At 44.2% G+C, this 144179-nt stretch overlaps 5 protein-coding genes across 11 annotated transcripts in view; 2 read left to right on the forward strand and 3 right to left on the reverse strand.

The window, feature by feature from the left end:
* Positions 1 to 1686: 1686 nt before the first annotated feature.
* On the forward strand, positions 1687 to 25334 carry LOC115165502 (activin receptor type-1B-like). The gene is made up of 10 exons (XM_029718674.1): positions 1687 to 2145; positions 17918 to 18157; positions 18447 to 18576; positions 18979 to 19091; positions 19357 to 19587; positions 21986 to 22153; positions 22818 to 22974; positions 23089 to 23213; positions 23508 to 23638; positions 23844 to 25334. The coding sequence occupies exons 1-10, from the start codon at positions 2082 to 2084 to the stop codon at positions 23967 to 23969; spliced, it is 1485 nt and encodes a 494-aa protein (XP_029574534.1). The 5' UTR covers positions 1687 to 2081; the 3' UTR covers positions 23970 to 25334.
* Positions 25335 to 26190: 856 nt separating this feature from the next.
* LOC115165500 (histone-lysine N-methyltransferase 2D) lies at positions 26191 to 82243 on the reverse strand. 6 transcript variants are annotated; one of them, XM_029718673.1, is made up of 50 exons: positions 81577 to 82243; positions 79151 to 79227; positions 78855 to 78966; positions 78196 to 78407; positions 75965 to 76080; positions 75560 to 75722; positions 75237 to 75408; positions 74776 to 74890; positions 74290 to 74468; positions 73985 to 74093; positions 73666 to 73921; positions 72455 to 73431; positions 72131 to 72262; positions 71223 to 71342; positions 70969 to 71073; positions 70515 to 70696; positions 69908 to 70072; positions 66494 to 66603; positions 66360 to 66407; positions 66062 to 66238; positions 64116 to 64298; positions 63690 to 63827; positions 57895 to 58025; positions 57353 to 57653; positions 57017 to 57190; positions 56435 to 56743; positions 56102 to 56226; positions 54212 to 55924; positions 53909 to 54076; positions 53538 to 53662; positions 51603 to 53335; positions 51288 to 51499; positions 51071 to 51137; positions 50657 to 50889; positions 47408 to 50545; positions 45789 to 45932; positions 45351 to 45515; positions 44189 to 44324; positions 43840 to 43921; positions 43251 to 43426; positions 42914 to 43038; positions 42521 to 42653; positions 42078 to 42214; positions 36476 to 37946; positions 36122 to 36258; positions 35729 to 35859; positions 33536 to 33842; positions 29625 to 29698; positions 29441 to 29549; positions 26191 to 29186 (listed from the first exon to the last, which is right to left on the reverse strand). In XM_029718673.1, the coding sequence occupies exons 2-50, from the start codon at positions 79197 to 79199 to the stop codon at positions 29094 to 29096; spliced, it is 15669 nt and encodes a 5222-aa protein (XP_029574533.1). In that variant the 5' UTR covers positions 79200 to 79227; positions 81577 to 82243; the 3' UTR covers positions 26191 to 29093. The 6 variants fall into 6 exon arrangements, with proteins under 6 accessions (XP_029574533.1, XP_029574532.1, XP_029574528.1 ...); XM_029718672.1 differs by having other exon boundaries at positions 33536 to 33821; positions 73666 to 74093; positions 81577 to 82242; XM_029718668.1 differs by having other exon boundaries at positions 73666 to 74093; positions 81577 to 82242.
* Positions 82244 to 84874: 2631 nt separating this feature from the next.
* Positions 84875 to 93391, reverse strand: LOC115165504 (indian hedgehog protein-like). Its single transcript, XM_029718675.1, has 3 exons — positions 92319 to 93391; positions 88754 to 89015; positions 84875 to 88544 (listed from the first exon to the last, which is right to left on the reverse strand). Exons 1-3 carry the CDS (start codon positions 92739 to 92741, stop codon positions 87700 to 87702), a joined length of 1530 nt encoding a protein of 509 aa, XP_029574535.1. The 5' UTR covers positions 92742 to 93391; the 3' UTR covers positions 84875 to 87699.
* A 7384-nt stretch (positions 93392 to 100775) lies between these two features.
* LOC115165505 (limb region 1 homolog-like protein) lies at positions 100776 to 124597 on the reverse strand. Of its 2 annotated transcripts, none has more exons than XM_029718676.1 (13): positions 124299 to 124597; positions 113848 to 113935; positions 110605 to 110638; positions 108861 to 109000; positions 107852 to 108076; positions 107635 to 107703; positions 107312 to 107376; positions 107144 to 107216; positions 106941 to 107027; positions 106519 to 106673; positions 104869 to 105100; positions 103986 to 104147; positions 100776 to 103160 (listed from the first exon to the last, which is right to left on the reverse strand). In XM_029718676.1, exons 1-13 carry the CDS (start codon positions 124359 to 124361, stop codon positions 103075 to 103077), a joined length of 1479 nt encoding a protein of 492 aa, XP_029574536.1. In that variant the 5' UTR covers positions 124362 to 124597; the 3' UTR covers positions 100776 to 103074. The 2 variants fall into 2 exon arrangements, with proteins under 2 accessions (XP_029574536.1, XP_029574537.1); XM_029718677.1 differs by lacking the exon at positions 124299 to 124597 and adding an exon at positions 116866 to 117420.
* A 13777-nt stretch (positions 124598 to 138374) lies between these two features.
* The window catches only part of LOC115165506 (zinc finger protein Eos-like), a 10439-nt gene continuing 4634 nt past the window's right edge, over positions 138375 to 144179 (forward strand). Inside the window, exons 1-5 of the mRNA XM_029718678.1 lie at positions 138375 to 138594; positions 138754 to 138808; positions 139283 to 139384; positions 139676 to 139969; positions 140236 to 140403. Of these exons, the coding sequence (XP_029574538.1) occupies positions 138592 to 138594; positions 138754 to 138808; positions 139283 to 139384; positions 139676 to 139969; positions 140236 to 140403 (622 nt within the window). The 5' untranslated portion in view covers positions 138375 to 138591. The remainder of the gene's footprint in view (positions 138595 to 138753; positions 138809 to 139282; positions 139385 to 139675; positions 139970 to 140235; positions 140404 to 144179) is intronic.

Genomic DNA, 144179 nt, shown 5'->3' on the forward strand with positions numbered 1-144179 from the left:
GGACAGCTTGATAACAGCTAGATATACAACTGCTGTCTGTAGAGACCAAGCAGACACTATTAGACTTCAGGGCAGAACAGAGAGCACTAGCAAAGGGCCAGGTGGTAACAGCAGCGAGAGAGAGAGATTTACCATTCTGCCAAATGCATTCCTGATGAGCCTGACCATGTTAATTTTATTATTTAACTGGGCAAGTCAGTTAAGAACAAATTCTTATTTACAATGACGTACTACCCCGGCCAAACCCTAACATCTCTGGGCCAATTGTGCACCGCCCTATGGGACTCCCAATCATGGCCGGTTGTGATACAGCCTGGAATCGAACCAGGGTCTGTAGTGACAGCCTCTAGCACTGAGATGCAGTGCCTTAGACCGTTAATTTGACTAAATTATCTTTCACAAAATCTTCTAATAGGTACTTGCCCAAAATGTAAACATTTTTCACAGTGGCTTTTTCATCATGAGGGCAAATAACCTAAAATACTACTAAAAGATACAGTAAGTGCCCTGATACATTATGTGACAAATAGTCCAGTCAGGTAATATATCTGAATCCTATACCACGAATTGTTAAATCGTGTAGAAATGATCACAAATCATTCAGTGCAGTTAGAATATTAATTTGCATCACAGACATCCCTATCAGTCCAGCTTCGGGTCTACCATAACAAAGGGGCTGGAACCAGTAAGACCATCACAGACATCCCTATCAGTCCAGCTTCGGGTCTACCATAACAAAGGGGCTGGAACCAGTAAGACCATCACAGACATCCCTATCAGTCCAGCTTCGGGTCTACCATAACAAAGGGGCTGGAACCAGTAAGACCATCACAGACAACCCTATCAGTCCAGCTTCGGGTCTACCATAACAAAGGGGCTGGAACCAGTAAGACCATCACAGACAACCCTATCAGTCCAGCTTCGGGTCTACCATAACAAAGGGGCTGGAACCAGTAAGACCATCACAGACATCCCTATCAGTCCAGCTTCGGGTCTACCATAACAAAGGGGCTGGAACCAGTAAGACCATCACAGACATCCCTATCAGTCCAGCTTCGGGTCTACCATAACAAAGGGGCTGGAACCAGTAAGACCATCACAGACATCCCTATCAGTCCAGCTTCGGGTCTACCATAACAAAGGGGCTGGAACCAGTAAGACCATCACAGACAACCCTATCAGTCCAGCTTCGGGTCTACCATAACAAAGGGGCTGGAACCAGTAAGACCATCACAGACATCCCTATCAGTCCAGCTTCGGGTCTACCATAACAAAGGGGCTGGAACCAGTAAGACCATCACAGACATCCCTATCAGTCCAGCTTCGGGTCTACCATAACAAAGGGGCTGGAACCAGTAAGACGATCACAGACATCCCTATCAGTCCAGCTTCGGGTCTACCATAACAAAGGGGCTGGAACCAGTAAGACCATCACAGACATCCCTATCAGTCCAGCTTCGGGTCTACCATAACAAAGGGGCTGGAACCAGTAAGACCATCACAGACAACCCTATCAGTCCAGCTTCGGGTCTACCATAACAAAGGGGCTGGAACCAGTAAGACCATCACAGACATCCCTATCAGTCCAGCTTCGGGTCTACCATAACAAAGGGGCTGGAACCAGTAAGACCATCACAGACATCCCTATCAGTCCAGCTTCGGGTCTACCATAACAAAGGGGCTGGAACCAGTAAGACCATCACAGACATCCCTATCAGTCCAGCTTCGGGTCTACCATAACAAAGGGGCTGGAACCAGTAAGACCATCACAGACATCCCTATCAGTCCAGCTTCGGGTCTACCATAACAAAGGGGCTGGAACCAGTAAGAGCGCACACCCATTTCATTAACTACGCTGTCTGCATCACTTCGCCTGGCTTTTTGGCTTTTATTTTCATCCCACACGTTTGGAGGCGACAATACACCTTTTTGCTTGTAGTTCTCAATAAAACCCAAAGAAGAAGAAGAAGTTCCCTTGGCTGGTTGTCTGTCTGGCGGTGGTTGTATGGTTAGTGGTGTGTTTAGGTCTGACTGTGGTGTTTACAATACCACACTCCGAATGCGATGGGAATGCTGAAGAAATGGCTTTAAAACACATCATTCTCACGTTACTGACCCTGTTTGGGTTAGTAGCCATCGGTGATGGTAAGTGAAATGGTTACGTGTGGCCCCTTTGGCTTTTGTCTTCGTGTATGTTTTGTTTGTTTGATGAGAGGGAGAATGGCTTGGCTGGCATCGCCTGTCGATCATCATGGCGCTGCCTGTCTAGGATTTGTAAACCGCAAACACATTATAGCTACTACTACTTGTTAAATAACTCAGCCGGTGAAACACGGCACGTGTATTTCTGTAATCCATGCTTCTGGTTTGCTTAGCTGGTTATATACATAGAAAATGTGATTAGCGTGTGATTAGCGTGTGAGTGAGTCGATGTAGCTCGCTAACGAAACATGTTTGCGTCTGTTTCGAGCTGCTGTAGCTGCTTGGCTAGTTTGCTAATCAGGTGTGCACAAAGGGACCAGGCTAACAATGTAGTCTGTGCATTTCAACATTGCTTCATGTTTATGTCTTGAAAAGAAGCCACACGTTTCTGTTGACGTTAACGCTACAGTTATCTGTGAGCGGCGGTGTTTACTAAACAACCGACTGGCGGCTCGTGATTAGAATAGATGGAGGCTCTTCCGCATATAACAAGAAACGGAAAGACCCATAGTCACGCGTTTAGAGGTTTTTGTGATTGTATGTGTCTCTAATAGCGATCTCAACTGAAATAATGTATATCCTTCAACCAAGAGAACTTGATACAGGAATCCAGACTATCTATTCCTCAGAGGGGGTGCTATTTTTGTAATATATAATAAGTTGTTAATCTCCGGAGTAAAAATATGTTTTGTGACCACCACTACGCTAGCCAAGTGAAAACTGGCAGTGGTGCGACACCAGCCGTCCATTCAGCCGACCCAGACAGAAGTCAAAGTTGAAGTCTGGGTTCTTTGTGATGGAAATGTTGCGAATGGGGGTCTTTTCAGGCTCCTGCTATGCCCCCCACCCCTCCCAGCGCCCTTCTGCTCAGAGAAGCTGATGACCAGATCCAAGGCATTATAAATGACTTAATATTGGTTGGAATTTGGCATATGGTGTCTTTAGTCTATATAGCAACTAGCTAGACTTGTTTGTGTTGTTGGTTACACCGCCTGGTTGTTACACTTACTGAAAAAGCCAGATTTGTCCGTTTTTTTTAAATTGTTGAGAGAGGGTGAAGTTTATTTCAGATTCAAAATCATTTGAACATTATTGTTCCACTTGAGGCATAGTGGAGAAGGGCTGGGAGTGTGTAGTTATTTTCCTCTGTGTGATATTTTCTTCTCTATATGAAAAGATATTGCAAGTTAGAATTTTGTGGCCTCCCGCGTGGTGCAGCAATCTAAGGCACTGCATCACAGGGCTTGAGGCGTCACTACAGACCCAGGTTCGTTCCAAGGCTGTGTCACAACCGGCCTGCTACCTGGAGTCCAATAGGGCGGTGCACAATTGGCCCAGCGTCGTCCGGGTTAGGGGAAGGTTTGGCCGGGGGGGGCTTTACTTGGCTCATCATGCTCTAGCGACTCCTTGTGGCGGGGTGGGAGCCTGCAGGCTGACTATGATTGTCAGTTGAACAGTGTTTCCTCTGACACATTGGTGCGGCTGGCTTCCGGGTTAAGTGGGCGGGTGTTAAGAAGCGCTGTTTGGCGTGTCTTATTTTGGATGACACATCACTCGACCTTCGCCTCTCCCAAGCCCGTTGGGAGTTGCAGAGATGAGACAAGATCGTAATTGGATATCACGAAAAAGGGGTAGAATAAAAAACTTTAGAATTTTGTAACGTGAGTGTGGGAGAGGTGGAGAAATGATTATTGATCAATTATGACAAACCTGGCATTGACAACTTAGATGGAAAGCTGACTCTATAGCCACTCCTATCTGTCATGTCTTTAATTTGAGCCTAGAGGAAAATCTTTGTCCTCAGGCCTGGAGGGAAGCCAAATTGTGTGATCTGTAATGTTAGATATCAGTGCAGCCTTTGACATTATTGACCATAACCTGTTGTTGAGAACTTGTGTTATAGCTTTTCAACCTCTGCCATATCTTGAATACAGAGCTATCTATCTAATAGAACTCAGAAGGTTTTCTTCAATGGAAGCTTCTCTAATGTCAAACATGTAAAGTGTGGTGTACTGCAAGGCAGCTCTCTAGACCCTCTAGTCTTTTCTATTTTTACCAATGACCTGCCACTGGCATTAAACAAAGCATGTGTGTCCATGTGTGCTGATGACTCAACCATATACGCATCACCAACCACAGCTAATGAAGTCACTGAAACCCTTACCAAGGTGTTGCAGTCAGTTTTGGAATGGGTGGCCAGTAATAAACTGGTCCTGAACATCTCTAAAACTAAGAGCATTGTATTTGGTACAAATAATTTATTCAGTTCTAGACCTCGTCTGAATTTGGTAATGAATGGTGTGGCTGTTGAACAAGTTGAGGAGACTAAATTACTTAAATTGTAAACTGTCATGGTCAAAACATATAAATTCAATGGTTGTAAAGATGGGGAGAGGTCTGTCCGTAGTAAAGAGATGCTCTGCTTTTTTTGACTCCACAAAGCAAATACTGCAGGTTCTAGTTTTATCTTGATTATTGTCTAGTCGTGTGGTCTAGTGCTGCAAAGAAATACCTAGTTAAGCTGCAGCTGGCCCAGAACAAAGCGACACGTCTTGCTCTTCATTGTAATCGGCGGGATAATATTAACACTAGGCGTGCCACTCTCTTGGCTAAGAGTTGAGGCGAGACTGACTGTTTCACTTCTTATTTTTATAAGGAACATTGTTGGAAATTCCAAATTGTTCGCATAGTCAACTTACACACACACACATGCCACCAGGGGTCTTTTCACAGTCCCCAGGTCCAGAACAAATTCAAGGAAACGTACAGTATTATACAGAGCCATGAGTGCGTGGAACCTTCCATCTTATATAGCGCAAGTGAACAGCAAACCTGGTTTCACAAATCAAATAAAGCAACACCTCACAGCACAACGCCTCTCCCCTGAGCGGCATGTAGCCTAGTGTTTAGAGCGTTGGGCCAGTAACCGAAAGGTTGCTGGATCGAATCCCTGACCTGACAAGGTAATCTGTTCTTCCCCTGAGCAACACAGTTAACCCACTGTTTCCTGGGCGCCGAAGACATGGATGTCAATTATGGCAGCCCCCCGCATCTCTGATTCAGTTGGGTTAAATCCCAAAGATGCATTTCAGTTGTTTGCATTCAATTGTAAAAGTTACTAGGTATCCTCCTTTCCCATGTGACCTAGTTGTTGTGTGTATGTGGAACTGACTTGCTGTCGCCATTGGCGTCAGCTAAGGGGATCCTGATAAATACAAATCTCCCCGTTGCAACTTGCCACTCACAAAAACATTTTAAAATGGAGAGACTGAGAAAGAGACTGAGAAAGTTGCCAATGTCAATATCCTCCAGTCTGCTGCCACCTGTTAAGTTAGTTATGTTAAGTGACTCATTCAACTTCCTAGAATCAGAGAGCAACATTGCATTCCTTCCTCGTCCGGGTGGTTTTTAGATAAGGACATGGTGCACTTTGATTGCTCACATTTAGTATTTTCAAATAGACGGTGTTGAAGTGAGATGGGGAGAGGTGAAGGTAGCCTAGACTACAGGGTTGAGACTCTATGCGAAACGGACGGGCTGGGATGTACCTGAGTTGACCATTCGACTGGCTTAGCCAAATGTCACACTCCAGTGTAATGTAGTCCTGTAGTACCAGTGAGAGCGGAGAAGGTTGGTTTCTCAGGCCAAGCAGACAGACTGGGCGTGAAGGGTTTGTCCAGCTGGGCTGGGGCTGCTTTATGAAGAGGGGGCCCACTCGGCTCTGTCTGGAGCCACAGTTTCACACATAATGGATTATGCCATGGCAAAGCTGAAACCAGATGGACCCAGAAGTAGCCTAGCTAGTGCGGTAAACACAACGTTGTTGGTCTACTGTATCCCTGGGGGTCTGGTCTGTGACTGTATTCATTCACTCACAGGATCGTCATGGCTCACAGGACGGCAGTTTGGTCTCCTGTTGATGGCATCAATTGAACTTACCAGTCATTAGCTAGGTCAGCATGAGGCCTACATGCCTTTGTGACATAACTTATTTTTGCGTATCTATCGATTGATGTTTTGCTCTAAATAAGCTTTGGTGCACAATTAATGGTCAATACACTGCTTTTCAAACAGTCAGGAATAATCTAATGAGTTCGGGGCTTATAAAAGCATACCTAGGCTAAATATAAGCCTTCAACAACCATAAGACCCACCAATAATTACATTATTCTATCAAAATAGTTTAACCTGCTTTTTTTCAATCACCGATCTGGCGTTCAAGTCTGAAAATGGCCATTTTGTTACGAATTTAACCAGAACCGTTCACATCCACTGAGTAACGTCTGGTAGCAGTCATTATAGAACATTAACACAGGTTTCATAAACAAGCACAAGCCCACCGCTAGCGAGTAGCCAGCTAATCTGTATATTTAAAGTCTAGCCAACTTGGATCTATTTGTTTGTTAACAAGGTAGAACAGTTGAACTGTTATGAACACACCCTCCTGTCTGTCTCCAACTGTTTAAACAGCAGCCTGTTTACTTTGTTTACATGTTGAGATCAAGTGGGCTACCTGGATAAGGTGATGCTTATTACTCAGAATGAGCACTAGTTGCCAAGTAGGGTCTGCTCTGTTCTAAATGTTGCCAATTGAGTCATGAAAGGTATCGTTAGGGGAATCAACCGATTCTGTTGGACCAAACTTCAAATGTAAATAGCGGTGAATAAGGTGAATTTATTGCCTTAAAGGCCTAGCCAATATATAAAGATCTATTGGTTAACCAGAAGAGCATCTTGGTCTAGAGCTGGGGTCTGTTGTCAGACCATTCAGCCTTCGGTCTGATTGTCGTCTTTCTGTCCCATTCTTTAAAAAAAAAACATTTTTTATAGGACCTGGGTCTGATTGTCTGTCCGGGTCCAACTTTTTGCACCTGAGAAGACCTCTACTAGAGACACTGCTGTGAGGCAGGGCACCTCTCTCCTGCTTTCTCTACCACCTCTCTCCTGCTTTCTCTACCACCTCTCTCCTGCTTTCTCTACCTCCTCTCTCCTGCTTTCTCTACCTCCTCTCTCCTGCTTTCTCTACCTCCTCTCTCCTGCTTTCTCTACCTCCTCTCTCCTGCTTTCTCTACCTCCTCTCTCCTGCTTTCTCTACCTCCTCTCTCCTGCTTTCTCTACCTCTCTCTGTCCCCTTTTACTCTCTCTCTTTCTGTGGCTTTCTCCATCTCCTGTGTCACATTCACAAAGCCAATAGTGGACCTGGCTGTCCCATCAGACTTCTACCGCAGACTTTTATCTGTCGTCCCACTTATGCTTCCTTTCTCTGCCCACTCTGCCAGTAACCTATAGGCATATATCTAGTCTGGGTTCTGTTTCCTTGTCGGTAAAGGAAGATCTGTGTGATTTAATAGCTCTAACTAGCCTGCTGCATTGCTGCTGTATTATGCAGCCAAGGCTACTGCTCTTGTAGCCACTGCCTGTCGTTGCCTCGTGTGTTCAGAATCAGATCTCATGTAATCAGAGATGACTTAATAAAAGAAAATACCCTTTTTCCTTGGCTGAACTGTAAACGGAATATGATTCAGCGTGCTGCTGAACTATCCCTACAGCTGCTAGTGTGGTGCTGTTTCATGTCCTAATGATGTTGTGGAAATGAAAAGGAGCGCATCAAGTCAGATTCCAACATGTGCATGCCTGTCTACCAGATTAGAGTCAGGGGAATGTACAGGGACAGAGCTGCCTGGGAGTCACAAGTGATGGGAAGTTGGCCTCTTTTTACTGGCTGATCTTTTCAACTCCTTCAGTGAAAAGAACAGATCTTTCTACTAATTTCGTTCGTTTGATTCAGTAATGCCTAGAGCACGCAGGACCGGCGAACTAACTTAAACTCGAAAGAATCATGATTCCACAAGCTTCTCATTCACCATAGGGGGCTTATTGGTGCTGCCATTGAAGACTGTTATGCATACAAATATGGTTATTTATTAACCAGGTTCCATCCAACCTCATTATGTGGGTAAAGTACATGTGGGATATAAAAACAGAACATTTTCCAGTAAACTTTCCAAATGTTGACAAAACAACATACGCTGGACAAGGTCAGATGTTTTTGTGTAGGTAAAATTAATTATGCGAGAAATGTCGGTGGAAACGTGATTATGCGCAAATATTGATATAGCATGTTGAAGTAAACGTTGAGTCACGTAATGACATGTTGTGTGGTCCTCCCTCTATGACTCAGGAAAGCATGCCGTTTATTATGCTACAGATGAAATAAGTTGTGATGAACTTCACAGGGTGGTGAAAGTGCACAGTGATGAGCTTGATGCTCCTATCCAATAAAATATTGAGGGTCTTGTTCTGGTGACATGATTATCGACACTTTGAGAAATAAAAAATCTAACTTTTGTCCATAATAATCTCATGTCGGCAATATGTGCGCTCTGTACTTATCTGCGCGCTGTTGGCTAGAGCTCCCAATACCAGAGTAGTCACAACTATGTAACACATTTGTTTGAGAGAACCATCAGTAGAGTTGAAAATGCGATGGAAACCCATTTTGTGCACAATTTCATCACGTATAGCCTTTTAATTTGTTTTTATCCAAATTTTAAAAATATATTTGCATGTGAATCTGCCAGTTGGATGTAAATCTAGTTGTTGATACCTTTTTGATACCAGGTCTAGTTGTGGCAGCAACCGGACTAGATTGTGAACGGCTCTTGTCGGAATGCTTGAGCCTTCCATGTTTGTTGATCAGAGGCAGGCTGTGTTTTGGTTCTACAAGGCTGTCCATCATTAAAACTCAATCAATTTGTTGCATTCATTCTTACACCACGTGATCAATTATCAGTTATTTTCCTTCTCTATGTGCTGCCTGCAGCATGACCTATTTTCCTGCGTGCACATATACAGTTGGTTGTTGGAGCTCGTCTCCGGAGCCGCCAGCAGGTCGGGCTTTATTGCCAAAATCCAGAACTATCCCTTTAACGACCTGGCTAATAACTTCTTCTTCTCTCTGTGTGGTGAATGTTGTAGCCTGAGTCCGCTGGGGGTGAGTGTAGCTTTCCCCTTTAATTACCCGGCCCTCTAATGACCTCCTCCGTCAACCGAGAAAGCTCTGGATGGCTAATTACAGCTGCAGACGTTCTGGCCTCTCATTGACCCGTGGACATGATCGCTATGGTACTGTTGCTGTTGGATGAAAACCTCTTATCTCCAAAACAGAAACCTTTCAGTAAATTGGGGGGCTGGGGATTTTCCATGAATAAACATACAATTATACAACTTCAGAAGCTATTTAGGGAAAAAATGATTGGCATCCAGGGGTTCTCAAAGTGGGGTCTAGTCCGTGGAGGTACTGCATTTCATCTTTTTTACATGATTATTACTAACAACATATTCAATGACTTTTGGCCAAAGGATTTGTGGAATACGTTTTACAGTGTGTAATACAATGTCCTATTATTCATCTACCACATACAGTTGAAGTTGGAAGTTTACATACACTTAGGTTGGAGTCATTAAAACTCGTTTTTCAACCACTCCACAAATTTCTTGTTAACAAACTATAGTTTTGGCAAGTCGGTTAGGACATCTACTTTGTGCATGACACAAGTAATTTTTCCAAAAATTGTTTAGAGATATTATTTCACTTATAATTCACTGTATCACAATTCCAGTGGGTCAGAAGTTTACATACACTAAATTGACTGTGCCTTTAAACGGCTTGGAAAATTCCAGAAAATGATGTCATGGCTTTAGAAGCTTCTGATAGGCTAATTGACACTATTTCAGTCAATTGCAGGTATACATGTGGCTGTATTTCAAGGCCTACCTTCAAACTCAGTGCCTCTTTGCTTGACATCATGGGAAAATCAAAAGAAATCAGCCAAGACCCTCAGGAATTATTTTTTAGATCTCCAAGTCTGGTTCGACCTTGGGAGCAATTTCCAAACGCCTGAAGGTACCACGTTCATCTGTACAAACAATAGTATGCAAGTACAAACACCATGGGACCACTCAGCCGTCATACCGCTCAGGAAGGAGACACGTTCTGTCTTCTAGAGATGAACGTACTTTGGTGTGAAAAGTGCAAATCAATCCCAGAACAACAGCAAAGGACTGTGTGAAGATGCTGGAGGAAACAGGTACAAAAGTATGTGTATCCACAGTAAAACGAGTCCTATATCGACATAACCTGAAAGGCCGCTCGGCAAGGAAGAAGCAACTGCTCCAAAACCGCCATAAAAAGCCAGACTACGGTTTGCAACTGCACATGGGGACAAAGATCGTACTTTTTGGAGAAATAATTTCTGGTCTGATGAAACAAAAATAGAACTGTTTGGCCATAATGACCATCATTATGTTTGGAGGAAAAAAGGGGGATGCTTGCAAGCCGAAGAACACCATCCCAATCGTGAAGCACGGGGGTGGCAGCATCATGTTGTGGGGGTGCTTTGCTGCAGGAGGGACTGGTGTACTTCACAAAATAGATGGCATCATGAGATGAACATTATGTGGATATATTGAAGCAACATCTCAAGACATCAGTCAGGAAGTTAAAGCTTGGTCGCAAATGGGTCTTTCAAATGGACAATGACCCCAAGCATACTTCCAAAGTTGTGGCAAAATGGCTTAAGGGCAGCAAGGATGCCAACAAACCTGACTCGGTTACACCAGCTCTGTCAGGAGGAATGGGCCAAAATTCACCCAACTTATTGTGGTAAGCTTGTGGAAGGCTACCCAAAACATTTGACCCAAGTTAAGCAATTTTAAGGCAGTGCTACCAAATACTAATTGAGTGTATGTAAATGTCTGACCCACTGGGAATGTGATGAAATAAATTAATCTCTCTACTATTATTCTGACATTTCACATTCTTAAAATAAAGTGGTGATCCTAACTGACCTAAAGACAGGGAATTTGTACTTGGATTTAATTTCAGGAATTGTGAAACTGAGGTTACGTACACCTTAGCCAAATACATTTAAACTTCTGACTTTAACTGTATATTCTTGACCCTGGGCAACATGGACCTGGGAGGCTCACAGGGATATTGGTATCCACAGTACTCTACCAATTACACATCTTTTTTGTTCAGATGAAATCAAGTGGCCTTCCTTACTTCTCAGGATGAGAACGAGTTGCCAACTCCTTAAACAACTATGCTTATGGCCCATTTCTAAAAACAGACTAGACAGCTAGTATAACAGTCTGACTAAACTGCTGCTAGTGGTACATGGTACCACAATGTGCGCGACAGACTGTGCAATCATTTTTCAGAATCAATGTTCATCGATACTCCTCTTTTAGTAGTTCCTGCTCTGCACACAATATGAGGAGTTGAGACAAACCGGTTATTGTTATAAAGGTTAACCTCTATTACAGTAAAACAAATGTTGCCATGTATTTCGGTGTCCATATGACCGATTCTGTTGGACCAAACCTCAAATGCAAATAGGAAGTTGAAACGGCTTGTCAGAGAGGAAGAAGTGATCTCATCTTTGATGTGAGTGGCAGGGGGAGGGGCTTGGTGTGGCGTAAAGGGGCAGGTACCGTGTCACCGCAGAAGGAGACCAAGAAGACGCCGCGAGAACAGGCGGGTGTTAGAAAGACGCTCATAAAAAGAAAAAATAGACTTGCTTCTTGCGATACAGGCATATGGAATATTGCACTAAAACATTCAAATTAAGACCGATATTCCAAATCTGACAGACTCAACTCTTACAAAGACATGTAGCTAGATAAGTAGGCTATTTGGTTGCTGCTGCCCAGGAAGTAATCTGATTCCGATATGAATTAAAAATACTTTCTTTATATTTGTTACGCTATATCAGCTGGACAGGTATTCACAGAGGGGGGGACAACACACTGATCCCCAGTCAATGCTAGGGGAGGAACAGACTGGGATGCCAGTGAAGAGTGGCAGCTTAATAACTGATCCAAGGACAATGGCAGTAGCCTTGTTAAACCAGACTAAACGCTGTGCTCAATGGTGAATACAGGGTTCATACCGTTTTTTTTAACCTGGCTACAATAGCTGCCCAATCACTGTGGCTTTAGAATATATTCAAACCCTGAGGGGGGACTGGGTGGATTCAGGCCTGGTGTCTACTAAAGACAGACCCCTAAAGGGCTTAGCTCTGTCAGACCTCAACATCCTCCGCATGGAGAAAAAAGGGGGATTTACTCTGAAGCTTTCTGCTAATCCTGTCCCTGTTCTGGAGGCTTTTCAAACAGCCCTTGAGCTCTCTCCTGTTAGCACTAGTCTCTGTCTCTCCAACTCACTGGTGAGCCATGTCAGTACACGCTTACCTCTAGCTTTACTACTGTTTGGACTTTCAACAGCAACAGAATTTATAGAAAACCTGCATAAAAAGGTTAACCACCACACATCTCTCCTTGGTATCAATGAATCTTTGAGTTTTACACTATTCCCTCTCCCCTCGGTCTTACTCATCCCACTTCCCAGGTTTACTCATTCCCACACACACACATACACATTGCACCATCATGATGAGTGACGGTGACATGCAAGTGGCCAAACCACCCCACCCAAGTCCTGGGAGCGATTCCCACAGTTCAACAGCTGTGTGGGTGTGTTTTTAAATGTGCATGTGTGCTCACATTTGCATGCGTGTTGTTGGAACAATGTTTTTTGGGGGGGAAAAAGTGGAATGAGTCTATGATGTCTTGCTACATCTCATCAGCAGTATGTCGGTGTGACCGGGAAAATGCCAGTAAGTAACTCCTAGTGGAGCGTGTTCATGTTCAATAAAGTTCACACACATTTCCTGCAGATTACACAGCAGTGAAGCAGCAGGCTCTGACAAAGGGAGAAAAACAAGCCAGTGCCACATCCTTCTAATCTGAAGCTGTATAGAGAACACCATGGTTTAGCTAAATATGACAGGGAGAAGGACCCAGGCAGATATGTTACTGCAGACCTTCTAAAGCCTGGTGATTGCACCCAGACAACACACACGCACACAGTTTACAGACGTTTTCAAAGCCTCAGAGGTGTCAATACAAGGGGATCAGCCTTGAACAGTCTGCTATGCTACAGACTTCCTCTAGCCTTATGATGACTGGAGAACAGAAGTCTTCTTGAATATGTCAGAGTAAGTCAATGTGGCCATTCCTTAGAGGTCAGAGCAATCTTCAACATATTTTCAGAGAGAAACCCATCATTGAATGTATTCAAACACAACTCTATCCTGTCTAGGGCTGGGCAATAGAGGCGATAGCGCTTTCTGGGTACATGGACAGAAAACCAGTACCCCAGCAACTGAGGAAGGAAAACCAACATGGCTGAACACAGCACAGCAGCCGTTCCTAGAAGTACTTAGTGACTGGTCACTCTGTGGCCTACCAGAGCCTTGGGTTGTGGCCAGTTAGTCCTTATGGCTTTAAAACTAGCCAAGCTGGATCTGATTTGGACCTTGAGCTGCACAATAGCTGTACAAGTGTGAAAAGATCACAATTTCTCCAAGCTCAATTTTAAAAAACCTAGATGGTAACATACTACACTTGAACATAGATTTGAAGAAAGAAACAATGACTGATGTACCAATGTTCTCAAACTGAGGGGGGGGACTACCACGACCCATCAGTGCCCAAAATAAACACAGCCATCAGAGAACAACATTTTTGCACATAATTTAATTTCCTTGATGTTTTGAAACAGAACTGAGTAGGCCTAATATCTAAATATGAATGGCCTGTGGGAAGGACAGTCAGGCACAATGTGGTGTTTGAGTTGTTTGGGTGAACTCCACATAATTGGTGTCCTTACACTGGTCCTTTGTGCTGAGATTAGAGGGAAATGAGGAGCGACTGGCCCTGTGCCCAACAAAGACCAGGGAAGCATGGCTGGGGGAGGGGTAGCCGGAGAGGCGGGTGGGTCACACTCACCAGACCCTGTGCTCTGGGGATAGAGAATACAGATCAAATACCATGATGACGGCATTTCATGAAACGTGTTGCTTTTGAACAATAAAACTATTTTTGACGCAAACTTCTAATGTCCTATAAAGAGTGTCTGAAAATGTCCTCTTCTGTGGATAGACAGACGGGACAGGCAGAGAACTGATATGATGGGAGGGGACAATAAGGGTGGGGGTGGGGGGTGGGGGCGTATGCATCCCCCCAGCTGTGAGGTCTACAGCTAGCTAGAGCAAGCAGCTGTGACATTCAGTCATTAAAACCCAGTCTAGACTTTGACTTAAAAAAAAATAAGAATTGAACGCAGGATAGATGGAGCTGTTTGGGCTGCAAGAAAGTGTGAAGTTCCTATCATTCCTGCTGTGTTCCTGCCAGACAGACATCTACTGTCCCAAATGGCACCCTAGTCCCTATTTAGTGCACTCCTTTTGATCAGAGCCCCAGTAGCACACTAAATACGTGCTACTGGGTGCCATTTGGGACGTAACACAGTGAAGGAAGGAATTAATACAACGTTGCCACAACCAGTGCTTAATTTTGCCAGAGCTCAGGACAGGCCTAGTATTTGAAATCCATATATAATATGAATGACCACCTAATCATATTCCAGGTCTGCATTCTGAACTCCAATTAAGAGTAGGCCCAACTAACATGCTTGAGGAAATAAACTGCCAAGGATCCAGACAGGTGGAACTAGTTGTAGTGAGGGATGAGGAATACTCTACACTACTCCTGTGAGAGCAGTGATCATGTCCGTGAGAGGCCAGACCGTCTGACTGCAATTAGTGGTCACACTTAAAATTTAAGTTCTGACGTCTGTACCCTAATTGACAAGGTAACTAACGTGGCTGAAGAATCCCCTACTCCGGTCTGTAATATACTGTCGATGTCGGACCATGTAACTCAATTTTTTTTTTTTTTTTTTTTTCTTGTATTAAAAGCAGTAGCCTAACTGCCCTCCAATTTACTCTGAATTTCATGACTCAAGGGCAGCAGCTCTCAAAGTCTTTGGGACCAGGGACCCCTTTTTGTAATAGCAAATTCATCAGGGACCCCCTCATCAGAACACAACTCAAGTGAGATATAAAAAAATATACAACAAGGAGTTTTACTGTGACTTCGGCTGTGCATGGCCGGATGAACCAGGTCCCTCAGGCACTGGGAAGGAACATTTAAAGGCCCAGAAATGTAAGTTCTGTCATGTTCATTGAAAACAATTCTAAGAAACGTTAGCTCTGTTCTGTGTGCGCTATATTTCTATGCTTCCCGGTCTTAAGTTTCGTTTTTTTGCTTCTTTTGGTTTTGTACACCAGCTTCAAACAATATTTTTGGTTAAGGAAAATATATTTCACAGCGGTTTAGATGATTCAATGATTCTCTACACTGTTTGTTTTGTAACAAACTGAAATTAGGCCAACTATTAGAATTTTTGCAACCAGGAAATGGTGGGGCGATTTCTGCATAGTGCATTTTTTAAATTACTGTATTTATGTAAGTTTAAAAAAATACAACTTTAGGAATAAAAGGTTTTGTTCAGATGTTGTATAAGGAATTGGCAACTTGTTCTCATCCTGAGAAGTAAGGAAGGCCACTTGATTTCAACATCTGAACAAAAAAGATGTGTAATACATCGCAACATTTGTTTTACTGTAATAGAGGTTAACCTTTATAACAATAACCAGTTTGTCTCAACTCCTCATATTGTGTGCAGAGCAGGAACTACTAAAAAAGGAGTATCGATGAACATTGATTCTGAAAAATGATTGCTCAGTCTGTCGCGCACATTGTGGTACCATGTACCACTAGCAGCAGTTTAGTCAGACTGTTATACTAGCTGTCTAGTCTGTTTTTAGAAATGGGCCATAAGCATAAAGCGTAGTTGTATAAGGAATTGGCAACTCGTTCTCATTCTGAGAAGTAAGGTAGGCCACTTGATTTCAACATCTGAACAAAGTGCACAGGCTAGGAATGCATGCTGTTAAAACCGTTGGAGATGGACAGAAGGGTGTGTTCATAACAATTCAACAGTTTTACCTAGCAAATAGATTCAAGTTGGCTAAACTTGAAATATAAAGATTAGCGAGCTACTCAATAGCATGTGGTGAGTAAGGTAAAGTGTTGGTTTCATGAGCTGAAATAAAACATACCAGAAATGTTCCATACGCACAAACACTTATTATTTTGAGGGAGTGCGTAATTGGCATGCTAACTGCAGGAATATCCACCAGAGCCGTTGCCAGATAATTGAATGTTCATTTCTCTACTATAAGCCCCCTCCAACATCGTTTTAGAGAATTTGGCAGTACGTCCAACTGGCCTCACAACTGCAGACCACGTGTAACCACGCCAGCCCAGGACCTCCACATCCGTCTTCCCCTGCGGGATGGTCCGAGACCAGACAGCAGATGAAACTGTGGGTTTGCACAACCCAATAACTTTGCACAAACTGTCTTAAAGATGCTCATCTGCATGCTCGTCCTGACCAGAGTCTTGACCTGACTGCAGTTTGGCGTCGTAACTGACTTCTGTCGGCAAATGGTCACCTTCGATGGCCACTAGCATGCTGGAGAAGTGTGTTCTTCATGGATGAATTGTGATTTCAACTGTACCAAGCAGACGGCGTTGTGTGGGCGAGGGGTTTGATGTCAACGTTGTGAACAGAGTGCCCTGTGGTGGTGGAGTTATGCTATGGGAAGGCATAAGCTACGGACTACGAACACAATTGCATTTTATCGATGGCAATTTGAATGCACAGATACCGTGGCGAGGCCCATTGTTGTGCCCTTCATCCACCACCATCACCTCATGTTTCAGCATGATAATGCACGGCCCCATGTTGCAAGGATCTGTACACAATTCCTGGAAGCTGAAAATGTCCCAGTTCATCCATGGCCTGTATACTCACCAGACATGTCACCCATTGAGCATGTTTAGGGTGCTCTGGATCGACGTGTACGACACCGTGTTCCAGTTCCTACCAATGTCCAGCAATTTCGCACAGCCATTGAAGAGTGGGACAACAGGCCACAATCAACAGCCTGATCAGCTCTATACGAAGGAGATGTCGTGCTGCATGAGGCAAAAGGTTTTGGAATGAGATGTTGGACGAGCAGGCGTCCACATACTTATGGTCATGTATTGTATCTCACCAATAAGTAAAAAAAATATATATAAAAAAAAAAAGTATATTTTTGGGCCATATCGCCAATCCCTACCCACCAGTGTTGTGATATTCACCTTTTTTGATTTCTCCTACCGGGCTGGCATCTATTTTTTGCTGTCTGATCTAGTGGAAATTGGGTCATGCGGCCAATGTAGAAATCGCGCTGTCATTTCCTGGTTGCTAAAATTCTACATTGTAAGCTCCCAGGACAGTGTCCTCTCCCTTCCTCTCCTCCGTGTGTTTTGGGTTCATCTGCAGTGGTGGATCTGGTTTCAGCCTGGGCTGTCTGCATGAACCCCACTCCACTGGGTGTGTTGAGTCTATTTTGATTGGGACTATCCTGGGTAGTCCATTTAGATGGAATGTATGTTGTCTTTCTTAATTGTTGGTTTAGGATGCTCTCTGCTGGAAAAAATGTGGTCACTGCAGTAAGTCAATTGTTTTCCGCTTACGGACTGGACTGTAGGTTTATTGCTCAAGGCCATCAGCGACAGTTCATCTCATTCTGTTCTGGAAGTTTCTGAAGCTCCCATGATCCTCCTCAGACCACAACGGAAATAAGTCTGACTTTGCAATACCGATCACAATTGTTTTTACTGACCAAATAAAAATCTTCATCAATTGGCAGTCTTTCTTTCTAACCTCCTTCCTCTCTCTTTTCCCCAGCCCTGCGGTGTAACTGCACCAACTGTGCAAAGTCTGGTTATGAGTGTGAGACGGACGGGGCCTGTATGGCCTCCACGTCCTTCATCCAGGGGCATGAGCAGCATGTAAGGATCTGTATTACCAGAGACAGCCTTGTGCCCCCTGGCCAACCTTTCTACTGTCTGAGTGCCGAGGGACTGCTCAACACACACTGCTGCTACACTGACTACTGCAACAGCGTCGACCTCAAGGTCCCCTCCCGTGAGTAAAGCTGACGTTACACCAGCCCTCTATGTGCATTCCACCAGAATAACTTCCTGTCATCGTCTCCTTTATCTGCAGTCATTTGGGAGAACAGGACTGGTGAAGGCCCTTGTAGACATTCAACATATTGCTTTTATCCCTCCAATGCTTTCATATCAGTGCAGATATGGGAGAGGAGATGAAGGAGGAAGCCACTTTGGACTATTGAGATGCACCCTTTGTGTTTAGGTTAAACCGGAAAGATGGTAATACCACTACCCTGTTCTCAATGTCTCCCTCTCTCCAGTCCCAGTGAGCTCTGGTGGCCCCTGGGGGCCGGTGGAGCTTGTGGCTGTGATCGCAGGGCCAGTCTTCCTTCTGTGCATGCTGCTGCTGGTGGGACTGTTCCTGTTCCAACACCACCAGAGGGCCTACAGGTGGGTTGGCACTGTGTGATGGGAGGGGCCTACAGGTGGGTTGGCACTGTGTGAGGGGAGGGGCCTACAGGTGGGTTGGCACTGTGTGAGGGGAGGGGCCTACAGGTGGGTTGGCACTGTGTGAGGGGAGGGGCCTACAGGTGGGTTGGCACTGTGTGATGGGAGGGGCCTACAGGTGGGTTGGCACTGTGTGATGGGAGGGGCCTACAGGTGGGTTGGCACTGTGTGATGGGAGGGGCCTACAGGTGGGCCAGCAGCTGGAAGGTTGCTAATTCAAGCCCTGAGTGGGAACTGACCTGGCAACTGGAGGGCTGCTGGTATCAGATCTGGGTGGGTTGAGATGACCAGAAGGTAAATTTCAGGTTCTCACCATAGAGACAATAAATCTCTCTTCTGGTACAGCCACAGGCAGAGGCTGGAGGTGGAGGACCCCTCCTGTGAACACCTCTACCTGGCCAAGGACAAGACCCTGCAGGACCTCATCTACGACATGTCCACCTCCGGGTCTGGTTCTGGTGAGTAGACTGAGCTTACACTGCTTGAATAAAAGGTTCTAGATATGGAACTGCAAAGCATGCTTATTATTTTAGCAGTATCCTCTACCCTCTCCTGCAAGCAGAGGGTATATTACACTAGGTGTTACTGTTCAATGTTAAGAATATCCTTTAGCCATCGCCGTAAGGAATATAGTAGATGCATACAAGTTTGTATTTAGGTAAAAGCCAAATAGCCAGTAGTACCACTGATGCCATCTGCTCTTCTCTCTGCTTCCCCCTGCAGGCCTGCCCCTGTTTGTGCAGCGTACCGTGGCCAGGACCATTGTTTTGCAGGAGATCATAGGGAAAGGCCGCTTTGGAGAGGTGTGGCGGGGGAAGTGGCGTGGAGGAGACGTGGCGGTGAAGATCTTCTCTTCCCGGGAGGAGCGGTCGTGGTTCAGAGAGGCTGAGATCTACCAGACCGTCATGCTGCGACACGAGAACATTCTGGGATTCATTGCCGCCGACAATAAAGGTGAGCGTTCTCTCACCACACACAACAGGGCAGGGTTTCCGTTGTAGCGCTGGGCATTTGACCGGCAGCATTTATTTACCAGACATTTTAGAAATGTACTGGAACCATATGCATTGCATGCGTAACCTGATTTTATTTATTATTTTACCTTTATATAACTAGGCATGTCAGTTAAGAACATATTCTTATTTTCAATGATTCTTACCAAATTCTGATGCTGACTTTGAAGATGTAAGGATAATTGTTTACATTTACTTTTCCTCAGCCAGCAAGACGAGTAATGAACAGCAAAATGTATAGCCTATGTCAATCTATTATCCCCATAGTAGAACAGTGTACCTATTCTATTGGTCAGCTTGTTCTGTGCATGAAAGAAATAGCCTATTCCAAATACTCTGAAACTGTTATGGGATGATAGATCCCAAACTCATACAACCAGTAGGCCAAGAAGCAATGAGGCTGATACAACTAATCAGAACGTTTGGCTTAAGATGTTGATAAACTATTATTTCTTCACATTATAAGCGCAGCAATGTGCACAAAGCAGTAGGCTATAAGCACGAATGTTCGTTCCATAATGCAATTAGCGGGAAACTGTCAAAAGGGCACCGCACATGCGAGCGGCTTCATGTGACGGAGATTAAAATAACCGTTATAAATTTAGAAAGATGGGAGATCTAAAGATGCAACAACTAGCATGGGTTACTAATATGACTACGTTTGTGCCTTTGGTGAATGGACAATGAAAAAGTTGATTTGAAAACCAAGAGAACGTGAAAGAAATAGGCTACTGGTTTCAATGGTATATGGAAATCATTCTAAAATAATTGCCTCTACAGTTCTATGGTTGGATTTAAATTTGAAGCAAGGTAAGACTTGCCTCATCTGAAGTAGGACGTTCAGGTTTCAAACAAATTAGTATATGTTTTCAGAAAAATAAAAAACAGATACCTTATTTACATAAATATTCAGACCGTTTGCTATGAGACTTGATATTGGGCTCCGGTGCCTCCTGTTTCCATTGATTATCCTTGATGTTTCTACTGCTTGATTGGAGTCCACCTGTGGTAAATTGAATTGATTGGACATGATTTGGAAAGGCACACACCTGTCCTATATAAGGTCCCACAGTTCACAGGGCATGTCAGAGCAAAAACCAAAGAATTGTCCGTAGAGCTCTGAGACAGGACTGTGTCGAGGCACAGATCTGTGGAAGGGTACCAAAACATTTCTGCAGCATTGAAGGTCCCCAAGAACACAGTGGCCTCTATCATTCTTAAATGGAAGAAGTTTGAAACCACCAAGACTCTTCCTAGAGCTGGCTGCCTGGCCAAACTGAGCAGTCAGGGCAGAAGGGCCTTGGTCAGGGAGGTGACCAAGAACCTGATGGTCACTCTGACAGAGCTCCAGAGTTCCTCTATGGAGATGGGAGAACCTTCCAGAAGGACAACCATCTCTGCAACAACAATCAGGCCTTTATGGTAGAGTCGCCAGACAGGAGCCACTCCTCAGTAAATGTGCATCTTAAAACAATACAAAAAATAAATACCGTAATTTACGGACTATTAAGCGCACCTGAATATAAGCCGCACCCACTGAATTTAAAAAAAAATATTATTTTGAACATAAATAAGCCGCACATGTCTATAAGCCGCAGGTGCCTACCGGTACATTGAAACAAATTAACTTTACACAGGCTTTAACGAAACACGGCTTGTAAAAAAAAAAATAATTGCAGTAAGCTTTAGTTGTCTTTTTGCACTGAGTCAATTCCTCACGCTGCTGTTTCCAACGTCTTATCATCGACTCATTAAGACCAAGCTCCCGTGCAGCAGCTCTATTTCCTTTTCCAACAGCCAGATCAATCGCCTTCAACTTGAAAGCTGCATCATATGCATTTCTCCGTGTCTTTGCCATTATGAGGGTGACAAAATGACTACCGTAATCAGAATGATGGGAAGTTTGAGAGCGCTCGATTTAATCTAAACAGTAAACCAAAAAGTTGTTTGACCTTAACCCGTTCGGCAATTCATTGGTCTAATGAAAGCTTCATGCCGCCAAAAAACTGAGCACGTCACAGAATTATTATTTTTTTTTACATTTTTTTTTAAAATTGAAAGTGGGAAAAATCCATATATTAGCCGCGTCATTGTTTAAGCCGCGAGGTTCAAAGCCTGGTAAAAAAGTTGTGGCTTATAGTCCGGAATTTACGGTATATATATAATGTTTTTCTTATGTTTGTATTGTGGAACAAAATCGAGGCATGTGAATACTTTCTGACGGCACTGCATCTCTGGTGCATTTCATAATAGGGCACCTACTGGCTGTATTTTTGATTTTTTTTATTGACCGTAAAATTCTCCTCTCCCTCCCTTCTGTCTCTGTGTCTTCTCTCCAGATAACGGCACATGGACTCAGCTGTGGCTGGTGTCAGACTACCACGAGCACGGCTCTCTGTTTGACTACCTGAACCACTACTCTGTTACCATCGAAGGCATGATCAAACTGGCCCTGTCTGCTGCCAGCGGCTTGGCTCACCTGCACATGGAGATACTTGGAACGCAGGGTTAGCACAGCGGGCAGATGAATTATACGGACCATACATGTTCACTCAGCCCATACGTGTTTACATTCATAGACTAGGCCGCGTTCAGCAGTTTTGGAACATTCAGATAGAAATATGTTATGTTCAACAAACCGTCCTCTGACATGTAGAACAAGGAATCATGTTGGCTCTATTCATGCCATTTCTATCTGCAATGTTTGGCAACTGAACGTGGCCCAGGTAACCAGATCAATTGGTGGTTTAGCCAGCTCCTCTCTTGTTAAAATATTCCAGATATTTTTAACTGATTTAGTAAGGAAGTTAGCCTTGTCCGAGCAAGAACTGCTATATGTAAATATAAGGTATTCCAGATATTTGTTTTGCTGATTTTAATTACGTTTTTCATCACTTTACATGTTACACCCCTCACCATGGCCATAGCTTGCACCGATTGCCCTTGAATTTTATAAGGATTCTCATTAGCTGACGCGTTGACGACAGCTAATCTTCCTGGCGTCCAACACACAACTAAAAATACATTACATACAAAATACTTCACTGTTTACATAGTAGTAAACATTACAAACCTTTAACAAATAGACAGTACAGACATGAATTGACCTGGTTTAAATATTGTGTGCTCCCTCCATTCCAGTCTTCCAACTCGGTGTGTGTTCCTCTCTAGGCAAACCTGGCATCGCCCACCGTGATCTGAAGTCTAAGAACATTCTGGTGAAGAAGAATGGCATGTGTGCCATTGCTGACCTGGGGCTGGCAGTACGCCACGAGTCCATCTCTGATACTATAGACATCGCCCCTAACCAGCGTGTTGGCACCAAGCGGTACTGAGACCACTGGTTGCCCCATCTCACACACACACACACACACACACACACTTCTTTTCAATCTTTGAATTTGTTTTAAAAGTAACTTTAATTCAATCCTGTCTGTTCCAGGTATATGGCTCCAGAGGTCCTGGAAGAGACCATCAACATGAAACACTTTGACTCATTTAAGTGTGCTGACATCTACGCCCTGGGGCTGGTTTACTGGGAGATCGCACGCCGCTGCAACACTGGAGGTAAGACACTGACTGGGATTCAAGCCTTTCTTGGAGTCGTGTTGCACAGATGATCAAATCTCACAACGCCTGGAGAAGGTTTGTACGCGCTTGAGTGATTAAATGACAGACTGCATAGAATCACTGATCTACAAATCACCTTGTGCCCCAAATAACTAGTGATTGAGTTCAACATTAGGGATTCTGCACCACACCTGCTCAAACCGATCCCTTCAAACACGCTGTAACTTCTTTCAGGAACCAGATTGATATGAACAAATGTTCTGATATGGCTGCTCCTCTGCCCCCCTATAGGTATCCATGAAGAGTACCAGCTCCCCTACTTTGACCTGGTGCCCTCTGACCCTTCCATAGATGAGATGAGGAAGGTGGTGTGTGACCAGAGGCTGAGGCCTAACGTACCCAACTGGTGGCAGAGCTACGAGGTAATGAGGGCACAAATACAAAACACCTCTGGACAGAAACATCGCATTTTGTTGACTTGCTGGACAGAAACATTGTTTGTTGACTTAAGTTATTGCATTTGACTGAGCGTTTAAATGTAGATATGGTGGAATCGTTTGACATTTCCTTTGTGTGTGTATGTAGTTGGTTGATTGCGTGTTGACCGACTCGAACCCTCTTCTCCAGTCTCTGCGTGTGATGGGTAAGATCATGAGGGAGTGCTGGTACTCTAACGGAGCGGCCCGCCTCACGGCTCTACGCATCAAGAAGACCCTGGCTCAGCTCAGTGTCGAAGAGGACATCAAGATGTAAGCTCAGTGAGGGACGGACGGCAGAGCCATGTAGCTCGCTGGAGACTCACAACTACAGAAGACATGAATTGTGTCCCAAAGGGCACCCTATTCCCAGTGTAGTGCTCTACTTTTAACCAGGGCCTATAGAGCTCTGGGCAAAAGTAGTGTACTATATATGCACTAGAGTGCCATTTGGGACCAGGCACAGAGGACTGACACTACACAGGGAAAGAAAGGACTGAGGCCAAATCCTGCCAGTTTAGAAGCCACTCTCCAAGTTGTGACAAGGCCTACCTCAACTTTTTATCCAAAACTACTGAGAAATTCCCTTCTGCCCTTTCTCTCTTCCTCCCTTTGTTCTCCTTCACCATGTTATCCCACCCTCCTCTCCTTCCCTTTTCACCTCACTACAACACTACCGCTGTTAATACTACCATTATTATCAGTACAAACCGCCCTGTTCAGTTTGTTTTGTGTTCTGAGGCAGGAATTATTGCTATTGTACAGTGACAGGAATTTTGTTTTTAAATTTAAAAAAATACATGTTAAGAAAAACAAGATTTCCCTTCAACGGACTGGCTACATCCTGAAACTCATTGATGTGACTTCATGCCCACATTTTTAAGTTAGAATATTGTGTTATAACTTTTGTTTTCATGGCAATGTATTGCTTTTGCATGTGGGAGAGTAGCACAAGCACTGTTTTTGTTCCCAGCCCCAGCGTCTGTACAGGATGAAACCAACCGACCATATAAGGCAGGAAAGTCACTTCTATAGGCATGTCCCAATATACATTAGCAGAGTAGACTGCAGCCATTCCTATACTGCTTTCAGAAGCCTGGAATAGCCTGTAGTTTATTGGACAACATTTCTCATTGGTCATTTAACATTGCGTTTTTATTTAAACCGATGTAGTTCTGCTACTTGAATACTCCACAAAAAACATGTTGCACTCAGTCTGACTCACTCCTCCTTGTACGTGACTCCTACATGGATCTAATTTTACTTTAGCTCCAGTTTTCTTTATTTAAATGTTTTAAATCTGGCAGGGATGTTTTTTAAGGGTTTTATTTATTTGTTAATAGTTGTATTATTTCATATTTTGATGAATACACTGTGATATGAGATGAGGAAGCCAGTGTCTCAGCCATCACAAAGATGTTATAAATCATCTTTGACTAAGTTAGCTGGGGTAGCTCCAACCTCTAACTACCGGCTTTCACATGTTCATTTTAACAAAATGGCCTCATTTCACCTGTGGGTAGTGCTAGTGGCCAATACACTGGGCAAATAAGAGGCAAAACGGTGGTAATGAAAATACTGTTTTATTATAGACACTACTGATGGATCTGTTTTGATTTGTATATAAACATCTGTTTTCTCATTGGTGTGGTCATTTTTCAGCAATACATCTTCAGTGGTACTTTCAGTTTCTCTGAGATGCAGAACTCAAAGGAAAGCTTGTCGCGGAGCAAGACACTGTCCTTTCTTGGGTTGTAGCCATCTATTTTCCCTTTTATTGACACTGGAATAGTTAGTTTTGATCGAACGAGGAAAGAATAGGTTGGATGTGCATTATATAATAGTTATTAGGCTCTCTGAAACAGGACATGTTCTGATAGTCCCTTGTTCTGCCCCTGAGCAAGGCAATTAACCCACTGTTCCCTGGGCGACGAAGACGTGGATGTCAATAATGGCAGACCCCGGCACCTCTGATTCAGTGGGGTTGGGTTAAATGTGGTAGACACATTTCAGTTGAACAACTGACTAGGTATCCCCCTTGTTCTGCATGCTGTCTCAACACTGGGACCTCCGTCTTTTCGGATGTAAAGATGCATTCTATTTGTTTCTCATTTTGATATAGGGCGTACCAGTAAATGTATGTTGCTGGTACTATAATATTGGAAAGGATTATACCACTGATTTAAGTACTTTGGGGTCAATCCTGGTATTTCATGAGCTTTGAGGAACAAATGGTTGTCAATAGAACCTAATGTCATATTCCTGTCCATATTTTGGTCTGTAATGGGAATTAGTTTTATCAAACATCCTGTTCATACTGTATACACCTTCAATATTTCAAAAACCATGTTAAACCAATCTTTTCCAGAATAGGTGGTAAAGTTTCTTAATTTGAGTCAATGTCACTTAGATTTAGCCTACTTTAACTTCAGAACCTATTAAGTCTCATTCTAATCTCAAGTTAATATTTTTTATAAAACAAATGGCAAGATCCAAGATTATATTTAAAATGCATTTTATTTTCCTTTACAAGAAAAAAAAGCTGAAAGAATTGGGGAAAGCTGTATTGAAAGAGATGCAACCTCTGCCGTCGTCCCAAAAAAATGTACAATTCAAAATTATATTCATACAAAACATGCCACAAACTTCTTTTTTAATATTCCCTAAAAGCGCTGCTGTAACAAACATTTTTAAAAAGTAGGTTAGGTAAAAAAAATGTTTTTTGCAATCTTTATTTAAATCATAAGATATTCAAGAAATGATTTAGGCTGAAATCCAGTGAGCAGCAAAATGTCTCATGGTCTTTCCTTGAAATATAAACATACCAAGAAAAAAATAGCAATCACCTCCTCATACAACTTTTAGAGAATTACTCCATTAGAGTGCAATTCATTCTCAGGTACGGAAGTACGGGGTTCACTTTGAATATTTAGTCATGACATACAGGCCGAGTAGCAGTTTTCACAAGATATACCAACACATTCACTTCTATAGGGAAGATAAAAATAAAACAACAATCATATTTAATAACTAATATCTCAGGCAAGGAAGAATTTAAGATTTTCCATTTACTTATAATCCAATGATGACCAAGGTAGAGAGAGGTTTTGGTAAAACGACAAACAGTAGCATAAATAAAAACTAAATGTTATGCACCGTTGTACTCCTTTTACACAGTGATTTCTCATGTAATAATCATGACAACTTTCCATAATGGATCAACTTTCCACATTTATTTCACCTGTGGCTTCTCGTCCAAGTCATTGGAGACCAGCCATGTCCACATACCTATTTTAAGAAACTGTCTTTGAAATCGTATAGCAAAAAACGCTAATAGAAAAACAGGTAAATGCAAAAACACTGGTTCATATACATAAAGATATTACATAGTTTGCTATATATATATATATATATATATATATACACAGCTTAATCTCTCATAAAATGATATCCAGTGGTAGATTTTTAAATCAACTTTATTTCTCTACAATTTTAGATTTTTATTGATTAAAAAGGGGTAGAGTTCGTTGCCCCCTATAGTATATAATATACAGTTTGTACACTTTTGCATTTTTCTTACGTGAGGTCAAGATAGAGTACAAGTAGAAGGGAGACGTCGTCATGGAGACTTCAGAACCCCCGCACACTTTAAAGATTTACTTACTTTGTTATTAATTTACTTTCATAAAAAAAGAAAAATGCCCTTTTTTTAAATTTTTTTATACAAGTCTTCCCCTGCCATTTCTTCAAGCCTCCAGTATAGAAGACCGTACTACCACTAGAAAACCACAATACAGGGACCTTTATAAATACACCTAGCTGTGGTGTGGTTAGACAGGCAGGGCCAGGCAGAGAAAGACACTACAGTAAAGTTTACAACAGTCCACTACATGATAAAGAGAGGAAGAGGCTAGATTCATGGTTGATGTCATTCGAGAAAAGAAAATATCAAAATGCAGATGGGATTTGAAGGACTAAAAGGTGAAAACAAATGGGATAGTAGTCTAGTCTTGCATCATTACCAGCAAGCTTTCTGCTTAATGTGTGACTTAAAGCCATTAAGCAGCAAGCGTACATTACATTTCCTTCACTCATTAGTTAGTTGGACTTGATCGTCTTGCCAAAGACTTGTTCAATTAGCGGTGTGATCCTGCTTCACTTTACATACTGAAGCTGTGTAAGCAACAATCATTCACACCAATCTCTCCCTCAGTCCTCAGCAACACAAGGGTGACTGTTATTGTGTCAATTCCCACACGCAGAGAATGGAAAAACAAAAGTAGACACATGATGATCAGGAGTCATTTAAAGACACCTGTTAAGCTTGTGATTGATCTTAATGCGATGGCTTAACCAATAAATGGTCATATAATTCCTTCTGTATACATCATTAATTAATAATAGGATTGTTGGCTCATTATTGTAAAATGATCATCAGCATAGAACAGAGAACAAACCTGCTGTTAGTTAAAGTTTCCCTGCTTGTCCGAAAAGGCTATATACTATTAGCCTAATGAAAACAACATTCTCTCCCCCTCCACAGTAGCAGTTAACAGTATTTATACAAGTAAGCAGTCACTTCCCACTAGATTAATGAGGTAGACTGGGGGTCCAACTAACCCACCTTTAAACACCTGTCTTTCTGTCTGGAGCCACAGGTCAACTTTTCTAGTATCTGACATCTTTCTCTTCTGCCTCTCAACGATACATAGTTCTTCTCTACACACTCAGAGCCACTGTCTTCAGGATTGTCTAGCTAGCCAATAATATCTACGTTGTGAAGTCAATCTTCACCAATGACGATGGGAACGTGTATTTTCCTTGGGGGGTAGGAAGGGGGGAGTGCAGGAGGAGGATAGGTCTGCCTTTTTAAAAAATGCATTAGTTATTTCTTAGTACTTAAAATGGCTTCTTTCTTCAAAGCTCAAGGTAAGATCTGCCCTAAGAGAGTATTGATATCACATAGAATCTGAACATTTGGTAGATGTGGAGAGGATTGTATTCCATCCATAGTTATTGAAGGGGGAGCAATAGGTAGATAGGTAGAGGAAAGAGTTGCTTTTGGCAGAGGACACAGTTCATCCACAAAAAGACTGTCCCATCATTCGGCTGGATGTCAATAGAGGTGGTTTGTTTGCTTTTATATCCATAATGCTCTTCAAACCTTTGGCTACAGGTGTGAATGCAAACGTCTTAGTCTTTTATTGTTTTGGAGGTCAGTTTCCCTCCTCGTTCGTCAGCTTATGAACAGCTTACGAACAGCTTATGAACTGGGTAGTAGTAGTAGTTGTAAATATTCTAAAGGCTTTGGCGCAGCAGTAGTGTTCTGGCACCCGGGAGAAAGAAGGAACTCTTTCTCATTCCATCCATCTTTTTTTCCTCTCCATTTCTCCCAGTTAGTTTAGTTCATCCACTTTCGGCAATTCCAGGCTCCGCAGTGGCAAGGGATCTTGTGCTGATCGTCCTCAAAGTCAAACTGATAGTCGTACGTCAGCTAAGAGAAGAAACAGACAAGGTCAATAACAACACTCCGCTGTAACATGCATTCATAAAACCTGGTTTAGTTGTGCAAACATGCTTTACAGTAACACAACCAAGACCACCTAAAGAGCCAGTTAAGATTTAAACAACTTTAAATCAGTGAAGGAAACTGTATACTATGTACACAGTGGTACAAAAACGGTACACTGCGTATGTACAAAAGCTATAAATGGACATGCAGATGGTGACCAGGGCTCTGTGTGTCACCTCTTCTCCCTTGGGGATCCTGCGACTGGAGATGATGATGATCTTGTCCTCTTTGTCAAACGTCACCACCTCGGCAACACAGTTGGGCGCACAGGAGTGGTTCACATAGCTGAAGAGGAAAACAGGAGGGTGAGACAGGGACAAACAAACATAATATGAAAGAGAAAATAGACCCAACACTTACCGAGCAGGGCCGCCGGTCAGAGTGGCATCGATCACATGCTCGTTATTGGTGCGGAACATGTAGATCCCACGGTTCTAAAAGAAAAGAAACAGGAAGAGAGGTCATATAAACATTTCCGATCCACTGATACCTTATGGACAAAGATATCACAACCTTTGTCTTTTCACCCTCTTATTAAGTTTGTGTGTAAAATCAATAAACAATTAAATCACAGCTAATGGGGATCCAAATAAACAAAGAAAACAAAGACTTGTCTGTTACTACCTAGACTACCACTCGTCAACTACCTAGACTACCACTCGTCAACTACCTAGACTACCACTCGTCAACTACCTAGACTACCACTCGTCAACTACCTAGACTACCACTCGTCAACTACCTAGACTACCACTCGTCAACTACCTAGACTACCACTCGTCAACTACCAAGACTACCACTCGTCAACTACCTAGACTACTACTCGTCTACCTAGACTACTACAAGTCAACTACTCGTCAACTACCTAGACTACTACTCGTCAACTACCTAGACTACTACCTAGACTACTACTCGTCAACTACTCGTCAACTACCTAGACTACTACTCGTCTACTACCTAGACTACTACTCGTCTACCTAGACTACTACTAGTCAACTACTCGTCAACTACCTAGACTGCCACTCGTCAACTACCTAGACTACTACTCGTCAACTACCTAGACTGCCACTCGTCAACTACCTAGACTACCACTCGTCAACTACCTAGACTACCACTCGTCAACTACCTAGACTACCACTCGTCAACTACCTAGACTACTACAAGTCAACTACCTAGACTACTACAAGTCAACTACCTACACTACTACAAGTCAACTACCTACACTACCACTCGTCAACTACCTAGACTACTACAAGTCAACTACCTAGACTACTACAAGTCAACTACCTAGACTACCACTCGTCAACTACCTAGACTACTACTCGTCTACTACCTAGACTGCCACTCGTCAACTACCTAGTCAACTACTCGTCAACTACCTAGACTACTACTCGTCAACTACCTAGACTACCACTCGTCAACTACCTAGACTACCACTCGTCAACTACCTAGACTACCACTCGTCAACTACCTAGACTACTACTCGTCAACTACCTAGTCAACTACTCGTCAACTACCTAGTCAACTACTCGTCAACTACTCGTCAACTACTCGTCAACTACTCGTCAACTACTCGTCAACTACTCGTCAACTACTCGTCAACTACTCGTCAACTACCTAGACTACTACTAGTCAACTACTCGTCAACTACCTAGACTACTACTCGTCAACTACCTAGACTACTACTCGTCAACTACCTAGACTACTACGTCAACTACCTAGACTACTACTAGTCAACTACTCGTCAACTACTAGTCAACTACTCGTCAACTACCTAGACTACTACTAGTCAACGACCTAGACTACTACTAGTCAACTACTCGTCAACTACCTAGACCACTACTCGTCAACTACCTAGACCACTACTAGTCAACTACTCGTCAACTACCTAGACCACTACTCGTCAACTACCTAGACCACTACTCGTCAACTACCTAGACTACTACGTCAACTACCTAGACTACTACTAGTCAACTACCTAGACTACTACTAGTCAACTACTCGTCAACTACCTAGACTACTACTCGTCAACTACCTAGACTACTACTAGTCAACTACCTAGACTACTACTAGTCAACTACTCGTCAACTACCTAGACCACTACTCGTCAACTACCTAGACCACTACTAGTCAACTACTCGTCAACTACCTAGACCACTACTCGTCAACTACCTAGACTACTACTAGTCAACTACTCGTCAACTACCTAGACTACTACTCGTCAACTACCTAGACTACTACTCGTCAACTACCTAGACTACTACTAGTCAACTACTCGTCAACTACCTAGACTACTACTAGTCAACTACTAGTCAACTACTAGTCAACTACCAAGACTACTACTCGTCAACTACCTAGACCACTACTCGTCAACTACCTAGACCACTACTAGTCAACTACCTAGACCACTACTAGTCAACTACCTAGACCACTACTAGTCAACTACCTAGACCACTACTAGTCAACTACCTAGACCACTACTAGTCAACTACCTAGACTACTACTAGTCAACTACCTAGACTACTACTAGTCAACTACCTAGACTACTACTAGTCAACTACTCGTCAACTACTAGTCAAATACCTAGACTACTACTAGTCAACTACCTAGACTACTACTAGTCAACTACTCGTCAACTACCAAGACTACTACTAGTCAACTACCTAGACTACTACTAGTCAACTACCTAGACTACTACTAGTCAACTACTAGTCAAATACCTAGACTACTACTAGTCAACTACCTAGACTACTACTAGTCAACTACTCGTCAACTACCAAGACTACTACTAGTCAACTACTCGTCAACTACCTAGACTACTACTCATCTACTACCTAGACTACTACTAGTCAACTACTCGTCAACTACCTAGACTACTACTAGTCAACTACTCGTCAACTACCTAGACTACTACTCGTCAACTACCAAGACTACTACTAGTCAACTACCTAGACTACTACTAGTCAACTACCTAGACTACTACTAGTCAACTACTAGTCAAATACCTAGACTACTACTAGTCAACTACCTAGACTACTACTAGTCAACTACTCGTCAACTACCAAGACTACTACTAGTCAACTACTCGTCAACTACCTAGACTACTACTCATCTACTACCTAGACTACTACTAGTCAACTACTCGTCAACTACCTAGACTACTACTAGTCAACTACTCGTCTACTACCTAGACTACTACTCATCAACTACCAAGACTACTACTCGTCAACTACCTAGACTACTACTCGTCAACTACTCGTCAACTACCTAGACTACTACTCATCTACTACCTAGACTACTACTAGTCAACTACTCGTCAACTACCTAGACTACTACTAGTCAACTACTCGTCAACTACCTAGACTACTACTCGTCAACTACCAAGACTACTACTCGTCAACTACCTAGACTACTACTCGTCAACTACCTAGACTACTACTAGTCAACTACCTAGACTACTACTGGTCAACTACCTAGACTACTACTAGTCAACTACTCGTCAACTACCTAGACTACTACTCGTCAACTACCTAGACTACTACTAGTCAACTACTCGTCAACTACCTAGACTACTACGTCAACTACCTAGACTACTACTAGTCAACTACTCGTCAACTACCAAGACTACTACTAGTCAACTACTCGTCTACTACTCGTCAACTACCTAGACTACTACTCGTCTACTACCTAGACTACTACTAGTCAACTACTCGTCAACTACTAGTCAAATACCTAGACTACTACTAGTCAACTACCTAGACTACTACTAGTCAACTACCTAGACTACTACTAGTCAACTACCTAGACTACTACTAGTCAACTACTCGTCAACTACCTAGACTACTACTCGTCAACTACCTAGACCACTACTCGTCAACTACCTAGACCACTACTCGTCAACTACCTAGACCACTACTAGTCAACTACCTAGACCACTACTAGTCAACTACCTAGACCACTACTAGTCAACTACCTAGACTACTACTAGTCAACTACCTAGACTACTACTAGTCAACTACCTAGACTACTACTAGTCAACTACCTAGACTACTACTAGTCAACTACTCGTCAACTACTCGTCAACTACCTAGACTACTACTAGTCAACTACCTAGACTACTACTAGTCAACTACTCGTCAACTACTCGTCAACTACCTAGACTACTACTCGTCAACTACCTAGACTACTACTCGTCAACTACCTAGACTACCACTCGTCAACTACCTAGACTACTACACGTCAACTACCTAGACTACTACTCAAGAGCCACCCACCTGTTCCTCATAGATCTTCTCGCGGCGGTTGGCCACCTCGTTGCGGATGATGGTTCCTATATACTCGATGACCATGGTGTGTTTGTCCAGGTCCTTGGCAGCGTACAGCCCCAGGCCCTGGATTTGGGACCGGGCCAGGTAGACATTGTTCTTCCACTCGGTCTTCAGACGTCGGTATTGGGAGGACTTGGAGTGGACAAACTGCTTGCTGTAGGGTGTGTTGATCTCGCCGGTGAAGGTGCTCTGGTAGGCCTTGGACATGGACGTACTGTTCAGGGTGTGAGGCCTAAGAGAGAGAGACACAGAACTAGATCAGAGTCAGTCTGCACAGTCATCATGTCAATCATGCAGTTTAGACTTGTTAGTTTACTACTAAGAAACTACTAGTTTCACTGCTCAGTATGACAACATTTGATGAAACACATTATGAGGGGGTGTGGTATATGGCCAATATACCACGGCTAAGGGCTGTTCTTAGGCACGACACAACGCGGAGTATATACCACCCAAGGTGCCTTATTGCTATTATAAACTGGTTACCAACGTACAGTGCATTCGGAAAGTATTCAGACCCTTTAACTTATTCCACATTTTGTTACGTTACAGCCTCATTCTAAAATGGATTAACATTGTTATCTCCTCTCGTCAATCTAAAACACAATACCCCAAAATGACAAAGCAAAAACAGGTTTTTAGAAATTTTTCCAAATGTATTACAGATGAAAAACTGAAATATCACATTTACATAAGTATTCAGACCCTTTACTCAGTACAATGTTGAATCACCTTTGGCAGCGATTACAGCCTGGAGTATTCTTGGATATGACACTACAAGCTTGGCACATCTGTATTTTGGGAGTTTCTCCCATTCTTCTCTGCAGATCCTCTCAAACTCTGTCAGGTTGGATGGGGTTCGTCACTGCACAGCTATTTTCAGGTCTCTCCAGAGATGTTCGATCGGGTTCAAGTCCGGGCTCTGGCTGGGCCTCTCAATGACATTCAGAGACTTGCCCCGAAGCCACTCCTGCGTTGTCTTGGCTGTGTGCTTAGAGTCGTTGTCCTGTTGGAAGGTGAACCTTCACCCCAGTCTGAGGTCCTGAGCGCTCTGGAGCAGGTTTTCATCAAGGATCTCTCTGTACTTTGCTCCGTTCATCTTTGCCTCATTCCTGACTAGTCTCACAGTCCCTGCTGCTGAAAAACATCCCCACAGCATGATGCTGCCACCACCATGCTTCACTGTAGGGATGGTGCCAGGTTTCCTCCGGACGTGACACTTGGCATTCAGGCCAAAGAGTTCAATCTTGCTTTCATCAGACCAAAGAATCTTGTTTCTCATGGAGTCCTTTAGGTGCCTTGTGGCAAACTCCAAGCGGGCTGTCATGTGTCTTTTACTGAGGAGTGGCTTCCGTCTGGCCACTCTACCATAAAGGCCTGAATGAGTGCTCCACAGAGGAGCTCTGGAACTCGGTCAGAGTGACCATCAGGTTCTTGGTCACCTACCTGATCTAGGAAGGGTCTATGTGGTTCCAAACTTTTTCCATTTAAGAATGATGGAGCCCACTGTATTCTTGGGGACCTTCAATACTGCAGAAATGTTTTGGTACACTTCCCTAGATCTTTTCCTCGACACAATCCTGTCTCAGAGTGCTACAGACAATTCCTTCAACCTCATGGCTTGGTTTTTGTTCTGACATGCACTGTCAACTGTGGGACCTTATATAGACAGATGTGTACCTTTCCAAATCATGTCCAATCAATTCAATTTACCACAGGTGGACTCCAATCAAGCTGTAGAAACATCAAGGATGATCAATGGAAACAGGATGCACCTGAGCTCAATTTCGTCTGAATACTTATGTAAATAAGGTATTAGTTTTTTTTTAATAAATGTGCAAAAAAAACATTTTGCTTTGTCATTTAGGGGGTATTGTGTGTGAACTGATGGTCATTTTTGGAAATATCTATCCATTTTAGAATAAGGCTGTAACGTAACAAAATGGGGGAAAGGGGAAGAGGTCTAAATACTTTCTGAATGCACTGTAATTAGAACAGTAAAAATACATGTTTTGTCCTACCAGTATACGGTCTGATATACCACGGCTTTCGGCCAATCCGCAATCAGGGCTCGAACCACCCAGTTTATAATAAAACTATTACTACAGATCTATTTGGAATACTATATTGCATTCTTACCTCTTGCAGTGTGTGAGGACCTTGGGTTCGGAGCGGGCGCAGCCGGTGGGGTTGATCATGAGGGGCAGCTCCATCAGAGGGTGGCGACCATAACGGAACACATAGTTCTGGCAGTTCTCCACTCCAGGCAACTGATAATGTAACACACAGGATGTTGGTGAAGTTAACGATGAAATAACATTGTCTATCTCTCAGATGAAACCTTATTTCCTCTACAGTGCGCTACTGTTAACAGAGCCATGGTGACTCTGGTCGAAAGGACTCAAAGTAGGGCACTGTATGGCTTAATAGGGTGACTTGGAGACACAGACATTGATATTATGGAAACAAATGAGAGCAGAGGCGAAAAACAAAACAGCGTTGCCGATGCTGCTTTCCCAAAGGACTTCTTACCGACTCAGTGATGCGCAGCACGGCGTGGACAGTGAGGCCGTACATCTCCTCTGCCTTCACGTGATCAGTGAACAGTTTCAGCATGGCAGACTCTTCCCTCAGCTTAGCTACAGACTGAACCACTCTGTCCCAGATACCTAGAGGAAACACAGGACATGGTTACAGACCAGATTAGTAAATAGCAGAGATGGAGTCAATTCCATTTAAATTACAGAAATGGCTGGGATTGCAATTCAATTAATTAATTAACGGCAATTTAGACATATTAACCTGAACTGTGGTCAGTTCTGTGACTACACATTTCAACACAGAGGGGCAGCCAGAGCTGGGTGTGGGGACAGACTGACAATGTACCTTCTGGGCTGGTGTCGCGGTAGTGCAGGTCCTCCTGTCCATGCTCCAGCACCCGTACCTCGAACAGCGGCCTTCCCTCCGTCTCGCTGATACGACAACGATACCGACACCGGCGGTTAGGCACCCGCGTGCTCCAGTAGATCCTGGTAGCCTCGAAGCCCACGGGGAAGATGGCGGTCGGGGAGTGGAAGGCTTGCATCTGAGATGGCAGCAGCTGACCTACGGCGTGGAAGATGAGGCCGCCTACGCGGAACAGGTGGATGCGGTCGCCGCGCTGTAAGATACTGGCGATCTGCTTGACCTCGTCTCTCTCGATGTAAACGCGTCGGAACACGGCGAAGCCCGTCAGCTCCTCCTCGCTGGGTCCCTTCAGTTTGTGTTGGGTGCACAGCATGGTCTTGTCCCTGAAGAACATGCAGCGGGCCCGGATGCCACAGGTGAAGTGGTAGACGTTGGGGCAGCGCAGGCGGTTGCAGCTGTTGGTAGCGCCAGTCTTCTGGCAGCAGGCACAACGGGTGCGGAGACCACGCCTCAACGCCATTTCTACGTTCATCAGCGCGCCTCCCTGCGTCTCGTACACCTCCGTGCTCCACAGGGCACAGTTGAGATGAACCCACAGGTCCACATCGATGTTGAGGAGCCTGGCGGGGCCGTCCGTGGCGCCGTCGCCCTCCTCATGGCAGAAGCAGCACTTGCGTTTGTCCCGGGGCAGCTTGTCAGGCCTCAGGGTGATGCGGAGACGCTCCATGAGCTCGGAGACCCCGCGGCTGCTCTCCTTCTTGGAACCTCCTTTACGGATGGTGATAACGATCTGGAGACGCTTCCAGCGGAGGCCCTTCCACTTTTTCACCTTGGGCCGGACCACCATCTCCTCAGGGTCGGGGGAGAGGGGCCTGCTGCGGTGCTTGACCTTGGGGGAGATCACCTCCAGGCTGGGGGTTGGGGAGGAGGGGATGTCCTGGGGCTGGGGGGCTGGCTGGTCAGCAGGCTTGGCATCATAGTCTGCTTCAGCGCTAGCATCAGGAGGAGGAAGGATGGCCAAAGCGTCAGGCTCCATTTTGATCGGAACAGTAGTGGTGGCAGGCTCTGTTTTGACCTGAATGGTGGTGGTGGCAGGCTCTGTTTTGACCAGAATGGTGGTCTGAGCAGGGCTGGAGGGAGCTTGAGAGGGAGATGCTGGCTGAGAGGGATAGGCTGGCTGGGTGGGGGAGGGGGAGGCTGGCTGGGTGAGGGAGGGGGAGGCTGGCTGGGTGGTGGAGGGGGAGGCTGGCTGGGTGGTGGAGGGGGAGGCTGGCTGGGTTGGAGGCTCAGTCTCAGGCTCACTAGTAAGAGCAGGGGCAGGAGGTGGAGGAGAAGGAGAGGAGGGCGGGGAGTCTTCAATTGGGATGACGGGAAGGTGGCGTACATCCAGGTCAGACACGTTAGTTGTATAACAGTGCTGAACCGGTTTGTCCTCCTGCTCCGGCAACTCCTGAGAGAGAAATGAAAGTGTTTTTAGGGATCATCTCCAAGTCACTGACTAAAAGAAAGCCATGTGCAAAGGTCTCCAGCTAACCTGACCAATAGTAATTGATTGGATTTACAGTGGCTTTTTTCCTATTTTGGTGCCTTACAACCTAGATTTTGGGGAATTTTGTATCATTTGATTTACACAACATGTCTACCACTTTGAAGATGCAAAATATTTTTTTATTGTGAAAAGAAGAAATAAGACAAAAAAACAGAAAACTTGAGTGTACATAGCTATTCACCCCCCCAAAGTCAATACTTTGTAGAGCCACTTTCTGCAGCAATTACAGCTGCAATTCTCTTGGGATATGTCTCTATAAGCTTGGCACATCTAGCCACTGGGATTTTTGCCCATTCTTCAAGGCAAAACTTCTCCAGCTCCTTCAAGTTGGATGGGTTTCGCTGGTGTACAACAATCTTTAAGTCATACCACAGATTCTCAATTGGATTGAGGTCTGGGCTTTGACTAGGCCATTCCAAGACGTGGAAATGTTTCCCCTTAAACCACTCGAGCATTGCTTTAGTAGTATGCTTAGGGTCATTGTCCTGCTGGAAGGTGAACCGCCGTCCCAGTCTCAAATCTCTGGAAGACAAACAGGTTTCCTTCAAGAATTTCCCTGTATTTAGCACCATCAATCATTCCTTCAATTCTGACCAGTTTCCTAGTCCCTGCCGATGAAAAACATCCCCACAGCAGGGGACGGTGTTCTCGGTGTGATGAGGTGTTGGGTTTGCGCCAGACATAGCGTTTTCCTTGATGGCTAAAAAGCTCAATTTTAGTCTCATCTGACCAGACTACCTTCTTCCATATTTTTGGGGAGCCTCCCACATGCCTTTGGGAAGCCTCCCAAACGGGTTCGCTTATTTTTTCTTAAACAATGGCTTTTTTCTGGCCACTCTTCCGTAAAGCCCAGCTCTGTGGAGTGTACGGCTTAAAGTGGTCCTATGGACAGATACTCCAATCTCTGCTGTGGAGCTTTGCAGCTCCTTCAGGGTTATCTTTGGTCTCTTTGTTGCCTCTCTGATTAATGCCCTCCTTGCCTGGTCCGTGAGTTTTGGTGTGCGGCCCTCTCTTGGCAGGTTTGTTGTGGTGCCATATTCTTTAATAATGGATTTAACGGTGCTCTGTGGGATGTTCAGTTTCTGATATTTTTTTATAACCCAAGTCTGATCTGTACTTCTCCACAACTTTGTTCCTGACCCGTTTGGAGAACGACTTGGTCTTCATGGTGCCGCTTGCTTGGTGGTGCCCCTTGCTTAGTGGTGTTGCAGTCTCTGGGGCCTTTCAGAACAGGTGTGTATATACACTGAGATCATGTGACACTTAAATGAAGTCCACCTGTGTGCAATCTAATAAATTGTGTGACTTCTGAAGGTAACTGGTTGCACCAGATCTTATTTAGGGGCTTCATAGCAAAGGGGGTGAATACATATGCACGCACCACTTTTCCTTTTATTTATTTTTTAAACAAGTAATTTTTTTCATTTCACTTCACCAATTTCAACTATTTTGTGTGTCCATTACATGAAATCCTAATAAAAATCCATTTAAAATTACAGGTTGTAATGCAACAAAATAGGAAAAAACGCCAAGGAGGTGAATACTTTTGCAAGGCACTGTATATAGCTATTTCCAGATGCTCAAAGGATTTTACATAATAAGGGATAAAGGGTCATTTTTAGAATGTTAAGTATAGACAAGCACAGATTTATATGAGCATACTATTAACAAACTTGAGCTAAAATAAAATTATAATTATAAACTGTGTGGTTCAAGCCCTGAATGCTGATTGGCTGACAGACGTGGTATATCAGACAATATACCACACGTAAGAAAACATTTTTACTGTTCTAATTATGTTGGTAACCAGTTTATAATAGCAATAAGGCACTCCGCATTGCGTCGTTCATAAGAACAGCCCTTAGCCGTGGTATATTGGTCATATACCACACCCCCTCTGGCCTTGTTTAAATATAGCTACATCATAAATATACAAGGTTATATCATAGGGAGACTGTACAGGGATGTGATCAGGATAAGGATGTTGGCTGAGGGATAGGTCTGCAGACTCAGTTGTCCTGAGTCTGCACAACACTGCCAGGACCTAGAATCAATGGAGACAAGTTTTTTAATTCTATATCTCTTGACACATTCATGAAAATAGTCATGGCCTCTAAATCTTGAAGTTGCATACTGGACCCAATTCCAAATAAACTACTGAAAGAGCTGCTTCCTGTGCTTGGCCCTCCTACGTTGAACATAGCAAACGGCTCCCAATCCACCGGATGTGTACCAAACTCACTAAAAGTGGCAATAATACATTTCTCTTGAAAAAGCCAAACCTTGACCCAGAAAATGTAAAAACACTAAAAATCGGCCTATATCGAATCTCCCATTCCGCTCAAACATTTTTGAAAAAGCTGTTGCGCAGCAACTCACTGCCTTCCTGAAGACAAATAATGTACATGAAACGCTTCAACAGTCTGGTTTTAGACCCCATCATAGCACTGAGACTGCCCTCGTGAAGGTGGTAAATTACCTTTTAATGGCGTCAGACCAAGGCTCTGCATGTGTCCTCGTGCACCTAGACCTTAGAGCTGCTTTTGACATGATCAAATCACCACATTATTTTGGAGAGATTGGAAACCCTAATTGGTATACACGGACAAGTTCTTGCCTGGTTTAGATCTTATCTGTCGGGAAAGATATCAGTTCGTCTCTCTGGACGGTTTGTCCTCTGACAAATCAACTGTACATTTCGGTGTTCCTCAAGGTTCCGTATTAGGACCACTATTGTTTTCACTATATATTTTACCTCTTAGTGATGTCATTCGGAAACATAATGTTAACTTTCACTGCTATGTGGACGATACACAGCTGTACATTTCGATGAAACATTGTGAAGCCCCAAAATTGCCTACCGTGGAAGCCTGTGTTTCAGACATAATGAAGTGGATGGCGGTAAAAGTTTTACTTTTAAACTCTGACAATTTAAACTGACTCTATTACGAGGGCTGAGTCACTGGCTTACTAGTGCTTTTCCATGCCGTCCCTAGGAGGCGTGCGTCACTTGAGTTGGTTGAGTCACTGACGTGATCTTCCTGTCCGGGTTGGCGCCCCCTTGGGCTCGTGATCTTCGTGTGCTTTACTCAACCGTGTCTCAGGGTAGTAGGTTGGTGGTCTGTTGATATCCCTCTAGTGGTGTGGGGGCTGTGCTTTGGCAAAGTGGGTGTGGTTATATCCTGCCTGGTTGGCCCTGTCCGGGGGTATCAGATGGGGCCACAGTGTCTCCCGACCCCTCCTGTCTCAGCCTCCAGTATTTATGCTGCAATAGTTCATGTGTCGGGGGCAAGGGTCAGTCTGTGATATCTGGCGTAATTCTCCCGTCTTATCTGGTGTCCTGTGCGAATTTAAGTATGCTCCCTCTAATTCTCTCTCTCTCCCCCCGGAGGACCTGAGCCCTAGGACCATGCCTCAGGACTACCTGACCTGATGACTCTTTCCTGTCCCCAGTCTGTCTGGTCGTGCTGCTGCTCCAGTTTCAACTGTTCTGCCTGCGGCTATAGAACCCTGACCTGTTCACCGGATGTGCTACCTTGTCCCAGACCTGCTGTTTTCTAATCTCTCTACCGCACCTGCTGTCTTGAACTCTGAATGCTCGGCTATGAAAAACCAACTGACATTTACTCCTGAGGTGCTGACCTGTTGTACCCTCTACAACCACTGTGATTATTATTATTTGACCCTGCTGGTCATCTATGAACATTTGAACATCTTGGCCATGTTCTGTTATAATCTCCACCCGGCACAGCCAGATGAGGACTGGCCACTCCTCATAGCCTGGTTCCTCTCTAGGTCTCTTCCTAGGTTCCTGACTTTCTAGGGAGTTTTCCCTAGCCACCGTTCTTCTACATCTGCATTGCTTGCTGTTTGGGGTTTTAGGCTGGGTTTCTGTATAGCACTGTATAGCTTTATAAATACATGTGATTGATTGATTCTATTATATTGGAGAATAAATATAAAAAAGTAGGCCTTTCTGATTAATCAGGAAATATCACATTCCTGAAATAAATAGAATGCAGTGGGACGTACCTGTTTTATGAGTGAGAGGATGTCCACCTGTTTCTTCAGAGTGCAGCCTGGCAGAGAAATATCAAACTGTCTCAGCCACTCTGCATTCTGGCTAGGTGAACTACCTTCTATACCACCAGTCTTCACACACAGGGCACCTGAGGGGAGACTTCACTGTTACAATGATCGGTTTTATCAATAAATGTATCTGACTATTTTATGTTCTGTTTCTCCAATACATTTATCTAGCTAACCATGTACTCAAAAGTAAGACGGGGTAAATTCAACCTGGAGAAACTTTAAAAACTCAGGCACAGATCTAGGATCAGCTTATCCTCCTCGCTAAACCTTAGGTTTCTGGTTAGATCAGTATTTAGTAGGTAACAACATTAATATCTACATTCTATTTGGGACTTTCTAAGTGTGAAAATAAATATAATACATGTGAGCTGGAGGTCCAGTACCTGGTTGTACGGGTTCTTTCCCTGGTCCTGAGGCTCCTGCCCTGCCTGGGCTGGGAGAGAAAGCTACTTCATAGGAACCAGGCATCCGTATGTGCAGCAGCTGAGCCACCACCACCATCACATGGTTCAGATTCTACAGAAATATACGTCAACCAATCAATCAAGATCTTGGTTGCTTTCAATGAGACGCAGTTCAAGGTTCAGTTCAGACAGGAGATAGCCTGGTCCCACATCGGTTTGTGTCATATTGCCAAACATGACGCAACAATTACCATAGGAGTTGGCAAGAGCACACAAACTGATCTGGGACCAGTCTAGATAGGAGAGGGGTTGAAGTGAAAATGAGAGTGGGTTGGAAAGGGGTGTAAGGATGGAAGGGTGTTAGCTCAGTACCTTGGCTGCAGCGGAGGACAGTGTGAAGGTCACAGCAACCTCGTTGCTCTTGGCTTTGTCCCAGGGGTTGGTTGTAGACACCGCCTTGCCATCAGCTGCTTCAAACGGCTTGTTCTCTGGAAACACTGAACAAGGACAGAAAAAAGGTGACGTGGACTCGCAAGACAGAGGTAATTCATAAGTAAGTTATTTCAGAAGTGATAGTCCAAATATTTGTTTTTTTATGTACATTTTAAAGTATTTTAGTTATTGAGCAATGCTCTTAGATGCTCACGAACCACTTACAATAAGTGCATTTTCAACAAGTATATTTTTTATGCCTGTATAGTGGTCCTACCAGGGATGGCAGTGCGGGGGATGAGTGGTATAGTAGGGGAGATGGTTCTCTCCGTCTCCTCCTCTTTGGGTTCTCGGAAGCGAGGGAAGCGTAGCGCCTCGTCACCTAAGTCACACTCAGGAGAGGACGCTGGGACAATACTATCTGGAGCGTCGCTGTCCTCATCACTTTCCATCCTGAAAGATACAGGTAAGGTCATGTCTGAGATTAACTTCATACTAAATAACTACTCATTATTATTGGAGTACTTCTTTAGTGTTGAGAGCAAAATTGATGCTCTCCATCCTGGAAAATACAGTTGGTCAGTCTAAAGGTCACACTGGGTAATATAATGGGTGGTAATATACATGGCAGAGAAGTAGAGGAGGATGGTCGCCCTCAAAATATTGAGGAAAAGTTTAACAGTAACAGCAATGTGATCCCAATAAAAGCATGTCATCCCATTGGCTTAGGCTATTTAAAAAGTTATTTTTCTCAAATGTATTTTCACCCATCCTCCTCCAAAACGCTTTAAATCACTAACACAGCTGTCACTGATACAGTACATGTCACGCAGAGACGCAGGATTCAGACAGGCTCCGTATCATACCTGATGTCCTCGTTCTGGTTGTGAGGTGGGGTGGGGAGCGCTGCTAAAATATCCACACTCTTCACCTCCTCAGTCACAGAATCTACAGACAAATTATAGAGATAGAACTATTAACATACTGTTCAGCTGCTCATCAAGTTGGACTGCACTCTACAAAATCCTTACATTGTTCCCATCCGGCTCGAAGGACCACGAAATTGCTGAGGGTTTTAGATTACACAATTCACAACCTGAATTTTGGGGCAGCTGTACAAAACCCTACAGACGTTCAGAAGGGAGACTAAGTGTGATTTTATTTTTTATAAAAATACTTGAAACAAAGAAAATTGAAATAAAAGCATCTTCTTACCCATAGTGTCCTCTGTTTCCTGTTCCTCAGTCAGCTCCTCCACAGCTGTAGCCCCGTTGAGCAATTTGTGCTGCACCGAGGGGGGTGGTGTGGGGGGCAGGGAAGACGGGGGTGTCGGTGGATTACTAAGGTTACTCTGTTAGGATATAGGGTTAGCCAAGGTTACACAGTTGACAGTGGGATAATGGAAAACAATAAAAGTGCTTGTTGTCATATGCACATCTTCTTAAACTTAGTTGCTGGGCGAGTAAATTTATACTGAACAAAAATAGAAACGCAACATGTAAAGTGTTGCTCCCATGTTTTATGAGCTGAAATAAAAGATCCCAGAAATGTTTCATACGCACAAAAGGCATATTTCTCTCAAATTTGGTGCACAAATTTGTTTACATCCCCGTTAGTGAGCATTTCTCCATTGCCAAGATAATCCATGCACCTGACAGGTGTGGCATATGAAGAAGCTGATTAAACAGCATGATCATTACACAGGTGCACCTTGTGCTGGGGACAATAAAAGGCCACACAAAAATCTGCAGTTTTGTCACACAACACAATGCCAAATATGTCTCAAGTTGAGGGAGCTTGCAATTGGCATGCAGACTGCAGGAATGTCCACCAGAGCTGTTGCCAGAGAATTGAATGTTCATTTCTCTGCCATAAGCCACCTCCAACATCATTTTAGAGAATTTGGCAGTACATCCAACAGGCCTCACAACCACAGACCACGTGTAACCACGCCAGCCCAGGACATCCACATCCGTCTTCTTCACCTGCGGGATCGTCTGAAACCAGCCACCCAGACAGCTGATGAAACTGAGGAGTATTTCTGTCTGTAATAAAGCCCTTTTGAAGGGAAAAACTAATTCTGATTGGCAGGGCCTAGCTCCCCAGTGGTAGGGCCCTCCCAGGCCCAGCCATGTGCTCTGCCCATGCCAAGTCATGTGAAATCCATTGATTAGGGTCTAATGAATATATTTAAATTGACTAATTTCCTTTTATAAACTGTAACTCAGTAAAATCGTTGAAATTGTTGCATGTTGCTTTTATAGTTTTGTTCAGTATACACACTGTTACTCCTGCACCAAGAGCAATATGCAGCTGGAAATTTGGACCACAACACTAAGTCCATGCTGTACACATCAGGTTGCTGAACGGAACATACCTTGGTGAGTAGCTGAGAGTAGTAGTCTGGAATGTTCCCCAGTAACGCATTTCCAAAGGAGCCCTTGAGCTGGGCCTTGCCATTGGCTGGGCTGCTGCCGAAGGGGGCGAACAGGTCCAGACTGGCAGTGATGGAGGGCTCCATCAGGGGAAGGAGAGAAAGGCCCTGGAAGAATGACAAAATTGTTACAGCAACAAAACAAGCCACATTAGGTATTACTGTCAATCCAGATATTATTTAGAGGCCCAGAAGTTTCAGTTAACTTTTTTTTTTTATTTACCAAACATGCACTGTGTAAATAGTTGTTTTTTTAGAGCGCTTTTTCATCACACATTAATTGAAAAAAATATATACAGAATACATTAAAATCAATGGTTCAGCTCCACCCTTACATTAAATTCAAGTGTCACACTACATTTCAGTGAGAAAAGGTTTTACCTGTTTCAGTTGCTTCATCAGGGACTCAGTGCTCTTCCCAATCTCCTCTTTCTTCTTCTTACGGGACTGGAGCGCTCGTTCTCCAGGCTTGTTGGATCGCTTTGCCTTGGCAACAGGAGCCCTCTTTGTAATGGACTGCAAATCCTGTGACAAACAAAAGCAATGAAGCAAGGAATTAAATCATCCCATTTGAGAGGACTACTACAATAAAAAAAATACAATTTCTAAAACATTCTAAAAGCCCTATTTGCACGGGACTCGTATTACTATAGAACGTCTTATGTAATTACTACCCCAGCATGTCTGTTTTTCCAGTCGACTAATCAGACGGGATTAGTTTTACCAAACTGCCCCCTGTAAATGTTTTTTTTTCTCATTCAAAATGGACCGTTATGATGGAAGCCTGGAGGCTGTTCTAGGTGTGAAGATATTTCAACTTGTCTAGGGATAGCCTTACATTGGCTTTCAGTTCAAAGAAAGTCAAAACAATATCAATAAAAACCATGAACTATATGGAGACATTTAATTAACTAACTTAGTTGGCAATTCATCAATTCATTAGCACAAATTCATCCACTTAAACTTTTAAAAGATAAGTAGATGTGTAGGCATCTATATCACTTTGTTTTAAGATAAGTAGATGTGTAGGCATCCATAGCACTTTGTTTTAAGATAAGTAGATGTGTAGGCATCTATAGCACTTTGTTTTAAGATAAGTAGATGTGTAGGCATCCATAGCACGTTGTTTTAAGATAAGTAGATGTGTAGGCATCTATAGCACTTTGTTTTAAGATAAGTAGATGTGTAGGCATCCATAGCACTTTGTTTTAAGATAAGTAGATGTGTAGGCATCCATAGCACTTTGTTTTAAGATAAGTAGATGTGTAGGCATCTATATCACTTTGTTTTAAGATAAGTAGATGTGTAGGCATCTATATCACTTTGTTTTAAGATAAGTAGATGTGTAGGCATCTATATCACTTTGTTTTAAGATAAGTAGATGTGTAGGCATCTATATCACTTTGTTTTAAGATAAGTAGATGTGTAGGCATCTATATCACTTTGTTTTAAGATAAGTAGATGTGTAGGCATCTATATCACTTTGTTTTAAGATAAGTAGATGTGTAGGCATCTATAGCACTTTGTTTTAAGATAAGTAGATGTGTAGGCATCCATAGCACTTTGTTTTAAGATAAGTAGATGTGTAGGCATCCATAGCACTTTGTTTTAAGATAAGTAGATGTGTAGGCATCCATAGCACTTTGTTTTAAGCATCAATTTGTTCCCATGTTCTTACCCAAACTACATGCAACACCGGTTAAACTCTAATATCCCTCAAAACACAAGGACGGGATAAGGACCATGGAGTTTGGTGAAAAACAATAGCTTTTTGGGGAATAATAACCTCCTTGCCAAGTAAAAATGACTGACATGGCAGATTCTGACCGGACAAAATTTACAGTTGTGGTCTTTTGTGAACGTAATTACATTACCCGACCTCCCACAGTAAAACTAATCCTGTCCAAATAGGGCTCAAGTCTATTTCTATGACTAGTACTTACTAGTTTTCAATATGGAGAAGAAAGACATCTGTAACGGACAGGATATATCCGACTCACCTCCATGTTGCGTGGAGTCCCCTGTAGTTTCTGCTCCAGCATGGCCAGCTTGCTGTTGATGTGTCCGTTTATCTCGTTGTGGATGCCGTCAGAGGGCCTCTGAGCGGCCAGCTGCAGATTCTTGGTCCTCAGGAGCTTCTGCAGTAGCTGTTGTCCTGTCTCAGTCCTGGGGATGTGGGCTCCAGGGTCCCCTCCTAGTCCAGGACCATTGTTACCAAACCCTCCAACCGGCTCCCCAGTCACCTCCCTTTTGATGGCTCCAGAGTGAGGACCACTACTTCCTTCCCCGTCACAGGTCAACTCTCTGGGCTCCTGTTTGATGTTCTGTAGGGTCATCTTACAAAGAGTTCCCTCTCTGGAGCCTGGTGGAGGTTGAGAACCACCCTGGTTCACTGAGCCCTGTTGTGGATGCTGTTGGCCCTGCGGTCCACTCTCACCCTTCTGAGGCGAAAGCTTATTCGGGGGGACTTGGCTCTGGGTTGTGTCGCCACTTTCGGCCTTAAGCCCAGGGTAGTCCAGGGGACTCTTGGATGCTCCAGGCGACCTGAGAGGAGAGGGCTTGATCTGACTGTAAGGACTACCTTTCCCAGCTGCCCCGTCGGTTACAGATGGAGAGGCAACGTGGGTGGAGTGTGGCGTGCCTGGGGTAGCTGGGCTCATGCCTGCTTCCTGTTTCTGGACTGAGGATCCTGCAGGGGAGCCTGCGTGGGAGGGAGAGCCCTGGAAGCGTTTTTGAGCCATGTGGAGCTGTTGTTGCTGGTGTTGCATGACTTGGTTTGGGTTGGGTTGACGCATCCCCATCCCCTGTGTCATGGCGTGGCGCTGGGGATCTCCTGGGGAGTTGGCCAGGGGCTGACGGGGAGACATGGGCCTGATCTGGCAGCCTTGGGGGGGCCCACCACGTACCTGACCCATGGGGGAGCGAGTCATGGGCAGCTGGCCTCTCATCTGGTGTTGTTGGGCCTGTTGCTGCATCATCTGCTGCTGTTGGACACTCAAGGCGTACTGAGGCGAGGCTCCTGGCTGCTGCTGTTGGACTACAGGTCCCATGATCCCTTGCTGCTGCATCTGAGGAGTCACCACGCCCGGTGGTTGGCCAGGGGCTATCATCCCTGGTTGTTGCGGGGAGCCCAATCCCCCTGGTTTCCCCAGAGCTCCTCCATAGTGCATCTGCTGGGCCTCCAGACCTCCAGGCATTCTCTGGACCTGTCCCACCTGCTGCCCTAGACCAGGGGGCCCCTGGGGCCTCATCTGCCCTGACTGTCCCTGACACACCTGGAGCCTCATCATCTGGCCCTGTTGTTGTTGCTGCAGTTGGAGCTGGCGCTGTTGGATCATGGCCTGGATGTGCTGGATCTGCTGGTTGGGGGTGAGGTGTCGGAGCTGGGGGTTCTGGGCTATGATAGCCTGGATGTTGACTGGGGTGCGTATCTGACTGGGTGGAACTCCAGGCCTCTGGCCAGGCATCATGACCTGCTGCTGGGTTCTCAGCATGCCCATCATGGCCTGCTGCTTTTGCTGCTGTGCCTGCTGTGCCATGAGGGCCTGTTGCTGGGGACTAGGGTGGCCTGGCATACCAGGGACAGGCTGAGGCTGACCAGGGTGGTTCTGTTGACCTATCACATTCTGCATCTGGCCCATACTGTCATGTTGTTGCTGTTGTCCAATTGGGTCTTGGGCTTGCTGCATAAGATTATGTTGTTGTAATTGTTGTTGTCGTTGCTGTTGTTGTTGGGCCATGAAACACATCTGCTGTCCTTCCTGCTTGACGGTGACCAAACCAGACTTTGAGGGATCAGCATTGAGGGAACTCTGTCGCTGTAGAGAGGTTTGTTGATGAAGCTGCTGTTGTACTTGGGGGTGCATGCCAGCCTGTTGGTAACCTGCTTGCTGTTGAAGTCCAGCTTGAGTATTTTGAGGAGGTGGTTGTTGTTGTTGTTGCTGTAATGCTGGTTGCTGCTGCTGGGCCATGTACTGCTGCTGTTGTCCAACTGCCGCCTGTTGCTCTCCAGAAGCCCCTGGTTGGGTCATCTGGCCCGGGATTGAAGGTCCAGGTCCACCCTGCTGTGGAGGGGTCCTAGAGATAGGACTAAGGATGCCACCCTCCCCCTGCTGCAGCCCCTCAGTTGGTTGAGGGGTGACCCGAGTGCTCCCCCCTGCTGAAGCTGGAGAAGAGCCCATTTGACCTGGGGTGGCAGGTTGAGAGAGTCCTCCCTGGGAGTCTTGAGACTGGTTGGGTTGGCTGATGAAGCCCTGTGGTGGTGGTTGAATGAGCTGTTGTTGTGCCACTTGTTGCTGCTGCTGCTGTAGCTTCAGTTGCTGCTGCGCCAACATGCGCTGAGCCAGGATTTGTTGTTGAGGTGTGAGCTGGGCCTGGCCAGGTCCTCTGAGTCCGTGGAGCTGAGGGGGTCCCACTACTCCCTGCTCGCCCATCATGACCTGAGGCCTCTGTTGCTGCTGTATACCTGTCTGGGCCCCCGTCATCCCTAAAGGCTGGTTTATAGGCTGCCCTCCCATCAGGGTCTGCGGTGGCTGGGCCACAGCCTGGCCTGGTACTGTAATCTGGGGCAACATGGCCTGGTTGGGCATCATTCCCTGTTGGAGGTTTGGTTGTTGACCCATCAGAGGGTTACCCATGATGCCTGGCTGTGATTGTGGCAACATACCTGCTTGGCCACCTGGATGTGGCATGGGCTGCTGGCCTTGCATCATCGCCTGTTGTTGCTGCTGCTGCTGTAGTTTCTGAATGATCTGCATCCTGTGTTGTCTCTCCTGGAGAAGTCTTGGGTCTGCTCCTTGGACTACTCCTGGACCCTGAGGGAAGAACGCTGCAGGTGGACCACCAGGAGGACCAGGGGGTCTAACTCCCAGAGTTCCAAGGTGCTGGCCTCCTCCCAGGAACGGCTGCCCCTGTGGGGGCATTCGGACGGGCATACCTCCCTGGGGCATGATTCCTGGAGGTTGGCTCATCACAGGAGCCCCTTGCTGGCCCATCATCTGCCCAGGTATCTTGGAGAGACTGTGGGGCCCCTGGGTAGAGGAGCCTGGGGCCAGGAGACCAGAGCACTGCTGATGCTGCTGCTGCTTGCTTCTGTACTCTGCAATCAGGTTGGTGTGTTCCTTCTGCTGCTTTCGCACCTGAAACACAACAAGAGATATGGGTTAACAGGTGCCTAATACCATCTTAAGACTGGAAACATAAGGGTGGGTGGATGGAGAGGGTAAGGATTTTCAGAGTTTCTTCCCCACCTGGTCCAGCTGTTTCTGGATCTTGCTTTGCTCCTCAGTGACTAGCTTGAGCTTCTCTGCGTCAGCCTCGGCGAACTCGCGGCCTGCCTTCTTGGCAGTGCGCTGCTTGGCACACAGAGCCTTGCGGGACTTGCGGTGAGCTCCGATCTGCTCCTCCAGGAACTTGAGCTGCATCTGCAGCAGCTGCTGGGTATGCAGGAGCCACTCTTCATACTGGTGCTGCTCTGCATCGTCTGGGAGGGAGAACAGGGGGTGGTTAGTTGACCAATTCAAATCAGGTTGGCTTGTACTGGAATACATCAAATATGTGCAATGGCTGGGGGTACTCAAGGAGAGGTTTGAGAAACACTGGACTACATCAACTAACTGGAATACATTTAAGTATTATTAAGATGAAACATGTGTAGAACTTACTGATGATCCCTTGTACAAACTGGGGAGGGTTGGGTCTTGATTGTGTTGGGTCACTGCTTTCTCCTTCCTGAAAATAAAAAGGAGTCAAAATATATCAAATCAGCTAAACGAATCAAGTGATTCTGTTTTGAAGATCCCATAGCAATTGATCTGCTTTACAAAATAAATATTATGAACACATATTGTCCTGGTTATGTTTGGACAAGTGACACTGTACCTTAGATGTGCCAGATGCGAGTTGACCCTGAGGGTCTCCTGTTCCTGGTGCTGAAGCTAGTCTCTGGGCCAACAGAGAGACCTGTTGCCTGTTGATGCCAGAGGGAACCCCCATTGGGTCCTGTGCCAACACTCTCTTGATGCCCTTCAGTGCCACCATCTTCGCCTTGGCGATGGGATCCATGATGTCGTCCGTCACAAACTTGTCTAGATCTGTGAGCAAGCAGAAACACCAGGTCAAATATATGAAAGGAAAGCATCATGATTCAAACAAGAGTCATGATTCAAACAATCTCAAGAACGTATATGTATTTACCTTTATCAGGGAAGAAGTTATTAGCCAGAGCTGACTGTTTGACCATCTGCTGCGGCTGAGGGTTGAGTCCTGGCTGCCCCACCCTCATAACTCCTTGTTGCTGAGCCATGGCAACCATGTGCTGCGGTGTTATCCCAGGTTGTCCCATGAGCCTTTGCTGCTGCAAAAGGTGTGGAGGGCGTGGCACCATACCTGGCAGTCCCATCATGCTCTGGGGTGGGGGGCGGTGGTGCTGGGGCAGCATGATATGTCCAGGACCCCCCTGGGGGTGGCCTCCCATGTGCCCCCCCATCGCCCCCTGGTGGAGGGAGCTGAGCTGCTGCTGTTGCTGCTGCTGTTTCTGGAGCTCCTTCTTCTCGTGCTCCAGCAGGTCCTGGATCAGCAAGGGAAGCTCGCTGGCTTCCAGAGAGCTCTCGACTTTGTCTAGATCCACGGCAGGGGAGTGCTGTCCCCCTCCGTCGGGCAGCCCCAGGGGGTCCTCCCCCAGGGAAGATAAGGAATCAGCCTGACCTGGCAGAGGGTATGGGAGCCCTCCTAACCGCACAGAGCTCAGTGAAGCACCCTGGTTCTCTGGTTGAGTGGAGGGTTTGTTTGTTTGAAGGAGCATCGAGACAGCATCTCCCATCTCATCCTTCACCACTGCTTGTCCTGGCTCCAGCTTTATCCTGGAGGTGACGGCAGACTCCGAGGAGGACGGATGGAGAGTTGAGGAGGACATGGCACCCCCTGTGTTTGGGGTTGGGTTTTGCTCAACTTTTGGTTTCTGTTCCACTTTGTTGTCCTGAGCCCCAGAGTTACCTGGAGTTTCACCCTCTGCTTCCACCAACCGCAGCTGGTCCGAGAACACATCCTTGGGGTCCCCTTGGTCCAGCTCGGGGTCCGTATAAGCCAGCAGGTCAAACTCGTCACTGTTGAGTAAGTCGTCTAGGTGCGGGTCCGTGGTTTCCAGGTTGTCAAGATTACCCAGGTCGTCGTCACCCTTATCAGGGTCTAGATCCAGAGCCAGGTCATCCTCATCTTCCACTCCTCCATCCCCGGGGGCATCTCCTAGCCCTTTGGGGGCAAACGGGTCCTCTAGGTCGGGCTCGGGAAGATCAACACTAGAGTCCCCTGGTGCTCCAGCCTGGGTCTCTGTGGCGGTCTGGTGCTGCTGCCCAGAGTGAGAGCTGGGAGTGTTACGGGTCTGAGGAGTGCCTGTCTGGGATTGGAGATGGGGTTGTTGTTGTTGTTGCTGCTGCGAAGAGCCAGTGCTCTGCTGTGGCATTAATAGACCCATACTACCCTGCTGTAGCCCCAGCCGTGAGTCTCTGACCCCCTCTGTCTGAGGGTCCATACCCTGAGGCACTGGATGCTGAACAAACTGGCTGGGGGCCATTTCCTGTTGCTGGGGGATGTAGAGGCGCGGCCGTTGCTGGGGCCCTCGTTGGGGAATCTGGGGCCCAAGGGGCAGCCTCTGGGAGTTGTGTCTTAGCTCGATGAACTGTGGTGGGGGTCCTCCGGGGTCCATGCCTGGCTGCATGGGTTCCCCTCCAGGGCCAGGCACCAGGCCACGGGGGTTAGCCATACCCTGCTGCATGGCCTGCTGGATGTTGAGGGGAGCGTTGAGGTGGTGCCTGGGGCCCACACCCTCCATGCCAGGCTGAGGGAAGCGACGGGGACCTGGGCCCTGTTGCCACTGCCCAGGGAACTGAGGACGACCATACATGCCCTGGGGGTTGGGAGGCCCTGGTTGTCTACAAAAGACAAATACAGACAACAAATGCAAAACATGTACAGCAAGCTAATGAGACAAAGTATTGTGCACAAATGCACAATTGTGCTGAAAACAACTCCCGATGGCATTTATTTCAATATACAGCTATGTGCATTTAAGAAATAGACGTAAAGAGAAGTAAGAGAGGGGGTGGGGGGGGGGGGGGGGACTTGAGTGCATACCTGAGCTGGTTGGGGTCCATCATGGCAGGGGTCTCTGGGGGTGGCGGACGGCCACCATCCATGGGACCCACAGCATGGGGCATCTTCCCTGCCAATGATGCCTGGGCAGCAGTAACGGCACGGTCCTATAGGGACAAACAACAAGGACCTACTATTAATTCAAAAACTATCAATCCCCTCAGGAGAATTTAAAATACAATACTAAGAACCCGCTGAGAAGGGTTCAGTAGGGCTAACTGAAGCAAAACGTTTTGCAATGGGAAAGGACAAATAAAACGTTCTTATTGGACAGGTACTGCCTCCCAGTTTCAAAACATTTTTGAACACGACCCCCAAGTTGATATCAGACATTGGTTGACATAACAGTGTACCTGTGGGTAGGGTGGTGGAGCGCGGTGGGCTTTGTCTTGCTGATAGGCTGCCATGTCTCCTCCAGGCCAACCAGTGGCAGCACTGCTGGTTGCTGCGGCCTCTTTCTCCTGCCGGATTGAGTTTCGCTGCATCTGCTGCCGGATCAAAAACTCCCTCAGTTTCTGTCGCTATCAGAGGAAAATAAGAAATACAGGCCAGAGGTCGTCAGGACAAAAAAAAGACAAATATTTACCTGTAGATGTTGAAGGATCCAGAAGCCCTGTGGTGGAATAAAGGAGATCCTCATCAAATAGAACATGTACCTGTCTGTGCTTCTCCAGCTCAGAGGGGCTGAGGTTCAGTAGTGAAGGATCCTGAACCGCTGACATGTCGGGCATCTCCTGGGCGCCTGGCATAGCCCCCGGGGGGTGAGGTGCTTCCAGGGGGCGGGGGGCTGTGGGGTCCTGCTGGGGGGGCATCCTGGAGTGGAAGTCGGCACCTATGGTCTGAGTCTGTTGTTGCTGGAGTTGTTGCTGTTGTTGTTGGAGTTGTTGCTGTTGTTGTTGCTGTTGCTGTTGTTGCTGTTGTTGTTGTTGGAGTTGTTGCTGTTGTTGCAGGAGTTGTTGCTGCTGCTGGGCCATTTGATAGGCTATGTTGGGGCCCCGGCTGAACCCATGCGGCCCAGAGGGTTTCCCAGAGAGAGGGTCCCCCACAGGGGTGGACGACAGGGGGAGTGAGGGAGGCTGGCTGGGGTGAGGTGAGCCTCTGAAGCTGGGGGTGCCCTCGGGAGCAGCAGAGGTGGGCCGGGGGGGCTTGTGCAGAGCAGCGAAGGGGTCCCTGGACTGGGGGCGCGAGGGGGGGCGGGAGTAGTGGTCAGGGGACTGGAAGCGGGAGGTGGAAGCTGGGGACTGGACAGAGAATGCGTCGTTGGAGGGGGCTCCAGGAGTGAGGGGGGAGAGGGAGCTGCCCTGGGACTGGGGGCTGGAGGGAACCCTGGGGCAGGACTCCTGCTGAGTCTGGGGGTGCCTCTGCTGGGGGAGGGGGGAGCAGCAGTCCCCAGACTGGGGCCTTGGGGTGAGGGGAGGCTGGGCATAGGGGTCCTGAAATGGGGTGGAAGGGGACTGGCGGTAGCCCTCAGAGGGGTGGTTGGGTGAGGCTCCGGGATGGAGTACCACCCCACCCTCTCCTTGGTGCATCCGTGGTGTCATGGGAGCCTTGAACAAGCCATCCCCAGAGTCCAGCATCCCTGCAGGGGAGCCCGTGTTACTCAGGTCCTGGCGTCCCGTGGAGGAGCGGGGAGAGGGTCCCCCGCTCATATCAGCCCTGTACTGCCCATGTCCCATCCCAGAAGGCGAGGAGACCTGGGAGGGGGAGGAACCGTATTCTGGACGCCCCATCCCCTGCTGCTGGCCTCGGAACGGGTCTCCATAGTGGGTGGTGTGGGGCGGGGAGAAGAGAGGAGAGTCCCCGGGCCCTCCACCCCTGGACCGAGGGCTTTCTGGGGGGCCTAAGTGCTCCTGAGAGCACTGCTGTGACTGGGGCAGATGGCCCTGGATCTGCTGTTGCTGTGGCCTGAAGAAGGGGTCGACCTGCTGAGCCCGCCGGGGATTCCCTGGCTGCATGTCAAAGGGGCCAAGGCTAGCCGGGTGTCCCTGAGGGGCCTGTGGCCCGGGGTGGGGGTAACCTGAGGAAGAGGCCTGGCCCTGCATGGGGCTGGAGGCGGCCTGATGGGAAGAGTATGGGGTGGAGGGGTGGGGGGACTGGGGAGGCAGCTTGGCAAAGGGATCTGTCCGCATATCTGCCGATGCCGAGCCCGGGGTCTTGACAGGACCGTCAGGGAAGAAGGTGGAAGAGGATCCCGAGTCAGGGTGGAAAGGGAAGGGACTCTCTGCCGAGCTGGGCTGGGAGGAGGTGGAGACGGAACCTGAGGGCGGAGGGATCTGGAGATGCAGGTTGGGACGTTCACCTTTGACCCGAACACCACCACCTCCACCCCCCTCTGTCTTGATAGGCCGACACACCTGGCTCTCTGCCTGCTGTGGAATGAGAAGAGACAGTTGGAGAGAAGCAATGAGGCTGCATACAATGACAACCTTATGCTTTGGGCTGGTTTCCTGAAAATTAAGACTTCAAGTGGACTTAGTTTAGGAGTGGGGTTGATCTGGGTCAACGAAGCTGGCCCTATGAATCAATGTTCTGGCCTAAACTCTCACCTTCTGTGCCTTGTTGATCCGCTGAGCCGCTCGATTGTCTTTGGCCTTTTGCAGAAAAGGAACCTTGTCAGCAGCTGAAATCTTCCTCCAGATCTTCATGATCTGTTTACAGCGACTGGACCAGTCTGTCAGAGAGGAGAGAGGATCACAACTTACATTATTTCTATTCCAATAAACTGAAGTCAAAACATTTGATATTTGGTTCATTTTCAGAGATAAAAAGTTTGTTTCATTAGAACTCTCTGGAAGCACCATCTCATTCAGAGCAAACAAATACATAAAACCTAGAATATTCCACGTTTTCATAGTCTTTTATTTTTACTCTTAACTCACCTGGGTAGTCCCGTCTGAGAGTGGGGAAGTTTGTGTTTGCGTAGAGTACAGGGGAGATGGTGGACATCTCTCCTAGCTCCTCATCCTTCTCCCAGCGCTGGAGGCTGCGCTGGTTATAGGACAGCCCGTCTCCATCTGCCTCGGTCGGGGTAAGAGGGGTGGAGGGGGTGGCTGGGGTGGAGGGGTTGGCCCACGGGCTCTCCTCTCCCCCATCTGGACTGAACAGGCCACCCCTTTCCCGCATGTCAAAGAAGGGAGACTGAGAAAGTCCAGGGAAGGAGTCCATCATACCAGCAGAGGGCAGGGATCCTGAAAGAGATCAGCTTATATGAGAGACATGTCCTGTTTTACCATGACCTTTGAGCGGCCATGAGCGGTTCCTGAACATAAAGGGTCCTTTACAACAACAAACTATTGCTCCATATAGCATCACACTGTTCACTTTTTCTAGTCCTTTCTCTAATGCAGATGTCTAAGTTCAACATCACACTCATTTCTACTTCCTCTAAAAGTGCGCTCTCCAGGTATGATAGTGTGAAAGGGTATAGATTCCCCTAGCAGCGCTCAGGCCTGTACCACTACCTGTGAGAAGGCTCCTCTGTGGCAGACTGCTGCAGTTCATCTCCCCCTTTCCTCCCTCTAGGATGGGCCTCATGCTGCTCTGTAGGGACCCTCCTAGAGACACTCCCTCTGATGACCCCAGGACCTTCCTGAAGAACTGCTCAGAGTCCTGACTCTCCATGCCCTCAGGAAGTCCTGGGAGAGAGAAAAAAACAGGAGTGTAGGACAGTGGGCAAAAACATTCACCAATACCAAATTGATAGCATGTCAAAACAATTCCTGTAAGTTAGTAGAAAAGAAACTCTTGAAGTGTCACTTTTATTAATCGGCAACATTTCAGCATCTCTGATCTCTTACCTTCATTTTTCTCCTTTTCGGAGCCTTGAGGATCTGTTGAGCCCTGATCTTTGATAGCTGAAGACAACACTGATCCCTCAACCTGAGCCTGTGATCCCTCACCCCCCTCCTGCTTCAGGTGCATCCCAGCCCCCATCGCTCGCTCCCGGACCTCCATTGCGTCAGGAGCGGTGGGTCTGGCCCCCCGTGCGTGAGGCAGTGGGGGACGTAGGAGACCCATGGCCCCATGATGCCTCTGTCCTGGGGTAACTAGGAGAGCCTTTTTACTCAGGTCCATCAGTTGTTTACCAAAGAATGCCTCCTACACACACATAGACAGAGAGAGAATGATGGAGTTGAATGGTCACTAGACACTCTGGGCTAGTTTTCCAGACACAGATTAAGTCTAGCCTTGGACTAAGAAGCAACTTCAATCGAGAATCTCAATTGAGCATGCTTTCTAGTCCATTAGGCTAAATTTGTGTCCGGGAAACTGGTCCTTTAGACTGCCATTTGAAGGCCTTAGAAAAGCCCATGGTGAGAGGTGGTGAGCGAGAACGTACCTGCAGGTACGCTGGGAACATGTCCTCCAATTTGCTCTTCTTCCTGCCTCGTCGTTTCTTGGCCTGCTCCCCTTCTCCCTCGGCTGGCTTAGTTTCCTGGGCGCCATCTATAGGTGTGTCTGGGTGAGGCCCTGTCAACAAACACAACCTGGTTCATTTCAGATGTTCAGAATGACAATTTTGATAGCAGGAACTAAATTTTATTCAATTTTATTTTGGGTTACAAACAATGTTATGTACAATTTTTTTCGGGCACTGAGCAAATTTCTGGTTTGCTGAGAGCAAATTTGAACCTTGTGAAAACTATGTGCAACTTACAGCGCGAGTTTACTGTGAATATTAAGGCTGTACCTGCCTTAAGTTACAGTTAACAGTGGCCAAGTAGGCGACTGTAGCTAATTGATCACAATGTAGGACTACCAGAGTGACCTACCATCAACAACAACGGAGAAAATTAGAGGTCGACCGATTAATCGGAATGGCCAATTAATTAGGGCCGATTTTATGTTTTCATAACAATCGGAAATCTGTATTTTTGTACGCCGATTTGGCAGATTTTTTTTTTTTAGACCTTTATTTAACTAGGCAAGTCAGTTAAGAACATTCTTATTTTCAATGACGGCCTTGGAACGGTGGGTTAACTGCCTTGTTCAGGGGCAGACCGACATATTTTTTACCTTGTCAGCTCAGATATTCAATCTTGCAACCTTACGGTTAACTTGTCCAACGCTCTAACCACCTGCTTTACGTTGCACTCCACGAGGAGCCTGCCTGTTACGCGAATGCAGTAAGAAGCCAAGGTAAGTTGCTAGCTAGCATTAAACTTATCTTATAAAAAACAATTAATCATAATCACTAGTTAACTACACATGGTTGATGATATTACTAGTTTATCTAGCCAGTCCTGCGTTGCATATAATCGCTTAGGTACACGTTGCTCCAACCATAAACATCAATGCCTTTGTTAAAATCAATACACAAGTGTATATTTTTAAACCTGCATATTTAGTTAATATTGCCTGCTACCATGAATTTCTTTTAACTAGGGAAAATGTGTCACTTCTCTTGCAAACAGAGTCAGGGTATATGCAGCAGTTTGGGCCGCCTGGCTCGTTGCGAACTGTGAAGACTATTTCTTCCTAACAAAGACAGCCGACTTCGCCAAACGGGGGATGATATATGATTTAACAAAGCACATTTGCGAAAAAAGCACAATCGTTGCACGACGTACCTAACCATAAACATCAATGCCTTTCTTAAAATCAATACACAGAAGTATATATTTTTAAACCTGCATATTTAGCTAAAAGAAATCCAGGTTAGCAGGCAATATTAACCAGGTGAAATTGTGTCATTTTGCGTTCATTGCACGCAGTCAGGGTATATGCAACAGTTTGGGCCGCCTGGCTCGTTGCGAACTAATTTGCCAGAATTTTACGTAATTATGACATAACACTGAAGGTTGTGCAATGTAACAGGAATAACGCTTTGTTTTCGAGATGATAGTTTCCGTATTCGACCATATTAATGACCTAAGGCTCGTATTTCTGTGTGTTATTATTTTATAATTAAGTCTATGATTTGATAGAGCAGTCTGACTGAGCGATGGTAGGCAGCAGCATGCTCATAAGCATTCATTCAAAATAGCACTTTCGTGCGTTTTGCCAGCAGCCCTTCGCAATGCATTGCGCTGTTTATGACTTCAAGCCTGTCAACTCCCAAGATTAGGCTGGTGTAACCGATGTGAAATGGCTAGCTAGTTAGCCGGGTGCGCGCTAATAGCGTTTCAAACGTCACTCGCTCTGAGACTTGGAGTAGTTGTTCCCCTTCCTCTACATGGGTAACACTGCTTCGAGGGTGGCTGTTGTCGATGTGTTCCTGGTTCGAGCCCAGGTAGGAGCGAGGAGAGGGACGAAAGCTATACTGTTACACTGGCAATACTAAAGTGCCTATAAGAACGTCCAATAGTCAAAGGTATATGAAATACAAATGGTATAGAGAGAAATAGTCCTATAATAACTACAACCTAAAACTTCTTACCTGGGAATATTGAAGACTCATGTTAAAAGGAACCACCAGATTTCATATGGTCTCATGTTCTGAGCAAGGAACTTAAACGTTAGCTTTTTTACACGGCACATACTGCACTTTTACTTTCTTCTCCAACACTTTGTTTTTGCATTATTTAAACCAAATTGAACATGTTTTATTATTTATTTGAGGCTAAATTGATTTTATTGATGTATTATATTAAGTTAAAATAAATGTTCATTCAGTATTGTTGTAATTGTCATTATTACAAATAAATAAATAAATAGGCCAATTAATCGGTATCGGCCTTTTTTGGTCCTCCAATAATCGGTATCGGCGTTGAAAAATCATCATCGGGCGACCTCTAGAGAAAATGCATCCCATAACATTTTAACATGGAAATAGCTGTTCTATCATTCAGCCTACAGTAGCAGCCAATGTGTGGTGTTCATTGTAGACCTACATTCCATGATACTTTTGAAAAAAAACATGCAAGGCTTGACATGAACATGTTTATCCACTTGTCCTTCAGACAAGGACGGAGCGGCAGGTAGCCTAGCTGTTAGAGCGTTGGACTTATAACCGAAAGGTTGCAAGATCGAATCCCCGAGCTGAAAAAAAATCTGTCGTTCTGCCCCTGAACAAGGCAGTTAACCCACTGTTCCTAGGCCATCATTTTAAGTAAGAATTTGTTCTTAACTGACTTGCCTAGTTAAATAAAGGTAAGAAATATATATATATATATATAGCTTATTCAAGCATGACTCAAAATACAACACTGCCCCTTTAAGACCAAAACAAAATTATCTTTACCTGACTCGCTTTTCAAAGATGTACACGTTTTGTGCTCTTGTAGGAAACAATCACTCCTATTGCTGACTACAAATGATCTATTTCTGGGCAAGTAACTACTAACAAGCAAAGGATATGAACAAAATGTACACGTGGCTACATGCAGCTCTCGCTTTGATCTCAAAGCATGCACATCTACTCACAACCGCTCATGCTGTAAACACAGTCCAGTGCATAATAAATGGCACAGATCCATATATGACAATGGTCTATTTGCATATAGGTCTACTGCAGCTCTGATTGTTTATGCCACACTGGTCTGTGTAGAGTACGGGCTGAGTAGTGTGCGTCAATGCAATAGAATCCTACTCTGATGCTTTCTGCCTACAACAAAACCTCTTGCATGGTTTGTTTTGTTTCGGTATGTTGCATTGAAAGTGGCTAATATTGCATGTCACAATTGCCTCAGTAAAGGGAAACGTTGATGGTGTTAACAGGGGAAACTCTAGAACAGTGGTCACCAACCTTTTCTGAGTCAAGATCACTTTGAGTCAAAATGTAAGCCTATGCAACATTAACCAATTAAAAACAGTACTGTAGAAATTAGGTTTGTGCAGTAAGCTATAGGCCTAATACATTATCTCCACATATTGGCTTTGCTTGAATTGCCCTGCCAATGCATTGTTGTTCAGGACATTTAAAAAAAAAAAAAAAATTTAAGTTTGAGGTAGGCTATATGATCACACCGGTAATAGATCCGTTGTTGTATTACTTGTGAGGCACAGCTGAGTGAGTATACATTTAAATAATTAGCTTTTTATTTTACTGGGCTGATGGTGCCTGTATCTGATGTTCAGTCTCAGTGGAGGGAGAGAGCAGCAGACTGAGGGTCCGTCTGTCAACATCCCTCCAGTCTCCCTGTCCTCCACTGACACTGACCAAAAAGGGACGGTCTTCCAGCTGATGGCCAAACTCGAGTCGCACCGCATTATTTCTGCCTCATGCACAAATTCATGTTGTTACATCGATGAACAGAGAAAGTTAATTAATCTTAGATATTAAAAAGACCCAAGCCGCTAATAATAACATCAACGCTAGCCTAAAGATTGACTTTCCTATTCATTCATTACTGCTGCAGTGCTTGTTGAAGTGCTGAGTGGAAGTAGGAAGAACGTGCATTTTATGTCTTATAAAAGTGTTGAATACAAAGTGTTGAATACAAAGTGTTGACAGTGCTCAGTAAGAACTTAAACATGAATTCAGTCATAAAAACAGCAGATCTATACTGTTCGTTGACAGTCTCTCTAGTCTGGTTTTAAACATTTAGAAACAGTAGATCTTTACTGTATTCGTTGACAGTCTCTCTAGTCTGGTTTTAAACATTTAGAAACAGTAGATCTTTACTGTATTAGTTGATAGTCTCTCTCTAGTCTGGTTTTAAACATTTAGAAACAGTAGATCTTTACTGTATTCGTTGACAGTCTCTCTAGTCTGGTTTTAAACATTTAGAAACAGTAGCTCTTTACTGTATTCGTTGACAGTCTCTCTCTAGTCTGGTTTTAAACATTTAGAAACAGTAGATCTTTACTGTATTCGTTGACAGTCTCTCTCTAGTCTGGTTTTAAACATTTAGAAACAGTAGATCTTTACTGTATTCATTGACAGTCTCTCTCTAGTCTGGTTTTAAACATTTAGAAACAGTAGATCTTTACTGTATTCGTTGACAGTCTCTCTCTAGTCTGGTTTTAAACATTTAGAAACAGTAGATCTTTACTGTGTTCGTTGACAGTCTCTCTCTAGTCTGGTTTTAAACATTTAGAAACAGCAGATCTTTACTGTATTCGTTGACAGTCTCTAGTCTGGTTTGAAACATTTAGAAACAGTAGATCTTTACTGTATTCGTTGACAGTCTCTAGTCTGGTTTGAAACATTTAGAAACAGTAGATCTTTACTGTATTCGTTGACAGTCTCTCTCTAGTCTGGTTTTAAACATTTAGAAACAGTAGATCTTTACTGTATTCGTTGACAGTCTCTCTAATCTGGTTTTAAACATTTAGAAACAATAGATCTTTACTGTATTCGTTGACAGTCTAGTCTGGTTTTAAACATTTAGAAACAGTAGATCTTTACTGTATTCGTTGACAGTCTCTCTCTAGTCTGGTTTTAAACATTTAGAAACAGTAGATCTTTACTGTCTACGTTGACAGTCTCTCTAGTCTGGTTTTAAACATTTAGAAACAGTAGATTTTTACTGTATTCGTTGACAGTCTATCTAGTCTGGTTTTAAACGTTTAGAAACAGCAGCTCTTCACTGTATTCGTTGACAGTCTCTCTCTAGTCTGGTTTTAAACATTTTGAAATCTCACAGTATCAACTTTGCTGAGCTTTCTTTTATGCCTGCTAGGTTACTGTAGACACGGTCATCTGAGACATCTGATTGGCCAGCGATAGGCCTATAGTGCACTTGATTTGATATCTGGGCCCACCGGAAAGGCAGAGTTTGTACCTTCAGACTCATGAAATGGTTCAAAAAGGCAACAGTTGGCCTACCCAGTGCAGGGCAGCTGAATCAGGTGCACCTACCACCAGACAGACGAATAAAACCGTTTTTTATAGAAATATTTGGAGATTCTGCAAGGCGTTCCTAGTTATCGACCGGTTGGTGACCACTGCTCTAGAAAGTTGAGTGAAGTTGAATCTCGTGCTTCTCACTGTGGGCTGATATTTCTGCGCAGCAGTCTCTGGGCTACTGCGAGCAGCTTAGAGGGAACATTGGCTACAAATAATATAGATCCACACGATAAACATTTGAATCCCGGAGGATTACACATTAAAACACATGAGTGAAAACACTTACTCCCGCAGTGGTCGGCAAAGGTTTATCATATTCCTTGACGAAATTATAATTTGACCTCTAACAGATAGTGGTCAAACACTGAAATGTTCTGACTAAGACTGCTTCTGTAACTTGCCTTCTTCTAGGGCAGGCTTCTCTCTTGGTCTGTCCGTTGTAACAGTTCCGTCTCCAGCCAGGTGAGACAGATGGGGGAACAGACCCTTCTTCATCCGTGTGTGACACTTTCTCTGACGCACCATAAAGCCACCGATCCCTGCAGGAGATAAAAATGTTTAAAAAAGTCCATTTCAAACGTTGAATTGCAGTTGGCTTGAATGTGACCGTCATAGAGCAGTGACAAATGATATCCTCTCACTTCAGGGGTCTGTTGGACAGACCTGGGCTCTAATAGTAGCTGTTTTCTTTGAAATACGTGGAGTGCCAGACCTGCACTTTCAGGACATTTCATTAGTTCCATTGCACCAGGCAATCTCAAATCAAGCAAATCAAAGAAAACAGATACTATTTCACCCAAGATGTTTAATAAGAGTTGACCTCTGACCTGGTCTGTAGGGTTTTCTCTTCCTCTTCTTTCCCTCGTCCGTCTCCTCTACTCCTCCTTTGAGGAGGCCTTCCTCCATCCCCTCAGCACCTCCCTCTGCTCCCAGCTCCCTGTCTGGGCTCCCTGAAGGCTCCTGTTTTACACCAGGGGCTCCTGGCTCACACTCCATGGGCTCCCCACAGCCTTGAACAACAAATCGGGGTTAAAGGTTAATTCAGAGGGTAAGGCAGGGTGGGTAGTCAAATACATGCCTGATGTAGTGTATCCAAGGAGACCTGTTAAAGCAAGTAGACACAGTGGGTAGAAGTTGGTCAGTTCTGGGATCAGATAGCTTACCAAACCCTACTCTTATCTATTAGGGGGAAAAAATACAAATCTGACCGTAGATCAGTATCAAAGGGCAACCGACTTCATCCTTCTCCTTTACAACCCCCGTCACTTGGACAGTTAACCTCTCTAGGGTAGGTGGCACCAAATCGTCCCACCTACGTAACAGCCAGTGGAATCCTGTGGCGCGATATTCAAATACCTTAGAAATGCTATTACTTCAATTTCTCAAACATATGACTATTTTACAGCATTTTAAAGACAAGACTCTCGTTAATCTAACCACACTGTCCGATTTCAAAAAGGCTTTACAACGAAAGCAAAACATTAGATTATGTCAGCAGAGTACCCAGCCAGAAATAGACACCCATTTTTCAAGCTAGCATATAATGTCACAAAAACCCAGAAGACAGCTAAATGCAGCACTAACCTTTGATGATCTTCATCAGATGACACACCTAGGACATTATGTTATACAATACATGCATGTTTTGTTCAATCAAGTTCATATTTATATCAAAAACCAGCTTTTTACATTAGCATGTGACGTTCAGAACTAGCATACCCCCCGCAAACTTCCGGCGAATTTACTAACAATTTACTAAATTACTCACGATAAACTTTCACAAAAAGCATAACAATTATTTTAAGAATTATAGATACAGAACTCCTCTATGCACTCGATATGTCCGATTTTAAAATAGCTTTTTGGTGAAAGCACATTTTGCAATATTCTAAGTAGATAGCCCGGCATCACAGGGCTAGCTATTTAGACACCCAGCAAGTTTAGCCTTCACCAAACTCCGATTTACTATTAGAAAAGTTTGATTACCTTTGGTGTTCTTCGTCAGAATGCACTCCCAGGACTTCTACTTCAATAACAAATGTTGGTTTGGTCCAAAATAATCCATAGTTATGTTCCAACAGCGGCGTTTTGTTCGTGCGTTCAAGACACTATCCGAAGTGTAAATAAGGGTCACGCGCACGGCACATTTCGTGACAAAAAAATTCTAAATATTTCATTACCGTACTTCGAAGCATGTCAACCGCTGTTTAAAATCAATTTTTATGCCATTTTTCTCGTAAAAAAGTGATAATATTCCGACCGGGAATCTGCAATTAGGTAAACAGACAAAAGAAAATAAAGCATGGGGTCAACTCAGGCACGCGCCTAAGCCCTTTGTCCTCTGATCGGCCACTTGGCAAAGGCGATAATGTGTTTCAGCCAGAGGCTGCCTCGATATCGTTCAGCTTTTTCCCGGGCTCTGAGAGCCTATGGAAGCCGTAGGAAGTGTCACGTTACAGCAAAGATCCTCAGTCTTCAATAAACAGAGCCAAGATGAAACAACTTGTCAGACAGGCCACTTCCTGCATGGAATCTTCTCAGGTTTTTGCCTGCCATATGAGTTCTGTTATACTCACAGACACCATTCAAACAGTTTTAGAAACTTTAGGGTGTTTTCTATCCAAAGCCAATAATTATATGCATATTCTAGTTACTGGGCAGGAGTAGTAACCAGATTAAATCGGGTACGTTTTTTATCCGGCCGTGTCAATACTGCCCCTTAGCCCTAACAGGTTAAATCGTGGAAAGAGGAGAAAGAAATGTCAACGCCCACCTTTTCCCTCGTCCCCGTCCTTTAGCTCCATGCTGTCGGGTCCTCCGTCGCCACACAGCATGCCCAGGCGAGAGCGCCGCTGCCGTCTCTTGTGTAGGGGAGACATGGAAATCCTGCGCAGCAGGGACATGCCCGTCTCGGTCAGCCACACCCCCTCCAACCGATAGAACTGAGGCTCTAGAGGGGAGGAGGAAGTGTTTGGAGATTGAGTGATATGCAACTATACAAACAGTGAACATGCTATGCCAAGTTGTAAGTAAGATTAGCTGAATTACAAACTGGGGAGGCAAAAACATACCTGGTTCTTTTATCTTCATAGCTGTCATGTAGGTTGAATCCACCGTTACTGCAGACAGAGAAGCAGTGTGAGAAATCCACAAGTCACCGAACGTTCAACTTTTCTATTCATACGTTTTAAGTTGATAGACTTACCTATGGGTTTGGGGACGTAGGGAGTGCAGGATGTGCAAGCAAAGCCCTCATCAGAGGCCTGCTCCACCTCGTCCTCAGTGTACAGGCTCTCACACACAGCGTGCACCCACCTGCACGAAGAGAGACGATGCAGGATAGAGCTCTTATTCTGATAAAACATTAACATGGTTTGAAACTTCAAGAACCATGTGTTAAGTATCCCTATATTTGTGTTATTACGCTGCTATCACTCTGTTATTAGTACGCCTGCGCCGTAGTCCCACTGGAGATGGACCTGGCTGGAGTGTGAAGGTGACTATATACTGTGGAAATACAGTGAAGTAAACGTTAAACTGGAAGCTAGTTGTGTCATTCGAAGATAACATTGGTAACATTAGTAGCAGAGGATGGCTAAAAACTACAAATGGGCGCCCTCGCTTTGACGAGAAGAGGTCATACGAAAATTGGACTTGGAAGCTGAACACGGGTTACTAATCTGGACGAGGAAAAAGCAAGCACTAGCGGTGGTATTATCGCTCGAGGGAAGAGCGCGAGATACAGCACTGGAAATATCCCTGGAGGATTTGAACAAGGTTGATGGTATGAGAACTGATCAGAGCACTGGAAATATCCCTGGAGGATTTGAACAAGGTTGATGGTATGAGAACTGATCAGAGCACTGGAAATATCCCTGGAGGATTTGAACAAGGTTGATGGTATGAGAACTGATCAGAGCACTGGAAATATCCCTGGAGGATTTGAACAAGGTTGATGGTATGAGAACTGATCAGAGCACTGGAAATATCCCTGGAGGATTTGAACAAGGTTGATGGTATGAGAACTGATCAGAGCACTGGAAATATCCCTGGAGGATTTGAACAAGGTTGATGGTATGAGAACTGATCAGAGCACTGGAAATATCCCTGGAGGATTTGAACAAGGTTGATGGTATGAGAACTGATCAGAGCACTGGAAATATCCCTGGAGGATTTGAACAAGGTTGATGGTATGAGAACTGATCAGAGCACTGGAAATATCCCTGGAGGATTTGAACAAGGATGATGGTATGAGAACTGATCAGAGCACTGGAAATATCCCTGGAGGATTTGAACAAGGATGATGGTATGAGAACTGATCAGAGCACTCGATTCTGTATTTCTTAAAGAAGAGAAAGACCGTGCCTACGAGGCATTTTAAAACTTTGCCAGTGTTACGAGAGATATTTTGGTTGCAATGACGGACTACATAATTGATTTGGAACAGAGGTACAATAGGATGCACAAGTACGACATGGTTCTCCCGGATGCAGTGTTAGCTTTAAGTTGCTAGATACTGCCTGTCTGTTTGGTAGGGAGAAACAGTTGGCTTTGACTGCTTGTACTGTGCTGACTTTTGTCGGAACTATAATTTTTGGGGGGTGAAATTACGTCTGTCGGGCCAATAACAGATGAGTGACGCAGCATATTACACTGAGCAGCGGGGAAAAGGCGCCAACAAGTCACGTCCTCAAGACAACCAGACGAGGGCGCCATTGCCCGGCACAAATCCACAGGACAAATATGGAAGGAGATCAAAATGTGCTATTTGTCAAAGCACTTACCATTGGGTTAAAGACTGTCCTGATAAAAATGAACAAGTTAAACTAAGAGGAAAATGTAAACACAGAGAGAGAGCAGTGTAACATTACACTGTTTTCAAACAAAACTGCTTCTGATACTGAGATCATTATTGTTGAATCCTTAGGATCTGCTGTGATTGATACTGCATGTTCACGGACAGTGTGTGGTGCAAAATGGCTTGATAGCTATGTCAGAGAACTAAATATGAAAGAAGTACAAAATATGAGTGACACACCAAGCAACAGAGCTTTCACATTTGGAGATGGGAGACTCATCCATTCTACCAAGAGTTAAGATACCAGCAAAAATGTGTCAGACTAAGAGTCACATTGAAACAGAGATGGTCCCTGCAGATATCTCCTTACTATTAAGCAAAGCTTCCCTAGAAGGCAGGGGCTGTACTAGACAAACAATGACAAGGCAGTGATGTTTAAACAACCAGTGACTCTTGAACTTACTACCTCAGGCCACTATGGTTTAAACATTTTAGACAAAGACAACACACAGAGTCCATGTAAAAATTAGAACATGGAGATTCTGACGGACACAGAGCACATGGAGATTCTGACGGACAGAGCACATGGAGATTCTGACGGACACAGAGCACATGGAGATTCTGACGGACACAGAGCACATGGAGATTCTGACGGACACAGAGCACATGGAGATTCTGACGGACACAGAGCACATGGAGATTCTGGTGGACACAGAGCACATGGAGATTCTGGTGGACACAGAGCACATGGAGATTCTGGTGGACACAGAGCACATGGGGATTCTGGTGGACACAGAGCACATGGAGATTCTGGTGGACACAGAGCACATGGAGATTCTGGTGGACACAGAGCACATGGAGATTCTGGTGGACACAGAGCACATGGAGATTCTGATGGACACAGAGCACATGGAGATTCTGATGGACACAGAGCATGTGACTACATAGGAAAAAAACTAAGTATTGTTCAAACTTCAAACAGTTTGGGATTGGCATTCTACAATTGACAGACTTCAGTTCTGGTAATAATGATGAGAGTATTTCCATTCTACGACAGATAGCTCAGTTGTGACAAGCCAGAAACACAGCAAAGGTAAGCCCAGAGCAGCTGTTGGTTTGCCACTAGCTTCCAAGTACAATGAAACAGTAGCTGTAGATCTACATGAGCTGGGACCAAGTGTGTGGTACCTTCACATAATCCACCACTTCAGCGCTGGAAGCATTGTGAATACAAAGAAACCCAGTGACATCATCAAGCACTTCATTCATTCCTGGATATGTGTGCATGGCCCGCCCCAGAAATGGTACAGTGACAATGGAGGAGAATTCAATAATAATGAAATAAGAGAAATGGCAGAGAACTTAACATGGAAGTAAAGACAACTGCTGCATACAGTCCATGGAGCAATGGACTTCTGGAGAGACACAATCAAACACTCCCAGAGATCATGCTGAAAGTGAAGCAAGACAATGGATGTGACTGGAACACAGCCCTAGATAGTTACATTTCTTTTTGCAATCAAAGCCCAATGTTCAAGGCTACAGCCCATACTAACTAGTGTTCTGGCAGAACCCTAATCTTCCCTCTGTACTGGTTGACAAGCCACCAGCACTAGAAGGGAACAACGTGAGTCCATGGGGGGCAACACCTTTCAGCACTACATGCAGCGAGAAAAGTATTCCCTGAAGCAGTGTTCAGAGAGAATTCACAGGGCTCTGCGTAAACAGCTGCAACCCACAGATGAGAAGCACGAGAGTGGAAATAATCTTTCAGATATGTACTGTATGTCTGTTTGTGTATTGGTAATGAGTGGTACCCACCGGTCACAGTGTTGGCACTGCAGCAGCAGCTCCTCCTCCATGAAGTTCTCCCTGCAGACAGGGCAGGTGACCAGGCTGGCACAGGGGCCACAGTGTGTGTAGTTGTTCTGCCACTCACAGTGGAACCCTGGGCTGCTGGCACCACACTGCATACAGGACACACACCTTAAACAGGGAACAGACAACCAATTCATCAATCAATAAATCATAAAACAACCTTTCTAAAAAAAGGGGCATATAAGTACATTTGATTGACAATAGCAAATAGGCCAATGAGCCATCAGGTTAAAGTACATTAGCTATCAGACCAAATCAAAATTCAGGTGAAATCCAGAGATGGAAGAGGATGTTATGGACAGTGAGGAAGAGTGAGGAAGAGGACTGAACGTTCAAGCTTAGCAGCAGGACTTTACTGCATATCATGCAGACTCCCTATTTCAGTTCATTTACATCTATACCTTTTCAGACCCAAAATGACTAAACAGGGAGTGTCATGGATGGTGAGAGTTGGCTGCCGTCTCGAATATGTGTCTCTTGTAAAATAGATGTTATTTTTCAATGAGAATAACCTGCATAAATAAAGGTTAAATGAATGAAAGAGTTTCACCATTTGCACTTCCACCCCCCCTTGGGTACAGTGTGAAGGGGCGGGTCCAGGCAGTAGGTGTGGTAGCTGACGTCACAGTCGTCACAGAGCAGCAGGCGGGCCGGGTCCGAGGCCTTGCCACACACCTCACACACGATACATTCCAGACAACGCCAGCCCTTACGCAGCATCATCTTAGTCATCTGCAGCACGGACGACAAGAGGGGCATAGCGTGGAAAATCAAAAACACATTTACATGTTTCATTCCTGAAAATGTAATCAACATGAAGCCAGATGACTTGTTGCAACACTTGAACCCTTGATTTTGATTTGTTATAGTGGCCTACTGTAAAGCATCTATGGGTACGCAAAAGGCGCTATAATAATGATATGTTTTATTATTAGGAAGACTATCCGTGGCTAAGGCGTCTGCTTAAATAAGAGCTCTAAACAATAAAAAGGTTGAATGCTTACTTTGCTGTTCACACAGTATGGATGGTAACACTGGGCACACTGAGCACACGCCAGAAGCTGCCCCTCCACACCCTTCCCAAAACTGCCACACACCACACACATGTCCTGATGGAGAGAGAGTGAGAGAACGAGAGAAGGAAAAACCCTGTCAGCTTGTGTTACAGCAAAGGTTCTTAAATGTCTAAGACTATCTGACATGGTAAATGCCACAGGGTAACTGGAAAATGTCAAACGGAAAAGCATGAAGCCATTACCTGAAGCAGGACAAATTTATCAGTGTTTGAGAAGAGCACCACTGTGTTCTGCATAGCCTCATCTTCCTCCCCCTCCTCCTCCTCTTTACTCAGTCCAGTGTCTGCTGCTGTCATGCTCAGCTGTGGAAAGGAACAGTGGTGTAAAGTACTTAAGTAAAAATACTTCAAAGTAATTAAGTAGTATCTGTACTTTACTATTTATATTTTTGACAACTTTTACTTCACTACATTCCTAAAGAAAATAATGTACTTTTTACTCCATACATTTTCCCTGACACCCAAAAGTACTTGTTACATTTGGAATGCTTAGCAGGACGGACATCCCTGGTCATCCCTACTGCCTCCGATCTGGCAGACTCAATAAATACAAAATGCTTCGTTTGTAAATGATGTTTGAGTGTTGGAGTGCGCCCCTGGCTATCCGTAAAAAAACTGATTTGCTTAATATAAGGAATGTGAAATGATTTATACTTTTACTTTTGTTTCTTAAGTATATTTAAAACCAAATACTTTTACTCAAGTAGTATTTTACTGGGTGATTTTCAATTTTACTTGAGTCATTTTGTACAAAGGTATCTTTACTTTTACTTAAGTATGACAATTGGGTACTTTTTCCACCACTGGAATATATATACATAGAATGTATTACATTCTGATACAGTCAAGTTCCAATTAAGTGGTTTGTTTCGAATGAACTTTAGAGATCAAGCTCCAAACATTCAAGATCTCTGTGATAAATTGCTGCTGTGGGTTGTATGTACTGTAAAGATCAATGTCAATGTTTGATGACACAATCCAATGAGTGAGAGGATTGATGGATGGATGGATGGATGGATGGATGAATGGATGGATGGATGAAAGTGTTTGAATGTCTGAATGTTCATGTATCGTCGGTCAGTTCAACTCACCAGGAACGCGTCGATGCAGGAGGCCATGGCTTTGAGGCGGTTCCTACCGCCACGGCCCCTTCCACCGCCGCCACCACCACCACCACCACCACGAGGCCGCCGCTTCCCCGGGAAAATACTGCTGCCCCGCCCCTGAAAAGACCAACACCAACCATGCCAGTACCTCACATACTGTAAACCACTGAATCTAGCCCTCGCCCAACAGAGAAGCGTTTGCAGAGACAGTTTTGGAAGCTCCTTATCACTGTGAAATGGCCTTCTGCTCTATGGCAGTTAACACTCATTCCAAAGTTGAACTGTCTATGACCTGTTACTAGACCTTACCTGTTTGACCCTGGAGCGTCCCGGCGAGCCTCTCCTCTTCTTCTCCCCGTCTGGTTTGAGGGGGTCAAAGGGCAGCGAATCGTCCGTCTCAGTGAGCAGGGAGTCGGAACGCGAGCGTTCAGTGGGTATGAGGCTGAGCTCCATGGAGAGCTGTGCATCGGGCTCTGCCTCCCCTTCGGTCGGGGAGCCCAGGAAGCCAGAACTGCTCTCGTCCCCGTGACTCGGATGGCTTTGATTGGACATCTCATCCAGGAGGAGCTGATCAGGCTTCCTCTGCTCCTGGGGCTCCTGCTTGATCTTGACCCTTCTGTGGTGACTATGATGACCCTCTCTGTCTGCATCCTTCCCCTGCTCCTCCTGTTCTCCAAACTCATCCTCCTCCTCGGAGTGAGTACCCCTGACCTCCATGTCCACAGTAGAAGGAGCAGCCTCCTGTGTGTCGGCATGTGGAGCAGGAGGAGACCCTGAGCGCTCCTGCTTCCTTGCGGCTTCCTCCTTTAGCCCCACCTCATCTGTGTCCACGGAAGCATGCTCCACCTCTTGCGTGGAGATGGGAGGGGCTGGTGACTCTGGCGAGGTGGTAGACATGCCCTCACCGCTTCTCTTCTCCTCCAGTTTGGTCTGCTGCTGTGTTGAGGGTTTAACTTTCTCTTCCTGGTTCTCCCCATTCTTCTCCTTTCTGTGCACAGGGCCCAGCTCTACTACTGCTGCTGGCTCTGGCCACTGTGGCGGTTGCTGTTCTGGTGACTCAAGGACAGGGACATGGCTGACCTGGGGTTGGGGTGGCGGGCTAGGAGCCTTCTCTGGCCTCTCATCCACAACAGCCACAGGTAAACTAGAAGCCTCCTGTTGTTCTGCTGTTTCACATTGTTCTGTAACCTCAGCCTGGACCATGGGCTGTTCTGCAGGGACTTCCTCTGTCCCCAGCTGAGGCCCCTCCTCTACCCCTGTCGTTTCTACCACTTCAGCCCCTGTCCCTGTTGAAAAGACAAAATCAGGTTCATCACACCACTAACACCACACACTCAGATGCTATACCGTTCTTTAGTGCATCCCAGAAATTACATTGAGTCAGGGTGGCTTAGATAAGATAAACGTGGGTAGAGTTAATCATTTTGCTCTGTCAGAGATGGAGCAGTCAACTCTACCCTTCTATCAATATCTGTAGACCCTTTTATCAAGGACAACAGAAAGCAGTCCAGTCAACATACCCAGCTCCATGGGCACCTCCTCGTCCGACTTGGTCTTCGTCTGTACCACGGTCATCTTGGACACGTCCGTCTGTCCTTCTATCGTAACTTCACTCACTGCTTCTGTCTGGATTGTCATCTCGGCCAATGTGTCCGTCTGTCCTTCTATCGTCACCTCAGACCCATCTCTCTCTGTAGTCTGCATTTCCACCATGTCCGTCTGTCCTTCTATCGTCCCCTCTGACCCATCTTTCTCTGTAATCTGCATTTCCACCATGTCTGTCTGTCCTTCTATCGTCCCCTCTGACCCATCTTTCTCTGTAATCTGCATTTCCACCATGTCTGTCTGTGGGACAGGTTCTGCCGGAGGCTCGCTGTCTCGGCAGAGCGAACAGATACACTTTTCCTCAGGTGGCTCTGACATAGAGGAGCATTCACTGTGAACCCACCTAGGGAGATGACACAGGATTGGTCAAGAATGGATGAATGAGAGTGGGCCAAATGCTACATAAATAGTGGTAGTTATCAATGTCTGCTGTTGCTCTATAGGCTGGTGTCTAGGCCGGGTCACTGTAAAAGTGTGACAACTTGATGAAAAAGGTTTATTAACTTGCCAATTGAATCATTCTGAGGCAGTAGACATACCTGAGGCAGCTGATGCAGCGCGGCAGCATGACGGGTGGTTCCGAGGCTTTGCTGCAGACACCACACATAGAGCTGCGGGCACGTTGGCAGCCCTCACACACGGCATAGTTGTCAAACCACTGGGTTGAGCCGGGCAGCGTCAGACCATGAGCACCACAGTCCACACACACCCGACACCTCTGATGAGGGATACATGGGGGAAATTAAATTAGTTATTCACACAGGAAACACACCAACTGCTACATTTTCAGAATTGATCACGTATTGGAAAAAGGTTATATTTCTGCATACCCTTATTTTAATTTACAGAAGTAATTGTCATTAAAATGTTTCCATTGAAACCCTCTAAAAAAACGAAGGAATAACATGAACCATTTACAGTAAGACATGGTCAACATATGGCCAAGGACTTAAATTATAGTGCACCATTATCCTTCTTTCCTAACAGAGGAGACTATCGTCAGTGCAGGTGAGACATGCTCTTACTCTGCACTTCCATGTGTCGGAGGGAAGAGAGGTCATGGCTGGCTGGAGACAGAAGGTGTGGTAGCCCTTATCACAGGCATCACATACTAACATCATGGAGTCTTCCCCTGGTTGCCTGGAAAATGAGAGAACACAGATTTTACCCTCCAGAGTCTACCTATTCAATGACAGCTGCATGCCTTGTTTCTAAGACCCAATAGACTTTGACAACTGCCAAGACTTTTTTCCCCCTGGTAATGTCACATGATCAGGGAAACCGCTACCCCTACTGATTGGGAGCATGTGGTAGTAGATGGTCATGGTAGATAGTGTTCAGGAACAGCGCTTCACAGTCTCCCAAATCAATTCAGTGAACAACATTTTTATTTTAGAAGTAAAAAATTGAGAGCTTTTGCCATTTTAAACAAAACTTTACCAAAAAATGTGTAACCTGTGAGATTGGGCAGCAAAGAGACACTCACCTGCATGTCTGGCACACTTTACACTCTGGGCACTGCCACCCTGATCTCTGTATGGGCGTGGCACTGATCTCCAGACAGGAGGCGTGGTAGTGCTGCCCACAGCCTGTACAGAACAGCAGGTTCAGCAGCTCCCCCGCAGAATCACAGACAGCGCACCACGCCTCCTCACCCGCTGGAAGGCAGACAAACCATAGTTAGCAAACCAAACGACCAAGTGACCAAATCATTACACAAAGCACTGAGGTCACACACCTCACTGTTAAAGCATAACCTAATAATCGAGTTTGGGCTTTGACCTCAACTCGATTGGGAGGTGTCCTTACCCATCTCCTCAGCCTTGTCCACGTGCTCTGGACAGAGGAGAGCCAGCTGCTTCATGGACTGGAAGGAGCCGCTAGCAGCAGAGCAGGGGAAGTGGTAGAACCGTGAGCAGCCCTCAGCATGGCAGCGGATGGTAGCACCCAGACGCTTGCAATATTCACACAGCTAAAAGGAAGGTTCAAAGACAAGGTTACGGGTGAGAGACAGTGCCAGTAGGACGAATTTCAGAACCCCACAATTGAAATTAATTTAAATTCTTAACTATTATTTCCAGATGGTGTATATATATTTTGTTCTTCAACTGTACCACTCTAGGTTGCCTACATGTTTATTCCAAGAACAATCGCCAAATTGTGACTTCAGAGCTTGCACAGATTTCTATCAGAGGTGTCATTTGTTTAACCTACCCGCTGTGTCCCTGAGATGACGGCCTTGTCCACATTCTCCAGCTCCTCCTCAGCCTCCTCCGCCTGCTTCACTCCCTCTGACCACACCGCACACCAGTGATGCACCCAGCAGCCCCCTGTTCACGACAACCCACAATTAGACACTTCTCATCTGTATGGTTCCCCGCTTCTGATCAGGATTCTCTCTCTTCTGGATCAATCAGTTTGCTTTAAAACAACAACAAAAAATGGGAGGTGAAATGGGATTTGATCTAAAACAAATGCCTAGAGAATTTCCATGAAACCCTTTCTAATATGTTTTTGGGATAGGTTTACTGTGCAGGGTGCACACTGTGTATAATAGCAACGGTGGGTATAAGGTATTATAATTTAACCTTTATTTTACCAGCTAGTCCCATTGAGGTCAAAATACCTCTTTCTCAAAGGAGACCTGACCAAGAAGGCAACTCGAGTAAAAAACTAAATCAAAATGTGATGAGATGTTTGAAATCAAATTGTATTTGTCACATGCACCGAATACAACAGGTGTAGACCTTACAGTGAAATGCTTAATTACAAGCCCTTAACCAACAATGCAGTTAAGAAAAATACCTAAAAAAGAAATGAAAGTAACAAATAATTAAAGAGTAGCAGTAAAATAACAATAGCGAGGCTATACACAGGGGGTACAGAATCAATGTGCGGGAGCACCGGTAAGTCGAGGTAAATGAGGTAATAAACTCAGCAAAAAAAGAAACGTCCTCTCACTGTCAACTGCGTTTATTTTCAGCAAACTTAACACGTGTAAATACAGTATTTGTATAAACGTAACAAGATTCAACAACAGACAAACTGAACAAGTTCCACAGACATGTGACTAACAGAAATTGAATAATGTGTCCCTGAACAAAGGGGAGGGGGGGGGTCAATAGTAAAGTCGGTATCTGGTGTGGCCACCAGCTGCATTAAGTACTGCAATGCATCTCCTCCTCATGGACTGCACCAGATTTGTCAGTTCTTGCACAAAGGCACCTCGAAGTTCCCGGACATTTCTGGGGGGAATGGCCCTAGCCCTCACCCTCTGATCCAACAGGTCCCATACGTGATCAATGGGATTGAGATCCGGGCTCTTCGCTGGCCATGGCAGAACACTGACATTCCTGTCTTGCATTAAATCACGCACAGAACGAGCAGTATGGCTGGTGGCATTGTCATGCTGGAGGGTCATGTCAGGATGAGCCTGCAGGAAGTGTACCACATGAGAGAGGAGGATGTCTTCCCTGTAACGCACAGCGTTGAGATTGCCTGCAATGACAACAAGCTCAGTCCGATGATGCTGTGACACACCGTCCCAGACCATGACGGACCCTCCACCTCCAAATCGATCCTGCTCCAGAGTACAGGCCTCGGTGTAACGCTCATCCCTTCGACAATAAACACAAATCTGACCATCATCCCTGGTGAGACAAAACCGTGACTCGTCAGGGAAGAGCACTTTTTGCTAGTCCTGTCTGGTCCAGCGGCAGTGGGTTTGTGCCCATAGGTGACATTGTTGCCGGTGACGTCTGCCTTACAACAGGCCTACAAGCCCTCAGTCCAGTCTCTCTCAGCCTATTGCGGACAGTCTGAGCACTGACGGAGGGATTGTGCGTTCCTGGTGTAACTCGGGCAGTTGTTGTTGCCATCCTGTACCTGTCCCGCAGGTGTGATGTTCAGATGTACCGATCCTGTGCAGGTGTTGTTACACGTGGTCTGCCACTATGAGGACGATCAGCTGTCCGTCCTGTCTCCCTGTAGTGCTGTCTTAGGCATCTCACAATACGGACATTGCAATTTATTGCCCTGGCCACATCTGCAGTCCTCATGCCTCCTTGTAGCATGCCTAAGGCACGTTCACGCAGATGAGCAAGGTCCCTGGGCATCTTTCTTTTTGTGCTTTTCAGTCAGTAGAAAGGCCTCTTTAGTGTCCTAAGTTTTCATAACTGTGACCTTAATTGCCTACCATCTGTAAGCTGTTAGTGTCTTAACTACCGTTCCACAGGTGCATGTTCATTAATTGTTTATGGTTCATTGAACAAGCATGGGAAACAGTGTTTAAACCCTTTACAATGAAGATCTGTGAAGTTATTTGGATTTTTACTAATTATCTTTGAAAGACAGGGTCCTGAAAAAGGGACGTTTATATACATGTAGGTAGAGTTATTAAAGTAACTATGCATCAACAATAACAGAGAGTAGCAGCAGCATCCCACCTGTGTCATCAAAGAGTGCTGCCAGACAGGATGCGTCGGAGTCTGAGAATCCGATGGAAGACAGGTCATCGTTCCCGGGCCCTGGCAGTGAGGAAGCAGAGGGCTCCAGGGTGGGCCGGGAGGAAAATGGCCCAAAATGTCTGAGTTCCCGTTGTCCGTGCAGGCTGCGCTCCACACAGTTACATAGAGCACAGACCCTTACACTGCTCTCCCTGTGCAGGCAGAGACTCAGTATTAGCCAGACAGCATGCAGGTAAATGGATCCAAAAAAGGTCTAGCTTGTGGATCAAGAAGTAAAATTACTAAAGCACTCACTTCAATTCTATTCCATATTATACTCCATACATTATACTACTCCAACATGAACAAACAGAGAAAATATAAGCCCAGCTAAGACTATTTGTTGTACACCTCTGACTGCATGTCTCCCATGTAATACTGGGCAGTGCACTACAGCCCTCATGATCTGAGGATATTCAGCAACTCTTGGCAGCACAGTGGGAGTTTGTTTGAAAAATCAATATTTTGTGGTGAATGTTATATGGGTATGACTTGTTAACATATAGCTATTGCCAAAAAATATCATTTGAAATGTTGACTAAGAAATCTATTTTTTTCTAGCGCTATGCCTTTGTTAGGGTATCTGAGAAGGGACTTACAGATCTGTGCTGGAAGCGGCAGCAACAGTTTCAGAGGAGTCCTCTGCAGCCAGACGGGCCTCTGACTCCCCCTCTGAGGGGATTGGCTGCTCCATAGGGGCGCTGTCATCAGCTGGGAAAGGCATTAGTCCACATGCTTTAGGACTTACCAATTTAACCTATATTTGTCTTCAATTTTAAAGAACATTCCAATAAGCTACTGTATGAAAATCCATGCAACAAAAAGAAAAACAAAGAATTATTATAATTAGCAACAACTACTTTTTTCTGACACCACGGCAGGTATGTTATTGTACCTGTCGGTTCAGAGTCATTTTCTTCGCAGTTTGATTTCTGCTCGTCCATCCCCTCTCCTTATCTCCTTGACAGAGGCCTGAAAGGTAAACAAAGTTGCCGAATAATATTAGAGGTAAGGCACATCATAATTTACCAAAATGAACAACAAAAACATTAAATATACACATTATTTACCACATAGTCTTACGCGGGAAAAAAACAACAACTACCGGTAGTCACATTTGTGCTATCTGACGTCCAATCGCAAAATCCAGCGAGGCTCAATTTCCCTTTGTGCCCGGCAAAAGCCCGATATTTCACATTGCTGCAGTATAACAGCTAGATTAAAATAGATAGCCGACGTCAGTTAGCTGATTTGGCTAACGTTAGCGTATAACCTCAGACGTGACAAATTCACAAGAACTGTATAAATAATAAATATAGCTTGCAAGAAGCGTATTTAATACACACCTTTAGCTATATGCATGGGATACTAAATGCATCATTTCGAAACACGTAATCGATTAACCGCGATCCAATCTAGATGAATGAATATGGCTGTGTATCTCCTCAATTTAGTTGAAACCGCAAGCTAGCTAACGTTAGCTACGTCGTTAACTGGTAGCATTCTTGCTAACAAAGTAGCTCGCTAACGTTACTCGGGATTCGCAAACTCTGCATGAAAATAGCGTGTCAGTGACTAGCTAACTAAATAAATAATACATGTTTGAAGACATTTCCATCTTTGTTTTGCCAGAAATGCATAATCCAAACCCACACAAGTCATGTATGGAAAAATAACAAAATATAGGAACTGAAATGTTGTTTTCTTTAAATAAAACAACCCTAAACCGAGATACACAAAGAAAATACAACTTCCTTGTACATTACTTCCTGTTGCAACTGTCAAAATCGTGCTAAAACCCTACCACTGTGCAGCATAGTTCCGACTAAATTATACGGATTAAAGGTACATTAATAAAAAAATATATACAATTGTATGAGTAATCGATTTGTGATATGTTAACGATGAAAAAAAACTGCATGTCCAACTATGTAGCAATATGACAGATTTAGTGAGAGTTTAAACCAGTTCTAGCCACACAACTTTCTGTAAAAACTCAGGAAAGCATTGCGCCCATACCACCTCCTCCAGTAATGGCTGCAGCCCGAATGAGCCCAACAACAGTTTATTCCAAATCAATGTCTGCCTGACGTTTTCAGTTTTCAAAGTGGTCTTATGTCAAATGGTCCACACTATTTGTTGTGTACAGCTATGCAAAATGAATGAAAAACAGGGGATTGGATGAGAGTTGAGAAGACAATATCTGTCCTAACCTTCTCTACTGTGAAGTGTGAAACACTAGCTAACAACAAATCAAATGTACCTCGCCTCCACCTAATGATGTAATATATACACTTGTATTTGTATTTGTATGCGTGTAGTGTAGTGCACAATGGGTAGCCACATGGAGGGTTACTTTGGAGTATCCCATTCAACAAATGTTTCACTAAATTGGGCCTTGTAGCAGAAACTCACAAATCCCAGTGTTATAGGCTACCTGTGTTTACAGCAAGCCATGGTTAGTTACTTGCGTAACAATATGTTCCAGTGCAGTTGGTTGTGTTCAGATCACAATTTGCACATCTTGCCATGAAAATGAGCAGAATGCGATTTACACATCAACATGAAAACTAGGCACATAGCTAGTAACGTTAGCTATATGATTCAAACTGTGCGATTGAAATAACTGAATATAATATATGTGTTTGGGGGAAGGGAGACTATTACATACAGTACAATGTTCCACTGCTACCTAACGTTACTACACAGCCATGTAACTAGCTAGTAGTTATCCGTTATGTAACCAAACCCAATAACTAGCTATGATCTATCAGCGATCACTATGATGATTACTGGAAACTCAGACCACATAACTGAAAGCCACTGACAACACACTGATAATCAGATAACTCCACTTGATTGCTAGCTAGCTCAAATCAATGCGTCCAAAACGGCAACTCCAAAACCTCAAAAGCTTGTTGGCATTAACCGTTAGGTAAACTCGCTAGCGAAGTTACATGCTAGTTAGCTAGCTAACTAGGAAACAAGATAGTTAGCTAGTTAGGTCGTCTGCCAACTATGGCACTCACACAGTTGGCTAGCTACGCAGTTTAAATAATAAGGGTATTCAGTTTAGCTAAACATGTAGCTTACATTTACGTTAGCTAATGTCATTTGAGTGAATTATTATATGAATTCGTTAGCTAATGCCATAGCCAGTCGGAGTAGCTAGTTAACTTAGTGTCGTTAGCTAGCTAGACGTTGGCCATCCTGATCAACTAACTTAACGTTAGCTAGCTACAACCTAGCTAGCCTTAAAGGTCAGAGAAATTGATTCGTCAAATAAGTTCGTTAATGATGTTATTCAACCAAACGACTCACCTTACAATGAGATGGTTGTGTCCTCATACAGCCAAACAATCCATATGTGTAGCAGTGTACACAGTTAAATGGTTGATGCTTGCCTCATTTTACTTAGCGGGCTTGCCGGCTGGAGAATGAGGTGAGTGGGGGAAGTGCACCGAGTGTGGCAGGCTGGATAACTAGCGTAGCTAGCCAGCCACGGAGCTCGAAAGACAAGAGTTTATGGCCAGTTGCTAACACGCCGTGAAAATTGTTAAACAAAAAGCAATGGTCAACGAGTATAAAATTATAGCCAATCTTCCATAAAAATGCACGATCGATAGCCCAATGTTCCGAAACATAGGGGAATGTTTAGTAGTTGATGGTAACTAAATTAGATAGACAGATAACGTTAGCTAACTAACGGCACAAGTTAACTAACGTTAGCTTCTCTGCATTTTACTGGTTCGGAGTTGCACTAAGTTGGCATCGGATATTCGACCCAAAATTGGGTAATATCTCAATTTATTAACATTAAACTTTCAGGCATTATCTGAAACAATGTTTTCGACACCTAACGTCTTAACTTTAGCGAGCTATTCCTGTCCGGATCACCACCACGAGTGTGTCGGTGTGTATGTTCCGTCAAGTCGCTAAAACAACAACATTTCTCAAGTCTGCAAGGGCGCCTCTCCAAGTTGTTAGCTAACTAGTTCAGCTCAAAGCCAATAAGCTATCTTAACTTTTTCAGGGTTATAATATTTTAGTGGATAGCATATTCTGATTTTGAACTTGTAGGACGAGATTTTTTTAAATCATTTTTTACACCATATGTCAGATCATCAGACTGAGCCCAATGCAAATTCATAAACAAGGCAAAACTGTGACTCGTCAATGTCCATGCACGTTGTGTATAGAAGAGCACATGAAACAATAATGGAATATGATTGGATTTGGATGCCTCTATTGTATGTTAGATTTTAGGACATTGGCATTGTCGTGTGACATTTAGGACGAATGTCACACGACATTGGCTATCGTGTGACATTCGTGAGGTTATGGTATTCATTGCTATAATTGCCTCTTTCTCTCACACATGCCCAGATTCAGTCCTACTTCTCCTGTTGAACCGGTAGACTTCTTGCCTTGAATTTGCCTTGAATGACCCCTTCACCCTTCCCAGAGTCCTAGTATGCTACTTTCCCATTCTATACCACTGGCCCTTAATGGCCTGCAGCTACATGGTGACTCCTGTCTCCTGGCTATGCACTACCATGCCCTTATCTGAGAACATGGCAGCATGTCCCGCTGACCTTGCATGTTTTTCTGAGGAATCAATCAACTTCATTCTGCCCACATCCACCTAGTTCCTAGTACAGTAGAGTTCCTAGTAGGATCAGGTGCTCTCTCACTTTGGTCTACACCACTGCAACTCCCTTTTGACTATCATTTACATGCTTGGACCAATAATGTCTTTTCCCTATCCAGAATGCTTCTTCTGGCAATTTAGTTATTGTTGTATTTAGGCCTAATTCTAGGTAGGATATTAGGCATCTCTGATTCCTCTTTTCTGGATGAGCGCATTAGTGCTTGGATCAAATTCAAAGCCCCGATGCTATATCTTGATCGAGACACACGTGACACTTCATACTTCTGTATGCTGGATTTCTGTGGGTAAGAGTATCCATTGGTTGAGCAAAAATGATGTATATTCAACAATGCAATGTTGCACAATGTTTTGCAACATTGTACACAATAAACATGTCTCAACATTCACTCCTGAGTCCTGACATTGCCACATCCAGGACCAAAACATGTACGTGTCTCACAACCGTTCACCATACTGAATTTGACCCCAATTTTTAATTGATGAAAACATGTCTGTCCATCTGTCTGTACATTGAATCAAGATTTATGAGGCCTACACCAGTACAGACTGTTCAACTTTCTATTCAAAGATCTGCTCTCAGAGATCTCTCTCAGATCAGAAGAAGAGTTTTTCTGGCTATGAACTAACTAACCATAAATGGTTGGTTGTGCCGGTTTGGTTTTCATAACGAAATAGGCGATTAAGATACTGGTTGCAATGACAGGATTACCCAACTCCCACTCAGTTTTAGCAGGATTGGATTGGATTTTTGAGGGCAGGGACTGGTCGGGATTCTTTGACAATCTGACACTGTGCTGTGATTGGTCAAAGATGGTAAAAGTTGGGTGGTATTATGTTGTTGGGCTTCTCCCATTGGTCTGATTTGATGAGTGTGTGCATTCCCATCTGCCCCTTCTATCTCAAGGATAATCTCCTGGATGGAATACCTCCACAGCTGTGAGCTGTCTACTACACAATGCTAACTGGAACAATGACATTCAGTTTGTTTCCTTTTTATTTTTTATGTATTTGATTGTGTACGCATTTCAAGTCCCCCACCTACTGCTATTACTCTGCTCTTCTCCAATGTGCCTGATGATCCTCTTCTGCACACAACACTGGTCAGGTTCAATGTATGATATCATCTTTGAATGATTTCCAAAATATGGCACTGATAGAATATAGTATCGTCTCCCTCTCTCAACAATCAGGCTATTCCTTCTAGACCATATTAATTAGAGTGCACCTATTGAGTATCCAGAATGAAGGTACTATGGGAAGATGGAACACTTACCTGGACTGGATAACTCATTACTATGCTTTCAATTACTACATTTGTATATCATTTCTATGTTAATAATAGCATCAATAAAGTGTTGTTAGTTACTATTGTAATTACTGCATTATTACACAGGCAGGTATAAGCAATAGCTGCAAAGACCCAAAAGTAGATATAATCCACATGTATGACGTCAGGTACACCACAAGGGGGTGTATAACCTTGTATTACACGTCACAGGATGTACACACTGGGTAAATCTGAGGTTACAGGAGCTGAGAGGAGAACGTTTCAAGATAAATAAATGTGACAAAACAGAGACAACAAGGGATTGTTCGTTTAGGTTAATAACAGAAAGGAAGTGTCAATGACAGTACAGGTCACCATTAACAAGCTATGTTGCAAATACACTTGTGAAATACTTGGAGAATCAGAGCATAGAGATTCCATTAGTCAGGAGCCGGGATGGAGAACATAATTAAGATAAACAGAGAGAGAAAGGGCAGCTAGGGAGAATATTAAGTCTGGGTTTCTTATTAACTACTGTAGACTGGGCCACCAGTTCTGCTGGATGTCTGAGTTTGAACCCTTTCTGCTACAGTACACATGTTCTGCTACAGTACACATGTTCTGCTACAGTACACATGTTCTGCTACAGTACACATGTTCTGCTACAGTACACATGTTCTGCTACAGTACACATGCACCAAGAAGACAGCTCCCACTGTAATTCGGAGGCTCCAAATATGACTATAGGCCGTGGTCAGATTTCTCAAGTTTTTCATGTAGTCTTTTGGGTATTTTATTTGGATCCCCATTAGCTGTTGTGAAAGCAGCAGCTCCTCTTCCTGAGGTCCACATGAAACATGACATAATACAGGACATTAATAGACAAGAACAGTTCAAGGACAGAACTACATCAATTAAACATCTTCTAACATATTCTGTTCTGTAAATGTAATTTGCAAACCCAAACCCTAGGAGAGACAATGATTTAACGCCGAGAATCTACATGTAAAACAGGAACACAAGCAGGGTTTACGTTACACAATGATGCATTATTATTTGTTTAATTACACTTTTAAAAGTTAACATAACAAATGAGGCCATAGTTATAATAATTACAATAAATTGCTACATTTATATATTATGATTCAGAAGGTACAAAAATAAAGCTTTGACTTGTTCTGGCACATACTCATATTTCCTCATTGTTTTAGAATAATAAAGCATATAGGAAACCCACATTTTATGTTGGCTTATACTGTAGATGTTATCTAAATAAGATACATATACAATGGATTCTTGACAATACACATATACAATGGATTCTTGACAATACACATATACAATGGATTCTTGAAAATACACATATACAATGGATTCTTGACAATACACATATACAATGGATTCTTGACAATACACATATACAATGGATTCTTGACAATACACATGCTGATTCCGTTATTATGGCGTCCATTTCTCTCAGGAATGAACTTGTATAATAGCCTTCTAGAACACATTATCTTTGAAGACATTGTCCGATTCTACCTGCACCCAAACCAAACATCAACACATTTACTGAAAGTAAAAGAGGAAATACAATATTAATACATTACAATGCAATTACCAGTAAGATGCAAATATACTCTTTCGGGGTGCATAAGGTTTAACATTTCAGTAAAAGACAGGGCAGTAGAAAAAATAGGAGCATAAGTGGAAATGTAACAGTACAGTAGCAATTATCTGTAGGACACTGGAAATGTAACAGAACAGTAGCAATTATCTGTAGGACACAGTGGAAATGTAACAGTACAGTAGCAATTATCTGTAGGACACTGGAAATGTAACAGAACAGTAGCAATTATCTGTAGGACACAGTGGAAATGTAACAGTACAGTAGCAATTATCTGTAGGACACTGGAAATGTAACAGTACAGTAGCAATTATCTGTAGGACACTGGAAATGTAACAGAACAGTAGCAATTATCTGTAGGACACAGTGGAAATGTAACAGTACAGTAGCAATTATCTGTAGGACACTGGAAATGTAACAGAACAGTAGCAATTATCTGTAGGACACAGTGGAAATGTAACAGTACAGTAGCAATTATCTGTAGGACACTGGAAATGTAACAGTACAGTAGCAATTATCTGTAGGACACTGGAAATATAACAGTACAGTAGCAATTATCTGTAGGACACTGGAAATGTAACAGTACAGTAGCAATTATCTGTAGGACAGTGTGGAAATGTAACAGTACAGTAGCAATTATCTGTAGGACACTGTGGAAATGTAACAGAACAGTAGCAATTATCAGTAGGACACTGGAAATGTAACAGTACAGTAGCAATTATCTGTAGGACACTGTGGAAATGTAACAGTACAGTAGCAATTATCTGTAGGACACTGTGGAAATGTAACAGTACAGTAGCAATTATCTGTAGGACACTGGAAATGTAACAGTACAGTAGCAATTATCTGTAGGACACTGTGGAAATGTAACAGTACAGTAGCAATTATCTGTAGGACATTGGAAATGTAACAGTACAGTAGCAATTATCTGTAGGACACTGGAAATGTAACAGTACAGTAGCAATTATCTGTAGGACAGTGTGGAAATGTAACAGTACAGTAGCAATTATCTGTAGGACACTGGAAATGTAACAGTACAGTAGCAATTATCAGTAGGACAGTGTGGAAATGTAACAGTACAGTAGCAATTATCTGTAGGACACTGTGGAAATGTAACAGTACAGTAGCAATTATCTGTAGGACACTGTGGAAATGTAACAGTACAGTAGCAATTATCAGTAGGACACTGTGGAAATGTAACAGTACAGTAGTAATTATCAGTAGGACACTGTGGAAATGTAACAGTACAGTAGCAATTATCAGTAGAACACTGGAAATGTAACAGAACAGTAGCAATTATCAGTAGGACACTGTGGAAATTTAACAGTACAGTAGCAATTATCAGTAGGACACTGGAAATGTAACAGTACAGTAGCAATTATCTGTAGGACAGTGGAAATGTAACAGTACAGTAGCAATTATCAGTAAGACACTGTGGAAATGTAACAGTACAGTAGCAATTATCAGTAGGACACTGTGGAAATGTAACAGTACAGTAGCAATTATCTGTAGGACACTGTGGAAATGTAACAGTACAGTAGCAATTATCTGTAGGACAGTGTGGAAATGTAACAGTACAGTAGCAATTATCAGTAGGACACTGTGGAAATGTAACAGTACAGTAGCAATTATCTGTAGGACACTGGAAATGTAACAGTACAGTAGCAATTATCTGTAGGACACTGTGGAAATGTAACAGTACAGTAGCAATTATCAGTAGGACACTGGAAATGTAACAGTACAGTAGCAATTATCTGTAGGACACTGGAAATGTAACAGTACAGTAGCAATTATCAGTAGGACACTGGAAATGTAACAGTACAGTAGCAATTAGCAGTAGTATACAGGCACCAGAGTTGAACCTATAGTGCCTTTAACCTAATGATGAAATGTCTTTTGGTCTAGAAAGAACTGTCCAAGCCTGTGTAGCAGCCTAGCATACCAGTGCACACTCAAAACCTTTTCTGGCACAGAGTCACAGTGTCCCCCCTCAATGTCTCTGTTTATGGGTACAGCAGCCCAACTGCTTTGTCTGTCTGAAGTGTTTGTATTCACATACATGCCTGGGCTGCTGAGTGTCTGATTCACACAAATGTGTTGAGTGTTGCAGTGAGTGGGCTTCTTCGTGTGCTCTCTCTCTGCCTCTGTGACCTGCGCTCCCAGTGTGCCCTCCCCCCGAACCAGCTGGGTGAATGTCAGCAGCAGTCTCAGAGGCCCAAACGCCCAGTGTGCCAGTCTATGGTCCTCTATAAGTGCATAGCTGGATGCCAGCACCCCATCCACAAACAGAGTGCCGTGTTCTGTAAGGGGTGCGTACACACCAATCCCTTCCTCCTGCGATACAGATGTGATCCTGGATGGTTGTACTCGGCCGTCCGCTCCATGGACGAGTACATAGTCCCCCGGTTTGGCTCTACTGGCAAACTGAGCCTTGTACTCACTGTGGTGGAGTTTGTGATGGGGTGCGAGGAAGACCAGGTGATGGGGAGAGAGGGCTAGGCGGCGGCCATCTTTTGTGGCCAGGACCAGGAAAGTGGACCTGCTCTCATGGTCTTGGTGTAGGAATAGAAGGACGCGGCTGAGGACAATGTGTCCTGACCCAGTCAGGGCCAACACTCTGTCTCCAGGCCCCAGGGAGGCCAGTGTCTTCTGTCCCCCTCCGGCCAAGGTCACCCGGGCCCAGCCTGGGAAACAGCCCCCCTTCTCCACCGCCACAGAGTGATCTGAGGGGGGAATCAATAGAGAAGGACCTACTGTAAGATGACTAAAACACTATATTTTGTTAATTACATTGATATGGTATAACATGACATAAGATATGCATGAATGTATGAAAATAATGACAGGAATAAATGTAAAATACATCCAAAGGCAAATCACTGGAAATAATTTATTTGTCATGTATTAAATAGTTAATATCCACTTGACTTACCAGCTTTGACAGAGCAGTGCACATGGTACTTGGACTCATAGTACACAAAGTCAAAGCCAGCCTCCACAGCCAGCTGGGCTAGCATGCCGTACTTGTCTGGGATGCGGTCTGACGTGGTGATGTCCACAGCCCGTCCCTCATAATGAAGAGAGTCAGGAGGGTGATGGCCATCCTCATCCCAGGCCTCTGTCACCCTCAGCTTCGTCCCAGGCCAGTGGTTCATCACCGCTATGGCTAGTTTGTTGAGGCAGTCTTTACAGCGCTGAGGGACAGGGAGAGGGGTGGAAAGATTTCATTAATACAATATGATATGATACCATTCAATTGAACTATGCTGTCATAATGTATCTACTGTATGCCAATAGAGTCATTCATTTGCTCTCAATTAAATTAGCCCTCATATTCTCGTGAGAATTATTAGGCAATTGGCAAGTATTTTCAGCATTATAGGCGGGTCTGTCGATAGCAACTCCAGGACTATTGACATGTATGAACCCCCTTAGAGGGGAGGTACCAGAGACTGTTTTAATCATTCATTAATGAGGGAAAAGGAACCGCTTGAGACAGAGAGTAGATATGAGCCTGTTGTCTACCTCACCCACAATGACCATATATTCATATACTCAATACCTAAAACCACAACACTACTGCAACTAACTGTATTCCTCCTATTATCCTCGCTAGGTTATTTGTCTCTAGCCTGGTCCCCCAACATTTTTTGCTGTCTTGCCACCTTGCAACAAAAACTGATCTGGAACCAGGCTAATTTGTCTCTCCATTGACATCATCAGATGTAAATTGTCTGTATTCAGAGCTACTAAAGGCCATTGCCACCCTCTCCAACCTTTCTCAAACAATCAGAACATAAGAACACAAAGCTACTGTAGCCATTCTAGAACATTCCTTGGCCTTTTCTGCTGGGTGAGGGAATAATTAAGGCCATTCAGTGAGTCAGTGGCACCTCTTTGAGACATTTGATCAGAAATGTGAACACCAGATATACACCCACTACTGGGCTGCAATGATACATACTGTATTATGTTTGAATGTCACAGGTAGGTAGGTAGGTAGCGGCAGGTAGCCTAGCAGATAAGAGCATTGGGCCAGTAACCGAAAGGTTGCCGAAAGGTCACTGTGCCGACTAGGTGAAAAATCTGTTTGTGCCCTTGAGCAAGGCACTTAAAACCATCATTTTTCCTGTCAGTCGCTATGGATAAGAGTGCTAAATGACTGCTAAATGACTAAAATGTAAATGTAAAATGTAATATCACACAATAGCCGTTTACAATATGTCATGTCAGAGGCTAAATCTCTGTACTCTGGTTAATACAACGTAACACTCTAACAGGTAATAGGTTGACTGTACAGACCATCAAACTGAGGCTAACTTTTAAGAGGCTCTTAAGCATTGCCTCCTGAAAGTCCCAATTCCCAAGGAATTGGAACCATAGAGATGTATAGAGATCATTGAAAGACTCCAGCACTGCACTGGGCGGTAAGTCACCAATATTAGCTTGACACTTTTTTTAAACATCAAAAGAAAAAGAAAATTGTAGTACGTTAAAATGGGTGATGTCACAGATGCCACAATGGCACAGATACAACGTTGCAATCTCTACACATCTCTATGGTTGGAACAGAGTTTGTTAACCATATTTCAGAGAGAGAGACTTGGCAAGAGAGACGCAGAGCAGCTAAGAGGCCAGGCCCAGGCTAAGTGAGAGGGCAGAGATACAGATGGGAGGAATGCATGGGCATGCACTCAGCCAGAGTGAGAAAAGAAATAGGGATACAAAACAAACTGCCTACATTTTTCTCGCCATGCCATTGAAGAGAGGCGTTTCATTGTCATTGAACTACAATAGTCGGTTTTTCCGACGGTGCCATTACTTCAGCAGGCGAGAATTTTGTATAGGCGACCCCTTGGAGTGTCCAAACCCTACACAAAGAACGTCTTTCACATCTGGCCAGAGAGAGGGGCACATGCACACATACTGTACACACACACACACACACACACACACACACACACTGGTACATGCACGCATATACACACTGGTCCTCAGACTGGGAATCAAAAGTGCATACACACACTCAACCACAGATTTCCATCACATACTGTACACAGACTGAACTCCAAGCATCACCACATAAGTAGGTAGCCTGCATTTACAGAACAAATGTTGTTATGCTCAATTGTGAAGGATAGTCTTGATAATGATAGTGAATTTTAAGAATCTGACAGTTAGTTTGAAGATTACAGTAGGCCTACTGTATGTCTTAAATATCCCATGTCCAAGATGACATGCCTCTTGTATATGGATCGATTCTCCCTTGACATCAGAAGTTGAGAATACCAGCCATTTGAGAGAAATAACAATGTGTTTATTGTTCCATGGCCTCAACTCAAAATGCTAACATCACACTGTGGCTTCCTTGATATTCTAGAGGTCAGATATGACATATGAGAGAGGTCTGTCTTCTTGTGCTGATGTGCCTGTGTCGTAACTCATCAATTCCTGATCATATTTCAATGGTCATATGTAGGGTTTAAAAATCCTGGGAACATTCAATCAATTCCCTGATTTTCCCTAAATCAGGTTTGAGGATTCCCGGAATCAGGAGAGAATAAGCAGGAAATCTGGAATCCTCCAACTAGGAATTCTGAATGACCAGGGAATTTATTGAAAATTCCTGGAACTTTGCAATCCTAGTCATGTGGCAAACCTGACTCTAATGCAAGTTTACCTGCCTGGCCTCACCTACGAATCCCTCCTAGTATGCACACACAGAGCAGTAGAACCAGAGGAATCGTTTTATTACCAAGCAACAAAGACTTTGGTTAAAGATTAAGAGGACATGATCCTCACAAGTTGGAACACATTCTCCCAGAGTCATATTACATTACATCCTGATCCCCCCCATCTTATAAAGAAGGAGGGGGGAAAATTAGACACCTGGGACAGAATTATTTGATTAAACAAGAAGTTCACACCAAAATAGTTCAACCAGAGACTGTAAACTGTCCATTACTGAAGTATCTATGGTTTAGCACCTTGTGAGTAACTATCCAGCCCACTATTTATTTGATTCCCTTTTATCAAGTAACAAAAAAGGAAATGCAGGGAAAGTGATTCATGAATTAACATCAGTTTATCAAGTTGGAGTTGTGAATTGGAGAAAATGATTCCTGAAAATGTCACAATAGTGATAAAAAAAAATCTATGTATACCACTACCTTCTGTAGTTCATCAATCATCCAGCAGAGGGATTCCCCTTATGAGCTAGCTCAGAGAACCCGTTTCCCTGCACTGAAAGACTATCCTCCTATGGTATTATACTAGGGACCTACTGGCCTGTCTAATAGTAACTATATTACTGTAACACACAGTCATGAGTGACCAGTGACTTAAACCGGTCAATGGAAAGGGCACCAAGTGGGTCGATGGGATCTTGACGTTGTCACACAGTAAATGTCCTACAAAAACAAACTGAAACCTGCAGATAATTGTACTTGATTAGCCATTACAAACACTGTCTGACCCAGTCTGTCAACCAGTCTTACCTTGGTCATGAAGCGGTCAGCAAGGGTTTTCTCCTCATCTTTGAAGATGATATCGGTGTTGTAGTTACACACCAGTTCATTAAAGCGTTCTGAGTTACGTGTGATCTTGCCCTCCACCCTCCCGCTGGCACCTAGGTTGTTCTCGGAAAGTTTGGGGAAGGAGGTCTTGTAAGGCATGGGAGTGAGTTTCCTGGGCCTAGGGCGGTTGCCATACCCAGGGCCTGGCCCGCACCCCTGGACCAGGGAGCTCCACGTGAAGATAGCGAGCAGGCCAAGCCGTGCCAGGCTTTCCCACCAGGAGGACACCTTCATTGGGGACACCTTCAATGATCCACCGTGCCCACTAAGCAAGCCCCGTCTCGGGCACTTAAATGCATTTGAATGATGGGGGTCAAATCTTGGTGGTGGTCCATTCCAGAGCATGAGTTGTAAAGGTGTTATAATGTTTCTATAGAGCAAGGTTGGCCATTATGGCTCAAAATCCCCATTGGAAGTACAGGGACGCCGTTCTTCTGTAAAAATCCATGTTGACCATTTAAAATGAACTTTAATCTCTACTGTATTGTTATATCCTCTTGCTTATGTAGTTTCATGTTTTGTCATTACTCCCTTAATAATTTATGACACTTGAAAACTATTTTCCTTTTCAGAATGTTTAAGATTTATCATCCTTTATGCTGTTCACAATAAATGAAAAATAAATAGTTCTCATCCTTATCAGTCTTTGGAGGTACAGGTACCTGTTGCCATGCAGGTGTTTCTCGAGCTTCCAGTCGTCTGCCTGCCTGCCTACCTGCCTACCTACCGCCTCTCTCTCCAGTCATCGGGCAGTTCAGCAATAGCAAACCTGACGCGCACCTACCTCACTGTTGCGTCTCTGTGAAATATCTCCTCTGCGAATTCTCCTGATCGCATTCTCAGAATCTCATCCCATTCCTGCCTCCTGCAATGCGCCTCGAGATGTTTTGTCGGTCCACTTGTGTCTTGTGTCGTGTTGAAGCGCTCCTGCCCGCCGTGCGCTAGCCATTGGGTTCTTATTAGAGTCTGGACAAGATTGCCCTCCCTTCCTATACACGCTCCCACCGCGACAGCGCACGCCTCCACTTACGTTATTGCCGCACTTTATGTTGTTATACAGTAGGACGTGACCGGTCTTTTTCCCTCCCAAGAGGCAGAGGTGAAGATAACCGGATTACGCATTATGGTGATGTTGGTAAGTCTTATTACACACATACATTTGGAGAGGTCGACCAGGGGGACTATTAACCTACTTGTTCGACAACTCATTGAACACAGAATCATGGGATACGAACGATTTACAGCGGCAAGAAAAAGTATGTGAACCCTTTGTAATTACCTGGATTTCTGCATAAATTGGTCATAAAATGTGATCTGATCTTCATCTAAGTCACAACAATAGACAAACACATTGTACTTAAACTAATAACACACAAGCTATTGTATTTTTCTTGTCTATATTGAATACATAATTTAAACATTCACAGTGTAGGTAAGTAAAAGTATGTGAACCCCTAGGCTAATGACTTCTCCAAAAGCTAATTGGAGTCAGGAGTCAGCTAACCTGGAGTCCAATCAATGAGACGAGATTGGTGATGGTTAAAGCTGCCCTGCCCTATAAAAACACTCACAAAATGTGAGTTTGCTATTCACAAGAAGCATTGCCTGATGTGAACCATGCCTAGAACAAAGGAGATCTCAGAAGACCTAAGATTAAGAATTGTTGACTTGCATAAAGCTGGAAAGGGTTACAAAAGTATGTCTAAAAGCCTTGATGTTCATCAGTCCACGGTAAGACAAATTGTCTATAAATGGAGAAAGTTCAGCACTGTTGCTACTCTCCCTAGGAGTGACTGTCCTGCAAAGATGACTTCAAGAGCATAGTGCAGAATGTTCAATGAGGTTAAGAATCCTAGAGACTTACAGAAATCTCTGGAACATGCTAACATCTCTGACAAGTCTACGATACGTAAAACAATAAACAAGAATGGTGTTCATGGGAGGACACCACGGAAGAAGCCAATGCTGTCCAAAAGAAACATTGCTGCACGTCTGAAGTTCGCAAAATATCACCTGGATGTTTCACAGCGCTACTGGAAAAATATTCTGTGGACAGATGAAACTACAGTTGAGTTGTTTGGAAGGAACACACAACACTGTGTGGAGAAAAAAAGGCACACGAACATCAAAACCTCATCCCAGCTGGAAAGTATGGTGGAGGGAGCATGACGGTTTGGGGCTGCTTTGCTGCCTCACGGCCTGGACAGCTTGCGATCATTCCTCCTGACCTTTGTGCAGGTCTGATCCACAACTACAGAAAAGGTTTGGTTGAGGTTATTGCTGCTAAAGGAGGGTCAAGCAGTTATTAAATCCAAGGGTTCTCATACTTTTTCCACCCTGCACTGTGAATGTTTACACAGTGTGTTCAAAAAAGACATGAAAACGAATCATTGTTTGTGTGTTATTAGTTTAAGAAGACTGTTTGTCTATTGTTGTGATATGATGAAGATCAGATCACATTTTATTACCAATTTATGCAGAAATCCAGGTAATTACAAAGGGTTCACATACTTTTCTTGCCGCTGTATAAAAAGAGGCAAATGAATAGAGTTTATTGTCTAACCTAATAAAATATACTTTGTTACACATTTAACAGGTTGGATTGAATTGAATTGAGTTCCTACACCAATAAACATCCTGATATCCCTCTGAACTTTGTATGCCCTTGTCCACAGATCATTCCTACTTGGAGGGATTCCCCACTACTGTTATTAATTTATGAATAGATAAAAGGTGAAGAGGGTCCATGACAGAAAGGCTGTGTAAGAGCTTCCTGCTGAGTAAAGAGCTACTCCAGCCCTATCTCTCACACACACACACACACACTACTGTCTCTCTCTGACTTCCAGCTTTGCTTTCCTTTGTTTTCTGGAGACCCAGGTTGACACCATGGCCCTTGACCCCCCTGATCCTCCTCAACCCAGCGCACCCAATACCTCTTAGCTGGAAACGCCCCGCCAGCCACTGCTGGCTCTATCAACATCTTATGTGTATTCGTCTCAGAACAATAGCTGAGATTTGAGAGTCATAAAAAGGGGAAGTATTATGTCACAATGAAAGGGTAATTAAGAATCTGTGTCTCCAGGAGTTTGATGTTTCTTATCATTTGTAGAGGCTTAAATAAACAGAGAGGTCACAGGTAAACATTTGTTATCTGATTCTTCTAGCTTCCTGAAAAATCTCCTGAACACTGTCTGCTTGCCAGTGGATACAATATACTGTCCGTACATTACTACTGTACTACAAAGTCTTGTGCTGCCTCTTAAAACAATTCACGCTTTTAGGAGAACTCTTTAGCCCTTCAGCCTATGATACATTATGACCCCATAGATGTTGATACATCACTCTCACATGCCCCTCATTCTTTCCCAGTATTCCAATGTTGTTTCAACCATATATATCTATATCAGTCTGAGAAGACACCAGGAATAACACTATTCATAGCCAGAGGTCAAACAGTCATAGCATAATAGTGAATATAGTCAAATTGTTATTTCTCGGAATAATCAAAATGGACATGAGAGAATACTGAGATGATACAGGCCAAAGAGGAAAAGCGAGGGGGGTTTGTGGGAAGGTAGGAGAAGATTTTGAAGGGAGGGAAGGGTGTCAGGGCCGAGACTCAGATGAGAGATATCATAGTACATAATGACAAATGTAGGGAACGCCATGGTCCAGCTCAATCAAAAGAAGAAACTCCTTTCACATGAACCGAAACAATCAGTGATATTGATATTGTTATTTTTGAAAATGGACGTGGCAGGCAACAAAGAAGAAAAGAGAAATTTAATCTCATCAGACATTAAAGAGAGAGGAAGGAAGCTAACGTCTATGTGTTTTGAGATGGAAATAAAGTAATTCTATTTATTTTTATTTGGGGGATGGTGGTGCAGCCTATACCCCTCCCTCCCTCTTCCTGGCTCTTAACAGGATCGATCACTCCGCCAGCACCCAGTCCAGGATGGGAGTATATGGCTGGGTGAATGGCTGAGTTTCCTACACAGCCACAGCACAGAAAACGAGATCTTTCCTGCCTGAGAAGGCTGGGTCTGCGTCCCGAAACGGAACCCTGTTCCCTATCTAGTGCCCTAATTTTGACCAGAGCCCTATAGGCTCAGGTCAAAAATAGTCCACTACATAGGGAATAGAGTGCCAATTGTAGGGGTGGCAGGTAGCCTAGTGGTTAGAGCGTTGGGCCAGTAACCGAAAAGTTGCTAGTTCAAATCCATGAGCTGACAAGGTAAATATCTGTCGTTCTGCCCCTGAACAAGGTAGTTAACCCACTGTTCCTAGGCCATCATTATAAATAATAATTTGTTCTTAACTGACTTGCCTAGTTAAATAAAGGTTGGCTCACGGTCAAAGTAAACTACAATCATGTCACTTTTCTGTTTTACTACAATCATGTCACGCTGTCACTTTTCTGGTTTGTCTAAAGCTGTTAGTGACACTGGCAGGAAAATGTTGCTCTCACGTCCACAATTGGCAGATTTAGGCACTAATGGAGTCGTAACTGTACTGTGAGGTTAGTTCAGGAAACAACTTGAGAGTTCTTTCTGTAATATCACTTTCAGGGTTTGTAATGTAGTTAGTGTAAAGCAGCAGTAGTTATGTTTTCCGAACAATGCTTGGTTTTGACATCTTAAAGAAGTGTTTGTCTTTTAGAGCTGAATAGACAATCTGCAGGATCCACTTCCTTAGACGGAGGCCGTTGGGAGTGGTGTGTCTGTCTCTCACCCTGGCCTGTTATCAGTGTCAGGAAGAGGCATGCTGCTGCGTCTAGGAGAGAGAGAAGAGAGAGAGATTCATATCTAAGAGGATATAAGAACTCAACAGTTACCAAAATACATACAAAACAAAATGCAATTTAATCACAAACATCAATGTTACCAAATTCTAAATAGAGATATCAAATTAACACATCTTGTCAAAATCCAAAAATTAAAACATAGGAAGACATTAACAATGCACGGACTCAGTGACCATAGCCTGGCAATAGAGACAGGACGCCATAGAAAAACATGGAAGGTCAGAGAGGAGAGACTTTGAAAGTACTGTGGGTCAGGTGAAGTTTAAAGAAAGATTTGCAGGATTTCTTAAACTGCCTGTTGAGGGAAAATCTGCATTTTGTTTGGATAAAACGTAGACAGATCTTGCTACAGATGATGGCCTGGTCTGTCATAATATGAAAGAGACAGTAGATCTAGCTACAGATGATGGCCTGGTCTGTCATAATATGAAAGAGACAGTAGATCTAGCTACAGATGATGGCCTGGTCTGTCATAATATGAAAGAGACAGTAGATCTAGCTACAGATGATGGCCTGGTCTGTCATAATATGAAAGAGACAGTAGATCTAGCTACAGATGATGGCCTGGTCTGTCATAATATGAAAGAGACAGTAGATCTAGCTACAGATGATGGCCTGGTCTGTCATAATATGAAAGAGACAGTAGATCCCAACATGTCATACACATGAGCCCTCGTAGATTTCATTTCTCAATAGTTTTTCTTTTTTGTATAATTATTTTCAATGTATAATTGTTGTTGTTGCTCAAACATATTGTTCATTTATTTAATACTTCATATACAGGCTTTGGCAACAGCTGCAACCACCCATTCACGTCAATAAAGCATGTATTGGAGAGAGCGAGAGAGATGCTACAGTACAGGGAGGCTGAATGGTTTCTGGCTCCAGATCTCTGAGTCACCCTGATAAAGAGGCCTGTGTGGTGAGGTGAAGCTGTATGTGTCCTAGCTGGATATGTAAAGCAACATAGCCATGTTACGTGTCATAACGTCATGTGTACGTCAACATGTTAAGTCCAGATTTCAGTACAGTCCCTTCACTCACCCTATAATAGTATGTACTCACCAGTATCTTTAAAAAATATCTATAACCTGTTGGGAGGTGATGCGTCAGTCAAATGGACAATAGCGGACCAGGGTGGAACTTCCTGGTCTGAAACAAACAGGTCAGAGGTCAACCATAGCACTACTGTACCTCTGATACTGTACTAGATTTATATATCCTCCACAACATGTCATACATCTGTAAATGGGATATGCAACACCCCACACTGCTTCATCATTTAGATATGGCTGATGTCAGAGGGCCGTCATATTAACGGAGACGGTGTGTGTGTTGCTTCCCATTTCAAGTGCTCTTATACTCGTTTTTTACACTTTCAACCGTACTGGGCTGGCTTTGATATTTTCTTTTCACATTGTCTTTCCAGGACGGTTCCAACAACTGTGGTTCCAGGCCATCACAGTACAGCTTGGCTCAGCTGGGCTCAGTAAAAGGGTATCGGAGTGAAAAGGGTATCGGAGTTCTTCATTTTCTGTGTGAGGCCCTGTCTGATGGGTCCATTTCTATTGGATTCTCATGTGTGTAATGTCTGTTTTATGGGTGTATAGAGAGATCAGAGGACTGCCCTGCCAGTCTGCCTGCTGAGCCTAGTCCACCCAGTGTGTGAAGCAAGTCTGCCGTGAGTGTGCAGGCAGGGTGGGGGTCCGCCTGCCCTGCCGTCCCCAGGGCAAACGGACAGTGTGACCGCCTTTATAAGTTGATTAGCAAGAAAGTCTCGCATTTTCCTGTGAGCAGCTCTGTATGTTGCCAGCCAGCTAACAGCGGGAAGAATAGAACACTAATGCACTTTGGCACACACTTCAAATGGCCAGCTGTCAGGAAAGCTAGTCTGTGTCTTTTTCCCCCCTTGATTCTTGTGTTTTGACAATAAAGATAACCTATCTCATCCCGTTACAATACACGCTGGCTATCTCCCAACTCCTGCCTCGTTTCTGATATGGACACTGAGCTACCAGTCAGATGGTGGCCTTGCGTGTGTTAGTTACCCTACTGGACTTGTTGTCTGTGACACCACAAAAAAGAGAATAAAAACTGAACGGCCCACACTCGTCTCTCCTTCCAGTGAACTTTTAGGACCAGCGTTGTAACCACCAATCTTTAACTCGTAGCCTTCATCCGAATAAAACAGCAACTCCCTTCACTCCTTGCATGGCACCGCTGTCAACATTTGTCCTCAAATGAAACTAAGATTTCTTAATTGTTTCCCAGAAATGATTTGATATGGAAATAAAAACAGCTGCATTGGACCTTTAATAATGAATATAGACTAAATTGTCCATTTGTTAAATGGATAAATTGAAAGGCATCACTATTGAATGTGATGGGGTATTTGCAGGATTACTTCCCTTCCCTGTCAGTTATGACATTGTTGTAATACAAATACCACCTCATTCTCAAGGCGCTTGTTAACTATCAAATCCTCCCATAAGAAGATTCATTCTATGAAATTAACACAGTAACTCAAAAGCCTTGTGATAAACAGAACTAATTTTACTAGGCCAGTTTGCACATTCACTAAAATAATTAGGTTGGGGGGGGGGGGGGGGGGTGTCAATGAAATGTCAATCGCTCTGAAAGTTTCAAAACAGGTAGATGCACTTGTTTCTGACACACACACACCTGTATTCATTAAATGCCATGTCTAGGCGGTGTGTGTGTGTGTGTGTGCCTACAGCCCACAGGGCGAACCAAACCTCTGATTTGTATGTTTGGTATGGGTCCTCAGATCCTCAAAAAGTTCTACAGCTGCACCATCGAGAGCATCCTGACTGGTTGCGTCAATGCCTGGACCGGCAACTGCCCGGCCTCCAACTGCAAGGCACTACAGAGGGTAGTGCTTATGGCCCAGGACATCACTAGGGTCAAGCTTCCTGCCATCCAGGATCTCTATACCAGGTGGTGTCAGAGGAAGGCACAAAACATTTTCAAAGACTCCAGCCACCCTAGTGATAGACTTCTCTCTGCTACCACACGGCAAGCGGTACCAGAGCACCAAGTCTAGATCCAAGAGGCTTGTTAACAGCTTCTACCCCCAAGCCATAAGACTCCTGAACAGCTAATCAAATGGCTACCCAGACTATTTGCATTGTCCCCCCCCCCCCACACTTTTACACTGCTGCTACACTCTGTTTATTATCTATGCATAGTCACTTTAGTAACTCTACATGCACATATTACCTCGACTAACCGATGCCCCTGCCCATTGACTCTGTACCGGTACCCCCTGTATATAGCCTCGCTGTTGTTATTTTACTGCTGCTCTTTAATTATTTGTTACTTTTATTTTTTAAATAACACTTTTTCCCTAAAACTGCATTGTTGGTTAAGGGCTTGTAATTAAGCATATCACTGTAAGGTCTACACCTGTTGTATTCAGCGCATTTGACAAATAACATTTGATTCACAGGAAGTAGCATTCCGCGAACATTTAGACACTCCCTTTTAGCGGAGGAAAAGACAAATCAAGCATCCAACAAAAGAAAACAAGAAAGAAACGCAAACAAAAATCAAGGAGAAACTGGGATTTATTTTTCTTCCTTCCAAGAGGAAATGAATAATATGCAAGGAAAACTGGTGGAGGAAAAGAGGATTAGGTGGGTGGCGGTGAAGGAGAGTGTGCACGAGAGAGTCTCCTCTCCTCTTGATTTGTGTGTGGGCTTGGGTTTTAGCGGCGTCAGGGACAGCCTCTGATGACAGACAGAACAAAATACAACAGCTTTGTTCTGGGCCTGATTAAAGCAAGGCGACTAAGGGTGGAGGGACAGACACACACGACACTCAGAAGACAGACACACTGGCACAGGATGGGCCAACACTCGCACACAAGCAATCACACAGCCCGGAACCGGGATGAGCTGGACAATGAGACCCGATGATTTATAGATGTATACTAGATCTAACTGCACTGTAAACAGTCTTATTACTCATACCAATCCAGACGACAGACTGTATAAGAAAATGCAATACATTTGTCCTTTTCCTCCCTAGTAATTTTTTTGTTTTGTTGTTGCTGAAAGCAATTATATATTTCTCTTTCTGTTTCAACACCTACGGTCACATTCTCATTACGTTAGCGTTTTTAAACAATACGAAATAAAATGTCCATCAGCTCCCAGGTTAAAGAGAGGTTCTGCAGTCTCACAGTAAAAAATGCCCTTGATTGACTAATAAAAAGAGTACCACTAACATCATCACCCCTAAGTAACCAGCCCACTCAAACATTGTGCTCCGCAAAGAATATATTGAATTGATGGGTGCCAGATCCGTTTCTGCTCGTTTGCCAAATTCTTATGGAATTTTAATGTTGTTTAGCATGACAATGAGCGGCAAAGGAGTTCGCAAGATGGCAAACAGATCTGGGACCAGGCTAGTGAAATTAGTCAACTTTAATGACTGACCAGTGATCAAGGATAACAGAACTTCAGGTAAACGTTCAGCAGGCTGCCAGGTGAGTTTGGTGAATTTAGAGACCCTGCCCCCTGTTGGCAATGAACAGAACAGAACTCTGACTATCAGCTAATAATAAAGACTACTGCAACTTAACATGCTGATACAGCAAAGGAGAACCATGACACAAATAAAAACAAAGCCACAGATCATTTAGACTATTCCAATATCAAAATGAACAGAAAAAAAACATCTGGAATTGGCAGTGGACAGTAACCAGTATTGCACTTAGGTTAATATTAACAAACGTTAAAAACATTCACAGTAAGATTGGTCCAAGGCAGGACACCCAAAACTAGTGGGTGTCACTTTGCATTTAGGAAGCTCCTCTTTATGGGGTTAGAAACCCATGAGAAAAAGTAAACAGAAATGCCATTATACGACCAATAACACAACCTCCTTAAAAAATGTAATCTGTATGTGTTAAGGTATCTTTTCATATATCGTTCAGTTATTCCAAGTGATGGTTTAAAAACAAGTCATGGGTCATGTTCAAATGGAAAACTGACCGAAACGCAAACCTTTTTTCTGTTGCAAAAAGTTTTGAAACATAACCTAATGAATACAACCCTGTCCTGTCCCGTTCTCTTCCTCCACGATGAAGGTCAAGGTATGTAGAATAGAGTGAGTAATGCCTCAACCCTCATTTTAAAAAACATCCTCCTCTCATTAACAAACATCATTACAGACAGACGTCTTAAAAAACATGGAAATGGGATTCACAGGATGAGGCCCAAAAATAGTGGTTTAACATGAGGGGGGGAGGGGGAGGCGGCAGCGAGCGAGACGATTCAAACGCTGAACCCCAGAGCAGGAAAAGGGAATGTCAGTCAGTCACAATGTAATGTTCCAAAATAGCTTTGACTTTTACACGTGTGTCCAAAGAGTAAAGTAAGTCAGTCCCAGCTCAATCTCTCAAACCCACAGAGTTTCTCCCAGGGCATTAGGACATCCAGGATGTTCTGTATGATGTCACAATGTCAACAAGAACCCCGATACAGATTACATCCCTTTTTCAGTTCCAGAATCTTTCATTGGTTCCAGAACATCTCATTTTTGGCTCAGATTACTGTGCACAATGATTCCAATATAACCCCAGTATTGTAGTCAGACAATTTAAATTGATTCCCCAGGTCAACTTGCATTGATTGGTGCTAGTCAGTGAGCAGCGCTCTACGGCACCATTGGCCAAACCGCACTTCTAATCCTCCACTTCTGTCTTTTCATTCTGGTGATCCAGACACCGATAGGCTGGAGGACTGAAGACAAGGTGCCTTTTGATCCAATGGGAATGCTCTTCAGGAGGCTTAGGTCCCGGTCGGGTGTTAGATGCCAGTTGATTGGTCAAGGGAATGTCAGTCACTGGATCTTTGACAGGCCATTGGCCAGAAGGAGCTTGAGGGGGATGGTGGTGCGGGACACGGTCAGAGGCAGTTTGTGGAGACCTGCGGAGATATAAAACACATACGGTTAAAAAGGTGTAACGACATGGCAAGTTTACCGCCAACACACACAGAGATCACGAGAGAAAGACGGTGAGCAAAGGAAAGAGAGGGACAGAGTGTGTGGCCAAGATAGTTCAGAGTGTGTGTGTATATATATATATATATACACACACATACATACATACACACACACTCCGAACTATCTATATATACACTCTGAACTGTTGTTTTTGTTGGGCAGAAGGGCAAAACGCGTGTGTGTGGCTCTGGAGTGTGTATGAGGGGCTGGGGAGTGGGCCCAGCCGCCAGACCTACAGGCCCCTAGGGGACTCCTACTCCCCTCTCACTTTCCTGAGAGAATTCTATAGGCCTTTATCTGATATTTAATTGTATCTGAGGAAAGGAGAGCAGCCCATTGGGAAACATGGCCGGGCCCAAAGCTGGGAAGGGAACACCTTGCTAGCTTGCTCACTGTTCAGTCACTCTGAAAACACACTGACCATTGGCAGCTAGCACAGCCCTTCTACTGCATAAATGAAAGTAACACAATATGACTAATCAAGTACATATTCAATAGCTGATGAGGGGATTTGGCTGCAGCCAAGATAAGTGGACAAATCATATAAGATTGTATTTGGAGTGGAACATCCCTTTAAATTGAAAGATGTAAAGTTATATGAAAGCGTTATCATTTTAAAAACTTAACATAAAGAGCCAACATATAGAAAAATCAGGTAACAGGTCCATAGACATATCTTCCTGTCAAGCACTGTTTAATGTATATAGAGGCTTTAGAAATACATTTGGATTGATTGATGTAAGTACCAAAAGCACGTATGAGTTCTCTCTGCACAGTCCAGGTGAGAGTGTTGATGAGGCAAGCAGAGGTGAGGCCAGCGAACAGAATGTTGTACAGGAACACTATGTGGAAGTTCCCCAGCCAGTTATACCTCCCAAAGTCTCCCAGCAGGTCAAACCGTGTGATGCCTGAAGAACAGATAGAATGTGGTTAGGTTTGACGCTCTGTAACTGCTTTACTGCTCATCATGGATGGATACAGTTCAGATCTGACTGGTGAGAGTGTACACAGTACTAGAACATGGCCAGGTTTGACACTCTAACTGCTCATCATGGATGGATACAGTTCAGATCTGACTGGTGAGGGTGTACACAGTACTAGAACATGGCCAGGTTTGACACTCTGTAACTGCTCATCATGGATGGATACAGTTCAGATCTGACTGGTGAGAGTGTACACAGTACTAGAACATGGCCAGGTTTGACACTCTGTAACTGCTCATCATGGATGGATACAGTTCAGATCTGACTGGTGAGGGTGTACACAGTACTAGAACATGGCCAGGTTTGACACTCTGTAACTGCTCATCATGGATGGATACAGTTCAGATCTGACTGGTGAGGGTGTACACAGTACTAGAACATGGCCAGGTTTGACACTCTGTAACTGCTCATCATGGATGGATACAGTTCAGATCTCTGACTGGTGAGGGTGTACACAGTACTAGAACATGGCCAAGGTCACACAGCATTCATAGCGATTGACTGCAAAGACACGCCCTCTTCTGGTCAGAAATGATCATGCAACCAGAAGCTCTGTCTAATAACAGTAGGCAATGTGGCACTTTTTGTTCAACCATATGAGACAAGAATATAGAAACTCAACCAGGGGAAAGGGGAGAGCCCTTACCCAGAGTACGAGAGAAGACTGGCAGTGCTGAGCTGAGGACCAGAAGAGAGACACAGTTCCCAATGATCTGTGTGAGGTTGGTGTCCTGAGTGTGGGGCAGCAGGAAGGTGAAGAGAGGAGAGCTGTAGAAGCCCACCACAGATGACACCATCAGGTACATGATGAGGACCACCTGCACTGCTGCTCCCAGAGAACCAAACATGGAGAAGGAAGCTGTCCCCAGACGAGGGTCCTATCACACAGAGGAAACACACGGTTAATGCCAATTGGTTGTAAAATGTTCCCACCCTCCCTCCTCCGCATGTTCCTTGTATTTGTGTGGTCTTAAAACAATATAACATAATAATCCTCAGTCACTTCATATGGCATAGAACAGGCTATTCAGGAGCAACATTAGTGACAATATACAGTTAGAATTCAACATACACTACATGACCAAAAGTATGTGGACAACTGCTTGTTGAACATCTCATTCCAAAATCATGGGCATTAATATGGAATTGGTCCTCCCTATATCAGTCTCCACTCTTCTGGGAAGGCTTTCCACTAGATGTTGGAACATTGCTGCTGGGACTTGCTTCCATTCAGCCACAATAGCATTAGTGAGGTTGGGCACTGATGTTGGGCGATTAGACCTGGCTCACAGTCGTCGTTCCAAATCATCCCAAATATGATCGATGGTGTCGAGGTCAGGGCTCTGCGCAGGCCAGTCAAGTTCTTCCACACTGATCTCAACAACCCATTTCTGTTACCACGAAGTTGGAAGCACAGAATCTTCTAAAATGTCACTGTATGCTGTAGCGTTAAGATTTCCCTTCACTGGAAATAAGGGGCCTAGCCCAAACCATGAAAAACATCCCCAGAACATTATTCCTCCTCCACCAAAACGTTACAGTTGGCACTAGCGTTCTTCTGGCATCCGCATAACCCAGATTCGTCCCTCGGACTGCCAGATGTTGAAGCGTGATTCATCAATCCAGAGAACGAGTTTCCACTGCTCCAGAGTCCAATGGCGGCGAGCTTTACACCACTCCAGCTGATGCTTGGCATTTTGCATGGTGATCTTAGGCTTGTATGTGGCTGCTCACCCTTGGAAACCCATTTCATGAAGCTCTCGATGAAGTTCTTGTGCCGACTTTGCTTCCAGAGGCAGTTTGGAACTCGGTAGTGAGTGTTGCAACCGAGGACAGAATATTTACGCACTTCAGCACTTGGCGGCCCCATTCTGTGCGCTTGTGTGGCCTACCACTTCGTGGCTGAGCTATTGTTGCTACTAGCTGTTTCCACTTCACAATAACAGCACTTACAGTTGACCGGGGAAGCTCTAGCAGGGCAGAAATCTGACAAACTGACTTGTTGGAAAGGTGGCATCCTATGACTGTGCCATGTTGAAAGTCATTGAGCTCTTCAGTAAGGCCATTGTTTGTCTATGATGGCTGTGTGCTCGATTTTATACACCAGTCAGCAACTAATTTTAAGGACTCACTCATACATATGAAAAAAATAATTTAAATCGAGATAAGAGTTTTCGGCCATATCGCCCAGCCCTACAAGAAGACTAACAGTACGTGGTCTAGAATTGATGCTATAAAAGCCAATAATCCATACAAAGCCCCGACATCCCCTTGTTCCCCTTGGTAGAGTCCTCACCCCCATTCCTCTGGGCATGGCCGTCTCGTCGAAGAGGAGCTCCAGAACGTGGAAACACACCATCAACACACACACCACCGTTAGAGCTAGGAGCAGCAGCATGGCCAGAGGGTAGAACAGGTTCCGCTGCCATGGTGATGCTCTCCTCCGCATCTCTGGGAGGGAGAGAGAGAGGTGAGGCGAGCTGAGGACCATTGTAAACAATGCGGTCTGTCTCCCGGTGAGCAGTGTAGCTATTCCTGGACTTTTTTTAATGTCTGAATGAAATCAAACAATGTTGTACTTTTATAATAATAATCTTCCAATGAATACTATCCAACCCTAGTATCCCCAGTGATCCCTGTATGCTGCAGCCCTAAATCAGTCAATACCTACAGAAGGTAATAAAACACAGTACTATTATATACACATCTTGGTCTTACGGAGGGCGATGCGTTTGGCCTGGACGCTGAGGAACTGCATCCTCAAAGGCTCCACGTTTACAGTGGTTCTGCATGACGTGCTACCGCCTACAAGGAACAGAGCAAGGTCAACACAAACACCACCTCCTCTAGGATGAGTCATAATAGCATGGTGTAGTGTGAGCATCCTGTCTGTGTACTCTAACCCGTGGTAGTCAACTCACTGTTGAGTTTCCTGGAGAGCGAAGCCTCCTCGAACGCAGCACAGTTCATCTCCACCTCCACATTCTCCAACAGCTGAAGAAACACAGGGGATGGATGTCATCAAGTTATAACAATGGTATAGTGTTATTGTCTGTATATGGGGGTATAGTATGTGGACTGTCACTCACCCCTGGTTTGACCAGTAGGCTCCCAGTGACACTGAACATGCGGGACAGCCCGAAGGGAGTGCACACTGCAGGGAGACAGGAAGTGGTAGGGTGGCAGATAGTCTAGCGGTTAAGAGCGTTGGGCCAGTAACGGAACAGTCGCTGGTTCGTATCCCAGAGCCAACTAAGTAAAACAAATCTATCGATGTGCCCTTGAGCAAGGCACTTAACCCTAATCGCTCCTGTAAGTCACTATGGATAAGTGTGTCTGCTAAATGACTAAAATATAATATAAAAAGTGATCTGACCATGACCAAATGATCCCAAGTTAGTCAGCTACTTACACAGGAGCAGCAGCACTCCGAACAGAGAGATGGCAGAGTAGAGGTAGGGCAGGTAGCACTCCCACACATCTGAGATGGGATATCAAAAGGTCACCAGAGAAAGGATTTTCATATATGGTTCTCAAAAATAAAGGACACCAATTCAATTCTTCAAAATACCCATTGCGAACAGTAGCAAAATGGCTTATATGAATAGCAAAGTCAAAGATCAACTGACCGTAGAGGCTCTCCCTGGCCGTGTTGTTCAGCAGGGCAACACCCACCCACACCATGCCCAGCACCAGCAGAGTGAGCAGCAGCAGCACCACCGCCGTCTCATACACCCGCGCCATCACCCCCCTTTTACAGCCCACGAAGCCCTCCGACTCGGTGAAGAAGTAGGCGAAGGGCATGAGGAAGACCAGGGACAGGTTGGAGAACAGGAACACTAGGTTCCATAAGCCTGATGATGGAGAGAAAGAAAAGAGATATGGTCAAAACATTACAGATTACAACTTTATGAAACACCATCAAATAGATATAACAATCTATTAGCAAATATTAGGAACAGGTCCAAAAGTGAACTACGTTCGGCTGTTAACAGTACCACAGTCAGCCACAATGAGGCGCAGCCTGGCTGTCTAGGGTAAAACTTTTGGGGGGCATTCAGTCCAGTCCACTAACATCTGTAGGGATCTATGGCAATAAGCTACAGGGTTCAGTGAGGTCGAGTTGTTGACAGTACTCCTTGTTATTCCCACCAAGAGCTAACGTATGGGGCCCACTTCCGCTTGTTGTTTAATTACTGTGAAAGGATAACATGACTCACCTTTTCCAAACACCACACTATATTTGCCATAAAACCAAAGGCAACAGTTGTGGCTGCTTTGCGTGATGTATTGTTGTCTCCACCTTCTTGCCTTTTGTGCGGTTGTCTGTGCCCAATAATGTTTGTACCATGTTTTGTGCTGCTACCACGTTGCTACCATGATGTGTTGTCATGTGTTGCTGCCTTAGGTCTCCCTTCATGCAGTGGTGTGTTGTCTCTTGTCGTGATGTGTGTTTTGTCCTATATAATCATTTCCAACATCAAACACGGTTCATATTGATTTCAAGCTCATTGACTATCGATACTTCAGACATAAATATGGTTTAAAACAGAAGGCTATAGAAGTACTGAGTGAGTGCGTCGTTATGGTGTAGACATGAAATGCTGTGTTGGTTGTAGTATAGACGAGGTACAGTACCGTGGATGAGTGATCCATTGAGCCACTGCATGTAGTAGCTGTGAGGGAAGGTGAGCAGCACCTCATTGGACAGGATGGAGATGGGGAGGAGCAGCACAGCACACACCGCCACAGAGAGGGTGAATGTACACAGCCACAGCCTGGAGGGGGAGAGAGTTTCAGTGACTGTGTAGAAATTCATTCTCATGGAAATGGACAATAAAGCATTTTGGAGTGTGTGTTTCCTGTAGCTTCTCTGTGAGAAGGCAAGGGGACAGCGTAGTGGGGTCTGTGAGAGGGCAAGGGGACAGCGTAGTGGGGTCTGTGAGAGGGCAGGGGGACAGCGTAGTGGGGTCTGTGAGAGGGTAGGGGGACAGCGTAGTGGGGTCTGTGAGAGGGTAGGGGGACAGCGTAGTGGGGTCTGTGAGAGGGTAGGGGGACAGCGTAGTGGGGTCTGTGAGAGGGTAGGGGGACAGCGTAGTGGGGTCTGTGAGAGGGTAGGGGGACAGCGTAGTGGGGTCTGTGAGAGGGTAGGGGGACAGCGTAGTGGGGTCTGTGAGAGGGTAGGGGGACAGCGTAGTGGGGTCTGTGAGAGGGTAGGAGGACAGCGTAGTGGGGTCTGTGAGAGGGTAGGAGGACAGCGTAGTGGGGTCTGTGAGAGGGTAGGGGGACAGCGTAGTGGGGTCTGTGAGAGGGTAGGGGGACAGCGTAGTGGGGTCTGTGAGAGGGTAGGGGGACAGCGTAGTGGGGTCTGTGAGAGGGTAGGGGGACAGCGTAGTGGGGTCTGTGAGAGGGTAGGGGGACAGCGTAGTGGGGTCTGTGAGAGGGTAGGGGGACAGCGTAGTGGGGTCTGTGAGAGGGTAGGGGGACAGCGTAGTGGGGTCTGTGAGAGGGTAGGGGGACAGCGTAGTGGGGTCTGTGAGAGGGTAGGGGGACAGCGTAGTGGGGTCTGTGAGAGGGTAGGGGGACAGCGTAGTGGGGTCTGTGAGAGGGTAGGGGGACAGCGTAGTGGGGTCTGTGAGAGGGTAGGGGGACAGCGTAGTGGGGTCTGTGAGAGGGTAGGGGGACAGCGTAGTGGGGTCTGTGAGAGGGTAGGGGGACAGCGTAGTGGGGTCTGAGAGGGTAGGGGGACAGCGTAGTGGGGTCTGTGAGAGGGTAGGGGGACAGCGTAGTGGGGTCTGTGAGAGGGTAGGGGGACAGCGTAGTGGGGTCTGTGAGAGGGTAGGGGGACAGTGTAGTGGGGTCTGTGAGAGGGTAGGGGGACAGTGTAGTGGGGTCTGTGAGAGGGTAGGGGGACAGTGTAGTGGGGTCTGTGAGAGGGTAGGGGGACAGCGTAGTGGGGTCTGTGAGAGGGTAGGGGGACAGCGTAGTGGGGTCTGTGAGAGGGTAGGGGGACAGCGTAGTGGGGTCTGAGAGGGTAGGGGGACAGTGTAGTGGGGTCTGTGAGAGGGTAGGGGGACAGTGTAGTGGGGTCTGTGAGAGGGTAGGGGGACAGTGTAGTGGGGTCTGTGAGAGGGTAGGGGGACAGTGTAGTGGGGTCTGTGAGAGGGTAGGGGGACAGTGTAGTGCCAACTGGTAAGACAAAGGGTAGGAAGGACATTAACAGTTACACTGGGCAGACTGATAAAACTACCTCTCATTTGGTCACATTGACTCAGATACGAGCTCAAACGCTCTGCTCACACGTTGACACAGTGAGTGACTGAGTCAATGTGCTGCAGACTGCTACCAAGTCAGTTTGTTCAGCCTTACGCTCTTTACTTACGCAATTTTGTTGACGGTCGCATCTTCAATGTCATCTGAAAAATGGTGAAAAACATGAGTAAGTGATTCACATTTATACCAACACGCTAGTTTGGCAACCTAGTATTGACTAAAGGAACGTGAGCATCTTGGCAAATGAAGGAAACCTTGAAAACAGATGGCGCCAAACCAACCAACCAGACAGATAAGAGAAGTGAAATGGTAGGAATGTTGATGGAGCCTGGAGGTAGAGGCGAGGAAGAGGCGGTAGAGGAGAGGAAGAGGAGGTAGAGGCGAGGAAGAGGAGAGGAAGAGGAGGTAGAGGCGAGGAAGAGGCGGTAGAGGAGAGGAAGAGGAGGTAGAGGAGAGGAGGTAGAGGAGAGGAAGAGGAGGTAGAGGAGAGGAAGAGGAGGTAGAGGAGAGGAAGAGGAGGTAGAGGAGAGAGGAGATGAGGTAGAGGAGAGGAAGATGAGGTAGAGGAGAGGAAGAGGAGGTAGAGGAGAGGAAGGGGAGGTAGAGGAGGTAGAGGAGAGGAAGGGGAGGTAGAGGCGGTAGAGGAGAGGAAGAGGCGGTAGAGGAGAGGAAGAGGCGGTAGAGGAGAGGAAGAGGCGGTAGAGAGGAGAGGTAGAGGAGAGGAAGAGGCGGTAGAGGAGAGGAAGAGGCGGTAGAGGAGAGGAAGAGGAGGTAGAGGTAAAGAGGTAGAGGAGGAGGAAGAGGAGGTAGAGGAGAGGAAGAGGACGGTAGAGGAGAGGAAGAGGAGTTAGAGGAGGAGGAAGAGGAGGTATGCGGATAGAGGAGAGAGGTAAGGATGAGGAAGATGAGGTAGGAGTAGGACGAGGAGGTAGGGAGAGGGTAGGAGGAGGTAGAGGAGAGGGGAAGGGGAGGTAGATGGCGGTTAGCGGAGAGGAAGAGGCGGTAGAGGAGAGGAAGCGGCGGTAGAGGAGAGGAAGAAGGCGGTAGAGGAGAGGAAGAGGCGGTAGAGGAGAGGAAGAGGCGGTAGAGGAGAGGAAGAGGCGGTAGAGGAGAGGAAGAGGAGGTAGAGGAGAGGAAGAGGAGGTAGAGGAGAGGAGGTAGAGGAGAGGAAGAGGAGGTAGAGGAGAGGAAGAGGAGGTAGAGGAGAGGAAGAGGAGGTAGAGGAGAGGAAGAGGAGGTAGAGGAGAGGAAGAGGCGGTAGAGGAGAGGAAGAGGCGGTAGAAGAGAGGAGGTAGAGGAGAGGAAGAGGCGGTAGAGGAGAGGAAGTAGAGGAGAGGAAGAGGAGGTAGAGGAGAGGAAGAGGAGGTAGAGGAGAGGAAGAGGAGGTAGAGGAGAGGAAGGGGAGGTAGAGGAGGTAGAGGAGAGGAAGAGGAGGTAGAGGAGAGGAAGAGGAGGTAGAGGAGAGGAAGAGGAGGTAGAGGAGAGGAAGAGGCGGTAGAGGAGAGGAAGAGGCGGTAGAAGAGAGGAGGTAGAGGAGAGGAAGAGGCGGTAGAGGAGAGGAAGTAGAGGAGAGGAAGAGGAGGTAGAGGAGAGGAAGAGGAGGTAGAGGAGAGGAAGAGGAGGTAGAGGAGAGGAAGGGGAGGTAGAGGAGGTAGAGGAGAGGAAGAGGAGGTAGAGGAGGTAGAGGAGAGGAAGAGGAGGTAGAGGAGAGGAAGAGGAGGTAGAGGAGAGGAAGAGGAGAGGAAGAGGCGGTAGAGGAGAGGAAGAGGAGGTAGAGGAGAGGAAGTGGGCTGGCCCACTACCAAACCTCTGCCAGAAGGATACAGATACAGGCCAGACTTGTTATGTTTGAGGTGCTACAGCTGTTTTCTATAACCACACCTTATTGGAGTGATTACATAAAGCCACATAACCAATTGCATTTGCACATCCACACTTTGTGTTCACTTGAGAGCAACATTCCGTACATTCAATTATAAAATGGTCATACTTGGAAAGGACAGGGTACGTGTTTATCTTAAAAGGAACATTCCTCCCACCCCTCACCCAGCTGATCCACAAGCCTGAGGTGTTTCCATAACAACCTCCTGCAGCAGTTTAGAGCCCTGTGTGTTCTGGCCAAGGTCCACAGCTATAGGCCCAGATAGATAGCTGCTACACCTCCACATGTACAGGTTGGTAGGGAAACGTGCAAAACAGTTAAATGTTGAGATATTAGTACTTTTTTTACTCCAATTTTGTGATACCCAATTGGTAGTTACAGTCTGGTCCCATCGCTGCAACTCCCGTGCGAACTCAGGAGAGGCGAAGGTCAAGAGCCATGCGTCCTCCGAAACACGTCCCCGCCAAGCCACACTGCTTCTCGACACACTGCTCGCTTAACCCAGAAGTCAGCCTCACCAATGTGTCGGAGGAAACACCGTACACCTGGCGACCGTGTCAGCGTGCAGTGCTAGAGTAACACCTCTATCACCACATGCAATGCAGTGCCTTAGACCGCTGCGCCACTCGGGAGGCCCAGAGATATTATTTTTGACAATATATCGTATTGTTTTGACAATATCACAATATTATTTTTGCGCTAGTTGGCTGTACCAAAACTTCAGTATTTTTTGTTCATAGCTTGTTCTCCATCTTTTTAATATAGGGAGCCAATTTGTTTTGTAAAAAAAATATTTACTGGAACATTGATCTGGCCTTACTGCCATTAGCCCATAGAAATGCACTGAATAACTGACATTTTGGGGGGGACTAAAGGAAGTTTGTTCTTTAGTGTCTGTCCTATATCTGAGAGATATAAGAAAGATCAGGAAATAACCAACTTCCATTTATTTTTTAAACTGGTACTGCCTTCAGGCGAGTCTTGAGGCTTGTGGACGTCCTAGAGCAAAACCATGTACAGTATACTAGCAGCCCAACACTTACAATAGACTAACTCAAAGAAACCAATGAACTGATTTCACTAAATCTACATCCAAGGCTGTTTACACAGGCAGCACAATTCAGATATTTTTTTCATCTAATTTGTCTTTTGACCAAACATCAGATATTTTTCAGAGCTAGTCTGATTGGTCAGAAGACCAATTCTAATTATATAAATCAGAATTTGGCTGCTTGTGTAAACACAGTCTAAGAGGTCTGAACAATAGGTCAAGTTTCTGCTGTGCACACAAGGGAAGGTGTCTCCAAAAACATAACACTACAAGAACATTCCAAAAAGCAAAAGTCATCTAGAGGTTTTTCAACAGCTTCCATTTCCCTCTAATGGACTGTTAGTTTAGTTTGATGGATGGATGTGTTTAACATAATCCCTCAAGTCATTTGAGCCAGGCAAGCAGACTTCCATACTCACCGGTGGTGATATAGTCTGCATTCTTCTTGAAGTGAGTGAGGATGAGGTAGGACAGTATGTAGAGGCAGGTGAAGAGGAGGACACAGATCTTGACAGAGGAAATAAACAAAAGACCAAAAGATTAGGCTAATACAGATCATTGCAAATTACCAGGATCTGACTTGAAAGACATCTTTTGTTTTCTTGGGAAAATACGCAGCTCAGTTCAATAATCCCAACCTCAGTCTAGGAGCCATTCTAAAAAGAGTCTAAATAAATATCAGGTAAATGTTCAGATAACATCTTCAGATCAGCACATACAACAGATCAAGTCACCTAGGTCGTTTGGTTTAAACTCACTCTCTCTGACAGTTGATTATCATCGTTATTTACATTTGAGTCATTTAGCAGGTCTACGCTCTTATCCAGAGCGACTTACAGTAGTGAGTGTATACTTTTCCGTACTGGTCCCCAGTGGGAATCGAACCCACAACCCTGGCATTACAAGCGCCACGCTCTACCAACTGATCCACACAGGACCATGTTATGTTGGTCATCATCACTAGGAGCTGTACTCATTATGGCTGACATGAATTGCTGTGTAAGTGATTATCGAAGAAGCTTGACAAGGTTGAGGGGTCCTTGGGTTGTGTACAGACATACTTTAGGAATGTACCAAGGTTATTATAGTAAATTGAAAATAAAATGACAGTTAAATGAAAAAACGATTTAGTAAATTGAAATACAAACTATTATCTTTGACTCTAAAACTAACTAAAATCCATCATGAATTATGTTAAGTTTCTTTATTCTAAATGAAGGACAAAAATCAATTGGGGTTTTCAAGCTTCTGACAGGTCACATGGACATTACCGTTAAATGATCAAGTCAGACTCGGCAAGATGACATTTCCACAAGCAGCACATCAGATACTGACATGAGCACCATGCAATACCTCTCACACAGTCACTGCGCTGTGCTACAAGTGGTAGCTGTAGCAACAGGACCAAAACAGCAGAGAAGTTTAGCCTCACGCGTCAACGCTCCTGGTTGTTGCGGAAATCGACCCACTACTACTGTTTACTTGGTGCATCTACATCACCTCGCTGAGTCTACCTTCAAACCTAATCTATAACCTGACCCATCACTTCATGCAATATTACTCCACAATGGCAGAAGTGACATCCCAAAACGTATACAACACATACATGTATTTTTTTTAGCAAACTTACATTTTTACATTTACATTTTAGTCATTTAGCAGACGCTCTTATCCAGAGCGACTTACATTTCATACATTTTTTTTTCTGGGCTGGCCCCCCGTGGGAATCGAACCCACAACCCTGGCGTTGCAAACACCATGCTCTACCAACTGAGCTACAGGGAAGGCTTGTAAAAAAAATTGTCAATCTAAAAAACTGAAACTGAATTTCAAATAGAAATCTTAACTAACATAAGAAAAACTAAAGAAAATCACAACAGTAATAACCAGGGAATGTAGAGAACAGAGGAGGATAGACAGGATACAGCTGGCTGGACAGGATGACAGGGGGCTAGACAGGATACAGCTGGCTGGACAGGATAATAGGGGGCTAGAGAACAGAGGAGGATAGACAGGATACAGCTGGCTGGACAGGATAACAGGGGGCTAGACAGGATACAGCTGGCTGGACAGGATAACAGGGGGCTAGAGAACAGAGGAGGATAGACAGGATACAGCTGGCTGGACACGATAACAGGGGGCTAGACAACAGTGGAGGATAGACAGGATACAGCTGGCTGGACAGGATGACAGGGGGCTAGACAACAGTGGAGGATAGACAGGATACAGCTGGCTAGACAGGATGACAGGGGGCTAGACAACAGTGGAGGATAGACAGGATGACAGGGGGCTAGACAGGATGACAGGGGGCTAGACAGGATGACAGGGGGCTAGACAACAGAGGAGGATAGACAGGATAAAGCTGGGGGCTAGATAACAGGGGAGAGACAGGATACAGTTGGTAGGACATGATAACAGGGGGCTAGATAGATAGATAGTCTGGTTGTTCTCCTTTCTGACTGGCACAGTTGTGTAACTAGCTATCTAGTCAATATGTGTGGGTTGGACTCAGGAAGCCTTCCCCAGTCAATGTTTTGAAGAAAACCTTTTCAGGTCACAATAAGCTAGGATGTGTTTGTTCCATCACAATGCATTACTATCCACTTTCAACGGTGCCGTGGGTTTTGAAATGACCCAGCCTGTATAGTGAGATGGTGACAGAGGCAAGACAAGGCCATTAGGCCAAGAGAAACAGATGGAGTCTGCAGATTAGATATACCAGTTTAGCCAGATGAAGAGAGCAGGAGAAACGGGGTGAGAGTGGGGGACTGGGATCAGGTTATGACGGGAAGGAAAACTGTGCAACTAGACAGACCGTAAACCCCATTGTCTTCTGTAAGAGAACGGACTCCTTGACCAACTGAACACGGATTAATCCCATTTAATCAGATACAGTCTAATAGCTGTCTGCCGGCCTGGTCGTCTGGGGTAAAAATCTGAGAATGTGCCTCTCGAAACTAAATCAGTGGTCAACTGTTCACAACTATATTCACAGAGCTCCAACTCTAAAATCACAGGATGTGGTGAGAGATTAATACGTTTCACCATTGGTGTTGGGAGGAAATGCTGAGTTAACTGGAACTATTCAGAGAGACAACCAAGGACACACATAAAACACAACATGTAAGGCTAGGCCGAGACAAACATCCTCTCCCCAGCCCAGAGGAAGAGAGGCGATGGTGGCAGGATTCAGGAGTTCACCCTGAGCTGACATCAACTGCAGAGAACAATAGTTGAGAAAGAAAGTTACCTCATCCTGAGAGAGTGGCAGAAACGTGACAAAATGGCTACCACTGCCTGGCAAAGGACTGTTTCCTGTAGATTGAATAATGCTTACCCAAGCACATCTTGTCCTTGTGAACTAAATAAAATGGTACTGTTGTGTATTGATATTCTAGTCTTGTTCCTTTATGGCACCTGTAACCCCCCTTGCTTACCTACGTTGAAATGCTTGGAATGTTCTTCCTGTGAAACGCATTAAACAATGCCCACGTTCATTTCTACTCGCGTCTCATGTCCTGTTCTTATATTAGTTGTATAAGTAATAGTGTGCTATACAACAAAACTGGCGACGAGGAAGAAACGTTCTCACGTTTGCACTCATCTTCCGCAGAAAGTCTGAGTTAAATAAGTAGTTTTTTTTTCGCTGTAGAAAGACGCAAACAAAACGTGGAGCTAGCCAGTGCAACGAGAGCCTCGAGGGATAGGAAGAGTTTCGCTGCGGGAGAAAGTGAAGTCATCGTGAGTTAAAAGAAAAAAAGGGGTCTGGGTGTAAGGGACCGTCTGAAAAGTGTGAGAAAGAAAAATAAACCGAAAATGTCTGCATTTATTGGAAATATAGGAACATTTGATGAATCTGTGGAACAATGGAGTTCTTACACAGAACGTTTTGAGTACTTTGTTGGCAAATGGAATTAAAGCAGAAGTCGTTGTGCCAACATTTTTGACTGTTATGGGAGGAAAAACATTCAATCTACTGCACAGCCTAGTAATGCCTGAAAAACCTGGTGATAAATCATGATGAAATTGTGGCTACCTTAAAAGGACATTATTCTCCAAAACCACTGATAATCGCAGAGAGATTCCGGTTTCATAAGAGAAATCAATCTCACAGTTTGTGGCTGTATTGAAACAGTTATCTGAACACTGAATTTGGGCGATCAATGAGTGGCACTATACGTGATAGATTAGTGTGTGGCATGCGCAGCGAGGCAATTCAGAAACGCCTTTTGACTGAGAGTAACTTAACATCGCAGAGAGCAATAGAAGTGAGTACATCAATGGAAATGGCAAATAAAGACTCACAACAGGTAAGTGCATCGACCAAAGTGCATAAGGTGTCTACGTGGTTAAAAAACAAGGCAGGAGGTGGCAAGCCATGCTATCGCTGTGGGAAACCAGGCCACCAAGCAGAGGAGTGTTGGCGCAAAGACTTAGACTGCAGAAGTCGTGGGAAAAAGGGTCACATCGAAAGTGCATGTAAAAACAAAAAGACACAATCAAACAAAAGTACTGAACAAAGGAAAAGCAACTTCAGGAAGTACAAAAAGAAAGTGCATAAAATGGAGCACACAGAGGATGAACAAAGTGACACCCTGTCTGAAGGGGAAGAATCTTTGCATGTTATGTCAATTTCAGACAATGGATACGACTACTGGGTGACACCGCTACTGGATGGAAACGCAGTACGGATGCAAGTGGACACTGGAGCAGCCATATCTTTGCTGTCTGAGGCTGTATACAAGGAGAAACTACATCACCTCACCACTACAGCCCACAAAGATGACGCTGAAAACATACACCGGTGAGATTGTTCCAGTGAGAGGAAGCGTGATTGTTACAGTGGAGCTCAACAAACAGAAGGTAAAGCTACCACTCTACATTGTGAAAGGCAACCATCCAGCATTGCTAGTGTAACCGATGTGAAATGGCTAGTTAGTTAGCGGTGGTGCGCGCTAATAGCATTTCAATCAGTGACGTCACTCGCTCTGAGACTTGAAGTAGGGTTTCCCCTTGCGTTGCAAGGGCCGCGGCTTTTGTGGCGCGATGGGTAACGATGCTTCGGTGGGTGTCAGTTGTTGATGTGTGCAAGGGACCCTGGTTCGAGCCCGGGTTGGGGCGAAGAGAGGGACGGAACCTACACTGTTACACTAGGACACACATGGCTGGAAAATATCAAACTAAACTGGCAGGAAATTCACATTTGTACATTTTAGTCATTTAGCAGACGCTCTTATCCAGAGCGACTTACAGTAGTGAATGCATAGATTTCATTTCATGCATTTTTTTTGTACTGGCCCCCCGTGGGAATCGAACCCACAACCCTGGCTTTGCACACACCATGCTCTACCAACTGAGCCACAGGGAAGGCCATGGTTGCAAAAGAGGACACAAACCTACACGGGATATTGAGGAAACACACGGATGTGTTCAAAGGAGACCTTGGCAGTATGAAGGACATAACAGTTAAACTGACCGTGAAACCAGACAGCAAGCCAAAATGCTTCAAAGCTAGACCTGTCCCATACGCCATAAAACCAAAAGTTGAAATTGAGCTAAACAGACTAGTGGAGAGTGGAGTATTGGATCCAGTGAATGTTTGTGAATGGGCTACACCTGTTGTTCCAGTCATAAAAAAAGATGGATCACTCAGACTCTGTGGTGATTTCAAAGTCACCATTAACCCAGTCTTGACTGCTGAAAAATATCCACTACCCCTCATTGACGACCTCTTTTCTGGTTTAGCTGGAGGACAGAAATTCAGTAAGATAGACTTATGTCAGGCCTATCTACAGATGCATGTGGACCAAGAGTCACAAGAACTGTTGACCATAGTGACTCACAAAGGACTGTACAGGTACCGGAGGCTTCCTTTTGGAATCACCTCAGCTCCAGCCTTGTTTCAGAGAGCTATGGACCAGATACTGAGCGGGCTCACTGGGGTCCAATGTTACCTCGATGATCTACTCATCACCTGCAAAGACGAGCAGGAGCACCTTCAATACATATGATCACGTTTCTAGGGCATTATTTCACTGCAGTAGAAGGCCAACAACTTCCTGTTCTATTCTTCACTGTAGAATAATATTTAAGGAGAGAAACGCATCTGCACACGCACCCACCTTCATATCAATGCATAGACACTACATTACTCTGACATAAAGTACATTTAACAACAGAAGATGAGGACATATGGTACAGTGACAAAGTGGGGTTCCTCCTCCAATCCATGGGTGGGACAGGCGGTGTCCCTGACCCACTTTAAAGGATGGCAACAATGAGATTTGGGGAAAACAAGTGGTTGTATCACCCATATTAACAACTGGACCCTAACCACAGTGAAGTTCCTAAAATCGCTGCCATTCCAGGATGGTTTCTCATTGAGGCAGTGAGAATAGATCCCACACTATATCCTGGTTGGGCTGATGTCCCCAACAGTGACAATTTAGCACTTGGACAATTATCTGTCCAGATACCTGTCCAGCTAACAGGACAGGTATCTGAGACTGTCTACAATGTTTTGTTTTCCCAACATGAACTGAATGCAACACAAAACAATGCCTTCTCTACAGACATGACTGGTAACAAACATTCCCCTTCATTGTTCCTTACATAACGCATACGCCAAGTAGCCTATGGTTTTGTAGGTTTGTTGAGAAATTCTTACCAATCGTGACGTATAGCTAGCCTGGTACCGCAAAATGTCAAATGCATGTCGCAACAAAACAATGACGCTACAAATGCTCAGCATCAAAATTAGCCAACAAACTGTGGAGGAAATCCTTCAATGCGCTGTGTTCGCAATAAGCCTGCTATATCCCACAAAGAGAAAGTACCGGTAGGTAGGAGGGGGATCACAAGGGGGTGAAAGACCTAGCCAGCAGAGAGAGAGGGACAGACCGAGAGACCAGTCAGCCGTTGTAGGTGAAAAACACATGTTGAGTTCTAACTGGAGAAAGGCAACTTTCTGTCCAGGCAGTTCTAAACAAGGAGCTGGGCTTAGAATGGGTTTTAACGGCCGGAGGCTGGGCTTCTGTGGAAGGTGGTGGTAGAAAGTTGGGCAAACTTAAAAAGGAATAAACCCTTTCTGAAACATGGTGTTCTACTGCTCACTTCCTGCCCCAACATGAACCTGGTTGTCAAGAATAGGCCGAGGAGCCAGAGTTTAGAGTGTGTCTAATGGCCAGGGTCTCTGCCTGCCTGAGCTTGTGTTGAAGGCACTGCCCAGTTGGCCAGGCATTTGAGAACAAGGAGCTGGAGTTTCAAGAGGGTTTCATTTGGGTTTAACGGCCAAAGGATGGGCTTTTGTATTGAAGGCGGTGCAGAAAGTGGGCGCAACGGTTTTCTTTTTTTTTAAATGCCCCGAAAAAAAACATTCTGTACAGATGGAGGCAGCGGCAGAGTAAAAACCCATTCTGTAGAGATGGAGGCAGCGGCAGAGTAAAAACCCATTCTGTAGAGATGGAGGCAGCGGCAGAGTAAAAACCCATTCTGTAGAGATGGAGGCAGCGGCAGAGTAAAAACCCATTCTGTAGAGATGGAGGCAGCGGCAGAGTAAAACCCATTCTGTACAGATGGAAACAGCGGCAGAGTAAAAACCCATTCTGTACAGATGGAGACAGTGGCAGAGTAAAAAGAAAAGCTGCAGCTACCTCGCTTTCAAGCCAACCCATTGAGGAGTTTGTACAATGCTAGGTTTACAAGTGGAACAAGAGGATAGATCTAATTGATGCGCAACAGACAAAAACAATCAACAAATGGTTTGGAACAGGAAAAGTCTGCACGTCCTTATAATAATAGCCCAAATATTTCACATTACCGAGAGGAAGTTGAATAACAGATCAATACTGATGTGGGACAGAACACCTTCTGGTCTCTGATACACTTTGGAAGGATGACGTCACAAGATTACTGAAACGTTAACTACCAAGTCATTTTCAAGGTAGCAAGATGAGGGTCAATGATGATAAACCAAGGCTACAGCCCCTTTAATGACCAGAGGTCAAATGATTATACCGTGTGTGAGAGAGAACAAACAGTGAAGAAATAAGCTTAGGACTGTATGTTCGCTAAAAGGTTAAGCAAGGGCTGGGATACTTGAGAAACATTAGGCCTAGGTGAAAAGGGCAATGTCAGGATACGCTTTGGGCATTGAAGCATCTTTTTAGCATTAAGCCTATTGGGCGATTCCACACCAGCGTAGCCCGAAAGTATTTTTGGCATCTCAGATTGTTCTGGGGGTTTCACATGCTTTTACATTTGTATCAAACATATTTTTGTTATCATGATGAAATTTTAAGGACCCATAAGACCATATGAGCCGTGAACCATACATGATACACACCTATCTTTGTATAGTTCTACCCATTATAGTCTGCTGTAACATATGGAGTATGTCTAGATTAGAGGTTGACCGGTTAATCGGAATGGCCGATTAATTAGGGCCGATTTCAAATTTTCATAACAATCGGTAGTCTGCATTTTTGGACACCGATCATGGCCGATTACATTGCACTCCACGAGGAGACTGCGTGGCAGGCTGACTACCTGTTATGCGAGTGCAGCAAGGAGCCACGGTAAGGTGCTAGCTAGCATTAAACTTATCTTATAAAAAAAACTATCAATCTTAACATAATCACAAGTTAAACTAGTAATATCATCAACCATGTGTAGTTATCTAACGTGTCCTGCATTGCATATAATCGATGCGGTGCCTGTTAATTTATCAATTTATCATTGAATCACAGCCTACTTCGCCAAACGGGTGATTTAACAAGCCCATTTGCGAAAAAAAGCACTGTCGTTGCACCAATGTGTACCTAACCATAAACATCAATGCCCTTCTTAAAATCAATGCACAAGTATATATTTTTAAACCTGCATATTTAGTTAATATTGCCTGCTAACATGAATTTCTTTTAACTAGGGAAATTGTGTCACTTCTCTTGCATTCAGTGCAAGCAGAGTCATGGTATATGCAGCAGTTTGGGCTGCCTGGCTCGTTGCGAACTGTGTGAAGTCCATTTATTCCTAACAAAGACCGTAATTAATTTGCCAGAATTGTACATAATTATGACATAACATTGAAGGTTGTGCAATGTAACAGCAATATTTAGACTTAGGGATGCCACCGGTTAGATAAAATATGGAACGGTTCCGTATTTCACCGAAAGAATAAACGTTTTGTTTTTGAAATGATAGTTTCCGGATTTGACCATATTAATGACCTAAGGCTCATATTTCTGTGTGTTATATTATAATTAAGTCTATGATTTGATAGAGCAGTCTGACTGAGCGGTGGTAGGCAGCAGCAGGCTCGTAAGCATTCATTCAAACAGCACTTTCCTGCATTTGCCAGACGCTCTTCGCTGTGCTTCAAGCATTGCGCTGTTTATGACTTCAAGCCTATCAACTCCCGAGATTAGGCTGGCAATACTAAAGTACCTATTAGAACATCCAATAGTCAAAGGTATATGAAATACAAATGGTATAGAGAGAAATAGTCCTATAATAACTACAACCTAAAACTTCTTACCTGGGAATATTGAAGACTCATGTTAAAAGGAACCACCAGCTTTCATATGTTCTCATGTTCTGAGCAAGGAACTTAAACATTAGCTTTTTTACATGGCACATATTGCACTATTACTTTCTTCTCCAACACTTTGTTTTTGCATTATTTAAACCAAATTAAACATGTCATTATTTATTTGAGACTAAATTGATTTTATTGATGTATTATATTAAGTTAAAATAAGTGTTCATTCAGTATTGTTGTAATTGTCATTATTACAAATGTGTATATATTTTTTTTAAATAGTCTGATTAACCGATTAATTTTGGTGCTCCAATAATCGGTATCGGCGTAAAAAAAAATCATAATCGGTCGACCTCTAGTCTAGATACTGAAATACAATTTCACATCATGAGGGTCTTGGCGTTTTGCAATGTTGTCGTCATTTCTGACTCACAGAATAGGCCTACAAAATGCAAGATTAGATGTGGTCTTTAAAGTACAGTGCTGTTATCTTTTTGGCTCATGGAACAAGGCGTGCTCTGCTGTAGCTAGGTCTACATGAGAACTGCTGTGCGTTGCGGGGTTAAGGGTCGTCTCGATGTGCCCTGTTGAAGCAATACTAATCAGGTCTGAAGTTCAGCAGGAGCTGTTCTGTGCCATCAGTACAGTGTTGTATTCAGTAAGGACAAAATGTTTTAAAACTGAGTGAAAGAGGTACCACCAAAACTTGTCCAAATAGAATGCAGATATACATTTAATGTTGCATAACGTTTTGCTACAGTGTGCCCTACTGAACACAACCCAGGCTAACATCCCATAAAGAAGTCAATGTGGTGGAATTAGGTGGCAACAGTTCTGGTAAAATCATTACATATAGCCATTCATTAAAGTACATGTTTTATATACTGAATGAATCTATACAACTATAAGTTATGCATGGCTCTCATTACACACAACCATGATAGCCTACAGCCAAGGCTCTACGAGAAGAAACATAGGGACATACATAAATGTATATGGATGGAGGCCCAAGGTGGAAGAAAAGGCTCCTTGGGTCACCCTTCTGTGTCTCAGCCACATTAATGACCAGCCACACACACACACACACACACACACACACACACACACACACACACACACACCCCTGTAAAGAGATTCCCTTGTAATAAGTTATAGGCTGCAGTAATCACAGAATTTCAGTAGAGGAAGAAACGTTAACATCACTATCAGTATGCAAACTTTTATAAACATAATACAGCCACTTCCCGAAATGCACCACGGATTAAGATCTCGCGGAAATTATTTGTTATGTAGGTTTTGAGGTTTATAAACAAAGAGCATTAGCGTACTTACAAAAGTCTCTCGCACTTTGTTGTGGAAAAGTTGCTCTCTAACCGACACGTCGTCTACTTCCATCCTACGAAACCATGACGCAGGGGTTAAAATATGATAAAACGTGGCTAAAAGCGCTAGGACGGGATGGTAGTATAGTAAAACAACAAAGCATCTCTCTCTGGTTAGAACAGTGTGGCAAGCGAACTACATTTGTCCTAAACTTCTCAAACTAACGACAAAGCTACGGTCGCGCAGCCTGTTTCGTTTAAACTCCACTAGCAAGTAACTGTCCTCCGTGCGCGTTACACATGGGGGTGGCGACTGGGCGGGCGATCCAGGAGAATGGGTGGTGGTTAGCTGTATCGCTACCTGGGCTGCGTTCAGTACGTTTTTATTCGTGGATGTATATATATATATTTTCTCTCGAACACAATCATAATTGCTTCTAATTTACCAGGGCCCTGTTTCAGAAAGCAGGTTTAACAAACTCTGAGATTAAACCTGAACTTTGGGTTGACTAACTCCAGGCTGTCAAACTCAAGAGTTTTCGGTTTCAGAACAGACCATAACAATTAAATCAATCAAATCAAAGTTTATTTGTCACAAGCCGAATACAACAGGTGTAGGTAGACCTTACAGTGAAACGCTTACTTACAGTCTCTAACCAATAGTGCAAAAAAGGTATTAGGTGAACAATAGGTAGGTAAAGAAATAAAACAACAGTAAAAAGACAGGCTATATACAGTAGCAAGGCTATATACAGACACCGGTTAGTCAGGCTGATTGAGGTAGTGTGTACATGTAGATATGGTTAAAGTGACTATGCATATGATGAACAGAGAGTAGCGGTAGCGTAAAAGAGGGGTTGGGGGGGGCACACAATGCAAATAGTCCTGGTAGCCATTTGATTACCTGTTCAGAAATAGGCTTTGTCGTGCCCTCTTCACGACTGTCTTGGTGTGTTTGGACCATTCTAGTTTGTTGTTGATGTGAACACCAAGGAACTTGAAGCTCTCAACCTGCTCCACTACAGCCCCGTCGATGAGAATGGGGGCGTGTGCTCGGTCCTCCTTTTCCTGTAGTCCACAATCATCTCCTTAGTCTTGGTCACATTGAGGGAGAGGTTGTTATTCTGGCACCACACGGCCAGGTCTCTGACTTCCTCCCTATAGGCTGTCTCGTCGTTGTCGGTGATCAGGCCTACCACTGTTGTGTCGTCTGCAAACTTAATGATGGTGTTGGAGTTGTGCCTGGCCATGCAGTCATGGGTGAACAGGGAGTACAGGAAAGGACTCAACACGCACCCCTGGGGAGCTCCAGTGTTGAGGATCAGCGTGGCAGATGTGTTGCTACCTACCCTCACCGCCTGGGGGTGGCCCGTCAGGAAGTCCAGGATCCAGTTGCAGAGGGAGGTGTTTAGTCCCAGGATCCTTAGCTTAGCGATGAGCTTTGAGGGTACTATGGTGTTGAACGCTGAGCTGTAGTCAATGAATAGCATTCTCACATAAGTGTTATTTTTGTCCGGGTGGGAAAGGGCAGTGTGGAGTGCAATAGAGTTTGCATCATCTGTGGATCTGTTTGGTCGGTATGCAAATTGGAGTGGGTCTAGGGTTTCTGGGAAAATGGTGTTGATGTGAGCCATTACCAACCTTTCAAAGCACTTCATGGCTACGGACGTGAGTGCTACGCATCTGTAGTCATTTAGGTAGATTGCCTTAGTGTTCTTGGGCACAGGGACTATGGTGATCTGCTTGAAACATGTTGGTATTACAGACTCAATCAGGGACTTGTTGAAAATGTCAGTGAAGACACCTGCAAGTTGGTCAGCACATGCCCGGAGCACACGTCCTGGTAATCCGTCTGGCCCCGCAGCCTTGTGTATGTTGACCTGTTTAAAGGTCTTTCTCACATCGGCTACGGAGAGCGTGATCACACAGTCATCCGGAACAGCTGATGCTCTCATGCATGCCTCAGTGTTGCTTGCCTTGAAGCGAGCATAGAAGTGATTTAGCTCGTCTGGTAGGCTCGTGTCACTGGGCAGCTCGTGTCTGTGCTTCCCTTTCTAGTCTGTAATAGTTTGCAAGCCCTGCCACATAAGACGAGCGTCGGAGCCGGTGTATTATGATTCAATCTCAGCCCTGTATTGACGCTTTGCCTGTTTGATTGTTCGTCGCAGGGCATAGCAGGATTTCTTGTAAGCTTCCGGGTTAGAGTCCCGCACCTTGAAAGGGGCAGCTCTACCCTTTAGCTCAGTGCGAATGTTGCCTGTAATCCATGGCTTCTGGTTGGGGTATGTACATACAGTCACTGTGGGGACAACGTCCTCGATGCACTTATTGATAAAGCCAGTGTTCTCCTCAATGCCATCGGAAGAATCCTGGAACATGTTCCAGTCTGTGCTAGCAAAACAGTCCTGTAGTTTAGCATTTGCTTCATCTGACCACTTTTTATAGACCGAGTCACTGGTGCTTCCTGCTTTAATTTTTGCTTGTAAGCAGGAATCAGGAGGATAGAGTTGTGGTCAGATTTACCAAATGGAGGGCGAGGGAGAGCTTTGTACGCGTCTGTGTGTGGAGTACAGGTGATCTAGAATTTTTTTCCCTCTGGTTGCACATTTAACATGTTGATGGAAATTTTGTAGAACTTAGTTCAGTCAACTCTGAGTTAAGTTAACCCTGAGTAAAGCATGTGCATGAGGAGATAAAAAGCCCTCATCAATGGAACGCAGATAACATGATTCATCATGGCAACAGGAGAAAAACGGTCTCAAACCTCCTACTTCGCCCGGTGGAGTTAGAAATATTAATGAATGCGTATGCAGAATATGAGTATACATTTAAGAAAAAAATCAATACAATAGCAGCAGCAAAACAACGTGAGCTGGTGTGGCAGAAAATTGCTGACTGAGTCAATGCATGAGTATTAATTGAAAAAAAAATAAGTTTTATCTTGAGTGTTCCACTTATTCAACATTTATATAGTGTGTGTGCGTGTGTGTGTGTGTGTGTGTCTGTGTGTGTGCGTGTTAATATTTATGCAGGTGCAACCCAACAGGCACAAAACGTACTTGGCAGCAACTGAAGATGTAATTTAAAAATACTTCAAACAGGTAAGGTATAATTTCATTACAAGCAATTGTGATGTTGTTTAGCCTACCCTTCCTAATTAAACAGCATTCAGTGGCTACATTCAACATGTGATATATTTAAGTAGTTAGTGAAAAAGAAAAATCTAAGCAAAAAAAAAGTTCATTTTTCAGCCATCCCAACACTGGCAGTATTTAATATTGTCTATTTGAAAGTAAAACCTAATGCCTTTATACATACATGTCTCTACATGTTGTGCTTACTGGACATGTTCAAATTTGACCTCCATTATAGCCAATAGAAAAAGGCTGAGGGCCGAAAAACAGGTGGGGGACCACCACCACCACCACTCAGAGGCTGAAGAGATGGCCCTCAGTCAAAACAGTGGATGACGTATTGCTGAAGGCATCTCTGGAGGAAGCTCATCTGACCCAACCACCCCCCCAGGACACAAGGGCCTACATAAGAAGTTAGTTATTCAAATTCATGATATATGTACATTCTTCCTTTTGCCAGTGGTACCTCAGTTACGCCCGCACATCCATCTTAGACACAACTTTGCACACTGATTTTATTATATCGGTACAATTCTTTGTAATTAACTGCTGTTACTTTTTCAGATTCTTAGTTGTCCTTCAGACATAATCTATTTTAAGGTGACTCAGAGTTATATATTTGAGAAATTGTGATGTGGCCTGCACACTGTTGTAAAATTAAAATTAGGTGGGGCACTTTTCTGGGTAAAGTTATAATTTAACTGTCTAATCTTCTACCAGTTACTGATGGTGTAATCTGTCTGGTGGAGCCTTCTGCCATAACAGACCTCCATGCAGACCTCTTAATACGCCACAGATTTCTCATAATGTTTTTAGAGTAGAACACCAAAATTGTTAATTTTCATTGCAGGAGGAGGATGAAGAGACCTTGTCAGCTGCCGCAGAGGGAATATACAGAGAGGCCTATTGAGGTTTACACCTTAAAAATAACATCTAACAGTTGATGATAGTGTTGTACCATAATAAAACTTCCACCTTCTTTTTCTCTAAAAGAGCAATGAAATTACAATGAGGGTCCATCCACCTCCACAGATATTGTTCAGCATAGTGTTTTTTGCCCTTTATTTAACCGGGCAAGTCAGTTAAGAACAAATTCTTATTTACAATGACGGTCTAGGAACAGTGGGTTAACTGCCTTATTCAGGGGCAGAACGACAGATTTTTGCCTTGTCAGCTCAGGGATTCGATCTAGCAACCTTTCGGTTACTGGCCCAACGCTCTAACTACTAGGCTACTTGCCACCCCAAAATATGAGGCTACAACATTGGTCCATGACTTGCAATGAAACGAAGTAGACCTGGCACTGTGAAATTCAATGTCATTTTTTTGTGTCCCTATATCTCCCCGTGAAACAGCTGTACAGGGTGTACTTAGAGAAACAAATTGAAAAATGTAATTTAGAAATTGACCACATAAGGCTGCAGATGCAAAAGATTAAAAAAAAAATACAACTGCTGGAACATCAGTTAAAGGTGTGTGAGATGCCCACAGATGGATGATTTTACTTGTTTGAACAAAATAAAAACTACTGTACTGCATTTGTACTTGCAGGAAATAAAGAATAAAATAAAGAATACTTAATAAAAAGAAAGGCATATTGTCTTTACTTGACACTGGGGAGGTGATGGGTCAATCAGAAATGATGGTAGCATACTGCTCTTCCATCTGGTGTCAGCGGGGTGGTCTGGATCGTTCACTGGTTGAGTAGGACATTGTTCTCTAATTGTGGCAATGTTGTGGAGAATCACACAAGCCACAATAATGTCACATGCCTTTTCTGGGGTGACCCTGACCCTACGAAGGCACTGGAACCAGGCCCTGAGCATCCCGATGGTCATCTCTACCCTGGCTCGTGTCCTGCAGTGAGCCAAGTTATAATGTTGCTGCAGGCCGGGCAAGCAAATAGGGCTGGTAGGGGTACCCTCTGTCACCGAGCAAGTAACCATCGAACTCACCTATGATAACACGAGGATTCAGTTGCAGTAAGAGGAAACAAAATATTGATTATAATAGGACATAGCTATATATATATAAACTCACCACAGGCAAATCTAGCGCTCAGTGTATACTCACAAAAAATGTGCTAGTCATGCACAGACCCAGGCCACTTTGCTTCCATGTTGCTGATGATGTGGGCTGCATCACATGATCTTCTCAGTGCAGAACAGTAATTAGCTGTATTGTGAAGTATCTTTCATTTGGTATGCTAAAGGATAATATTTAGGCCTACCTGCACATTAATGCTGTGAAAAGACTTCCTATTCACATAATCTCCTTCATTTACTGAAGGAGCTGTGATAGGAATATGAGTGCCATCTATGCAGCCAATCACACCTGGAAACCCTCAAATATATCAAATGAACTGATTAGTGCATCAAGTCTCAAAGCTTCATACTAAATAAATTATTGCTTAGACTGATACCTGCAATTCTATGGATTCTTCTTTGAGTCTTGTGGGTCTGTGACTTGGGAACACCACAAGTGTACAGTAAACGTTTCAGTGCAAGAGGCACATTTCTGACAGCCTGACAGACGGTTGCCTTGGAAATATGCTCAGCGTCACCGATGTATAGGAAACTCCCGTTGGCGAAAATAAACGAAGTGCAACACAAAATAATTTGTTCCCGAACTAAGAGCATGCCCACGATGTGTCATATGAATGATATGAGGGCTGGGAATATTGTTCCGATGGATGATCGATTGTGCAGAAAAACGGAAATGCTCAAACAGATAATCATCAGGGAATGATAAAACTTCCAAGAGGGGTCTGATCACCCTCTCCCGACTGAGATTTCTGCGGAGTATTTGTGCTTCAATATCAACTGTCTCTTCAAGAAAAGGACACGCCATGTCTGACACCTCCTTCAGTCTGCAGGCTTCAGCTAAAGAAGAGGAGGACCTCAGGGTTAGTTGAAGAAAACCTGCCAGCGAGCAGGTTAGCTTCACGGAGTATGTTGCCATAGTAACGGACTCAGCGTTAAACTGAACTGGTTTTGTGAAACCGAAAACCCAGAGTTTCCTTCAACTCTGAGTCGACTAACTCTTGAGTTTTCACTAAATCCTCATTCTGAAACAGGGCCCAGATGTATGTCCTTGAACCGATTACTTTCAAATCACACACAGACGAAGTTATAAGGATAATTTTGTTGCTAATTGCAGCCTGTAGTACGTCGGAGAGGTGGCAGTACTGAGCTAGCCTGCAATGTCCCTTCCTAGAGGAGCTGAAACTGCGCATGGAATGTTTCCAAAAACTCCTCCACAGATAGATGAGAGAACATAGTAGAACATCTTTGACTCCTCCATGTGATAATAACGGCGACACGCTAATAACACTTCCACTTCCTTTGACAATAAACAAAAACACAAATAGACAAAAACAACAGACAACTTAACATTTACATACAGTTGAAGTCAGATGTTTACATACACTTAGGTTGGAGTCATTAAAACTCGTTTTTCAACCAGCCCACAGATTTCTTGTTAAAAAACTATTGTTTTGGCAAGTCGGTTAGGACATCTACATTGTGCATGAGACAAGTAATTTTTCCAACAATTGTTTACAGACAGATTATTTCACTTATAATTCACTGTATTACAATTCCAGTGGGTCAGAAGTTTACATACACTAAGTTGGCTGTGCCTTTAAACAGCTTGGAAAATTCCAGAAAATTATGTCATGGCTTTAGAAGCTTCTAATAGGCTAATTGACATCATTTGAGTCAATTGGAGGTGTACCTGTGGATGTATTTCAAGTCCTACCTTCAAACTCAGTGCCTCTTTGCTTGACATAATGGGAAAATCTAAAGAAATCAGCCAAGACATCAGAAAAAAAATTGGTAGACCTCCACAAGTGTGGTTCAACCTTGGGAGCAATTTCCAAACGCCTGAAGGTACCACGTTCATCTGTACAAACTATAGTATGCAAGTATAAACACCATGGGACCACGCAGCCGTCATACTGCTCAGGAAGGAGACGTGTTCTGTCTCCTAGAGATGAACGTACTTTGGTACGAAAAGTGCAAATCAATCCCAGAACAACAGCAAAGGACCTTGTGAAGATGCTGGAGGAAACAGGTACAAAAGTGTCTATATCCACAGTAAAACGAGTCCTATATCGACATAACCTGAAAGGCCGCTCAGCAAGGAAGAAGCCAATGCTCCAAAGCCGGCATAAAAAAAGCCAGACTACGGTTTGCAACTGCACATGGGGACAAAGATCATACTTTTTGGAGAAATGTCCTCTTGTCTGATGAAACAAAAATAGAACTGTTTGGCTATAATGACCATCGTTATGTTTGGAGGAAAAGGGGGAAGGCTTGCAAGCCGAAGAACACCATCCCAACCGTGAAGAACGGGGGTTGCAGCATCATGTTGTGGGGGTGATTTGCTGCAAGAGGGACTGGTGCACTTCACAAAATAGATGGCATCATGAGAGGAACATTATGTGGATATATTGAAACAACATCTCAAGACATCAAGAAGTTAAAGCTTGATCGCAAATGGGTCTTCCAAATGGACAATGACCCCAAGCATACTTCCAAAGGCAAAATGGCTTAAGGACAACAAAGTCAAGGTATTGGAGTGGCCATCACAAAGCCCTGACTCATATCCTATAGAAAATTTGTGGGAAGAACTGAAAAAGTATGTGCGAGCAAGGAGGCCTACAAACCTGACTCAGTTATACCAGCTCTGTCAGGAGGAATGGGCCAAACTTCACCTAACTTATTGTGGGAAGCTTGTGGAAGGCTACCCAAAACGTTTGATCCAAGTTAAACAATGTAAAGGCAATGCAACTAAATACTAATTGAGTGTATGTAAACTTCTGACCCACTGGGAATGTGATGAAAGAAATAAAAGCTGAAATAAATCATTCTCTCTACTATTATTCTGACATTTCAAATTCTTAAAATAAAGTGGTGATGTCACGGCTGTTTGAAAGAGCCGACCAAGATGCAGCGTTTTCGTAGTTCCACATGTTTTATTTAAATCAGTGAAACCGAATGCAACAATTAACACTTTAAGTAAATACAAAACAACAAACCGTGCCGCTGGAGGAACATAAACCTCACGAAGAACAATCACCCACAAACACCTGTGGAACAAACCTAAACTTAAATAGGACTTCCAATTAGAGACAACGACAACCTGCTGCCTCTAATTGGAGGTCATGCCAAATAACACCAACATAGAAATACAAACCTAGAACCAAAACATAGACATACAAAAACCAGACAAACACCCCCTGTCACGCCCTGACCTAATCTACCATAGAAAATAACACTCACTATGGTCAGGACGTGACAGGTGATCCTAACTGGCTTAAGACAAGGACTTTTTACTAGGATTAAATGTCAGGAATTGTGAAAAACTGTATTTGGCTAAGTGGTATGTAAACTTCCGACTTCAACTGTAAATAAAGTCCACCTGTGTGCAATCTAAGTGTCACGTGATCTGTCACATGATCTCAGTATATATACACCTGTTCTGAAAGGCCCCAGAGTCTGCAACACCACTAAGCAAGGGGCACCACCAAGTAAGCGGCACCATGAAGACCAAGGAGCACTTCAAACAGGTCAGGGACAAAGTTGTGGAGAAGTACAGATCAGGGTTGGGTTATAAAAAAATATAAGAAACTTTGAGCATCCCACGGAGCACCATTAAATTCATTATTAAAAAATTGAAAGAATATGGCACCACAACAAACATGCCAAGAGAGAGCTGCCCACCAAAACTCACGGACCAGGCAAGGAGGGCATTAATCAGAGAATCAACAAAGAAACCAAAGATAACCCTGAAGGAGCTACAAATCTCCACAGCGGAGATCTGTCCATAGGAACACTTTAAGCTGTACAGTCCACAGAGCTGGGTTTACGGAAGAGTGGCCATAAAAAAGACATTGCTTAAAGTGTTCACCAAAAGGCATGTGGGAGACTCCACAAGCATATGGAAGAAGGTACTCTGGTCAGATGAGACTAACATTGAGCTTTTTGGCCATCAAGATAAATGCTATGTCTGGCGCAAACCCAACACCTCTCATCACCCCAAGAACACAATCCCCACAGTGAAGCGTGGTGGTGACAGCATCATGATGTGGAGATGTTTTTCATTGGCAGGGACTGGGAAACTGGTCAGAATTGAAGGAATGATGGATGGTGCTAAATACAGGGAAATTTTCGAGGGAAACCTGTTTCAGTCTTCCAGAGATTAGAGACTGGGACAGAGGTTCACCTTCCAGCAGGACAATGATCCTAAGCATACTGCTAAAGCAACACTCAAGATGTTTATGGGGAAACATTTAAATGTCTTGGAATGGCCTAGTCAAAGCCCAGACCTCAATCCAATTGAGAATCTGTGCTATGACTTAAAGATTGCTGTATACCAGCAGAACCCATCCAACTTGAAGGAGATGGAGCAGTTTTGCCTTGAAGATTGGGCAAAAATCCCAGTGGCTAAATGTGCCAAGCTTATAGAGACATACCCCCAAGAGACTTGCAGCTGTAATTGCTGCAAAAGGTGACTCTACAAAGTATTGACTTTGGGGAGATGAATAGTTAGGCACGCTGAAGTTTTCAGTTTTTTTGTCTAATTTCTTGCTTGTTTCACAATTTTTTTAAATGCATCTTCAAAGTGGTAGGCATGTTGTGTAAATCAAATGATACAATCCCACAAAAAAAAACAATTTTAATTCCAGGTTGTTAGGCAACACAATAGGAAAAATGCCAAGGGGGTGAATACTTTCGCAAGCCACTGTAAGATACTATTGATGTGGTTGCCTTTGGGGCAGTTACAATAGTGTTATAATAGCATATATACATTCCCGTCATATACTGTTGATGCTGCTGGTTGGCTCTATTTGCCATATATCAATGAGCATGCCCTTCTGTGCCCACCTCATACTATGTAAATGTGTTGTGTTTCAGCTGTTATCAGTGAATGAGGCAGCTTTATGGAGGAGATAACACGTAACTACTCGTAACCCTGGCAGCAAGATGGAAGAGTCACAGAATGTGTTTATACAGATCCAGGAAGCCTATCAGATTCTGCTCAGATGACAGAAGCCTCTATTGAAATAAGTGATTTTCCTCCTAGACTCTTGTCAATCCTGAAATGCCAATGACGTGGCACATAGCTGGTTTCACTAAAATAATCTACAGTCAGCTCGTTATTCGAGTCATGAAATATACCAAATATATGAATTAACATACTTTACAGGGAGTTGTAACATGACTAGTATACTTCATTTGAACATCAGAGCAGCTCACAGAACATACATTGTGTAGGGGGTAGTCTTGGTGGTGTTTGCTGCCATCTTCTGGTAGAACACCTATGGACTGGGAATGCTTCACTCTTCACAGTATAAATTATTAAGTACATTCACACAGTTAATTACTTTTCATTCAAATATGTTGTCAATTACCTGCCTCCTTTTTTTTAATCATCAATTGCATCACCCTAATGATTGACAATGAATGCACTAGTAGTAGCCTAAAATGCTTTATTAGCAACCACATCATACATGGTTGATGCACAAATATTTAGGCTAGTTTTTGGTGGCTGAATAAATCAGGTTTTTCTCACATTATTACGCATCTATGTTTTCGGCAATCACTGGATGATGATCAGGTTATCTGTTGTATTTTCGGCCGGTATCCCATTCGTCACTAGTTACCACAGCCACAAAGTCTTAATCCCGCTATATATATACTTTACTTTATTTCGTTTATTTTTTAGCCGGATAATTTTCAACCCCATGTCCCTCGGTAAGCTATTTAAATAATTACAATAGCAATACAAACAAACAATGAGCAGTGAGCACATGCAGAGCACCATATGACAAGCAACCCGTAGCATGCAGACAGACAGACAGACAGACAGCGCAATAGCACAAAAAGCAACACAACAAAAAACAGTATTTACACACCTCACAAGCTACACACAAAATCTGATTTGAAACCTAACCAAAACCCCAACCACACTGCTAAGCTTTTACCAAACCCTAAATCAAGACCAAAAAGCACATATTTGTTTTTATGAATTTTTACGATAGTCCCTTTTGACTTTGTGGCTGTGGTAACTAGTGGAAACACTGTATCCCAGCATGGGCCCGGAAGTTGTCTGGGATTCCCGGTTTCCACTAGATAACACAGCCACAAAGGCTATATCGTAAAAATGTATGCAAATAAAAATGTGCTTTTTATTCTTAATTTAAGGTTAGGGTTATGCATAAGGTTACCATGTGGTTACGGTTATGTTTAAAATCTGATTTTAAGAAGATATATTGTAGAAATAGGCGGGATGTATGACTTTGTGGCTGTGTTAACTAGTGACGACCGGGATTCCCAGGTAAAAGAAGATTCCGGATATGCTGCCGTTGTCAAAGATATCAACAAACAGATATTCTGACATTTAAAAACGACATAACAGTCTTTCACCAGGTAAGGTAGATAATGATGCATTTGCTAACAACGACGGTATGACATGAAAAGTGACATTTTGGCAAGGATGTGTTTCGGACTAGTTTAGATGTATGGCATTTGTCGGGTGGTGGGTGCCATAGCAACGGCTCAGAAGAAACAGTATTCCGCTAGTTTGACGTGTGGTTTTCGGATGGGGAAGTTCCCATCTAACGAGACGAATGTCTCCCATGAAGATGATTGGCACACCGCAGCGGCGGTACAGGCGCCTGTTGCTTCTGTACCGCCCCTGCTCAAAGCTGCGGGAAGTAGCGGTGCTGCGGGTTAAATTGAAATCATTTTGCCAAAATGTCTTTATAAAAAATAATTCCCCCCAAAATGGTATTACTCCTGTCTGAACAGACATAAATAAAAAATTCTAAATACTACACCAGAGAGCATAATTTATATACAGAGGATCAATAGCGTCTAGCTTCTTGGTTAAGGGCTTGTAAGTAAGCATTTCACTGTAAGGTCTACCTGTTGTATGCGGAGCGTGTAACAAATACAATTTGATTTGATTTGATTCTAAAGAAATTACCTGTGGGTTAAGTTTTATCACAAGCACTTACCGTCAGGATGGCCGATTCTGAGCAAACAGCACTGTTTTTCAAAGTAGGTTATCTTGAGATATTGGCACAAACTCATTGGTCATCACAGGTGAGTAGCCTATGTCATCTTCATCATTGGGTGAGTCAGTGTCACTGGAAAATGAATGTTATAGACTAGTGCAGCCAATACTATGTATGTATGTATGTATGTATGTATGTATGTATGTATGTATGTATGTATGTATGTATGTATGTATGTATGTATGTATGTATGTATGTATGTGTATGTATATATATATATATATATATATATATATATATATATATATATATATATATATATATATATATATAGTATAGGCTGCACTAGTCTATAAAATTAACTTATATATATATATATGTGTGTGTTTCCTTTTGTAAAATGTGGCACCTGACATGCTATAAATTAATAAATTAGGGATTTTGGGCCAAATGAGCCACATTTACATGTTCTTAAAAACAGCCTATAACAAATGACAAAAACACTATTCCTTGTGTTTCGATGTGTAGCATATGCAAAACTTTATAGCCTATTGTTTTATTGGTTTTTACTTTCCTAAAACAATACTTGTCCACCTCACTGTTCAGCTGTCAGAGATTTGAGCACTAAATGCATCAGCGCATTGTATTCATAGGCCTATAGGCTGTATTTTATTAATATAAAACAAATATAAACAAAGAGAAGCTTAGGCCTAGCCGCAGAGAGAGATGCCGGCAGCATGCTACAACACCAACATGCCTTTCTTTATCCTTGTCAGATAGGCTATACAGATATCTGCTATACAGGTATAGGCGTACAGAAGGAGGCTATTTCGTCATTTTTTTAATCAATTTTTTTTGAAAGATAAGCATTATATTGTTTGCCGGTGCACAATGTCTTCATATCATAGGCCTGCAGTGTAGGCTAAAAGCCACACCACACCAAACCTTCACAAAAGTTTCTAAACTTTATTAGGGTAATATTAAAAGTAAGTCAAGCCATTGTTTATAGCGAAAATACGAGCAGGATAATACTGTATAACAGCAAACACAACGTTACAGTTGGAACTTAATTTGGCCAAAGCAAATGGTTCAACAGAATGAAACCAAACACTTGCGAACTGGTTTAAACCTTCACAAACGTTTTGAACAGGCTAGATTGCAGCAACTACCAAAAAAGGCTAGTGCCTACTGTAACCCAACAAATGATAGCAATAGGCTAATGATATTTATTTTACAAAAGGCCTACTTGTAACTTAAACTAAATACGGAGCACACAATTAAAAATACAGATTTAACTTCATTTAGCCAACAAAAATGTCTCAACAGAATTAAACAAATTATGTTTTGCATATTTAAAAAACTGGTTTAGATTAATAAACAGGCCTACAATAATAACAATGATATACAATAATAATAATAATACAAATTATTATAAGTGAGAAAGAAAAATAATTAAGTTAAAAAATTGTATCCAACTTGCGTATGGTCATTTGTGTGGTATGAAAAAATATTCTACTGTCTTCTATCATGTAAATGACATAGAATAGCATGAAATGCATTTATAAAAGGCCTGTGGAAATCCTAAAAATGTGTCTGCTCAACTGTAAGCCACTACTCAAATGTGATTATAGGTTCTGTCCCCAACTCCCCCCGAAACTCAAAAAATCTTCCTGCGGCTATGCCCCTGTTGTCTACTGCTCCAATGTCCTCTTTTGCTAATGGATGATTGGTTTTACGATGGCCCCGTCAGGCTCACTCAGTAACCAAAATGTTACCTTTGTTTCTGATTAGAATATCCATGCAATATTTAAAATATATGAAACTAATGAAATGTTATAATTGATATACCAACCATGATGATAAACCTGAGAAATGTGATCAAACATATACCCCACATTTCCTGGGTATGTGTAGGTGTAGGAGGGAGGGCAGTTCAAGCAGTTACTGACTATAAATGTTGATCTTCTCATATGTGCATTTCCTGGCATCTGAGGATAGGTGAAGCTAGATAGACTAGAGCAAAGTACCAGTTAGACACACAATACAAAGGCTGAAACAATTTAATACTGCATTTATTGCAGCTTTACATTGGGCTTCAGACATATTTGAACCAAAAGAAATCTACTGCAAAGGATACATTTAACATGGTGAGCATCATACAATGGTATCCAAAATGGCATATCTTTTTTTGTTTTAGGACAGGTAGATGTACTTAAGATAAGATGAAGATTGTTGTATGCTAGGATATCTCATGAGTTGGACCATATCTTTGCTCTGACTAGTCTGTTTTTGTCTCTGTGCCACAGGCAGCTGGTGAGAGAATGAATGCTGATGACTGCAATGGACATTCATATATGTCAGGTAAACAGAAAACTAAAAGTATTTGAAAGACTGGATAGATTAGAGAGTTTAATAGTCACATGTACAGGGTTGCAGATGTAATTACAGGGTACAGTGAAATGTTTGACCTCTGAGATACAACAATGCAGGACAAAATGAAATAAAACATGACCAAAATAATAAAAATAGATAATAATATAAATAATAATATATACATATTAACAATGTAATGATGGGGACAGGGAGAGCAGGTAGCTGACTAGTGGCTATTCAGCAGCCTGATGGTCTGGGGGTAGAAGCTATTGGCCAGACTGACAGTTTTTGCCATGATGGTCCTATACTGCCCGCGTCTGAGTGATGGAAACGGGGAGAACAGGCAGTGGCTCGGGTGGTTGGGGTCACTGATGATCTTCTTGGCCTTCCTGCAACACCTGGTGTTGTAGGTGTCCTGAAGGGCATCAAATGTTCCAACATTACATTGTGTTCACTTCACAGCCAGTGGAGGAGAGACGGCGACAGAGCGTGGTGATTTCTGTGGAGGTCTGAGGGTAGCGGCCGTGAGAACTCAACAGTCCTCTCTCAACCAATCTCTCAGTGGTCAGTCATCTTTTTAAGTCTTTATCTGTGATCTACAGTATATAACCTATTGAATGTACTGTATAATATATCACATGCAAAACTGACTGAAAGTTATAAAGAACACCAGCAGTTATCTCACTTGAGGAATTATTTCCATATAATACATTTTGCTATTTCAATTTATAAAGATTTACTTAATTGCAATAAAACAAAATACATTTCCCATCCCTTTCCCTATGCTGTTCCATATGCTAAGTTATGATGAAGGTTTTGAACAAAGTGTCTCTCCCCTGTCTTCACTCTACCCAGTGAACTCTATTAAGGTAGAGGAGGACAGTGATGATGAGCCTGTTGGTGCTCTACAGCCAGAGAGGAGAAAAGGAGAGAGGGATGACAGAGAGGATACAATAGAAGAAGGGAGTGGAGAGCTGGGAGGAAGGGTGGGTCGAGGGAGTGCAGGAAGTGGTTACGGGGAGCTGGCCAGTCCTCAGCCTGCGTCCCCTGGTCCCATCCGACTGCCCAATGGGAAGCTCCAATGTGACGTGTGTGGAATGAACTGTATCGGGCCCAATGTACTGATGGTGCACAAGCGCATCCACACAGGTGAGGCCAGATAAACAGACAGCAGACTAGGTTAAAAAATCCCCCTAGAAAACAACGGGCAAGTTTCTATTGAGTTTCCTGAACTGAAAACTGTATTGACCCCAACCCTGATAGGAGGTCTTTGTGTTCCTCATCAACATGAACCCTTTGACTTTTCTTTACGTGGTGTTTATATGGTCCATACATTTTAACTGAATATTGCTCCACTGCTTTGTTCCAAGGTGATAGTCGGATTTGAAAAAAAAGACTGTCCATGTTGTTGTCAGGTGAGCGTCCATTCCAGTGTACCCAGTGTGGAGCCTCCTTCACCCAGAAGGGGAACCTGCTGCGCCACATAAAGCTGCACTCTGGAGAGAAACCCTTTAAATGTCCCTTTTGTAACTACGCCTGCCGCCGCCGGGACGCACTCTCTGGACACATCCGCACCCACACTGGTAAGACACAGTAGCCTGCTTTCTAATGTCAAGCCAGGAAACTGGTAAGACCATTTGGGCTCTAAGTGGGCTCAGTGGGACCAGATGGGGAATAGAGCCGCTACCAGCCGCAGTCCCACTCTGTTGTGTAATTACAATGTATTGTAATAGCGAGTCATCTGTTTTCACAGTGTCTTCAAGTCAATCATTTTTTGGGGTCCAATTGGATTTAGAACAACAAAATCATATATTTCTTGCATAAAAGTCCATTCATCTCTCTAGAGTGGGGCTCAGAGGAAATAGACAAATATCTATTGTCTTTACAGGAATGTACTTTACCACACGTGCAAAATATGACATTTAAAAGTATTCAAAACAGGATGTCCTGTTGGTGTTTTTCAATTTAATGAAGACATGCATTCAACAAGTGTTGATAGAGACAGGCAGAGCATGGTGGGCCTGCTGTTCTGAACAAATCATTTCAGTTTCAAAGAAAAGCAAACTTGCAAACCTCAGATTTCGGCGAAATGACGTCAGTCTCTGACTGCTCGGTAAAGGTGGAACATTGCGGTGGCAAGTTGGGTGTTTTAAAACGTCAAAGGTGTGGAACAGAGAACAATTTCTGGAATTCACAGAGAAGGGGGAGTCCATACCCATATGGAAAAGAGATATATATATATATATATATATATATATATATATATACATTTAACAAGATTCCTATATAGTTTATATCTGGAACATGTTAGTAATACATACGGCACCAAATACACTGAGAAAATTCATAGAAAATTCTTGTAATATATTACTTATATGGGTGGGTAACATTTACACATAACAAAAATGTTCCATGTATTATATAAATCAAATCAAATCTGATTGGTCACATACACATGGTTAGCAGATGTTATTGCGAGTGTAGCGAAATGCTTGTGCTTCTAGTTCCGACAGTGCAGTAATATCTAACAAGTAATCTAACAATTTCACAACAACTACCTTATACACACAAATCTAAAGTAATGAATAAGAATATGTACTTATAAATATATGGATGAGCGATGGCCGAGCGGCATAGGCAAGGTGCAATAGATGGTATAAAATACAGTATATACATATCATATGAGTAATGTAAGATATGTAAACATTATTAAAGTGGCATTATTTAAAGAGGCATTGTTTAAAGTGACTAGTGATCCATTTATTAAAGCGGCCAGTGATTGGGTCTCAATGTAGGCAGCAGCCTCTCTGAGTTAGTGATTGCTGTTTAGCAGTCTCATGGCCTTGAGATACAAGCTGTTTTTCAGTCTTTCAGTCCCAGCTTTGATGCACCTGTACTGACCTCACCCTCTGGATGGTAGTGGTGTGAACAGGCCATGGCTCGGGTGGTTGTTGTCTTTGATTATCTTTTTGGCCTTCCTGTGACAACGGGTGTTGTAGGTGTCCTGGAGGGCAGGTTGTTTGCCCCTGGTGATGTGTTGTGCAGACCGCACCACCCTCTGGAGAGCCTTGTGGTTGAAGGCGGTGCAGTTGCGGTACCAGGCTGTGATACAGCCTGACAGGATGCTCTCGATTGTGCATCTGTGAAGGTTTGTCAGGGTTTTGGGTGACAAGCCAAATTTCCCCAGTCTTCTGAAGTTGAAGAGGCGCTTTTGCGCCTTCTTCACCACACTGTCTGTGTGGGTGGACCATTTCAGTTTGTCCGTGATGTGTACGCCGAGGAACTTAACTTTCCACCTTCTCCACTGCTGTCCCGTCGATGTGGATAGGGGGTGCTCCGTCTGCTGTTTCCTGAAGTCCACGATCATCTCCTTTGTATTGTTGACTTTGAGTGAGAGGTTGTTTTCCTAACACCGTACTCCGAGGGCCCTCACCTCCTCCCTGTAGGCTGTCTCATCATTGTTGGTAATCAAGTCCACTATTGTTGTGTGATCTGCAAACTTGATGATTGAGTTGGAGGCGTGTGTGGCCACACGGTCGTGGGTGAACAGGGAGTACAGGAGGGGGCTGAGCACACACCCTTGTGGGGCCCAGGTGTTGAGGGTCAGCGAAGTGCAGATGTTGTTTCCTACCTTCACCACCTGGGGGTGGCCCGTCAGAAAGTCCAGGACCCAATTGCACAGGGCGGGTTGAGACCCAGGGCCTCCAGCTTGATGATGAGCTTGGAGGGTACTATGGTGTTTAATGCTGAGTTGTAGTCAATGAACAGCATTCTTACATACAGAGGTAAAAAAGTATTTGATCCCCTGCTGATTTTGTACGTTTGCCCACTGACAAAGAAATGGTCAGTCTATAATTTTAATGGTAGGTTTATTTGAACAGTGAGAGACAGAATAACAACAACAAAAAATCCAGAAAAAAGAACGTCAAAAATGTTATAAATTGATTTGCATTTTAATGAAGGAAATAAGTATTTGACCCCCTCTCAATCAGAAAGATTTCTGTCTCCCAGGTGTCTTTTATACAGGTAACGAGCTGAGATTAGGAGCACACTCTTAAAGGGAGTGCTCCTAACCGCAGCTTGTTACCTGTATAAAAGACACCTGTCCACAGAAGCAATCAATCAATCAGATTCCAAACTCTCCACTATGGCCAAGACCAAAGAGCTCTCCAAGGATGTCAGGGACAAGATTGTAGACCTACACAAGGCTGGAATGGGCTACAAGACCATCGCCTAGCAGCTTGGCGAGAAGGTGACAACAGTTGGTGCGATTATTCGCAAATGGAAGAAACACAAAAGAACTGTCAATCTCCCTCAGCCTGGGGCTCCATGCAAGATCTCACTTCGTGGAGTTGCAATGATCATGAGAACGGTGAGGAATCAGCCCAGAACTACACTGGAGGATCTTGTCAATGACCTCAAGGCAGCTGGGACCAAGAAAACAATTGGTAACACACTACGCCGTGAAGGACTGAAATCCTGCAGCACCCACAAGGTCCCCCTGCTCAAGAAAGCACATATACATGCCCGTCTGAAGTTTGCCAATGAACATCTGAATGATTCAGAGGACAACTGGGTGAAAGTGTTGTGGTCAGATGAGACCAAAATGGAGCTCTTTGGCATCAACTCATCTCGCCGTGTTTGGAGGAGGAGGAATGCTGCCTATGACCCCAAGAATACCATCCCCACCGTCAAACATGGAGGTGGAAACATTATGCTTTGGGGGTGTTTTTCTGCTAAGGGGACAGGACAACTTCACCGCATCAAAGGGACGATGGACGGGGCCATGTACCGTCAAATCTTGGGTGAGACCCTCCTTCCCTCAGCCAGGGCATTGAAAATGGGTCGTGGATGGGTATTCCAGCATGACAATGACCCAAAACACACGGCCAAGGCAACAAAGGAGTAGCTCAAGAAGAAGCACATTAAGGTCCTGGAGTGGCCTAGCCAGTCTCCAGACCTTAATCCCATAGAAAATCTGTTGAGGGAGCTGAAGGTTCGAGTTGCCAAACGTCAGCCTCGAAACCTTAATGACTTGGAGAAGATCTGCAAAGAGGAGTGGGACAAAATCCATCCTGAGATGTGTGCAAACCTGGTGGCCAACTACAAGAAACGTCTGACCTCTGTGATTGCCAACAAGGGTTTTGCCACCAAGTACTAAGTCATGTTTTGCAGAGGGGTCAAATACTTATTTCCCTCATTAAAATGCAAATCAATTTATAACACTTTTGACATGCGTTTTTCTGGATTTTTTTGTTGTTATTTTGACTCTCACTGTTCAAATATACCTACCATTAAAATTATAGACCGATAATTTCTTTGTCAGTGGGCAAACGTACAAAATCAGCAGGGGATCAAA

The sequence above is a fragment of the Salmo trutta genome, chromosome 28, assembly GCF_901001165.1.
Source record: "Salmo trutta chromosome 28, fSalTru1.1, whole genome shotgun sequence".
NCBI lineage: Eukaryota > Metazoa > Chordata > Actinopteri > Salmoniformes > Salmonidae > Salmo > Salmo trutta.

Excerpts from the sequence above, each read along its gene's own strand:
- LOC115165504 (XM_029718675.1), bottom strand. The coding sequence starts at position 92,741 with ATGCTCTGGAATGGACCACCACCAAGATTTGACCCCCATCATTCAAAT. Across the intron at positions 89,016-92,318 it reads CTGACCGCTTCATGACCAAG|CGCTGTAAAGACTGCCTCAA; the intron begins GTAAGACTGGTT and ends CCTGTCCCTCAG. Across the intron at positions 88,545-88,753 it reads GCACTGCTCTGTCAAAGCTG|ATCACTCTGTGGCGGTGGAG; the intron begins GTAAGTCAAGTG and ends TTCCCCCCTCAG.
- LOC115165505 (XM_029718676.1), bottom strand. The coding sequence starts at position 124,361 with ATGGAAGTAGACGACGTGTCGGTTAGAGAGCAACTTTTCCACAACAAA. Across the intron at positions 108,077-108,860 it reads CAATGGATCACTCATCCACG|GCTTATGGAACCTAGTGTTC; the intron begins GTACTGTACCTC and ends CTCCATCATCAG. Across the intron at positions 107,377-107,634 it reads CGGAGTGCTGCTGCTCCTGT|TGTGCACTCCCTTCGGGCTG; the intron begins GTAAGTAGCTGA and ends GTCTCCCTGCAG.
- LOC115165500 (XM_029718668.1), bottom strand. The coding sequence starts at position 79,199 with ATGGACGAGCAGAAATCAAACTGCGAAGAAAATGACTCTGAACCGACA. Across the intron at positions 72,263-72,454 it reads GACGCTCCAGGGTCAAACAG|GGGCGGGGCAGCAGTATTTT; the intron begins GTAAGGTCTAGT and ends TGGTCTTTTCAG. Across the intron at positions 36,259-36,475 it reads CCGCGACACCAGCCCAGAAG|GTATCTGGGACAGAGTGGTT; the intron begins GTACATTGTCAG and ends TGTTTCCTCTAG.
- LOC115165502 (XM_029718674.1), top strand. The coding sequence starts at position 2,082 with ATGGCTTTAAAACACATCATTCTCACGTTACTGACCCTGTTTGGGTTA. Across the intron at positions 18,158-18,446 it reads CGACCTCAAGGTCCCCTCCC|TCCCAGTGAGCTCTGGTGGC; the intron begins GTGAGTAAAGCT and ends CCCTCTCTCCAG. Across the intron at positions 18,577-18,978 it reads CACCACCAGAGGGCCTACAG|CCACAGGCAGAGGCTGGAGG; the intron begins GTGGGTTGGCAC and ends CTTCTGGTACAG.